Below are 144179 nucleotides of genomic sequence, written 5' to 3'. Positions count from 1 at the left end.
TAGCCAGAAACTGGAAAGAACCCAGATGCCCCTCAACAGAGGAATGGATACAGAAAATGTGGTACATCTACACAATGGAGTACTACTCAGCTATTAAAAAGAATGAATTTATGAAATTCCTAGCCAAATGGATGGACCTGGAGAGCATCATCCTGAGTGAGGTAACACAATCACAAAGGAACTCACACAATATGTACTCACTGATAAGTGGATACTAGCCCAAAACCTAGGATACCCACGATATAAGATACAATTTCCTAAACACATGAAACTCAAGAAAAATGAAGACTGAAGTGTGGACACTATGCCCCTCCTTAGAAGTGGGAACAAAACACCCATGGAAGGAGTTACAGAAACAAAGTATGGAGCTGAGATGAAAGGATGGACCATGTAGAGACTGCCATATCCAGGGATCCACCCCATAATCAGCTTCCAAATGCTGACACCATTGCATACACTAGCAAGATTTTACTGAAAGGACCCAGATGTAGCTGTCTCTTGTGAGACTATGCCGGGGCCTAGCAAACACAGAAGTGGATGCTCACAGTCAGCTAATGGATGGATCACAGGGCTCCCAATGGAGGAGCTAGAGAAAGTACCCAAGGAGCTAAAGGGATCTTCAACCCTATAGGTGGAACAACATTATGAACTAACCAGTACCCCTGAGCTCTTGACTCTAGCTGCATATGTATCAAAAGATGGCCTAGTCGGCCATCACTGGAAAGAGAGGCCCATTGGACACGCAGACTTTGTGTGCCCCGGTACAGGGGAACGCCAGGGCCAAAGGGGGGGAGTGGGTGGGTAGGGGAGTGGGGGTGGGTGGGTAAGGGGGACTTTTGGTATAGCATTGGAAATGTAAATGAGCTAAATACCTAATAAAAAAAAGTATATTACAATATTTGTTCTGTGGCAATGATGTTGGAAGATAAACGTATGTTATGGTTATAGTAAAGAACAAGAAATGGCTAAGCCCTTTACAAGCTTCATTAGTGATTGAGAACGTTTTATTTTTCTGTGTAATACAATTTACTAGAAAGTAATTTATATGCCAAAGTGATGGAGAGACTTTTATTATATATAAATCTGTTCTTTAACTGGTCACAGAGGAATCTTGGAATTTTTGGAAGGGTACAATGCTAGAATCTTATATATCAAGAAATGGTCAGTTCAATGAATGGAATGATCAATTATATTTTTCTCCTTTTTTATCTTTAGACTTGTCACAACAGTGGTCCAAATCAGGTTCAAATTATTGAAATGATTTATTTTGTGGAACATAACAATAAGGAAAGCTATTTTGTTTTTATATCTGAAAATAGCTATAGAAGTTGATTTTAGAAAATCATTAAGAGTGGGGAAAATCAGCTATAACAAGATATTCTGGCAATTAGATTTGTAATAGGGAACTTCTTCTGTTCTTAATAATGCAGTGCATATATTAAATATATATACCTTCATGTGCCAATTGTATCTCAGTATAGCAATTTGGGAGAAGCAAAACCAATGCCTAAGATCAGCTGCAATGTATCCATGGGAAATAATGTCTCCTAGTTATAAGTACTATAATGTGGCCAAACAGCATGGATTCCAGGGTGAGATGCACCCATACAGAACTATCAATCTTCTGTGTTATTTTAACAGTGAATTATGTATTGACCTCAGTAACATGAAGTGAAATGGTGTCCTGATTATTTTTTATAGAGAGAGAGGTAGATACAAAGATAGCCAACTTAAATTCCAGTACATGAAATGAAAATAAAGAAAAAAATACTGTTCAGTATGAATTTAACTATGAAAATGGGTGTCTGCAAAGTATCTCAAATACACAAGGAAAAAAATAATTCTAAAACAAAAATGAATGGATGAGTCCACAAGGCTGTGAACTTTGTTACAAAAGATTTTTAATTGCTGCCTAGTAATGATATTCTAGTTTTCAAAACATTAAGAGTACATAAATGCATGCATTGTTACCATAATCTTGCTAAAATGCATATGTAATACTTCTAACTAATATAAGTAAAAATTCAATATTAAAGAATTTAATATTGAATATATTTAAAGAATTTAAATGATGTTTTGAAATATAGCATCAAATCACATCATAGATATTTGTAATTTAGTGTTTCTCCCTTTTTTCCACTAACATAATTACCTTGAAATTCTTCCAGTAAGCTCAACTATTAATTTCCTAGGGCTATGGTAGAAAGTACCTCTAAATATGTGATTTAGAAGAACAGAAATGTGTTGTATCACAGTGCTGGGTATTGAATTTCTGAAGTCAGTCCTTAGCAGGTCACAAGTATTTGAGATATGTTTGGCTAAAATCATTCACTCACAGTCTTCTATTCCATGGCTATATCCGTTTCTGTATCTAAATCTTTCTCTTCTTTTCTTTTAAAGACACTCAATTCAATTTGTATTCATCTTAACTTGGTTACATTTGTAAAGACCCTATGTTCTTAGTAAGGACATATTCTAGTTCTACAGGTTGTGACTTGGATGAATCTTTTCGCAAGATACAACTCAGCCTACAATAGTCAGACTTCACAAAGGTTTTTCATTTCTTCTTTGAGGAATTGGACTCTAACTGACCTTTCCCCCAAACTCTCAATCCAAGCCAATGAGAGGTGCCTGCTGTCAAACCCTATCCCATTGCCCCACACACAAGCACAGCCTTCTGTAGTTAAACAGGCCATGGACATCCTCATAACCTTCAGAAACAAGCACTTGACATCAACATGGCATCATGAAAAGCCATAGACATCTCTGTGTTTGCTATGGCAACATAGGCCACAGACATCAACACAGACTCCAGCTGTAGCAGGAGCATAGACCCAGACATGGCAATTGGAAGCACCATGGATCTGGACCTCACCATGGTCTTAGGGAGCAGCACAAGCCAGTCACATCAACATGACCTCAGGCAGAAGCACTGCCTACAGACATTGGGATGTCCTCAGGTGGCAGCCCAGGCTACAGGCATTCATATAGCCTTTGGTGGTGGTGGCTTGGGCCAAGGACATCAAAACAACTCCCAGGGTTTTTTTCCAGTTTCTGGTTATTTCGAATAAATCTGCTATAAACAGGGTAAGTAGCTGTCCTTGTGATATGGTAGAACATCTTTTCAGTGTATGCTTAAGTGTAGTATAGCTTGGTCTTGAGGTAGAAGTATTCAAATTTTCTGAGAAACCACCAGATTGATTTCCAAAGTGGTTGTACAAGTTTACACTACCATCATCAATGAAAGAGTATTTCCTTTCTCTACATCCTTGACAGCATATGCTCTCTCTTGAGTTTTTGATCTTAGCCATTCTGGCTGGTGTAAGATGGACTCTCAGAGCCCATTTGATTTGCATTTCCATGATGACTAACAGTATTGAATATCTTTTTAAAAAATTTCAGCCATTCAATTCTCCATTAAGAAGTCTCTGTTTAGCTCTGCACTTCATTTTAAAATTGGTTATTTGGCTTGTTGGTGTTTATTTATTTATTTATTTATTTTTTTAGTTCTCTATACATTTTGGATATTAGACCTCTCTTGAATGTAAGGTTGATGACGATCTGATCTTTTTCCATTCTTTGGGTTGCTATTTTGTTCTATTGGCAGTGTCCTTTGCCTTACAGATACTTTTCAATTTCGTGAGGTCCCAGTTATTAATTGTGGATCTTTGTGCTTGAGTTGTTGCTATTTTGTGCTATTCATGTCTCAGATCAACTGAGGTTCTATATGCTCCAATCCTTTCCTCTCAGTGTGTCCAGATTCTGCTGCACACCAGGCTAGAACACTGAAGTGGCGTCTGGATAAGGTGGGATCTGCAGGAATCCACTTCATTTGTTTTTTAGTGTTTATATGGGTAGGATGGCTTTTCCAATGATTTTTAATGAAACAACTCTTGCTTATGTGCATACCTTTATTCAGGGTAGCTGTGTAGACATACACTTTATTTGGCATGCACAAGTGCTATATGTCAAATATGGAAAGTGGAAAGAGGTTCTTCTTAGAGTAAAGTTTTATTTACTGGAGTTTAAAGTACTGTAAATGCCTCATTTGTCAAGAGAGGCATTGCAGGAATCTCAGGTACTTGCCAGATGGAATTTTATGACGGGGGAGTGTTGAACTTGTGGACTTACTAAGGACTATGTGATATTCATTCAGGCAGAGGATTGGGGGTCAGGCTCCTCAGATTATGAAGAAAAGAGGAAGTTCCACCCCTAAGAAAAGAGAGTCCTCCATTTTGTGCCAAACTCAGAGGAGCTATTCAGACCTGGTAGACTACAACCTTAGTAGCAAGGTGCAACAGTGTTCTGTTCAGGATATTGTCACCTTTATCAATATATTCAAGGCTATTCCCCACTTTTTCTTCAATTATATTTGGGGTACCTGGTTTTCTGTTGAAGTCTTTGATACACTTAGACTTGAGTTTTGTGCAGGCTGAAAATATGTATCTATTTTCATTCTTCTACATGAAGCTCCAGACAATGGAGCTCAAGGCCAGCGGGATGATCACCTCTACTGGCTGTGTCCAGGGGGAAGTGAATGTTCCTGGAGTCCTGTAGATCTCTTCAGGAAGAGAGGAAGAGCCATGGGCATGCAGATGGAGTTTAGGGTATAGAGCACAACTCACCTATGTTGTCTGTGCTTCAGCTTGTCTGGGCAGGTAGAGGGTAGATTAGGTGATGTCTAATCTGGGTGTTTCTGGGGCCAGATAGGCATCCTTGGCAGGAAAGGCAATGGAGGTTGGGAGACAGTGTGCAGCTCACCACTGTTGGCTGTCTCCCTAATGGATCCGAAAGGCATGGAAGAAATTACTAAACACTTTTACAGAAGGAGTTGGGGATGGTATTCTACTGCTTTAATGTAGAATAGCTGTAAATGATTTGTAATCCTTCCATAGTATAAATGTGTTTCAACTCTTCCTACTTATATAGTCCTTTTACTAAGCCAGTATGAACTCACAGATATTTATTTAATATGTTATAATCCAAACTATTTATTTTGGTGGTGGTGGGTATTGAGTTTAAAGTTCTAAACAGGATATTGGGATATATTTTGGGTAACCTCAGTGTGATGGACAATTTGATGGCAACTAAACATAAGCCACAATCATCTGAAACAAAGGAACCTCAGTTAAGAAAATAAATCTACAAGACCAGACTAGAGGCAAGCATGTAGGATATTTTCTTAGTGATTTGTGGGGGAAGGGCCAGACAATTGTGGGTGGCTCAATCCCTAGGCTGATAGTCCAGGGTTTTATAAGAAAGCTGGCTGAGAAAGCCAATAAGCAGCACTTCTCCATGGCTTCTGCATAGGTTCTTGTCTCAAAATTCCTGCCCTGCCATGGTCTAGACTCAGTCGGTCCTTCAACCGATTAGGAATCAGGGTTCTGGTATTCAGGTGAGCAACGAGTCAGCGAAAAGTGACAAAAAGACATTGACACAGAGAGAGTGCTGTATCTGAATGTAATTTCTCAAAGTGAGCATCAGACTTATATTACAGAAGAAGATGAAGAAGTTAGGTGACACACTAACCAAGGTACTTTGAAGTTATCTGACACAAAACAGGGAAATGCATACATAAAGTCTGACAGGAACAAGGCAGTGTTTACAACTGAGATAAGATCAACCCTATTTAAAGTTAGCTATTCACAGGAGCCAGGTGAAAGGGCTAATACACCCAGGTGCAATTCTAGTCCATTGTTTGACACACCACCAGGGTTCCCTTAGTAAATACCTAATTATGCTATTCCTCTGGGCTAGAGAAAAACATGCACCAGAGAAGTTCTGTTCTACTAACACTTACATGAACAATACAATACTTTAGTTCCTCCTTAGACCACAACCTGATCTTCTTCTTAAACCATTGTAAATTCCTGTATATGGGAGTGACTCGGCTGTTATTCTAAATGATTTTGTGGTGGACTTTCTTCTATTAAGTAATGTAGTCTGCCATACATAACTATAATAAGAATTCTAAACTTGCTGTGCTAAGCTTGCCCTGAAATTTCTAACTCTATGTAGTAGATAGTAATGCCTAATTTCTTTTAGTATCTCTCTTTCAATACTGGAGGCAATTTGTCTGAATAGGTAACATTCTTACTGAATTCCAAGCCCAGGGTCTGCTCAAGGACTGTCTAGGACATTGGTGAAGGCTAGGAAACAAAGTTTAACCTAATTTAGGTATTTGACAAATCATTCCTTGGAGGCACCTGTAGTAAAACAATACTGAAAGAAAGCACACAGATCCATTCACCAACTAACTCAAGGACAAGTTTGGAGCATCCATGCTACAGGATGCCAAGGCTCCAGGAGACTAAGTTTCCATGAAACTTTTTGCCTCAGAACTGCATCCAAGTGTTTGATCTTGTTACACAGACTTCACTGGAGTGGGTGCGGCACTGCCCTGTTTGAGCTCTTCTTCTGGTTTCCTTCAATGATGGACTACAATGTGGAAGTATAGGCCAAATAAATATCCCCCCCACTTGCTTTTTAGCCATGATGTTTCATTGCAGTAATAGAAACCATAACAAAGAAACTCAGTATACTTCAACATTATCATAAATACACATAAACACAAACACTGCACACACACACACACACTACACACACACACACACACACACACACACATATGTATAATTTCTTCCTATTTTCTGACATTGCAAGATAATTGAAGTTGATCTTTGACATACTCTATTCATCCCTAAAATCAGTCATTCAAGAAGCAATGGTTGCTTTTTTCACATTTTTTATTAGACATTTTCTTCATTTACATTTCAAATGCTATCCCCAAAGACCCCTATAAACTCCCCCTGCTCTGCTCCCCAACCCACCCACTCCTGCTTCCTGGCCCTGGTAATCCCCTGTACTGGGGCATATGATCTTCACAAGACCAAGGGCCTCTCCTCCCATTGATGGCTGACTAGGTCATCCTCTGCTACATATGCAACTAGATACACAGCTCTGTGGGATACTGGTTAGTTTATTTTGTTGTTCCTCCTATAGGGTTGCAGGCCCCTTTAGCTCCTTGGGTACTTTCTCTAGCTCCTTCATTACGGGCCCTGTGTTCTATCCAATAGATGACTATGAGCAGCCACTTCTGAATTTGCCAGGCACTGGCATAGCCTCACAAGAGAGAGCTATATCAGGGTCCTGTCAGCAAAATCTTTCTGGCATATGCACTAAAAGCTGGAATTTTTCAGAAGAGGATGACTCAATCAGTAAAGCACTTGCCATGTAATCATAAGGACCAGAGTTTAGATTTCCAGCACCCACAGAAAATGTTGAGTGTAATGATGCACCCTTGTTCTATAACTTAAGTTTACAAGGGATCCTACACCCACTTCTGGCTCTCTCAGTCACTGGGAACATGTATAATACACACACACAGGCAAAACATTCATACACAAATGTAAGTAAGTCTATTTTTTAAAATATAAAGAAGTAATATATTTCATTGGTATATTATCATATAAATGAGTCATTGTACTTCGTTCTAATTCATCGTCCCTAGTGCCATCTCTTCTGCCCAAAACACAATCCATGCTTCCCCTCTTCACTCCAATAGTACCCACATCTGTTTCTATAACATTAATATTCTAGTACCTCCACTTTATCCTGTCCCTTAATTTTTCCTAAATATCTTATGATCTCTTTTCTGTAACAGGAAAAATATAATAAAACCAACATGTATGTTTCTTAAAAAAAAAAAAACTCAAAACAGAGCAACACAAGGTTGAGCCATTTGTGAATACTTTTATGAGTGAGTAGAATTAGAAAACATTATCTAGGAGTTGAGTGTACACTAACACTAAAGTGAAGTGTTATAACTTCTGGGAACGCTTAAATGAAACAAGTTAAAAATGCATGTGTGCATTAAACAGTGTGAACATACATCTATAATAATTCCAAGATCTCCTTATCTGTATCTGTGTCAAACTAAACAGAAATTCAAGCAAATGTTCCAATTCTAATTCAATACCACACAGTTTATTCTAGTCTTCCTCTTTGCTATGTGAAATACATTTCCAACAGTTAGAAAGCAAGTCCTTCTATCTAACAAAGTCCTTCTATCTGACATCTTATGTTTAGTCTGCATGGCAGTTTTTGACTACTAGTCTCATACAAGAAATAACTTCAGTAATGAAGGCCCATTTCCTTTTGCCTTTAGTCACATAGATTTCATCGACATTCTGCTCCCTAGGTTATTATCTCTTCCCTTCCACTTTAATCTCCATTACACTATCTGTATTGCAGCTAAATCTCTTATTAAAAATTCAGATTCCATCCTGACATTCCATACCTCCAAGTTGACTTTTAAAGCATGTTGACACAGTAATATTTATAATATATACTATAAAAATTTCTAACATTGTGACAAATACATATTATTCCCTAAGTAACGCTACAGATAATTTCGTAATGCTAGCTTGTAGAGCTTAATTAAAGATAAGGAAAATAGATTTTGTTCTAGTTTGTCTCTTTCTAAGCATCCATTTTTAGATAGATCTAAGTTTTAATATTCATATTATTTTTACTCACAAAATAATTTACATATCTCTCATCTATATTGGTGAGATTCCCTTAGATTTTGTGGAAATATTTATCCTTCTCCTTTTAATAATAATTTTCTTAGCTATTTTTCTCTTGCTGTGCTAAGACATCATGACCAAGAAAACTTATAAAATAAAATAATTAAGGGCTCATGATTCCACAAGGTGAGAGTTTATGAGTATCATGACAGAAAGCTTTGCAGCAGGAAGGCAGACAGCCAGTGTGCTGAGCCAATTGCTGGGAGTTTACATTTGATCCACAGCAGGAAGCAGGAGGGAGAGAGAGAGAGAGAGGGAGGGAGGGAGAGAGAGAGAGAGAGAGAGAGAGAGAGAGAGAGAGAGAGAGAGAGAGAGAGAGAGACAGAGAGAGACAGAGAGAGACAGAGAGACAGAGAGACAGAGAGGCAGAGATAGAAAGACACAGAGACCAAGAGACAGACAGAGACCGAAACAGACAGAGACAGAAACAGACAGAGACAGAGATAGCACAATAACTGGGATTGGCATAGGGTTTTTGAAACCATAAACCCAGTGACACTCTTTTTCTCCAAGAAAGTCTCACCTCTTAATTATTCCTAAACAGATCTACCAACAAGGGACCAAGCATTGAAATATAAGAACCTACAGGGGACTTTCTCATTCAAAATACACAATAAATTTGTTGGCTATAAAATTCTAGACTCTGGAGTATGTTTTCTCTCCCTTGTCTATTCAGATTCTGTTCTGATTATGTTTTTATATATAATGGCATCTATTGAGAAAACTGTGTGTAGCATGTAATAATTTATCTTAAAAAAATTGATGTTGGGTGAAGCTGTATTCAGAATTCTTGCACAGGTTCCCATCTGGGAAGCTATTTGCCATATACCTCAAAAAGTGGTAAGGAGGAACTCTTGGTTCTTCAGCCACCAACTGCAACTAATGCGTTTCTTTAAGCATCACAAACACCACATAGTATGGTGGGATTTTGCTGCATTCTCTACACTAATACAAGAGAAGCAGCAGCATCTCTACAGACAGTAACTTTGAGATTAATCCATATATAAGTAACACAAGTGCCATCCAGACATCCATAGCTCATTCAGACCCCAGGACATCATCACCCTGGGAGCTGATTAAAGCCTTTTGCAAAACACCACAAACACTCTCTTTTCCTCTTGAGCTCAATGTTGAAGTGCTCCTTTCTGCTACAGGGCAGCTAATAAATTGCCCTATTGACTTAGATCATCTCCATAGACATAAAGTTATGAATATCTAATGGAGAGATCAGAACTGAGCTGCCCTGACAAATTTACTCTTGGACACAGGGCATGTTTCACACAAATAGTCTGCTGTAAAAAACAATGCAATGAAGCTGTCTTCCTACATAATAAGTGACTGATATAGGGCCTGATATGAAATGCTCTGTAAAAACATGAAATGGTCTTCCTGGACTTAGAACACATTGTTAGAATATTGACTAAAATTGACATTTACACAGATATGTTTTTGAGCCAAGTTTAATCACAATGATAAGTAAATGACTTATGCTTAGAACAACAATACTAATATTGCACTCCCCGCAAAAAGTAGAACATTGCTCAAAACTCAGTATTTTTGTTACTCATAATCAAGCCAAAATAAATCTACTATAATTAACTTAAAATCTTTGTCCTGACCCAGATATAGTTCTCTCTTGTGAGACTATGCCGGGGCCTAGCAAACACAGAATGGATGATCACAGTCAGCTATTTGATGGGTCACACAGCCCCCAATGGAGGAGCTAGAGAAATTACCCAAGGAGCTAAAGGGAACTGCAACCCTATAGGTAGAACAACAATATGAACTAACCAGTACCCCGGAGCTCTTGTCTCTAGCTGTATATGTATCAAAAGATGGCCTAGTCGGCCATCACTGCAAAGAGAGGCCCATTGGACTTGCAAACTTTATATGCCCCAGTACAGGGGAACGCCAGGGCCAAAAAGGGGGAGTGGGTGGGTAGGGGATTGGGGGGGTGGGTATGGGGGACCTTTGGGATAGCATTGAAAATGTAAACGAGGAAAATACCTAATTAAAAAAAATCTTTGTCCTGTAAGGCAGTGAAGGACACACAGACATTCTGTAACCTACAAGACCTATGATCAAGTTCAAGGAGCCAATGACAAACATCAAAGCTAATGGTGATTTCAAAGCCTTTTACATTTCTGATTGTTTAAGCAAGGTTTTCTATGGAGCCGATTGACCAAATGTCTTCCAATTCTTTTGTTTACTAATGCATGGTTAAGGGTGTGGAAAGTGAGAAGAATTTCCCTTCCTGGTTTCCTAACAGTAGTGGTTAGAAGAAGCACTATCATCTTTCTGTATTTACTATGGCCTTTGAAGATATATGGACTTTCTTTAAGCTCTGATAGTATCAGAAAAGATTATACTGGTTGAGTCAAGAATGCCCTATGGTATCTGTCTTATTTCACAGTGGTTAGAGATGTTCTACTCCACTCTTAGAAAATGTTAATAGTAGGCTGGAGAGATGGCTCAGTGGTTAAGAGCTCTGACTGCTCTTCCAGAAGTCCCGAGTTTAATTCCCAGCAACCACATGGTGGCTCACAACCGATGCCCTCTTCTGGTGTGTTTGAAGACAGTGACAGTGTACTTACATAAAACAAATAAATGAATCTTTAAAGAAAAAAGAAAATATTGATAGCATACAAAATACGTGCAAGTTGAAGATCTTGCAAAGGCATAGGGAGAACCAATGAAGCAGATACAGTAACCTCAGAAAAGACAGTCAAACCTTATTTTGTATTCCAGCAAAATGTAATCATAAAAATTCCATATCTATTGGAGGAAGATAATACTATCCAACCTTCTCTGCTGACATAGCATAAAATGCACTAGAGCCCGCCAATCAAAACCAGTAAAATTATTTACAATTAATGAGTGCCCCGGTAAAAATAGACAAATATGCACAGTGAACACTTACTTCTTCCTTTAAGTGCTGGAAACTCATCTGCCTTGAACCTATGCAAACCCCACGAATGCTGCCACAGCTCTATGAGTCCATCTGTACATCAGTTCTCTGTGTGTTTAAGACATTAGCTTATGTTCTTGTTGCTATTGGTATTTGTTTGTTTTCTTTCTTTTTGTACTTCCACCTTTAAGCAAGAAGATATCTGTAACTGACACATACTTGTTTTCTCTAATAATGTCCCATTGGGTATATTAACTACACATAAGCATAGGCCCATGCCCTGTAGCAGATGGCCAGTACAAAATCAAATCTGTGAATTTATTTATTTATTTTTTTGGTAGCCATTTTGCAGATTTTTGTAAACTTTTTGTCTTATATTGCTTTGTTTGAACATCCGTTGTCTTACTTGTCTTTTACTTTTGCTTATGTGTTATGGTTTCTAATTTTGTGTTTAAATATTTGTGTGTGCATGTGTATATGCTTGTTGGTGTGTGTGTGTGTGTGTGTGTGTGTGTGTGTGTGTGTGTGTATGGGTATACTTCTTTTCTATTTCTTCTTTTTCAATATTCTGGTTTGCTTATTTGCCTGTTTGTTTTCTAAAGTGAAGATGAAAGGGCATATAGTTGGGTGGATGGGAAGGTGGGGAGGATATAGGAAGAGTAAGAGGAACTTGAAAGCACCATCAGAATATATAAAGACATTTTTAAGTAAGTAAAAATAAAGGAAACAAAACAAAACAAAAAAGGTTTATATCCTTCCTCTTTAATAACCATGGCAAAGACTGGGGCAAGCTTGACTGAGCCAGTCCATGGAGAAAGGACTTTTTTGATGTCAACAATCTTGGCAATGAAAATGGCCCCCAGCATTTGGCTTGCAGATCTTGGATCACACTATGCTCATTATCCAGTCTTGTTCTTGAAATGAATGTGTGTCTCTGTGTGGGCACATGTGTGCATACATGTGCAGTGTGTGCATAAATTTGTGTAGTTATGTGTTAAGTTTTTAAGTGTGTAAGGAACTAGAGAACACACTTATTTTTACATTTCAGTTATGATCTCCCCTTCCTGATCACTGGCTTTAGTCCACACAGGCTATCAATATTCATACTAGAACAAGGATAGCTCATAACACTTCTGGTAATCAGTTTGATTTTTAGCTGAAGATAGAATTCATATCATTTGATTTTATGATTTTGAACTTTACATTTTGTTATTTTTAATCAATTTTAATTGCACTGATTTCCATATTTTACTAAGAATTTAATAACTATTGCATACCTTTTCAAATATTTCAGCTTGACTCTGTTTACAACACCTTCCTTATTTAATCTTTATACTGTTTAATGTATAAATTTCTTTTTCTAATTAATCTTATCACAGGCATATCTATTTTTGGTCATTTCAAGTTAATTAATATAATACAAATAATTTCTTGCTCTGCTTATTTTCTGTTATCCTTATTTATCTTGTTTTTAACAACTTTCTTGTTATGTTTTTGACTATATGCTACTTTACTCTTTGTTTTAATATTATTGTTGTCTGGCATTGAGGTATCTTGAGCTTTAATTGGCTCTGCTTATGTTGGAAGCTTCTCTCTGTCTGTTGTGTCCTTCAGTGATACTATTGTGTGGTAGGTATGGATTTGAACTTCTGTCTAAATCCTATTCTACTCTTTGATTCCTGTATTTTTAATGTATTCTGAAAACCACTCAGCTATAATCATTTCAAATGTTTTGCTTCATTATCTCTCTCTCTCTCTCTCTCTCTCTCTCTCTCTCTCTCTGTGTGTGTGTGTGTGTGTGTGTGTGTGTGTGTGTGTGTGTGTGTGCATGTGTATTCCACCCCACCCCACCCCCCAATCCAGGTCCTATGTTACAGGCCTTCTCCTTCTACCTTGTTCTTTTAATCTCTAATTTCTTTTTACGTGATCTTGTTCGTGTTGCATTCTGGGTAATCTATAAACACAGTTTATTTTCTTAATTCTGTGTCTAATAATTTCAAAATCTATGTCTGTGTGATTTATAAATGTAGATTTTTTGAACTCTCAGTGATTTTTGTCACAATCCAGGTTTTAATTCTGAGAGTGAAGACGATAGTGACCATATACAATGTAAAACTTCTTAATTGTGATAAATAAAACCAATGTGGAAGTCACTTGATTTGCCAGTCTTTTATTTTCATTCTTGGCCAGTTATCAGAACAAAACTCCAAACACACAGTCAGAAAGAAAGCAGGAGCCCTGTGTTCCATCAAATAGATGACTGTGAGCATCCACTTCTGTATTTGCCAGGCACTGGCATAGCCTCACAAGAGACAGCTATATCAGGGTCCTTTCAACACAGTGCTCCCAATGGAGGAGCTAGAGAAAGTAGCCAAGGAGCTGAGGGGTTCTGCAACCCTATAGGTGGAACAACAATATGAACTAATCAGTTCCCCCAGAGCTTGTGTCTCTAGCTGCATATGTAGCAGAAGATGGCCTAGTCGGCCATCATTGGGAAGAGAGGCCCCTTGGTCTTGCAATCTTTATATGCCCCAGTACAGGGGAATGCTAGGGTCAAGAAATGGGAGTGGGTGGGTAAGAGAGCAGGGCGGGGGGAGAGTATAGGGGACTTTCAGGATAGCATTTGAAATGTAAATGAAGAAAATATCTAATAAAAAATTGAAAAAAAAAGAAAGAAAGAAAGGAAGGAAGGAAGGAAGGAAGGAAGGAAGGAAGGAAGGAAGGAAGGAAGCAGGACATACCATTCCCAAGATGAACCATGAAGCAGGGCACTGAAATTGCTGCTCGTCCAACTCTGTTTTTGTGTCAATACTGCTTATGTGTTTGACGATCAATGTCAAATCATAGATTCACATTGTGTAGGCATAAAGGCGGGTAATCTATGGGTTTTTTTTCATTTTTATTTAATTATTTGAGAATTTTATGCAATATGTTTTGATCACATCCACCTCCTCATACAACTACTCCCAGGTCCATCTCCTTTTATATAAGAGGTTTTAATTTAACCTGGGTTTATCAGCTTCACGACGTCAACAATGACACATGGGACATTTTAGAATGAGCCCATGCAAGAGGAAGTAGTAGTAGATACATTGATAAATTGAGCAACCAGGCTTTGTTACCTACTTTTTTGCATGTATAAAAAGTCCAGATAAAAAGTCATGTTTACATTATACAATACAAATAACTTAAGCATTACAGAATGTATTTCTATAGCAACACTTTGTGTTTGTTTATGCTGTATTTCAGTCATTGTACCTCTTTTTTAATAGGCTACTTTGGGAATGAGAATGCATTTTGTCCTTGACCAGAGACCTGTGCCATCTGGAATGTGCCAGTAAACAAGGCAGGAGGGATGGAGTCTGTCAGATTATACAATAAATTAAAATTTGTGCTTAACAATAACACAAACCCCTATAACTTTCACTTTACTGCCCAACACAGGTTTCCTGGATATATTCAGTATCCTCGCTATAAAGCATAGTTCTTCATTCTTTAGAATATTTTTCTAATTTTACTATGTTTAACATTGTTCTATGATTCCAAAACTATTTAAATCTAACACCAATATTTTTTTTCTAATATTAGTTTTACATTTAAATGTTATTACTTTTTTTTCTACTAGTTCCTTCTAAACATCATTCACCAGTTATAAGAGTTTTAATTTTATCTTTTTTTACAAGCTCTTTTTTTCCCCATTTTTATTAGGTATTTAGCTCATTTACATTTCCAATGCTATACCAAAAGACCCCCATACCCACCCCCACCCACACCCCTACCCACCCACTCCCCCTTTTTGTCCCTGGCGTTCCCCTGTACTGGGGCACATAAAGTTTGCAAGTCCAATGGGCCTCTCTTTGCAGTGATGGCCGACTAGGCCATCTTTTGATACATATGCAGCTAGAGACAGGAGCTTTGGGGTACTGCTTAGTTCATATTGTTGTTCTACCTATAGGGTTGGAGATCCCTTTAGTTCCTTGGGTGCTTTCTCTAGTTCCTCCACTGGGGGTCCTGTGGTCCATTCAATAGCTGACTGAGCATCCACTTCTGTGTTTGCTAGGCCCTGGCATAGTCTCACAAGAGAAAGCTATATCTGGGTCCTTTCAGCAAATTCTTGCTAGTGTATGCAATGGTGTCAGCGTTTGGAAGCTGATCATGGGATGGATCTCTGGATATGGCAATCGCTAGATGGTCCATCCTTTCGTCACACTTCCAAATATTGTCTCTGTAACTCCTTCCATGGGTGTTTTGTTTCCTATTCTAAGAAGGGGCAAAGTGTCCACACTTTGCTCTTCGTTCTCTTGAGTTTAATGTTTTTAGCAAATTATATCTTATATCCTGGGTATCCTAAGTTTCTGGGCTAATATCCACTTATCAGTGAGTACATATTGTGAGAGTTCCTTTGTGATGGGGTTACCTCATTCAGGATGATGCCCTCCAGGTCCATCCATTTGGCTAGGAATTTCATAAATTCATTCTTTTTAATAGCTGAGTAGTACTCCATTGTGTAGATATACCACATTTTCTGTATCCATTCCTCTGTTGAGGGGCATCTGGGTTCTTTCCAGCTTCTGGCTATTATAAATAAGGCTGCTATGAACATAGTGGAGCATGTGTCCTTCTTACCGGTTGGGGCTTCATCTGGGTATATGCCCAGGAGAGGTATTGCTGGATCTTCCGGTAGTACTATGTCCAATTTTCTGAGGAACCACCAGACTGATTTCCAGAGTGGTTGTACAAGCTTGCAATCCCACCAACAATGGAGGAGTGTTCCTCTTTCTCCACATCCTCGCCAGCATCTGCTGTCACCTGAATTTTTGATCTTAGCCATTCTGACTGGTGTGAGGTGGAATCTCAGGGTTGTTTTGATTTGCATTTCCCTGATGATTAAGGATGTTGAACATTTTTTCAGGTGCTTCTCTGCCATTCGGTATTCCTCAGGTGATAATTCTTTGTTCAGTTCTGAGCCCCATTTTTTAATGGGGTTATTTGATTTTCTGGAGTCCACCTTCTTGAGTTCTTTATATATATTGAATATTAGTCCCCTATCCGATTTGGGATAGGTAAAGATCCTTTCCCAATCTGTTGGTGGCCTTTTTGTCTTATTGACGGTGTCTTTTGCTTGCAGAAGCTTTGCAATTTTATGAGGTCCCATTTATTGATTCTCGATCTTACAGCACAAGCCATTCAGGAATTTTTCCCATGTACCCATATATTCGAGGCTTTTCCCTACTTTCTCCCCTATAAGTTTCACTTTCTCTGGTTTTATGTGGAGAACCTTAATCCACTTAGATTTGACCTTAGTAAAAGGAGATAGTAATGGATCAATTCGCAAACTTCTACATAATAACAGCCAGTTGTGCCAGCACTATTTGTTGAAAATGCTGTCTTTTTTCCACTGGATGGTTTTTAGCTCCCTTGTCAAAGATCAAGTGACCATAGGTGTGTGGGTTCATCTCTGGGTCTTCAATTCTGTTCCATTGGTCTACTTGTCTGCCACTATACCAGCACCATGCAGATTTTATCACAATTGCTCTGTAGTACAGCTTTAGGTTGGGCATGGTGATTCCACCAGAGGTTCTTTTATTCTTGAGAAGAGTTTTTGCTATCCTAGGTTTTTTTGTTATTCCAGATGAATCTGCTGATTGCCCTTTCCAATTCATTGAAGAATTGAGTTGGAATTTTGATGGGGATTGCATTAAATCTGTAGATTGCTTTTGGCAAGATAGCCATTTTTACTATATTGATCCTGCCAATCCATGAGCATGGGAGATCTTTCCATCTTCTGAGATCTTCTTTAATTTCTTTCTTCAGAGACTTGAAGTTCTTATCATACAGATCTTTCACTTCCTTAGTTAGAGTCATGCCTAGGTATTTTATATTATTTGTGGCTATTGTGAAGGGTGTTGTTTCCCTAATTTCTTTCTCAGCCTGTTTGTCCTTTGTGTAGAAAAAGGCCATTGACTTGTTTGAGTTAATTTTATATCCAGCTACTTCACTGAAGTTGTTTATCAGGCTTAGGAGTTCTCTGGTGGAATTTTTAGGGTCACTTATATATAATATCATCTGCAAAAAGTGATATTTTGACTTCTTCCTTTCCAATTTGTATCCCCTTGATCTCCTTTTGTTGGCTAATTGCTCTGGCTAGGACTTCAAGTACAATGTTGAATAGGTAGGGAGAGAGTGGACAGCCTTGTCTAGTCCCTGATTTTAGTGGGATTGCTTCAAGCTTCTCTCCATTTACTTTGATGCTGGCTACTGATTTGCTGTAGATTGCTTTTATCATGTTTAGGTATGGGCCTTGAATTCCTGATCTTTCCAAGACTTTTATCATGAATGGGTGTTGGATTTTGTCAAATGCTTTCTCAGCATCTAACGAGATGATCATGTGGTTTTTGTCTTTGAGTTTGTTTATATACTTGATTACGTTGATGAATTTCCATATATTGAACCATCCCTGCATCCCTGGGATGAAACCTACTTGGTCAAGATGGATGATTGTTTTGATGTGTTCTTGGATTCGGTTAGCAAGAACTTTATTGAGGGTTTTTGCATCAATATTCATAAGGGATATTGGTCTGAAGTTCTCTATCTTTGTGGGGTCTTTTTGTGGTTTAGGTATCAGAGTAATTGTGGATTCATAGAATGAGTTGGGTAGAGTACCGTCTGTTTCTATTTTGCGGAATAGTTTGTGAAGAACTGGGATTAGATCTTCTTTGAATGTCTGATAGAACTCTGCACTAAACCCATCTGGTCCTGGGCTTTTTTTGGTTGGGAGACTATTAATGAATGCTTCTATTTTTCGGGGGGATATAAGGCTGTTTAGATTATTAACCTGATCTTGATTCAACTTTGGTACCTGGTATCTGTCTAGAAACTTGTCCATTTCATCCAGGTTCTCCAGTTTTGTTGAGTATAGCCTTTTGTAGAAGGATCTGATGGTATTTTGGATTTCTTCAGGATCTGTTGTTATGTTTCCCTTTTCATTTCTGATTTTGTTTATTAGAATGCTTTCCTTGTGCCCTCTAGTGAGTCTGGCTAAGGGTTTGTCTATCTTGTTGATTTTCTCAAAGAACCAGCTCCTTGATTGGTTGATTCTCTGAATAGTCCTTCTTGTTTCCACTTGGTTGATTTCACCCCTGAGTTTGATTATTTCCTGCCGTCTACTCCTCTTAGGTGAATTTGCTTCCTTTTATTCTGGAGCTTTTAGGTGTGTTGTCAAGCTGCTAATGTGTGCTCTCTCTAGTTTCTTTTTGGAGGCACTCAGAGCTATGAGTTTTCCTCTTAGAAATGCTTTCATTGTGTCCCATAAGTTTGGGTATATTGTGGCTTCATTTTCATTGAACTTTAAGAAGTCCTTAATTTCTTTCTTTATTCCTTCCTTGACCAAGGTATCATTGAGAAGAGTGTTGTTTAGTTTCCACATGAATGTTGGCTTTCTATTATTTATTTTGTTATTGAAGATCAGCCTTAGTCCATGGTGATCTGATAGGATGCATGAGACAATTTCAATATTTTTGTATCTGTTGAGGCCTGTTTTGTGACCTATTATGTGGTCAATTTTGGAGAAGGTACCATGAGGTGCTGAGAAGAAGGTATATCCTTTTGTTTTAGGATAAAATGTTCTGTAGATATCTGTCAGATCCATTTGTTTCATAACTTCTGTTAGTTTCTCTGTGTCCCTGTTTAGTTTCTGTTTCCATGATCTGTCCATTAGTGGAAGTGATGTGTTGAAGTCTCCCACTATTATTGTGTGAGGTACAATGTGTGCTTTGGGATTTACTAAAGTTTCTTTAATGAATGTGGCTGCCCTTGTATTTGGAGCATAGATATTCAGAATTGATAGTTCCTCTTGGAGGATTTTACCTTTGATGAAAATGAAGTGCCCCTCCTTGTCTTTTTGGATGACTTTGGGTTGGAAGTCAATCTTATCAGATATTAGGATGTCTACTCCGGCTTGTTACTTCATACCATTTGCTTGGAAAATTGTTTTCCAGCCTTTCACTCTGAGGTAGTGTCTATCTTTTTCTCTGAGATGAGTTTCCTGTAAGCAGCAAAATGTTGGGTCTTGTTTGTGTAGCCAGTTTGTTAGTCTATGTCTTTTTATTGGGGAGTTTAGACCATTGATATTAAGAGATATGAAGGAAAAGTAATTGTTGGTTCCTGTTATTTTTGTTGTTAAAGTTGGCATTCTGTTCTTGTGGCTGTCTTCTTTTAGGTTTGTTGAAGGATTACCTTCTTGTTTTTTCTAGGGCAAGGTTCCTGTCCTTGTATTGTTTTTTTTTTTCTGTTATTATCCTTTGAAGGGCTGGATTCGTGGAGAGATAATGTGTGAATTTGGTTTTGTCGTGGAATACTTTGGTTCCTCCATCTATGGTAATTGAGAGTTTGGCTGGGTATAGTATCCTTGGCTGGCATTTGTGTACTCTTAGTGTCTGTATAACATCTGTCCAGGCTCTTCTGGCTTTCATAGTCTCTGGTGAAAAATCTGGTGTAATTCTGATAGGCTTGCCTTTATAAGTTACTTGACCTTTTTTCCTTACTGCTTTTAGTATTCTATCTTTATTTACTGCATTTGTTGTTCTGATTATTATGTGTCGGGAGGAATTTCTTTTCTGGTCCAGTCTATTTGGAGTTCTGTAGGCTTCTTGTATGTTCATGGGCATCTCTTTCTTTAGATTTGGGAAGTTTACTTCTATAATTTTGTTGAAGATATTTGCTGGTCCTTTGATTTCAAAATCTTCATTCTCATCCACTCTTATTATCTGTAGGTTTGGTCTTCTCATTGTGTCCTGGATTTCCTGGATGTTTTGAGTTAGGATGTTTTTGCATTTTCCATTTTCTTTGATTGTTGTGCTGACGTTCTCTATGGAATCTTCTGCACCTGAGATTCTCTCTTCTATTTCTTGTATTCTGTTGCTGATGCTGGGATCTATGGTTCCAGATTTCTTTTCTAGGGTTTCTATCTCCAGCGTTGCCTCACTTTGAGTTTTCTTTATTGTGTCTACTTTCCTTTTCATGTCTAGTAATGTTTTGTTCATTTCCATCACCTATTTGGTTGTGTTTTCCTGTCTTTCTTTAAGGACTTGTAACTCTTTAGCAGTGTTCTCCTGTATTTCTTTAAGTGAGTTATTAAAGTCCTTCTTGATGTCCTCTACCATCATCATGAGATATGCTTTTAAATCTGGGTCTAGCTTTTAGGGTTTGTTGGGGTGCCCTGGACTGGGCGAAGTGGGAGTGCTGGGTTCTGATGATGGTGAGTGGTCTTGGTTCCTGTTAGTAAGATTCCTACGTTTACCTTTCGCCATCTGGTAATCTCTGGAGTTAGTTGTTATAGTTGACTCTGTTTAGAGATTGTTCTTCTGGTGATTCTGTTACCGTCTATCAGCAGACCTAGGAGACAGACTCTCTCCTCTGATTTTCAGTGCTCAGAGCACTCTCGGCTGGCAAGCTCTCCTCTTACAGGGAAGGTATCTTGTGTTTGGACCTCCTCCTGGCCGAAGAAGAAGGCCCAAAACAGGACCTTTCCCAGAAGCTGTGTTGCTTTGGCAGGTCCCAGAAGCTGTCAGCTTTTGTGGTGCACACTCTCACCTTTGCAGAGTAAGTTCCTAAGTTCGGAGGAGTCCCAGATCCAAAATGGCGTCTTCTGCTCCTGAGGCAGAGGGCTTCTGAGCCAGGCGGACACCTGTCCTCTGGCCGGGAGGGTGGCCGGCCGTCTGCGGCCCGAAAAGGGTGCTGCCTCAGTGGCTCTGTGGCTACCGCCTGTTCCAAAAGCTGTCCACTTCTGTAGTACACCCTCTCACCTGTGCAGACTAAGTTTCTAAGTTTGGCAGAGTCCCGGAACCAAGATCTATAAATACATTTTTAAAAATTGTTGACATTACAAGGTGGATCAATATTCACAAAGTTTACTTCTTATGTGTACACATAGGAAATGGAACAAATTATATTCATATTATAATGTATGCACGTCTGGGCAGGAAAATTGACTTACCAGTCTTTCTTTGTTTTTTGTGTTTGTGAGACCCACCAAGTTTAATTAGGGTGTCTTTCATGACCATGGATGGAGAGTTATTTAGTGCAATTTGCTTAACAATTCTGGGTTATTTTTTTTTTATCTTATAAATGTTTAATAAATGAAAGTATTCTATTTGACTTTATTGACAAGATATCAGGGGAAATTATCATGATATAAAATGATAATACTACACTATCCTTGTGCTAGAGAAGAAAAGAAAGGGAAAGCAGAGCTCCCTTTGGCTTTTTTGGGCTTCCATCAGAAAAGAAACAAGGACATTTCAACATTTCCAGCTTCCAGTTAAAGATAAGAATTACAACTATTCCCTTTGAGGGTCCCTGCTGCTCCTAAACTGCATGACCAGTTTCTTCTGCTGAGTTAATGCGGATGCTTTTTTGAGATGGGTGAGTGCTCCTTTCCCTCCATTGCATGCCATGCCTAACTACCAGGGATGGTCTCTTCAGATTCTATCTCCCTTCTGTGGGGTATTTCAGCTAATGTCATTCCTATTTAGGTGTGGGAGCCTCTTGCATCCCTGACAATCTGGGACTTTCTAGTGATCCCCTGCCCCTCACCCCACTCTCCACTGCTACATATTTCTATCCATTATCCTGACCCTCTGGATTTCTGTCTCTTCCTATACCTTAACCTGCCCCCCTTTTTTCCTCTCATCCCCTCTCTCACCCAGGACCCTCCTTCCTTCTGCCTCCAGTGATTATTCTGTTCCCCCTTCTAAGTGGAAATGAAGCATCCTCACTTTGGCCTTCCTTCTTGTTATGCTTCATGTGGACTTTTTGAATACAATTTTATTCCTTTATGCTAATAAATCATCTCTTCCTTACCCTACAAGTACATAAAGTGGGAATGGTAATATTAGTATTAGGTTTAATTATAAATAACTAGAATGTTAGTATGACTCGAGTTTGAAAAATGAAACTAGCAGTAATCAAATTACTTTTTATACATTAATATAATCTTATATCAGATATACTAAAGTCTGATCATGTACACAGTAAAACTTATAGGTAGGTATTATTTCATTTGTTTATTAGTGTAAAAATTTTCATAGGGTAAGGTAATAGGCTTTTATTATTCTGAGGAGAAACTAAAAATATTTTTTATAAAATCAAAATCTTAATAGGAGATGAGTACAAGAAGACAATGTTATGAAGAAAATACATTTACTGCAAGATTATGGATGACAGGAATAATAAAAGTCAATAGTGTAGATTATAGGGAGTTTTGAGATTAAAATATAAACAGTGTCAAGTCATCAGAGATTATCGAGAATTTTTATGAAGATTAAGTTTTCTAGAGCTGAGCAGTGGTGGCACATGCCTTTTTGTTTGTTTGTTTTTTTTGTTGTTGTTGTTTTGTTTTTGTTTTTGTTTTTCAAGACAGTTTCTCTGTATAGCCCTGGCTGTCCTGGAACTCACTTTGTAGACCAGGCTGGCCACGAACTCAGAAATCCACCTGCCTTTGCCTCCCAAGTGCTGGGATTAAAGGTGTGCATTACCACCACCCGGCTAGCCAGAGTTTAAGGCCAGACTGGTCTACAGAGTGAGTTCTAGGACAGCCAGGGCTACACAGAGAAACCCTGTCCCGAAAAAAATTTTTTTTTCTAGAATGATTTTGAATCTCAATTGCATCAGAATAATTATATATATATATATATATATATATATATATATATATATATATATATATATCAATGTAATTGGCTCTATCAGTTGGGTAATGAACCATTTACTTTGAACTCATAAATGACCATTAACAATTTATGTCCAGTCATTCACTAGATTTTCATCATAGAAAAGACATTTTATTTTTCCCAAGAAATGTTTACTTCTATGATATATTACCATATGTAATTTATTAGATATTATCTGAAAATTAACTTACAAAATATAATTCTGTTTTGCTAAAATAGAATCAGTATGAAAACTTTTACATTGTTTACTCATAATTCTTTGTAAAAGACTACTTTAAATGGGCTTTAAGATTTTTCCTTTGCCTAGAGACACAGTTGGAATACTTTTGGGATAGTATGCACATAAAGTTGAAAGAAAGTATAGTAATTACTTTTCTTAATGTGGGGTAAAATACTCTACAAGAAGTAGTTTAAGGAAGGAAAAGTTTATTTTTACATTTGTGTCTTGGTTGAGGACTTTAGGGGACTTTTCTCATGTTATCTGCAATCAAGAAATAGATAGCAGGCATAGAGTGTGTGTGTGTGTGTGTGTGTGTGTGTGTGTGTGTGTGTGTGCGTGCGTGTGTGTGCCTGTGTCTGTGTGTGTTTTCTGTAAAACTTTAAAATACCCAGAGACTTATTTTCTCTAGCAATGCTCCAATGTATAAAGGTTATTCAAAGTCTTCAAAGAGTAATACCAACTAGAGACAAAGTGGTAAAGCACATAATGCTATTAGGCACATTTTAATTCAAACCACAGAATGTGGTGAGTATAATATGTAAATGTTAAATTGTGGTAATAGACAATGGGGTTTGGATCTCACCAGTAACTTCAGCTTCTATTTAAGTTTCTCTAAAATTCAATGTCCCTATTTGGGTGGAGGATATGGGAGTAATAAACCTATCTGCAAAGGTGATAAAGATTCAGAACTTTATTATTGAGGACAGTGTATATCATAATACACTGCTATACTGCTGTACACTGGTGAATATGACTAGCAACCTAGGGGGAAAGCATAAGAAGCAGCAGATAGGATAGAGAAAGGAGAAAAGAAAAATTTTTTTAATTTATTCTTTTAGTTATTCACTTTACATTCTGCTCATTGTCCCCCTCCTGGTCACTCCCTCCCACAATCCCTCTTCCATGCCTTTTCCCCTTCCCCTCTGGGCAGGAGGGGTGCCTCTAGGTATCCCTTTAGGCACTTCAAGTCTCTGAGAGGGTAGGTAATTCCTCTCCCACTGAAGGCAGATAAGGCAGCCTAGCTAGAAGAATATATACCAATGACATGCAAGAGCTTTTGAGATAGATATTTGGGACCCACCTGAAGCCCAAGCTGAACATCTGCTACATATGCATGGGGAGGCCTAGGTCCACTCCCTATATGTTCTTTGTTTGTGGTTCAGGGCCTGAGAGCCCCAAGGTTTCAAGTTATATGACTGTGTTAGTCTTCCTGTGGAGTTCTTTCCCCTTCAGGGCCTTCAATTCTTCATCCTATTCTTCTATAAGAGCCCCAAGCTCCATTCATGGCTCAGCTGTGGATGTCTGAGTCAGCTGCTGGGTGAACCTCTCAGAGGACAACATGCTCTTGCCTACATTATAACAAAATATCATTAATGGCATTAGGGATTGTCTTTGCCCATGGAATGTCTCTCAAGTTGGGTCTATTATTGGCTGCCCATTTGCTGAATCTCTGCTCCACTGCCACTACTGATCCATGTGAAATGAATTGCTGATACTCTGACATACAATGCAGATTGGATTTGCTCCAAAGAACTACTTCTAAACAGGTCCACATCTTCTTTGCCTTATCAACCTTTTGTTCCACTTCCTCTGGCGGGTGGGTGCCTAGAAGGGAGGTTAAAGCATTTACAAATCCTTATTAAAAGAAAAATTTCAAAAATATAAACCTATAGGACTCTGGAGATGGATCTGAATGCATTTTGTATTAAGAGATGTTCATGAGTCTATGTCAGCCAGAGGTAAATTATGAAGGTGCTTCCACTCTCATGCCTTCCTCGATGTCTTAATCATTGCTCTATTGCTGTGAAGACGGTTCTTTCTGAAACTCATGGCACTTTCTTAGCTGAAAACCACTAAAAGGTAAGGCAACAACCAACAGCTTACAATCTTTGGATTTTTATTGCATAGAAAAGAAAACAACTTTATTTTACAGTTTAAGGTTATTTAAAAGTTAGAGTAAGGTTACTGGACTACTGAGAGTATCAGAACTCATCTAGAGCTTTTAGAGGTCAGAGTTGCCTGTGAACATACTCTCACAAGGCAAAACTGAAGGCCTTCTGTATAAAAACATCAGGGCTCTCTTCAACCCATGTACTTGAGGGCCAGAACCAGAACCACATTCAGAGAAAAACTGACTTTAGATTGTTAGAAATTAGATCTTCTAAGTCCAAGTGCACAGACTTTTTCCATGTAGTAGCATATCTACAGTCAGATATGACACTTTCTCAATGTAGTTTTTATATAAACTGACAACATGATCACTCCAAACTATGGTTAAGTAGAGAGTTTTTATGTAAGATATAAGGAAGAGAGCATCCAGAGGCAGCTAGAAGAGTCTAGAGGAAGCAAAGAAAGTAGTAGATTGAAATGGATATGACTAGCAAATTTGACTTGGCTATGAGAGGAAAGATGGAGCAAATGAAAGAAGAAGAGGAAGAGAGAAAGGGCCTAAAGAGAGGAACAAAAACAGAGGCCTAAGAGAGGAAGATGGAAGAGGACACATAGTCAAAAATAGCAGGGTTATAAGGAGAAATGAGAAGTTGGAGGAAGAAAAGCCATGAACTGAAGAATTTCAGACTAAGAAATAGGGAGAGAAGGTCCAGGATGCTAGCATGGATTCTGAAATATGTACCAGGTACTTGTTATACTGAGGTAACCTGAAGGCCAGAATGTGCTTTTGTATGCTAATGGGCACCGTAGTAGCCATTTGTCCATTCTGTGAGTGATAGGGGAATCTGGCATTGTTATAGAAGAAAGACTTCACAAGTTCCTTTGGAATGATGTCAGTTGTCTAACCACCAGAATTTGGATCTGACATTTCTTGTCTGGATGCTTGTGCAGGTCTTTCACATAGACACAAGTATATGGGTTTCTTTTCTCTTACCCCTTGTGTGTACTTAGGTCAGGAATTAGCAGCTATCTGTGTGTTCTGCTGCAGTTGAGTGTTCAGATCATCCATATTATGTAACACTGTGGGAATCTAACTAACACATTTTCTTCTTTTTGCCTAGAGGTATTATGAAGACCAGGTTTCAGAAGTCAGTCCAATGAGACTTGTGCTAGGTTGCAGGAATGAGCCATTCAGGAACCATTGTCTCTAAAGATGCCTAGCTACTGACTTAGTGTATATATATATATATATATATATATATATATATATATGTCTTCTTGATACAGATGCAGTTAATTGTTGACAATTGAAGGATTTACTCTTGACAAGGAAGAATTTCCTACATGCTATATATGATATGTATGATGTATATGATATATGAACTCTAGGATTCTTGTCTAGTTGAACTATCAATTGCTTGAGAATATATCTCCTGTTGATTGTGGTTTTGAGTTTCTGCCCCATTCCTGACTCCTTTGGTTACCATACTTTCCTCTTCATGTAGAGGAACAGTACGTGTCAGCCAGATTTTATATCTTGTTTACTCCCTTTCTCCCTCTCTTCCTCACTTCACCCCCCTCCCTCTCTTCTATTACTACAAACACATACTAGACACTTTTTGTTTTAAGCGTTGGTTCCCACTCTTTGCAGTTTTCTTCATTCTGCACTGGGAGCAGAACACTTGGCCTTGAGAATGGATTTTAGACTGTTTCATTTTTCCTATGATTTCTGCCTTGGACCGGGCCCAGTAGGCTCCTCTCAATCCATGGGAATCAGGGGTTTCCCTGATTTCAGCAGGTGTGCATGGAGTCAGCGAGAATTGACAGACAGAGGTGGAATCAAGGGAGAGTGTGCTGGATCTGACTGTATTTTGTCCAAATGAACACCAGACTTTTAATACAGAAGAAAAACAAGAAAAGCCAGGCAAACACATCTGCCAAGTTACAGTGACACAAAACAAAAAGAATGCATACATAAAACGATGGCGGGAGCCAGGCCGAGTTTACCACTTAATTAAAAAGGTCAGCTAAACACTGGAGCCAGGTGAATGCTCTGATGCAATGCTGGTCTATTGTTTAACTCACTACCAGGGGTTCTTTAGTAAATACCTGATTTTGCTATTCCTCTGGGTCTAGTGAAGAAACCTGTACCAGGGGAACTTCCTTCCATGAACGCTTTCATGCGACAACCCAACAGTTTGCTAGGCCATTGTTTATTCCTGTGTTTGGGTGTGACTTGGCTTGACCTAAGTAATTACTATGGAGACTAGCCATGAGCTTTTCTAGCTCTGTTCTTTGTAATGCCTAATTAGTTTCACTGTCTCTACTAGAAGAAGTGAATTTGAATGTTACTGAATAGGTAACATTCTTCCTGAATTCCAAGCTCAGGGTCAGCTTCAAGGATTTTCTAGGAACCATTGGAACACTGGTGGAGGCTTAGCTATGTCAAAATCAATCCTTAAAGGCACTTATAAGAAAACAATACTGAAAGAGAGCACAGGAATCTATACACCAGACTAAAGCGGGGACAGGGTGTGAGTGGGAATGCCAAGGTTCCAGGTGGCAAAGTTTTCTTGAAACTCCCTGCCTAGTGACTGCATCCAGGTTTTCAGGCCTGTAATGCCTGTCACTACTGGAGTGGATGTAGCAGATTTCTAAATTTTTCTTTCTTAATTTGCTACTTAATTTCAATGTCATGACCAAAACAACTGAAGACAAATGGATAACTGTGGTGCCTTTTAGCATACCAAAGCACATGCTGGCCTCTAGGCTAACTCAATATTTGTGGCTCCCCTCAGCTCTTCTCACTTTGCCTCCTACCCTAAACTCCAGCTTATTGGCTTCTATTCCTTCTGCTTCACATTCATGTATAACCCAATCATTTCAGTCATGCATGCTTTTAGCCATCTCTTGGCTCTTGGCTCTCTCTTAATGCTCTTGGTCCTCCTCTCTTGCTCTCTTCCTATCTCTCCTCTCATGGTTCAGTCTCCTGGTCATGTCTACTCTACTATTTTCTTTCCTTGCTCTGGATTATCATTCATGAGGTATTTATTCTCTTGGATGCATGAGTGTTAGCTACCATCTACTCTCTCCCTAATTAACTTAAAATTAAATTTAGTTACAAATAAGTACTTGTAGCTGCTGTTAGTTCAAAAATCAGAGCTAAGACAGTTCTCTCCAAAACATTGGTTCTACGTAACACTTTTCCCTTCAACATGTCTTTAGGTACTGTTGTACTTTTTATAATGTTTAATTAATTGTTACTCAGAACAACTAGCTCAATAAAGATATCATCACTAAATGCTACAATAGTGCCACTAACATCACAAGAGTAATCAATACCTAACTGGTATTAAGGCAGACTCAATAGGAGGGGATTTCTGCCTGTTATTGAAAACCTAGCCAGGAATGATGGCTGGAAATGTCTTAGGAGAAAACTTATTACCCCTATTTTGCTAAATTAATACAGCTTCCAACTATATTCTAAATATTTGTCCTTAAATACCCAGAGACAAGTTCAGTTCTCATCCTTCATCAAAAAAGCTTTCTCTTTTTACAGCAGATAGAGGCTATCATAGAGATACATAACTGGTAAATATGCAAAGAAAAGTGATTGTGGAATTCTCAGTGTGATTAATACATATACAATACAACTTCTGTGCCCAAGACTTTCAGGACTCAAAGGGAGGAAACTTAGATGAAATGCCCCAACAGTAGGGAGAGGGAACTTATAGAGCCTACCTCCAGCAGGAAAGCAGGACATCAAGTGAGGGATGGGGTTGACATCACACAGTCACAAATTTGACCCGTAATTGTTCCTGTCTCAAAGAATTACAGGTATGGAAATGGAGAGGAGCCTGAGGAAAAGAAGGTCCAGCGACAGGCCTAAAGTGGTAACCAGCTCAAGGGGAAGTCCCAAGACCTGACACTATTACTGAGGCTAAGGAGCACTCACAAAAAGGGATCTATCATGACTACCCTCCAGAAGACCCAACAAGCAGCTGAAAGAGTCAGATGCAGATATTTATACCCAACCAATGGACAGAAGCAGCTGATCCCTGTTGTTGAATTGGGGAAAGCTGAAAGAAGCTGTGGAGAATGGTGACCAGGTAGAAGGACCAGCATTCTCAATTAATCTGGACCCCTGAGATCTCTCAAAGACTGGACCACCAAACAGGCAGCATACACCAGCTGATATGAGGCCCCCGACACACATACAGTAGAGGACTTCCTGGTCTGTGTTCATTCAGAGATGATGCACCTAACCTAAGAGACTGGAGGCTTCAGTGAGTTTAAAGGTCAGGGGTTGGGGAGTTGGGATATCTATGTGAAGACAGAGATGTGGGAAGGAGGAATGCAGTGTGGAACAGTCTGAGGGTGGACGGGAGGGGGAGTAAAATATAGAGTGTAAAAAATTAATTAATTAATTAATTAATAAAAAAGAGAAAAGAAATATTTTTAAAAGCCAGAGGATCAGAATCACTATTTTGAGATGGTATCTTTTAGACAACATTGAGTTGGTGTTCCTATACATTTAACAATATGGTTGCCTGCACAAGAACTTCCCAAGTTGACACGAGATCATGAAAAGGAAAACTTAAAAAAAATTCACAAGGCCCTATGCCTAGATGAAGTGTTAAGGCACTTGATGGCTCGGATAATCAGTTGTCTTCAGGCACCAACCTTCTTATAGCTTTTCTAATCCAGAGTGGTCACACATATATGTGTAGCAACATTAATTAGACTCAGGAGATTGTGGGTGTGCACATATATACACATATGTGTATGTATAGGACAGTAATTATAGAGAAAGAAGACAAGAATTAGAGAGGGCATGAAGAACATGGAAGGAGTTGATGGTGGGAAAGAGAGGTGTAGATATTATTTGAATGTAGCATATTCATGTGTGAAATTAATTATTTAATTAATTAAATTTAAAAATTAAGATAACATGTTGTTTTTGTTGTTGTTATTGTTTTAGTTTTCTTTTGTTTTTCGAGACAAAAATTCTCTGTATAGCCCTGGCTGTCCTGGGACTCACATTTTGCCTAAATCCACCTGCCTCTGCCTCCTGAGTGCTGGGATCAAAGGCATGCCACCTTTGCCGTGCTAAGATAAAATGTTTTAAGTAGGTAAAATTAAAGATGAATTATCTTGCTGGGCATGGTGGCACACGCCTTTAATCCCAGCACTCAGGAGGCAGAGGCAGGTGGATTTCTGAGTTCGAGGCCAGCCTGGTCTACAAAGTGAGTTCCAGGACAGCCAGGGCTATACAGAGAAACCCTGTCTCGAAACCACGCCCCCCCAAAATAAAAATAAAATAAAATAAAATAAAGATGAATTACCTTAAAGTATAAGTTTAAAATTGGTAAGTAAAAATAAAAAAGAGCAATTGTGCATACAAACAGTCATGTTACTAAGTGCCGTCAGCATTGCAGTCTCTTGCCTACCACTGTGTGAATTTCAGAGCTGAGTGCCTCTGGACTTTTCATCTGTCTCTAGACACCAGTTTGGCCCAATAAAGGGTATGTAGTCCCTTTTTAAGTGTCTAAGTAAATATGTAATTTCTCAGGCCACAGCCAACAGGGATTACCCTCAGCATATTTTTCATGAGATAAGTTGTATAATTATCTTTTCAAAGGAACTTGGATAATAATAAAATAGATTTTGAACCACAAACAATGATGAATAAGAAAGAGTTAAAAAGTAACACAATATGCATATTAATTATATAATAAGACATGTGCTACTTTTAACTTTCACATTCTTGGCTATCTACATTTTTGATTATTTTATTATAAGCCTCTATTTTATAATGGCTTCACTGAAGATAAAAAAGGAAAAAAATTCTATCAGAGTGGCTTAGAATTTGTGTATTGTTAGCAAAATAACAAAAATGTCATCACAAGTTCACCATGATTTATAATGTCTGTAAGTTTTTATTATTGGCAAACTTTTGAAAACTTCTGTCAAATTTCTTTGACAAAATGAACAGCATGTCAGGACACTAAGCTCTTGTGACATGATTAATATTAAACACTCTGAATTTGAGGGTTTGTAAATTGTTCTGATATCAGTGTCTTTCATGGGGAGGGGTCCATGACTGAAGAAAACCAAAATGAGCTCAGCAACATTCATCACTGCTCTCTGTAACAGGACTGCTGTCACCACGTGACCGGATGCTCCTAGGCTGTTCTTCCCTGATTGGCAGGCTCTCTGTTTGGGAACTGTGAGCAGAAATACACCTTTCCAAAAAAAAAAAAAAAAGAAAGAAATACACCTATCCTTCCCTTAGCAGCTTTCTCTGGCATCTTGTCACATCCACAAGACACGCAACTACTACAATGAGTTACTGGCAGTTGAATTCCTACACATTTAATGAAATAGAAAACAAGCCATCCGAAAACGCCGTTCTGTATAGACTTTGGATATTAGACCATCAGCTTGAGTATCGCACTCCTGACAGTTTATGGCTTTAAGAAAGTGTTTAAGTGCTCTATGCTCAGTTAACTCATCTATATGCTTGAGCTACAACAGCTTACCAAACCCCACACTATCTAACATTCGTAGCCCAATTTGTACTATTTTCAAGCTGAAATCTGTCCTTACCATGTACAGGAACAACTAAAAATTGTGCTATATTCAAATAATTGAATATTACATAGAATGACAAATGAACAGTTAGGAGCCATGTCCAACAAACACAGTTCTACGTAAATACAGGAGTAAATTACATAAAGTACAGGTAAATACAGTCCATGTTCTTAGAAACACTGACAGTGGGTGGAAGGAAACCTGGAGGGCACAGAGGGTACCAAGGTTATTAGGTTGGGAGTTGAATATCTGCCTCAGTTCTGCATCAATTCAGCATGCTGCTGACACTTTTTTTCCACCTCTATATTTCTTACTATAAAATACCTCAATGACAAGTTAGAAAATTAGCATTTCAAGTTGATGGGTTTTTTTTACTTATTTTTTTCCTTTTTCTATTGGATATTTTCTTTATTTACATTTCAAATGCTATCCCAAAAGTCCCCTATACCCTCCCTCCCCACCCCAGCCCTGCTTCCCTACCCACTCACTCCCACTTCTTGGCCCTGGCTTTCCCCTGTACTGGGGCATATAAAGTTTGCTAGACCAAGGTCCTCACAGACCAGTTGCTTCACACATATAAAAAGAATTTCTTGGGAGATTCAATTCATTAATTTTAGAAAACCAATCCCATAATCAACATCCATTAGCATGACAATCTTTTCAACATTTCTGTATTATGTATGCATGGGTGTTGGTCCTGAAAACACTGCCTAACTGAAGTTCTCTCAATGATTTTTAAATGTGCCTTCATGCTTTCTGTTCTGTGGTTTGTCCACAGTAGAACACAATTTAAAGGATTATGAAATCCAGCCCTTGCTCACATTTCCAGAAATGTGAACTTGTTTCCAAGCAAAACAAGCTGTGATTTACAAGAACAATCCAGCAGGTCACTGACAGGGCATAGTAACAACAAGAGATAAAACGCCCATGCTGCTGGACTTGTGGTCTACTATTTTAGTTTACTTTGCAGAAGTTGCTCATGGGCGGAGCAATCCTGATTTCCTAAACTGACTTTCAACTTCCCTTTGAAGCAAGTCTTTCCCTGCTGTGACCACAGTTCATAGCAGAGAGGAACTGGATGGTACAGCACAGATTTCTCTTGGAGTCAGTTGGTCCCAGAAAGATCCAAATTATGAGACTGTCAGCAAGAATTATTTGGCTTATATTATGGACTGTTTGTGCAGCAGAAGGTAAGCTGGAAACATTCTTTTCTCCTTCTTGCTGAGCCAAATTATAAAACATTTGCAGAAAATGTTTCTCACAGCAATCATTCAAATTATGTCTGGAAAATATATGTAATTACTAGTCTGTTACTTAGTGGATTTGGGTGGTAAGTTTAAAAACTGTAAACTGTTCATTTGACTATTGTAGTTGATAATTTGGCGAAATGTAAAACTCGAGACAGTGCTTTAAACAACCATTTGCAATCTATAATTGGGCATAGTCATTCAACTTTTAGTTATCATGATACAGGCTCCTGTTTTGTTCATGAGTGTCCCTGAAATATTTTATGTAAAACTAGTAAGAAATATGTAAACATCCAAACTTAATGAAAGCATTCACTTTTATTTTAATGAGTGGATTTATTTCAGGCATATTTCTAACCCTTCATAAATACATCATTTTACTGATACTGCCATGGCTTTAAAAGTTTTGTTCATAAGAACTGCAAGCATGAGATAAAATGATTATAAAATTTGACAGATAATCTGTACACAGTATTGGAAGGATCTGATTTGTTCCTGGTTTTGTTTTCTGAGAGTACATGTGAGGCATATTTGCTTCTGAAAGCCATTTTGAGGTAGGTAATATGAGTGTTGGAGTTCTTCTTTCATGGCAGTAACAGAAATTCCGACTTTATTATTCACTTAAATTCTACCAAAAATTGCTTAGTTTATCCATCGAAAGAGTTTACTCTGCTAATTTATGATAGGCAACTAGTTATGTGAAAAAACAATTAATTAACTCTTCTTTGTGTTTTGATTGTTTAAGATAGGGTGTCACTACACCCTTGGACTCACTGTAGTCCTCCTGACAGCCTCCCATGGGCTGAGGTTACAGGTGGGAGTGACTGCCATCCCTGACTTTTTATTTCAAGTGAATGACATAACTTTAATAATTTCCTTAAATGTTTCTCTTAGCTAATGCTTTGTAACTTGAGGCTTTGCTGTAGCCTCTTCACTAAAGAATTCTAACAACCTCTGACTGAATATTTACCAAATCTGGGAAGAAGAATAGATACAGATTCTTAGTTATATCTTTTTGTAAAATTCTAAAAAAATATTTAAGGGTATTTAATACTTTTTGAAAGAGTAAACTTTTTAAATCATATTTTCTAATATTATTCCTTATATTTTAGCTTTTGAATCTTATATTTAAGATTAAGGCAGTCATTTCCTTGTGTATGAAAATATAAGTATTGCTAAAATGAAATATTGACCAGTAATTCTAAATCAATGGTGATATTACCAAACATAACTCAACTTTTTATTTTGTCAAAGTCAATGTTTCATCTTTTATTTTGATGCTCTACTTGAATAATAATGCTTACTAAGAGATTTCTTTAGATACATATGATTAAAGAAAGAAGTATTTTATTTTTATCTAATTTTTAAATCTTAATTGATGCAAATTGAATTAATATGCTTACATAATTACAAAGCAGAATTTCAATATCAAAAGGGAAGTGTCATGATGTTTACATGATACTTTAATGTTAATGATTTAAAAACCCTCATTTATGCCATGGATATAAGATAATTTTTTTGTTTATTACTGGATCTGAATTTTTGTATGTAGTCACATGTGGTGCCAGTTCCCGCTGATGAGTTGGGCAGTTACAAGGTATACATTACTGCTTCTCCAGCTGTCCAGTTAGAGATGAATTGGGAGTTTAGTGTTTAAAACAGTATGTAGGGTAACCTCACGATATGGATAAAGTACACATAATACAGAGGCAGGGGTATGAAGTTTCATGGATTCTCTGTGGGCACAGTAGTCTCACTTTAGTCTTTGCTTGGCTTGTAGCCTGTGTCTATCTCAAGTGTAAATAATTTAATCAGTCTATCAACTTAACAGAAATTTCACCAGACAGAAGAGCTTGGATCAATTAAAACAGTTATGTTTAATTATGTATGTGTGTATACACTTCAATATTTGCTTTGTTTCCCACAATGCTATTAAGCTGATTTAAAAAAAAAAAGTTTGTGAAATGCTATTAGGCTTTCCTAAACAGGGAAGAAAAGATTCCAGGAGTCTTTTCGCTCTGATAAAGATCACCATTCTTTTAAAACCAATGTTAATTGGGCGTAGCGTAAACACAGTAATGATCTTGCTCAATCCATGGGCCCCACCTGGCCAAAGGAGGAATAAAGCCTCCTGCAGACGGAGCTCCAGTTTCCTCATGCAGGCTGGCCAACTGTGTGTTCCACCCACGCAAATAACAAATAGTAATAACCTTAACAAAAAATGTAAAAAGCAGAATTCATAATTAAAAAATAGTAACCAAAGGAAGAACGGTGAATCCAGTTTCCTTTCTTCCTTCCTTACTTCCTTCCTTCCTGCCTGCCTGCCTGCCTGCCTGCCTGCCTTCCTGCCTGCCTGCCTGCCTGCCTGCCTGCCTGCCTGCCTGCCTGCCTGCCTGCCTGCCTGCCTGCCTGCCTGCCTGCCTGCCTGCCTGCCTGCCTGCCTGCCTGCCTGCCTGCCTGCCTTCCTTCCTTCCTTCCTTCCTTCCTCCCCCTCTTTCTTCTTTCTTCCTTCCTTCCTTCCTTTCTTCCTTCCTTCCTTCCTTCCTTCCTTCCTTCCTTCCTTCCTCCCCCTCTTTCTTCTTTCTTTATTTCTTCCTTCCTTTCTTCCTTTCTTCCTTCCTTCCTTCCTTCCTTTCTTCCTTTCTTTCTCTGTCTCTTTTTTCCTTTCTTTCCTTTCTCCCCCCACCCCCCTCTCTCTCCCCTCCTTCCCCTTTCCACATGCCAAGGGCTTCCTTTAGTGCAGTGCTTGCCTGCATTCCCACTCCCAGTTGCCAAGAACAGTAAATGCTGCTTCTTGCAAAACCACAGGCTGCTTAGAATTGGGTCAGATTTACAGGACAACCTGTAATGTAAAAGTTCCTCGGCTGAGCTGTGTAATTTCAGTTCTGGGGAATGGATTATACCCAAGCTTTCCAAGCATGCATTTTACTCTCACAATTGGATATTGTATGAAATTAGGCCACAGCCTAGAATTGCTAAAATGAACCAATTAAACCTGTGCTGAAACAAAACCAAATAACTGCTGTGTGCTTTCTGGAGAGATAAGTGTTTTCTAATTCTGCAGGTTTAAAGTACAAAAATGTCCTTTCAGGCTTAGAGACTTTAATCATAGAATGGAGAATCGGTTTAATTCTACAATGTTTTGTTTTAAGTATATGATGTTTTCAAACTTAGTCTAACATTGATGTGGAAAAAATGATGTTATACATATTAATTATGAGTTAATAATAGTTGCTTTTTGGGAAGTTTAGAGAAAAGTTAATTTTGCACTTTTTTCTTTGTCAAAAAGTCAAATGATTTGACTTAAGATATTTCTGCTTTTTCTTAAGAAAAAGAATTAATATGCTTTTACTTTTTCTTTCTCTCTGTGTCCAAAATGGAAATCAACTGATACTGTAGGGTTTGCCACATCTTAACTGAAAACCAGGTCTGCAGCTTTTCTTCCAGTCTTAGCCATATTGGATGTCAAGCTTTCACGTGGTCCAAGTGACTGAATAAAGAAGGATGAAACAAATTTGAATATAGACGTGTTATCTGTATCACCATGAATGTATTGTCATATACAGTGTTGCATGGACAGACTTCTGCCAGTAGTATCACAGCTTTGCTTTGTCTTCATCTTACTTTAATTTTTTGAGGTAGAGTCTCACCATGTGGCAAAAACTGGCCCTAAACTACTGGTCTTCTAGCCTTATCCTCCCAAGAACTGAAATTCAATATCAAGAACATATTATGCAGATTTTCTGTTACCTTCATTCAACTAAATTGACAGAGAGAGCTGGTCCTTCCTTAGGAAAAAAAAAGAAAAAAAAATTAAATTTCAGATTGTCAAAACCCTTTTAAATAAGCTGGAGTGGTGGTGCAGGAGAGGGGGCATGGGTGAGGGAGCACCCTCATAGAGGCAAAGAGGACAGGGGAGAGGGTGGATATGGGATGGGGAGTTTGTGGAATGGTAACTGGGAAGTGGTACATCATTTGAGATGTAAATGAATGGAATGATTAATAAACAATAAAAACATAGCAAACTATAGCTTTCTTTTCAAAGAGAGAAAATAAAAAATATGTAAAAAAGAAAAATCAACTTTTAAAACATATATATATATATATGTTATATGATATATACTGAACACATTATATTTAGAAATATATGTACATGCACATATGCATATAATAACAATCATGAAAAAAATAAGTGGCTATAAATTGAAAATAGGAAGAGAGATATGTGGGAAGTTTTGGAGAGACAAAAAGAAAAGGGGAAATGATATAATTATATTACAATCTAAAAAAATATAAAAGAAATAAGGATAAAGAATAAATAGAAATTTCTATGGTAAGCCAAAAAATAAAGTGTGAATTTGCAAAGGGAAAATACATGTCTGCACACCTTTAATGCATTCGTTGACATAGAAAACCAATTTTGGGGACCTTGTGCTCCATCCAATGGATGACTGTGAGCATCCACTTCTGTATTTGCCAGGCACTGGTAGAGCCTCACAGGAGACAGCTATATCAGGATCCTGTCATCAGGCTTATGTTGGCATCTGCCTAGTATCTGGGTTTGGTGGTTGTTTATGGGATAGATCCCCAAGTGGGACAGTCTCTGAATGGTTGTTCCTTCAGGCTCTGCTCTGAACTTTGTCTCTGTAACTCCTTCCATGGGTATTTTGTTCCCCATTCTAAGAAGGAACAAAGTAATGGAAGACCCAGAGAGGGTACCCAGTGAAATGAAGAGGTCTGAAGCCCCATAGGAGGAACATCAATATGAACTAACCAGTACCTTCAAAGCTCCTTGGAACTATACCACCAATCAAAGAAAACACATGGTGGAACTTGTGGCTCTAGCTATATATGTAGCAGAGGATGGCCTAGTTGGTCATCAATGGGAGGACAGGCCCTTGGTCCTGTGAAAGCTCTATGCTCTAATATAGGGGAATGCCAGTACCAGGAATGGGAGTGGGTGGGTTGGGAAGCAGGGGAAGTAGGGAGGGAATAGGGGATTTTCGGAGCGGGGATAACATTTGAAATGTAAATAAAAGTAGAAACAAAAAGAACTAACTAATAAAGAATCAACCAAATCAGGACCTGGTTTTTTTTGAGAAAACCAACCAGATAGATAAACCCTTAATCAGGCTAGCCAGAGGGCACAGGGACAGTATCCTAATTAACAAAATCAGAAATTAAAAGGGAGACATAACAACAGAACCTGAGGAAATCCAAAGCATCATCAGATCCTACTATAAAAAGCTATACTCAACAAAACTGGGAAACCTGGATGAAATGGTCAATTTTCTAGACAGATACCAGGTACCAAAGTTAAATCAGGATCAGATTAAGGATCTAAAGAGCCCCATACCCATTAAAGAAAGAGTAGTCAGTAGTCTCCCAACCAAAAAAAGCTCAGGATCAGATGGGTTTAGTGCAGAGTTCTATCAGACCTTCAAAGAAGACCTAACTCCAACTCTCCTCAAACTAGTTCACAAAGTAGAAACAGAAGTTACTCTACCCAATTCATTCTATGAAGCCAAAATTACTCTGATACCTAAACCACAGAAAGTCCCAACAAAGATAGAGAACTTCAGACCAATTTCCCTTATGAATATGGATGCAAAAATACTCAATAAAATCCTCGAAAACCGAATCCAAGAACACATCAAAACGATCATCCATCATGGCCAAGTAGGCTTCATCCCAGGGATGCAGGGATGGTTTAATATACGGAAATCCATCAACGTAATCCACTATATAAACAAACTCAAAGACAAAAATCACATAATCATCTCCTTAGATGCGGAGAAAGCATTTGACAAAATCCAACACCCATTCATGATAAAAGTCTTGGAAAGATCAGGAATTTAAGGCCCATACCTGAACATAATAAAACCAGTATACAGCAAACCAGTAGCCAAAATCAAACTAAATGGAGAGAAACTTGAAGCAATCCCACTAAAATCAGGGACTAGACAAGGCTGCCCACTTTCTCCCTACCTATTCAATATAGATAGTACTTGAAGTCCTAGCCAGAGCAATTAGCCAACAAAAGGAGATCAAGGGGATACAAATTGGAAAGAAAGAAATCAAAATATCACTATTTGCAGATAATATGATAGTATATCTAAGTGACCCTAAACTTAATATCTAAAAAAGAAAAAAAAAGAATATATTTTGCTTAGCAGAGTTAGTTAACTTTGTGCATTGTACAAAGCCATAGTTAGCACAACTTTTTTTCTGTACAACTTTGAAGTATAAATCCATACAGTTAAAGTATTAAAAAAAAGAAAGAAAAAGAAAAAGAAAGAAAACCAATTTTGGCATCTTGCCTTTCTGTTCCTTTATTACATCAACGATTTATAAACCTGTCACAGCATAAGCCAGGACTTAGATGTATGCACATTTTAAACCTTTACTGTATTTCAAATTATAATAAATTTGGATTTACTGCTCCAATCTCAACTTTGAGTATCATAATCTTTTCACAGCCAGAACACATCTAAAAACTCTGAAGTCAACTATCCTTGGTATTTGCTTGGTCTTCTTGTTTGATGCAAAACTGGAGGAATTCATACTTACAACCAAACCATCTAGTGCAATTAATAGCACCTACTTGCAATGTCTTAAGTTCACATTTAAGCAAACAGCACTAACCCATCGCAGTTATTTTGTTTCTGCCTTGAGAAGAAACAACATCCTCAGAGCCTCCTTTGTTGAGTCTTTGAATTGGAACAGTAATCCTTTTCATCACAAGCCATGGAGGCAGTGAATAGACAGACCCCCATATTTCTCTAAGGAAAGTGGCTAGATTGAGTAATCAGGTATGTGATAGAGACAACAACAAGGAAATTCTTCCTTGAGGCTTGAGTTAAGAATTTTGAGGACAGTCTAAAGAGATAAGATCAGAAAATCATGCACCCTGTTTGATAAGGTTCTTCATACAGTCTAGCATATTTATTAAGCTTCTCAGTAGTAGTCTCCCAGACCCCAGAGGTCAGAGGTCCAGTTATGCCACCTTTTGTCACATTTGCTTAAGTTCACCCTAGTACATACACATGAGTGTTATAGATCATTATGTAAACTAGATAATTAGGTAATACTAGTTTCTTATGCAAATTAGATTTTAATTTTAGCAGAACAATTAACTTCTATCTTTATAACACATGTTTTCAGGATAGAATTAATTTCCCTAAATCATGTTACTTGGCGTTGTACTGATTGTCTTCAGTATCTTCTTTCATGCAACTCTTAAAATATTTAACATTTTTATAGTACCACAAATTCAACCAATCTGTAATATATGTAGAAGGAACAATATAGTTAAATTTCGTGCTATTATGTGTAATTTACTGTGAAATTTCATTGATAGAGGATAGAACTGGACAATGGTAAGGGACAAAATAGAGCAAAGTCATTCTGAAACAGGAAGCATTCTGGGATGGAATACTATAGTTGGTGACAAAGGGTGGAGAAGTTGCTCACAGGCGGGGTAGAAGGTGGACTGTGAAAGCAAGCCTTGCTTATCTTCAGCACAGTTCTATTCTAGGAATGTGCATGCCCTTTACCAGGATGGAGTTTAAAACTACAACATTTAAATAGTACAAACCAGAATTATGCTAAAGTAGAAACTGCCACAGAGTAAATAGTCTTCATCTTTGTCCTTAGATTGATCAATTTTGAACCCTTGCTCCCCTTCCAAATTAATCCCTTTTTTATTTGCTGAATCTGATTGTTACTCTTCTCTCTCTCTCTCTCTCTCTCTCTCTCTCTCTCTCTCTCTCTCTCTCTCTCTCACGCACACACACACACACACACACACACACACACACACACACGCACACACACCCTCTACTTCTCACCATTTAAGGAGATGCTGTCCAGTAAGTTCTCAGGTGCTGAGTTGATGTTAACTTTATTGGGAAAAAAATTGCTACATTTTGGTTTAAAATTAGAATAAAAAAAATCTGGTTCAGATAAAGTCAAGTAACTAAACAGAAAAAAAAATTCCTACCATGAAATAATAAAAAGAACACATGGATTTGACAGAACATTTTTGTTTTGACATTTTAACTTAGAAAGCCTAGTTTCTCACAAAGGGTGTAAACTGGAAATGCAATAGATAGAAGATGATTATAGAAACACCGCTTCAAAGTTTCCGAGGGATTTTTTGTACTTTGAGGTAAATTCAAGTGATTCCTGACTTCAAAAATCACAACATAGACCGATCTGCAAACTCTATAATTTTTAGTGCATGCAACAGGCACACAAGTTCACCAGACAATGAATAGTTCTCTTGTGACTCCCTCCTCCTCCTCTTCTTCCTCTTCTTTCTCCTCCTCTTTGTTACTTTTTCCAAGTCTTGTCTTTTAAGTTTCATATTTGCCACTGTCAGCTGCATCTGGCCTTATTGGCTACATGGATGTCTATTGTGGAAATATCTCTGCAGTTCTCTTTGCATTTGCTTTTATTCATGATCACTTTGGAATAACTTCTAAGTACTAGGCAGCATAATAATACTTTCCAAAAGTTGTCATTTAGTGGAGAGGAAAATAATGAACACTGTATTTAAATAGTTACATACTGTAGCTCATCTCATAAACTATTGTGATTGAGATTTTAAAAAGTTCCTAAAGCAGGACACTGAAGTTGGAAAGATGTCCTGAATACACAAAATGGAATTTTGTTCAGCTACAAAAAAACAAAAAAAAAAAAAAGGAATTATGAAACCAATAGGAAAAATGGATGACTCCAGACTCAGAGAGACAAACACTTTATGTTCTCATTCATATTAAATTCTAGCTTTTAATGCATATACTTTATATTTCTCTGTTTAATATGATATATATGTATATCTATGTGTGACTTGTGGATAGAAGACATGGAAATAGAACTGGAAAAAGAACTGTGGAGGAAGGAGGCCATGGAAAGCACATGTGGATGGCACAAGGCAGGGAGGGAGATAGGAAAAAAGAAGGGTGAAGAGAATCAAACAAAACTGTTTTTAAAAGTCATTAAAAAAAAAAAACGGGAGAGCTGGGTGTGTTGGACACACCTTTAATCCCCGTGTGAAGGAAGCAAAGACAGACAGTTCTCTAAGTTCAAGGCCAGCCTGATGTACAAAGTGAATTCGAGGATAGTCATGTCTACAAAGAAAAACAGTTTTGGAAGAAAAAAATCCATAGTATAATATAATGTGATGTAATACTTCATATATTAATTTAAAAATAACATGAAATAAATAATTGGGATGGGAGAATGGGTCAGGAGTGGGAGGGGTGAGGGTAACTGAATAGAGATATTTTGCTGATTTAGTTCTATGTTGCTTCTCTGAGACAAGTCAGAGATAAGCTCTCAGTTTACAATCTTCCCTCTCCAGCATGCTGAGAAGACAAGCATGGAGCCTCAAGTAGGTAGGCTTTGAATGCTGCAGAGAAGTTAGTCAGATGAAGCCAAAGAGGATGTTCATGGTAAAACTTCAGATCTACACAAAGAACTAGAGCTTCTATAAAGCTGTGGGGCTCAGCTCCACACCTACAACTTACCTTGGCTTAACTTTCACAAGAATTAGAGGGAAGGTTAGGAAAGAGACATTTTTCCCTTGTTTTAGTCCTTATCCTCAGGATCCTACTGATACCTCTCATACACTCCAGTACTGGAGATGCTGAACCTTCAGCCTTCACTCCATCTTGTGGCTAAACTGCTATCTGAAGCAGCGGTTCAAGTCTAATGAAAACATTCAATATATACTAAGAGTTTATTTTTAACAAGACAACAGTGTGATTGGAACCTCCTTGGTGTTAGGAGACTGTTGTTTAAAGTGCTGCCCCTTTCAGAAATGGATTTCAAGCTGACTCCTCACAAAACACAGATGCCAGCTGCTCAGGCCGATTTCATCAAGGTTTCACCATGTACCTGCCCATTATGATCTAGGCTTTTCTTGAGGTTACCATGTTTACAAAGAAAATTCATAATCCTTCCAGTATATTTTAGAAGCAGAAATTTGTTTATTCAATGTTCATTAAATATAATCAAAACTTAAATTTTTGAAGTTTGTTTTTTTAAAGTATTTTATTGCAACTGATATTTTCCTTGTTCAAAAATTTCAATTTAAGTATTGTATTTATAAATTAATCTAAATATTTTAATTAACAAAATACTATTTGGATCATATGTATATGCATAAACTTAATACTCACTTTTATCAATAAGAAGGCAGAAGAGAAATTTAATGAAACAATCATTAATGCTACTCCCACTTTATTCATTTACTTTATTTTTCTGGGCAATTTGTAGTTTTCATTTTCTACTAAGAAATACAGTACTAATTTAAAACAATACTTCTTATTCTTTTCTCGAAATCCTTTTAAAAGATATTGCAAGTGAAAAAAAATGACATCTCCATCTTTAATCTATCGAATGTAGTAACAACTGATGTTTTGAAAAATATTTGAAAATTCATCAAGGCTGATTTAATTGCAGCAAGAACATTTCAAAAGACAATTTTGAGACATATTGGCATTGGGAAAAAGAATTGCATTTGGTTTGTGTGTCTGTACTAACTCTTTAAAATCTGTATAGAAAAAAAAACCCTCGTAATCATGATTATTAAAATAGCAGATGTTTGCTTGAAAGTTCAATCAAAATTATAGTTATCTCCCTTGAGTTTAAGTAAAACTCTTGTTTTTAGATAATCAAACCTACACAGTCATTCTGTTTCTGAAAAACATTTGAAATTGGCATTTATATCCAAGAAAGTAGAATATTAACAAAGTAGGGTTTTTATAAAGCAAAAACTAACTGTTAATTACGTTATTGCAAACACATAGGATCAGGTTTTATTTGTGGAAATCTGAGTAAATATTTAAGTACCAGAAGAAAATTGAGTTTACTCATTCACCTGGACGTAGAAGCAGTCAGCTTCCCCCGTTTTAAAAGTTTTAAGCTGAATCATCTGTCTGAAAATGTAGTTATCCTTTTGAAAGCACTTCTCTGCTCCCTATATAAGAAGCACCTGCTCTGCTTTCATTAACAACTTCCTATTTATTTCAAGCAAATGTGTTTGGTGTACGTTTATGTTGACTGATGGACTACAGGAATGAACAGAACTTGTTCCTGTCTAGTTAGAACACCTCAAGAATTCATTTTCAATGGAACGTGAAAAATTTTTTCACCATCTCAAGACACACTGAACTATTATTGCAGAAACACAGTGCACAGTTACTTTTAACTATTTAAGCTAGAACATAAGTTACTGACACACATTATGGTGAGATTCTAAACAAAGACAAACAGCAAGTGAAAACAGAGGGACTGTTTATTTTCAGAGAGCAACCTTTTCGGAAGAATCAGGTTTTGGCTGTGGCAGTTGTGGGGTATTAGCACCATCTAGTGTGTGAAACTTTAATTACTGAAATGATGAAGACCAAACTAATTTCAAAAACTTAGTTCAAAATAATGTTCAAAAGACTCAAAGGAAACTCAACCTAAACAGTTGCTCTATTCTTCGATAAGATGTAGTGATCCTTTTATTTCATATGCTGTATAGCATCTTATAGATGAAAATTCCAGGTGAGCTATATTCAGTAATGTGTCCTTTTGCTTTTAAAAGATAAAGCTTAGAACAGAATAGCAAATTGTCATAAAATCAAGTAGTAAAAAAAAAATTGGCAATTAGAACAATATTTTTATAAATATAATAAGCTTTAGAAGCTACCATTTATGTAAAAGCATGTTGGGTGTTACTAATACAATCATTTAAGTATCAGGGTAATTATTGCAAAATTAAGCAGCACAAAATATTTAAAATCTTTAATATTTAAAGTGATTCTATTCCATAACACTAACATTCCATGGTCACAATTCCTGCACCTGGAAGTTTAAGGCAAGAGGATTATGAGAAGGAGGCCAGCCTGGTTGACAAAGATTTTGTCTCAAAAATAAGTAAACAGGCAAAGGGATGGATCCATGGAAGGCTATGTGCATAGCTAAGTGTAGGAAAAAATGTAAATTGTTGGACCAGAATATTAGCTTTATTGGCTTTTACTGTAAAATCAAACTTCCCAATATATTTGGAATTTTCTGTAAAGAAATGTAAGCAAAAGCTTTCTCCAGTAAAAGTTAAGAACACAGCACAGGACCCCCAATTTATTTCCTGTGCCCAAACCATAGGCACTAGTTCAAAACCACTAGCCCCGATGTATGCACACTTATCTTCTGCTTCTGGCTCTCGCACTTCCAGAAATCTTGGAAAAGTTAGTAGATATTTGAATTTCCATGTCCTCAAATAACAAAAATATGACAATGAAAAATAAATAAATACAACCAAGAAACACAAACTCCCCCAAAACATTTTCTTTTGCTTAATTATTTGGGAATCTCACATCATAGCCTCCCGTTGTGCTCATCTCCCGGTCTTCCCACATTCTCCCCCTTACCTGTGAGGTTCCTCAACAACCCATGCCCCCCACCCCTCCACACACACAGAAGAAAGAAAGTAAGAAAGAAAGAAAGAAAGAAAGAAAGAAAGAAAGAAAGAAAGAAAGAAAGAAAAAGGGAGGGAGGGAGGGAGGGAGGGAGGGAGGGAGGGAGGGAGGGAGGGAGGAAGGGAAGACAAGTCTATTTTGTCTGTGTATTCACTGAATTATGGTCAAATTCCTAGTGGCCAACCCCACAAGAGAGGTTGTTTTGTCTTTTTGTTTTTGTTTATGTTTTCTCTGCCTGCATCGGTGTCAGAAGCCATCAGCTGAAGCAAGCCATGCTGTAGAGTAAGGAAAAATTCCAATCCAGTGATAATTATTATTTTACTTACAGTTTGTTTTTACTATAGGAACTGATTTTGTTTTGTTTTCTTGTTTCCTTGAGACAGGGTTCTTTGTATAGCCTTGGCTTTCCCGGAACTCACTCTATAGTCCAGGCTGGCCTTGAACTCAGAGATCTGCCTGCCTCTGCCTCCCAAGTGCTGAGGTGTGCTACCACTGCCCAGCTAGACTGATTTTTAAAAAGGGGATATTACAAAGATTCATTACCAAGGAGAAAAGAATGATTATCTCAGAGAGTATAATTACAAGTACTTTTGAGGTTCTATTTGTCTGTTTCATTTTTGTAATTCCCACATCTTCCAAATAGTGTGAAGCTAGCTCTCCCGAGCATGTGCTCCATGCCTGTACTGCTGTGCTGTAGGCCAGTGAGGGACAGGGCCAGCTCTCCCAACCCACAGACATTAACATGGCTTCAGGCAACAGCAGACATCTACAAGGCCCATAGCTATATCATTACCACTGACCAACTAATGGCCCTCAGGGGATGGATGCATGGACCACAAGCCTCAACAGGGTCTCAGGTGGTTGGTTACACATGACACTCACATCAGCATGCCCCCACTTCTGAGGCAGCAAAGCCAGAGGCCAACACCAAGTTATCATACCGCAGCATAGACCTCATATGTCCTCGTGAATCTCAGGTTTCTTCCAGGCCTGGGGCAACAGTATGGCCTGTGGTGGTATTGTGGAGCATGGTGGTCCTTCAAGGAGGTTCAATCCAGAAAATGAACCTTTCCTCATCATGTACCTCTGCCATTGCCCAGAGCTAGGGGGATCTGGAAACTGGGAGGCATGTTGAGGGACAAGGGGTGGGGAGTCTGAGGCTACATAGGACGTAGGCTGTTGTATACCACCCTGCCAACTGTACTGGACAATGGCAGCATGTTGAGCTCAGCCCTCTCTCTCACCTGTCACCCTGGTCACATCTCCAGTTCTGCTTTTCTCCTTAGGCACACACCTCTCCATTACATATGTGTTCCTTTTAGTAGTTCTGGGTGGCTTCAGGCTGATGCACAACTACAATGTCTGACCGGTACTTGCTTCCCATTATATACAAAATATATTAATAGAATTGGAAATGTAAATGAGCTAAATACCTAATAAAAAATGGAAAAGAAAAAATATATTTTACACATATACATATATATATGTATGTATATATTATATACTATCCTTAATATATTGAAAAATAAGCATACAAATCTGAAGGTTCTTATCTAAATATCTACAATGAAAGAAAACATGCAAAGCATCTTTTTTAGGTCTTGAGTACCTCGTTCTACATGATTTGTTTCCAACTCCATCTGCAAACTTCCTAACTTACCCCATTGTGTAAACAGACCATATTTTTGTTATCCATTCTTCAGTCGATAGACATCCAAGTTTTTTCTATTTCCTGTATGTTGTGAATAGAGCAACAATGAGCACGGATGAACAAATATCTCAGTAGCAAGATACGGAGTTCTTTGGGAGTATGCTTAAAAGAGTAGTATAGCTATGTTTTACGGTAGACTGGTTGCTGGCTTTTGGGAGAATCTTTACTCTAATTTCCATAATGGCTGTAGCAGTATGCACTCCCACCAACTGTAAAAAAACATTCCTCTTTCTTCACTTTCCACACGAGGCTGATGCCATTTGCTTATTTGATCTTCTTCAGTCTGGGAAAAGATGAGTAGTTTTAATTTTCATTTCCCAGATGGCTAATGATATTAGCCATTTAAAAAATTCTCAGTTATTTTTATCTCATTTACTTCATTGAAAATAAATTTTGTTAAAATATATTTTGATTATGGTTTCCCCTTCTCTAACTCCTCTCAGATCTCCTTCCCAAGCCACTCAAATATACACCATTTTTCTCTCTCATTTGTATACAAACAAGCATATAAAAACAAATAATAATAAAATTAAAGTAAAATAAAAACCAAACAAACTTTATAAGAACTGTCTTGTTTTAAAAATGGATTTTTCACATTCTTGAGGTTAAGGATAGCTTTCAGCACAGCCTGAGAACGTAATCCAGTATATAAATAAACTCAAAGACAAAAACCACATGATCATCTCCTTAGATGCTGAGAAAGCATTTGACAAAATCCAACACCCACTCATGATAAAAGTCTTGGAAAGATCAAGAATTCAAGTCCCATACCTAACCATGATAAAAACAATCTACAGCAAACCAGTAGCCAACATCAAAGTAAATGGTGAGAAGCTGGAAGCAATCCCACTAAAATCAGGGACTAGACAAGGCTGCTCACTTTCTCCCTACCTATTCAACATAGTGCTCGAAGTCCTAGCCAGAGCAATTAGACAACAAAAAAAGATCAAGGGGATACAAATTGGAAAGGAAGAAGTCAAAATATCACTATTTGCAGATGATGTGATAGTATATATAAGTGACCCTAAAAATTCCACCAGAGAACTCCTAAGCCTGATAAATAGCTTCAGTGAAATAGCTGGATATAAAATTAATTCAAACAAGTCAATGGCCTTTCTGTACACAAAAGATAAACAGGCTGAGAAAGAAATTAGGGAAACAACACTCTTCTCAATAGTCACAAATAATATAAAACACCTTGGCGTGACTCTAACTAAGGAAGTGAAAGATCTGTATGATAAGAACTTCAAGTCTCTGAAATGAAATTAAAGATCTCAGAACATGGAAAGATCTCCCATGCTCATGGATTGGCAGGATCAATATAGCAAAAATGTCTATCTTTCCAAAAGCAATCTACAGATTCAATGCAATTCCCATCAAAATTCCAACTCAATTCTTCAACAAATTAGAAAGGGCAATCTGCAAATTCATCTGGAATAACAAAACCTAGGATAGCAAAAACTCTTCTCAAGGATAAAAGAACCTCTGGTGGAATCACCATGCCCGACCTAAAGCTGTACTACAGAGCAATTATGATAAAAACTGCATGGTACTGGCATAGCGACAGACAAGTAGACCAATGGAATAGAATTGAAGACCCAGAGAAGAACCCACACAACTATGTTCACTTGATCTTTGACAAGGGAGCAAAAACCATCCAGTGGAAAAAAGACAGCATTTTCAACAAATGGTGCTGGCACAACTGGCAGTTATCATGTAGAAGAATGCCAATTGATCCATTCCTATCTCCTTGTACTAAGGTCAAATCTAAGTGCATTAAGGAACTCCACATAAAACCAGAGAAAGTGAAACTTATAGGGGAGAAAGTAGGGAAAAGCCTCGAAGATATGGGTACAGGGGAAAAATTCCTGAATAGAACAGCAATGGCTTGTTCTGTAAGATCGAAAATTGACAAATGGGACCTCATAAAATTGCAAAGCTTCTGCAAGGCAAAAGACACCGTCAATAAGACAAAAAGGCCACCAACAGATTGGGAAAGGATCTTTACCTATCCTAAATCAGATAGGGGACTGATATCCGGTATATATATAAAAAACTCAAGAAGGTGGACTCCAGAAAATCAAATAACCCCATTAAAAATGGGGCTCAGAGCTAAACAAAGAATTCTCACCTGAGGAATACTGAATGGCTGAGAAGCACCTGAAAAAATGTTCAACATCCTTAATCATCAGGGAAATGCAAATCAAAACAACCCTGAGATTCCACCACACACCAGTCAGAATGGCTAAGATAAAAAATTCAGGTGACAGCAGATGCTGGCGAGGATGTGGAGAAAGAGGAACACTCCTCCATTGTTGGTGGGATTGCAAGCTTGTATAACCACTCTGGAAATCAGTCTGGCTGTTACTCAGAAAACTGGACATAGTACTACTGGAGGATCCTGCAGTACCTCTCCTGGGCATATATCCAGAAGATGTTCCTAACCAGTAAGAAGGACACATGCTCCACTGTGGGGAGCCACCCTCACATTTGCCATTATAAGATGGCGCTGACAGCTGTGTTCTAAGTAGTAAATAATCTGCACATGTGCAGGGGCAGTTTTCCCGCAACGTGTTCTGCCTTTCTCGTGATGACAACTGGGCCGATGGGCTGCAGCTAATCAGGGAGTGACACGTCCTAGGCGGAAGATAATTCTCCTTAAAAGGGACGGGGTTTTTCCATTCTTCCCCTTGCTCTCTTGCTCTTGCTCCTGAAGATGTAAGCAATAAAGCTTTTGCCGCAGAAGATTCCGGTTTGTTGCGTGTTTCCTGGCCGGTTGCTAACGCGCGCGTAAGACTCCACTATGTTCATAGCAGCCTTATTTATAATAGCCAGAAGCTGGAAAGAACCCAGATGCCCCTCAATAGAGGAATGGATACAGAAAATGTGGTACATTTGCACAATGTAGTACTACTCAGCTATTAAAAAGAATGAATTTATGAAATTCCTAGGCAAATGGATGGGCCTGGAGGAGCTGAGACGAAAGAATGGACCATCTAGAGACTGCCATATTCAGGGATCCATCCCATAATCAGCTTCCAAACGCTAACACCCACTAGCAAGATTTTGCTGATAGGACCCAGATATAGCTGTCTCTTGTGAGACTATGCGGGGCCGTAGCAAACACAGAAGTGGATGCTCACAGTCAGCTATTGGATGGATCTCAGGGCCTCCAATGGAGGAGCTAGAGAAAGCAACCAAGGAGCTAAAGGGATCTGCAACCCTATAGGTGGAACAACAATATGAACTACCCAGTACTCCCCAGAGCTCGTGTCTCTAGCTGCATATGTATCAGAAGATGGCCTAGTCGGCCATCAGTGGAAAGAGAGGTCCATTGGTCATGCAAACTTTATCTGTCTCAGTACAGGGGAACGCCAGGGCCAAGAAGTGGGAGTGGGTGGGTGGGTGGGGGAAGTTGGTGGGGGAGTATGTGTGGGACTTTTTGGGTAGCATTGGAAATGTAAATGAAATAAATACCTAATAAAAATAAAATAAAAAAATTGAATCATTGTTTTTATAAACAAATATTAGAAATTTTATGTAGTCGTTCTGAATTTGAGTTGATAACTTTAATCACATTCAGAAAACTTTGAGGTTTTAGCTGTGAATTCTCTCTGTTCTCTCATCTACTTTCGACATCCAGGTATATATAGCCTGTATTTTTGCTTCTGCACACTCAAAAACTTAATTTGTTCTGTTATTGTTTATATACTGTTCTCTTTCGACCCTATTTGATCATTTCTATCTCAATTCTCCCCAAATGGAATACATTTCTTTCGAATTTCAGATGACTTCAGATCATACTATGGGTTATTATTTCTGATATTAATTAATAACATTAAGGTAACATATTTTAGAGCCCTTTATTTTGAACTTCTTTAATTCTTTTTGTCTTTTTCTCAGAATTCGTTAAAGATGCTTAAACTATCTATTTAAAAGATTTTTTTCTCACTCTGATATGTAGGTCAGTGTCGATCCTACTATTCATTTTCTTTTCGTGTCTATTTTTCATCTTTGTATTTTAATTTTCATAGTTCATATATTTAATAGAAAATGAACACAGTGACTAAAGTTTGTTATTCATTCACACCAAGAAGAACATTTTTCTTTCTTATCTCAATCCTGAATTTAATTGAATTGTATCTGGGTTGCAACTTTGCTTAAGTTAGCTCACTGCTGATCTCAAATACTTCAAAGCAAAGATATTCTTGTGTATGAGCTTGTGTATATGTGTTTAAGCCCAAATCTGCTCCTTTCTCTACTCCAGTAGACCACAATGTCTTCTCTCTCCTGCTATTTTGAGACACACTTTAAATTAAACACTCAAAGACTTTCAAATATTCTAATGTGTTAATGAAGTCACCAGTTCTATATTTCAAGAAAGGCTGTTTTTTCTTGTGATATCTGTGAGATTATAGGAAAATCTAGGCTTCACTTAGGAATCAGGAATTCCAACTAAGATTCAGATTCTGCACATGATTCAGAATGTTTCAAGTTAGACACACCTCCAACAGACATGTCTTATTTTTTCTGCCTTCACTGCCATTCTTGAATTCACATAACCCCTGATCATCCGTTCATATACGGAACTAACACATATAACCAGATAAGCAATACCATAAACCTCAGTCATGAAAGGAACAGGCCCTTCTCACCTAGGTTTGTTCATAAATGTTCATTGTTCCTACAATTTGTGCTTAGGCACTCCTATAAATACCTCCACACAAACATTTTTCCACTCCATAATATAGTACTAACATAATTCTGTCCTGCCTTTTTATACTATTTGAATGTTGAATGTCTCCATACAATTCATGTTACCTTATGTAGAGGAATTTTAATTCAGCAATATGGCTGCTCTGACAGGGGATCACATCCAAGATCTGATCCATCTGGAGTGTCATACCTTTAATACTTCTAGCTGGAAATACAGATATGCCCTTAGCACACACCTTTAATCCCCCAAAATGAAGGCAAAGTTAGTTTGTAAAAAGAAGCAACCATGTGTAAATGTGGTGTCTAATCCAGGGGCAAAATGATTAACCAGAGAAAAATTAGACAGAATGAGTCAGAGATAGGATATGTCCAACTCTCATGAAAACAGGAAAGAGAGGCAACATAACTATGAAGTAGGGGTGGAAGAGAGAGGGGGAAAGAGAGAGATGGGCGAGGGAGAAGAAGAAGTTTTACTGGAACTGTTTTATAGAGACAGTTTACAGGTAAGTACCGAATGAGCCAGTGAATGAGAATGAGTCAGAAGGTTAGAACAAATTGCCAGAATTTGTTTGAGATCAAGCAGAGTAACTCAGGGTTGACCCAAGAGAAGCCTGTTTGAATAAATTATGTTGGAAAAGAGTTTGGACCAGAAGAGCTGAGTTGAACCAGCCAGCCAGAATTCCAAAAGAACTGGACAGGGTGAATTCATTCAACAGAAAGCCTGCAAGATGACAATTATATCTTCTGAATGAAAGTTATCTTTATAATCTTACTATGCTTTATTTTTTATAGTAGAATTTACTGTATATAATACATATTATGAGTTTAGAAATACTGTTTAGCTTTGCTACTAGGAAATATTTTATAGACAGATAGTTTTATTTAGTCATAATTTTGTTTGTTTGTATGTTTGTTTTTTACAACTTAGAAGATTGCCTAGTAAATTTTCATATGGTTGTGCACATAAATAGCTGGATGGACCTGTAATTGGTATGATTAAAAGAAAAATAGCATATGCATACTTTTAAAAATAGGTATTTTAAATATTGGTGTGTTTTTAATTACTTGTAGATTGTAAAGGTCCTCCTCCAAGAGAAAATTCAGAAATTCTCTCAGGCTCGTGGTCAGAACAACTATATCCAGAAGGCACCCAGGCTACCTACAAATGCCGCCCTGGATACCGAACACTTGGCACTATTGTAAAAGTATGCAAGAATGGAAAATGGGTGGCGTCTAACCCATCCAGGATATGTCGGAGTAAGTACTTCAAGTTTGTAAAACTTAAGAAAATTTTTAGTTTTGAATGTGTAAAATTATTACAGTATATTTACAAACTGTATTACTGCTATAGCTAAAATATAAAGAAAGCATTTTAAAATGTAGTTATCCTACAAAACTAAAAAATGGAAGCATGCAGTTATCTTAAATTATAAAATATTCTTTGTTATTTTCAGTTTTTCTTCTACTCAATGACATCAAAAATGTGCTTTCGTGACTCCTACATAAGGTGTATTTCATGGACCATACACTAATATTGCATCTTCTTTTCATTTTAGAAAAGCCTTGTGGGCATCCCGGAGACACACCCTTTGGGTCCTTTAGGCTGGCAGTTGGATCTCAATTTGAGTTTGGTGCAAAGGTTGTTTATACCTGTGATGATGGGTATGTTGTTAACATTATAAGGCTTATTCTCGAAACTGCATAGGAACTCTACAAATTTGTACTTTACGAAGACTAAGTTTTCTATTAACATCTTAAATATAACACATAAATAAAACTATGCAGTTAATGTTTTTATTTGGATATCATGTGATCTCCATAACATTAGAAAGTAAGCAATTTATAGTTGTTCTGACACAGTGTTGAAATAAGAGAGTATTAAGTTGCTATACACAAAAATTAAGCATTCAACTCACAAGTCCTTACTACATTCCACTATTGAACAATATCATATGAGCCTGAATACTTTTGTATATTAGGGAAAAGAATTGTGAAAACAACTACATTGTACAGTAACCCTCTTAAAAAAGATTTTATAGTATTTAAAGAAAGCAAGACTTTTACATATGAAAAGTCTCTCTCCTTAATGCTATTGTTAATGTTTAGTAGGTGCCAAAGGCTAATTTCCCATAATCATTGACTCCTCTCTCTGAACAGCCCCTGGATGGGATAGACTTACTGACATCATCACTCAGGTCTTCATTTCCTATCATACAGGAAAGTTATTGTTATAGTTGTAATAGTATCCCAAATAAGTATAAAGGAAATTAAACACTTTGAATTTATTTACTAATTTGAGGCAATAAACTATAACAGTTTAAACTTTTCAGACTTTAGAATTAGCTCCAAAAAATCCCTAAACTCAAATACTCAATGTTTATAACATCTTACTCTGATTCCCTCTCTTACACAAGCAGAGAAGGCTTATGATCATCCTACGTAGGATTAGCAGGAGAAATAAATATGACCTTTACTTAAAACCCTTCAAAATGATCCTAGAGTACCACAAATATGCACTAGATACTCAGTTTTATTTAACTTTTCTGTAACATAATGAAGAATAGTTTAGGCAGAGTAAACCAAATTAATGATCAGTACTTTTCTCCCACTGTAAGAATCATAATTATACTCCTTCATTAAGTGTTCTTTTACTTCTGTGCCCCAGCAAACAGCATTTGACATAACTAACTTTCCAAAGAAAACTACAAGTTTCCACTTCCTTATTTTCCTCTAATTCTTGGTTTCTTGAACTCATTGTTGCCTCTTTCATCTTGTATATACCAAGAGTAAACACTGATACAACCCAATTAGGCCAGTAACTTTGTATATTGAATCTGAACCACCAACATTATAATCTGTTGATCCAATTACTGACAATTATCAGTTAAAGTCCTCACACCATGTAGGATAAAAATAAGTAAAAGTAGTTCATATTATTTTAAATTTCTATTGATGAATGTTAAGTCTATCTTGAGGAATAATTTTTTTTTTAATGCAGAAGCGAAAGGTAAGGATGGGAGAGACCTTACTGCATTCTTATATTTTTGCTCATGCTTTGTCATTGCCCTATGCCTATGCTCAGTTCTATGCCTTTGTCTAAATTTTCTCTGCTGAGTATAGGTTTAATTACATGCTATGTAGCAGAATGATTCCTTATGAGCAATAATTTTATTTTCCGAAATCATTGTGAATGATTTTGAGATGACATTGCAAACAGTTTTTTCCCCCTTTCTATGAACAACCATTTTTTTCTCTTTTCTGCTCCCTTCAAGAAATAAGTCCAGTAAATTTTTGTGTAGAATTTTGTAGACTGTCTGAAGGAACTTAGCATAATGGATGGGTATCTGCAGTGGATAGAAAGTCTCACAAATAATATAAAATATCTTGGTGTGACTCTAAGGAAGTGAAAAACCTGTATGATAAGAGCTTCAAGTCTTTGAAGAAAGAAATTGAAGAAGATCTCAGAAGATGGAAAGATCTCCCATGCTCATGGATTGGCAGGATTAATATAGTGAAAATGGCTATCTTGCTGAAAGCAATCTACAGATTCAATGCAATCCCCATCAAAATTCCAACTCAATTCTTCTCAGAGTTAGAAAGAGCAATTTGCAAGTTAGAGTAACAAAAAGCCTAGAACAGTGAAAACTATTTTCCAAAATAAAAGAATTTCTGGGGGAATTCACCATCCCTGAGCTCAAGATGAACTACAGAGTGGTTGTGATAAAAAATGCATGGTATTGGTACAGTGACAAGCAGGTAGCTCAATGGAATAGAATTGAAGAACAAGAAATGAACCCACCTATCTATGGTCACTTGATTTTTGACAAGGGAGCTAAATTTATCCAGTGGAAAAAAGACAGCATTTTCAACAAATGATGCTGGCTCCACTGGAGGTTATAATGTAGAAGAATGTAAATTGATCCATTCTTCTTATCTCCTTGTACAAAGCTCAAGTCCAAGTGGATCAAGGTGCTCCACATAACACCAGATACACTAAAACTAATAGAAGAGAAAGCAGGGAAGAACCTTGAGCACATGGGTCCTGGGGAAAATTTCCTGAGGAGAACACGAGTCGCTTATGCTCTAAGATCAAGAATTGACAAAAGGGAATTCATAAAATTGCAAAGCTTTTTTTTTTTTTAAAGCAAAGGACACTGTAAATAGGACAAAATAGCAACCAACAGATTGCAAAAAGATCTTTAGCAATCCTACATCTGATAGAGGGCTAATATCCAATATATACAAAGAACTCAAGAAGTTAGACTCTGTGGGGCAGTGGGCTGTGCACAGATAGCCTGGTCTCCAGTCGAGTATAGGTCTTGAACTCCGGGGAACCCAATAGGTGGTGATTTCCACCTACATGGGAAGGAAGGTGTTAGATCATGTCTCCTGGACCCCCTGGCTCCTGTAAATGTTACTGCCCCCACAGCCCCCGCAGGAGAGATGTGTAACTATCAGTCATGCAGACAATGTCCCAATCCTGGCCTTCTGGCTAGACTCCACCCCCACAGTTACCTGACTACAGCCAGGTATGCTCCTCCCCACAGTTTCCTGATAGTACAGCCCACTATATAAGGGGCTGCTTGACCCCTCCTCACTCTCTTTAAGCTCTCACCTTTCTTACTCTTCTTTCTAGCCCCCCCTCTCTCTCTCCCCCTTTCCCCCTCTCTCCATGCGGTCATGGTCAGCCTCTCTCTTTCCACCTTCTCTCCTTCTCTTTCTACAATAAAGCTCAAAAACCATAGACTGTCTCTGCTCATCAAGTCCTGCAGTGCTTGAAGGATGGGATAGACTTTCCCCTAATGAGCCACATCTAACCTCCTGCTGAAAGATCCTCCTGTGCTCCAGCCACAGACTAAGGACTCTTGCCCAATGAGAACCACTCAGCACCCCCCTCTTCCCCTGCCCTCTCCTCCCTTCAACCCAGGGGCTAACCAAGTCACCCCCTTCCCCGCCCCCCCCCCCACTCTGTTCTCAGCTCTTGAGCAGTGTCAAGCTGTGTCTGGGATGCCAGAGGCTGAGAACCTGGTACCTAGGACTGCCCTTTTTCTACCACCCACTGATCTGGAGTTTAGTGGCTTCACACAGCCAGACACTCACCCAGTCCTTCCTAGTCTTCCTGCCCAGAGCACTGCAACTCTGGTGGGACAGGGGTTTTCTCCCACTCCCTTTATCTGCCATCCCTCTCCCCCACCCCCCCACCCCCACCCCGACACACACCACCTGCCCGGCAAGACTCCAGAGAAACAAATAACCCTATTACAAAATGGGTTACAAAGCTAAAGAAAGAATGCTCAACTGAAAAATACCGAATGGCTGAGAAGCAATTAAGGAAGTGATCAACATCCTTAGTCATCAGAGAAATGGAAATCAAAACAACCCTGAGATTCTACCTCACATAAGTCAGAGTGGCTAAGACAAAAATCTCAGTTAACAGCAGATGCTGGTGAAGTTGTGTAGAAAGAGGAACACTCCTCCATTGCTGGTGGATTTGCAAGCTAGTACAACTACTCTGGAAATCAGTTTGGTGGTTCCTCAGAAAATTGGACATAGTACTACCTGACGACCCATCAATACCACTCCTGGGCACATACCCAGAAGATGCTCCAACATGTAATAAGGACTCATGCTCCACTGTGTTCATTATAGCCTCATTTATAATAGCCAGAAGCTGGAAAGAACCCAGATGTCCCTCATGGATACAGAAAATGTGGTACATTTACACAGTGGAGTACTATTCAGCTATTAAAAACAAAGAATTTATGAAATTATTAGGCAAATGGATGTAATTAGAAAATATCATCTGAGTGAGGTAACGCAATCACAAATGAAAACACATGGTATGCACTCACTGAGAAGTGCACATTAGCCCAGAAATTTGGAATACCCAGGATACTATTCACAAACCACATGAAACTCAAGAAGGAAGACCAAAAATGTGGATACTTTGATTCTTCTTAGAATGGGAAACAAAATACCCATAGAAGGAGTTACAGAGACAAAGTATGGAACAGAGACTGAAGGAATGATCATCCAGAGACTACCCTACTTGGAGATCCATCCCATATACAATCACCAAACCCAGACACTTTTGTCGATGCCAATAAGTGTTTGCTGATAGAAGCTTGTTATAGCTGTCTCCTGAGAGGTTCCACCAGTGCCTGACAAATACAGAGGTGGATGCTGGTAGCCTACCATTGGACTTAGCACAGGGTCCCCAATGAAGGAACTAGAGAAAGGAACCAAGGAGTTGAAGGGATTTGCAACCCCATAGGAGGAACAACAATATCAACTAACCAGTAGCCTCAGAGCTCCCTGGGCCTAAACCACCAACCAAAGATTATACATGGTGGGACTCGTGGCTCTAGCTGCACATGTAGCAGAGGATAGCCTAGTAGGTCATCAGTAGAAGGAGAGGTCCTTGGTCTTGTAAAGGCTCTATGCCCCAGTATAGGGGAATTCCAGGGCCAGGAAGTGGGAGTGGGTACATTGGTGAGCAAGGGGAGGTGGAAGGGAATAGGGCATTATCAGAGGAGAAACCAGGAAAGGGGGATAACATTTGAAATATGTAATAAAAAAAAAAGAAGAAAGAATGTTTTTACCAGGAATTTCATTTCCTTTCTGTTGGAAATGAAATTTATTCTGTCTCCTCTACAGCAAGTATCAAGTAAATCCTTAACTCCAAGATCCAAGACTAACATATTCTATTGAAGTATTTTCTTTCTTTTTAAGAGCAAGATAAAAATAATAAAAGAATGAGAAATATTTTTTCCCTTGGAAATCTCTTACTGGAGTATATCCAAGACTGTAAAGAGCATTAAACTACATAAAACACATGATGTCTTAACCCAAATTATGCTTGTGTTTTTAGGTATCAACTATTAGGTGAAATTGATTACCGTGAATGTGGTGCAGATGGGTGGATCAATGATATTCCACTATGTGAAGGTAAATGAAAAACAGATTTTAATGTATGTCTAAATATCTGAAATAGATAAGATTTTCCAAACTGTGTAGAAAAATAGTTTTTTCTTTTTTTTACTTTTTACACTCCATATTTTATTCCCCCCATTCACCCTCTGACTGTTCCACATCCCATACCTCCTCCCCACTCCACTGTCCTCATGTGGATGTCCCCAACCCTCACTCCACCTGACCTCTAAACTCCCTGGGGCCTCCAGTCTCTTTAGGGTTAGATGCTTCATTTCTGAATAAACACAGACCCGGAAGTCCTCTACTGTATGTTTGTTGGGGGCCTCATATCTGCTGGTGTATGCTGTCTGCTTGATGGTCCAGTGTTTGAGAGATCTTGGGGGTCCAGATTAATTGAGACTTCTGATCCTCCTACCTGGTCACCCTCCTCCTCAGCTTCTTCCAGTCTTCCCTAATTCAGCAACAGGGGTTAGCTGCTTCTGTTCATTGGGTGGGTGCAAACATCTACATCTGACTCTTTCAGCCACTTGTTGATATCTCTCTCTCTCTCTCTCTCTCTCTCTCTCTCTCTCTCTCTCTCCATATAGATATATGTGTGTATGTATATGTGTGTGTGTGTGTGTGTGTGTGTCTGTTTCTTCGATTTTTTTTTTACAGTCCAGACGTTATCTCCCTCTTGGTCTGCACTCTGACTGTTCCTCATCAATTCATCCTCCCCAGTCTCCAAGAGGATGTCACCACCCCCATCACCCCTGCCCTATCAGACCTTCCCACTCCAATGGGGTCTCTCAATGGTTAGGGGCTTCTTTTCTCACTGAAGCCAGATCATACAGTCCTCTGCTGTATATGTGTCAGGGGCCTCATATCAGCTGGTGCATGCTGCCTGATTGGTGGCTTCTTGTCTGAGAGATCTTGGGGGGGTTCAGATTAATTGAGACTGCTGGTCTTACTAAGGGGTTGCCTCCTCTCAGCTTCTTTTAGTTTTCCCCTTAATTCCACCACAGGGGTCAGCAGCTTCTGTTCATTAGGTGCGTGTAAGTATCTGCATCTGACTCCTCCAGCTGTTTGTTTGGTCTCTCAGAAGGCAGCCATGCTAGGCTCCTCTCTATAAGCACACTGAAGGAAGCATCAGTAATTGTGTCACGCCTTGGAGCCTCCCCTTGAGATGGATACCAATTTGGGCCAGTCACTGAAACTCCTTTCCCTCAGTCTCTTCTCCATTTTTGTCCCTATAGTTCTTATTTATAATATCTTATATTTTCTAGTATAAAAGATATCATAAGTATTTTGTCATAGTACTAATTTGTATTTGTATTAATATTCTGAGAACACTAAGTCTAGAGGATGGTGAATTTCTTGGGACTAGTGTAGATTCCTTGAGGTCTTAGGTTTGACACACATCCTTATCAGTGAAACTCAAAACTTTCAAAAACATAATAACTATGAACAGAGATTGATATGGTCAATGTTCTGAATATGAGTAATACCAAAGCCAATTTTTCAAATACTTTACACTTCAAACACTAATAATACACATGGCTATCACCAGCTTGTATAAACGATCAGAATTTGAGGTATGTGTATGAAGAATGACATCCCTAATAGCCCTCTAGTTACAGGATGTAGGCTATCACTGTGGTAGAGAAAGTTATTGAAATATCTTTCAACAATATGATGCTGTGAAGGTTTTCCTATAGCCTTAAATTTAGAAAAAAGAAAAAAAAGGAGGGGCAAGAATTAAAACAGATCTCTTGCTTTTCACTTCTTGCTCATATGTAGAACAAAGAGTAAGAATGAAAAGTACAGCTCTTGTTTGTGATTTTGGGGAAAAATGTAAACAACAAAGGTCCATCCAAATGCTGTGTCCTACTTCCATTGGAAATAACAAACGAGAGAAAGAAGAGGTAGGGTGAAAGGAGAGAGAGAAGGAGAATGTCATGACCATGGATATTCTCCTGTAGAGACGTTCAAAGAAGGAAATGAGAAATTGTTCCAGGGAATATCTGCATCAGAATTTACATGATCCTTGTTTAAAACTGAGTTTTGAGACCTCCAAATTGCCTATTGAGTCAGCATGTTTGGGTGATAAGACAAGAAAACCTCTCTAGGATACCTATTACATCCAAAGTTTCCTTCAGGAAAGTAACTCTGAATTCCTTTATGACAGAGAAATTAAGTTCAAAAAAAATGTTTAAATATTTTGAGCACTGAAGTGAAAAGGAAAGAAACATTCCAAAGCATTTTTTATCAGAAGAAATATCTTAAAATTCACTGATTTTACATATTAGAATGCAATATCATATTGCTTTGAATCATCAAAAAAACCTTTTATATTAGACAAAAACTCATATTTGTTCAGAATTTAGGAGACACTTGCTATCATGAAGGTATAAACTATCACTGTAAGAAATAGTTTTCTTTTCCCCTTCCCAGAGAAGCTGATAAGCGAACTACTTGTATTAGTTAACTTTTATGTATTGCAAACAGTGATACTGAATATGTCTCCAACATTGAAGTCATTTCCTGCAGAGTGCTGGGGTTTTAATTCACCTACAATGTGTTTTATGTTGAAGCTTTCAAGTTCTGTTAGTAAAAGCAATGCCTGTATTTTCAGTTGTGAAGTGTCTACCTGTGACAGAACTCGAGAATGGAAGAATTGTGAGTGGTGCAGCAGAAACAGACCAGGAATACTATTTTGGACAGGTGGTGCGGTTTGAATGCAATTCAGGCTTCAAGATTGAAGGACATAAGGAAATTCATTGCTCAGAAAATGGCCTTTGGAGCAATGAAAAGCCACGATGTGTGGGTAAGACACACACATATGTCTGCTTCATATTTGAATGGTTTTAGTTATTCTAGTGAAAATATACATTTCTTTCTTTTTTTATTGTATTTTTTCTTTATTTACATTTCAAATGTTATTCCCTCTGAAAACCCACTCACCCTATCTCCTCCCCTCTCCCCTTACTCCCCAACCCACCCACTCATGCATCCTGGCCCTGACATTCCCCTACACTGGGGCATAAAGCCTTCACAGGACCAAGGGTCTTCCTCCCGTTTATGTCCAACTAGCCCATCCTCTGCTACATATGCAGCTGGAGCCATGAGTCCCACCATGTTTACTCTTTAGTTGGTGATTTAGTCCCTGGGAGCTCTGGGGGTACTGGTTATTTCATATTGTTTTTCTTCCTATGGGACTGTAAATCCCTTCAACCCCCTGGGTCCTTTCTCTAGGTCTAACCCTGGGAACACTGTGCTCTGTCCAATGGATGGCTTGAGCATCCACTTCTGTATTTGTCAGGCACTGGCAAAGCCTCTCAGGAGACAGCTATATCAGGTTCCTGTCATTAAGCACTTGTTGCCATCCACAATAACATATGGGTTTGGTGATTGTATGTGGGATGGATCCACTGGCGGGACAGTCTCTGGTCATTCCTTTAGTCCCTGCTCCACACTTTGTCTCTGTAACTCCTTCCATGTGTATTTTGTTCCCCTTCTAAGAAGGATCAAAGTATCCACACTTTGGTCTCCCTTCTTGAGATTCATGTAGTTTGTGAATATTATTTGGGTATTCCAAACTTCTGGGCTAATATTCACTTATCACTGAGTGCATATCATGTGTGTTCTTTTGTGATTGGGTTATCTCACTCAGGATGATATTTTCTGGTTACATTCATTTGCCTAAGAATTTCATAAGTTCTTTGATTTTAATAGCTGAGTGGTACTCCATTGTGTAAATATACAATATTTTCTGAATCTACTCCTCTGTTGAGAGACATCTGCATTCTTTCCAGCTTCTGGCTATTATAAATAAGGCTGTAATGAACATAGTGGAGCATGTGTCCTTATTATATGTTGGAGCATCTTCTGGGTATGTGCCCAGGAGTGGTATTGATGGGTCCTCAGGTAGTACTATGTCCAATTTTCTGAGGAACTGCCAAACTGATTTCCAGAGTGGTTGTACCAGCTTGCAATTCCACCAGCAATGGAGGAGTGTTCCTCTTTCTCCGCATCCTTGCCAGCACTTGCTGTCACCTGAGTATTTGATCTTAGCCATTCTGACTTTTTGTGAGGAGGAATCTCAATGTTGTTTTGATTTCCATTTCCCTGATGACTAAGGATGTTGAACATTTCTGTAATTGTTTCTCAGTCATTCAGCATTCCTCAGTTGAGAATTCTTTGTTGGGCGCTGTACTCCATTTGTTGTTTTGTTTTGTTTTGTTTTGTTTTGTTTTGTTTTGTTTTGTTTTGTTTTGATAGGGTTAATTGTTTCCCTGGAGTCTTACTTCTTGAGTTCTTTGTATATATTGGATATTAGCCTTCTATCAGACTTAGGATTGGTAAAGATTTTTGTCCTATTGACAGTGTTGTTTCCCTTACAGAAGCTTTGCAAATTTATAAGGTCTCATTTGTTGATTCTTGATCTTATACCATAAGCCATTGGTATTCTTTTCAAGAATGTGTGTTTCCTCTGTGCTTATATGTTTGAAGCTATTCCCCACTTTCTCCTCTATGAGTTTCAGTGTATCTGGCTTATGTGGAGGTCCTTGATCCACTTGGACTTAAGCTTTATACAGGAGATAAGAAAGGATCAATTTACATTCTTCTACATGATAACTTCCAGTTGATCCAGCATCATTTGTTGAAAATGCTGTCTTTTTTCCACTGGATGGTTTTAACTCCTTTGTCAAAGATCAAGTGACCATTGATATGTGGGTTAATTTCTGGTTCTTCAATTCTTCTCCAGTGATCTACCTCCTTGTCACTGTACCAATACCATGCAGTTTTTATCACAATTGCTTTGTAGTTCATCTTGAGCTCAGGAATGGTGATTCCACCAGAGGTTCTTTTATTCTTAAGAATAGATTTTGCTATTCTTTGTTTTTCGTTATTCAAGATGAATTTCAAAATTTCTCTTTCTTAATCTATGAAGAATCTAATTGGGGTTTTGTTTGGCATTGCATTGAATCTGTAGATTGCTTTCAGCAAGATGGCCATTTTTACTATATTAATCCTGCCAATCCATGAGCATGGGATATCTTTCCAATTTCTGAGATCTCTTTGTATTTCTTTCTTCAAAGACTTGAAGTTCTCACCATACAAATGTTTTACTTGCTTAGTTAGAGTCACACCAAGGTATTTTATATTATTTGTGCTTATTGTGAAGGGTGTTGTCTCCCTATTTTTTTTTCTCAGCCTGTTTATCCTTTGTGTAGAGAAAGGCCATTGATTTGTTTGAGTTAATTTTATAGCCAGATACTTTGCTGAAGTTGTTTATCAGGTTTAGGAGTTCGCTGGTAAAATTTTTGGAGTCAGATAAGTATACTGTCATATCATCTTCGAACAGTGATATTTTGACTTCTTCCTTTCCAATTTGTATCACTTTGATCTGCTTTTGTTTTCTAGGACTTCAAGTACTATATTGAATAGGTAGGGAGATAGTAGACAGCCTTGTCTAGTTGTGGATTTCAGTGGGATTGCTTCAAGTTTCTCTCCATTTAGTTTGATGTTGGCTACTGATTTGCTGTATATTGCTTTTACTTTGTTTAAATATGGGCCTTGAATTCCTGATCTCTCCAAGACTTTTATCATGAATGGGTATTGGATTTTGTCAAATACCTTCTCGGCATCTAATGAGATGATCATACGTTCTTTTTTCTTTGAGTTTGCTTATATAGTGGGTTACATTGATTAATTTCCATATAGTGAACCATCCTGGCATACCCAGGATGAAGCCTACTTGATCGTGATGGATGATCATTTTAATGTGTTCTTGGATGCAGTTGGCATGAATTTTATTGAGTATTTTTGCATTGATATTCATAAGGTTAGTTAGTCTGAAGTTCTCTTTCTTTGTTGGGACATTGTGTGGTTTAGGTATCAGAGTAATTGTGGTTTCATAGAATGAATGGAGTAGAGTACCCTCTGTTTTTATTTTGTGGAATAGTTTGAGGAGTGTTAGAAGTCTGCACTTAACCCATTTGGTCCTGGGCATTTTTTTTTTTTTGGTTGGGAGACTATTAATGACTGTTTCTATTTCTTTAGGGGCTATGGGATTGTTTAGATCATTAATCTGATCCTGATTTAACTTTGGTGCCTGGTATCTGTCTTGTAAATTGTTTATTTCATCCAGGATTTTCAGTTTTGTTGAGTATAGGCTTTTGTAGTAGGATCTGATTTTTTTTGGATTTCCTCAGATTCTGTTATGTCTCCCTTTTCATTTGTGATTTTTTAATCACAAATGCCCTTTAGTTAGTCTGGCTAAGCATTTATCTATTTTGTTGATTTTCTCAAAGAATAAGATCCTTGTGTTGTTGATTCTTTGTATAGTTCTTTTTATGTCCACTTGGTTGATTTCAGCCCCGAGTATGAATATTTCCTGATGTCTACTCCTCGTGGATGAATTTGCTTCTTTTTATTCTAGAGTTTTCAGGTATATTGTCAAGATGCTGGTGTATGCTCTCTAGTTTCTTTTTGGAGGCTCTCAGAGGTATGAGTTTTCCTCTTAGGACTGCTTTTATTGTGCATCATAAGTTTGGGTATGTTGTGGCTTTATTTTCATTAAACTCTAAAAAGACTTTAATTTATTTATTTAATTATTCCTTGACCAAGTTATTATCGAGTAGAGTGTTGTTCAGCTTCCACATGTATATGGGCTTTCTATTATTTAGGTTTTTACAGAAGATCAGCCTTAGTTTGTGGTAGTCTGATAGGATTCATGGACGATTTCAATCTTCATCTATACCTTGAGGCCTAATTTGTGACTGATTATATGGTCAATATTGGAGAAGGTATCATGAGGTGGTAAGAAGAAGGTATATCCTTTTGTTTTAGGATAAAATGTTCTATAGATATCTGTTAAAGCCATTTTTTTAAATAACTTCGGTTATTTTCACTGTATCTTTGTTTAGTTTCTGTTTCCAGGATCTGTCCATTGATGAGAGTGGGGTGTTGAGGTCTCCCACTATTATTGTGTGAGGTACAATGTGTGCTTTGAGCTTTACTAAAGTTTCTTTAATGAATGTGGCTGCCCTTGCATTTGAAGCATAGATGTTCAGAATTGAGAGTTCATTTGGTATATTTTACCTTTGATGAGTATGAAGTATACCTCCTTATTTTTTTTTTTGACAACTTTATGTTGAAAGTAGATTTTTTTCGATATTAGAATGGCTACTCCAACTTATTTCTTGGGACCATTTGCTTGGAAAATTCTTTTTCAGCCTTTTACTCTGAGGTAATGTCTATCCTTGTCCCTGAGGTGGGTTTCCTGTAAGCAGCACAATGCTGGGTCCTGTTCATGAAATCATTCTGTTAGTCTATGCCTTTTTATTGGGGTTTTGAGTCCATTGATATTAAGAGATATTAAGGAAAATAATTGTTGCTTCCTGTTATTTTGTTGTTAGAGTTGGAATTCTGTTCATGTGGCTATCTTTTATTTATTTATTTACTTATTTATTTATTTATTTATCTATTTATTTATTTATTTGGTTTTTTGGAATATTAATTTCTTGCTTTTCCTAGGCATAGTTTCCTTCCTTGTATTAGAGTTTTCCCCTTATTATACTTTGAACGGCTGGATTTGTGGACAGATGTTGTATACATTTGGTTTTGTCATGGAATACCTTGGTTTCTCCATCTATGATAATTGAGAGTTTTGATGGGTATAGTAGCCTGGGCTGGCCTTTTTTTTCTCTTAGGGTCTGTATGATGTCTTCACATGATCTCCTGGCTTTCATAGTCTCTGACGAGAAGTTTGGTGTAATTTTGATAGTTCTGCCTTCATATGTTACTTGACCTTTTTCCCTTACTGCTTTTAATATTCTTTCTCTGTTTTTTGCATGTGGTGTTTTGATTATTATGTGTTGGGGGGACTTTCTTTTCTGGTTCAGTCTATTTGGAGTCCTGTAGGCTTCTTGTATGTTCATGGGCATCTCTTTCTTTAGGTTCGGGAAGTTTTCTTCTATTGTTTTGTTAAAGATATTTACTGGCCCTTTAAGTTGGAAATCTTACTTCTTGCCTATACTTATTATCCTTAGGTTTGGTCTTCTCATTGTGTCCTGGATTTCCTGGATGTTTTCAATTAGGATCTTTTTGCATTTTGAATTTTTTTGATTGTTGTGTCAATGTTTTCTATGGAATCTTCTGCACCTGAGATTGTCTCTTCTATCTCTTGTATTTTGTTGGTGACGCTTGCATCTATGGCTTTTGACTTGTTTCCTAGGTTTTCTACCTACAGAGTTGTCTCCTTTTGTGATTTCTTTTTTCTTTTTTTCTTCCATTTTTAGATCCTGGATGGTTTTGTTCAATTCCTCACCTGATTGGTTGTGTTTTCCTGTAATTCTTTAAGGGATTTTTGTCTTTCCGCTTTAACAGTTTCTACCTGTTTACTTTTGTTCTCCTGTGTTTGTTTAAGGGAGTTATTTATGTCCGTCTTAAAGTCCTCCATAATTTTCATTAGGAGTGACTTTAGATTCATATCTTGCTTTTCTTGTGTGATGGTGTATCTAGGACTTGCTATGGTGTCAAAGTTGGGTTCTGATGATGCCAAGTAACCTTGGTTTCTGTTGCCTCTGTTCTTATGCTTGCCTCCTGCCATCCAATTATCTGAAGCATCTGAAGTGCTCCCTGCTCTTGCTACATCTTTTTGGAACCTGTCCTTCCATTAATCCTAGTTGAGTCAGAACTCCTCAGAGTCCAGCTTTCTCTGTGATCCTGTGATTCTGGGATCCTTTGATGCTGAGACTCTGGGTGTGTCAGAGTTTCTGGGGGTCAAGCTGCCTCTAAGACCCTGAGATTCTGGTGTGACCAAGCTCCTGGGATCCTTGGATCCTGGGATTCTAAGATCCTGGGCATATTAGAACACCTGGGAGTGGTACCTTCTCTGGGGTGCTATGAGACTGTCCACTGAGTTTGTGACCATGGTAGACAGTCACTGACCGGAAGGAACCTGAGCAACTGGTCAGTCGGTTTCCTGTTTTCCTGGATTCTGCTGGTCCTAGTCACTCCTGGTCATGTTGGAACAGATGTGTTCTACTCACTGGTGATTCTAAGATCCTGGGCATGCTAGAGTGCCTGGGAGTGGAGAGTCCTCTGGGGACCATGGGACTGTCCACCAAGTTTGTGCCCAAGGTAGACCGTTGCTGCCCAGAAAGCTACATTTCTTTCTTAAAGTACATTTTTAAATAAAATAGGATCTACAACTATAATGCATATTAAGCATAACTGTTTCACTGTAATCGAAGAACATTTTGCTTGAACCCTTTTAGTTTGTCTTCAGAAGTATATATTTCATGTCTTTGCATAGTCTTTTTAATTGAAATAGTCAGGGTACCCATACCTACTGTGGCTTAAGGACTAATGGGAACAAAACTCTGAAATTGTAGAAATATGACCTGCTCAGTAGATTTCCTTTCATAGTAAACACTATACAATTACTCTTTTGCATTTAGAAATTCTCTGCACACCACCGCGAGTGGAAAATGGAGATGGTATAAATGTGAAACCAGTTTACAAGGAGAATGAAAGATACCACTATAAGTGTAAGCATGGTTATGTGCCCAAAGAAAGAGGGGATGCCGTCTGCACAGGCTCTGGATGGAGTTCTCAGCCTTTCTGTGAAGGTGACATTACTCTTATTTTCTATGAATTTTAGTATTTAAGAAGTAGAACAGTGAATGGAAAAGAAAGATGGCATCACAAGTCCATGTTTAGCTGATTGCATTGAGTCCAACAATCTGTTTTCATGGTGTTTATGACTCTTAATCAGAGAAGCAGTATCTCACTAGTCCTCAGGCATTAAACCTCTGCATAAGACTAACTCCAGGGGGCCTCAAAAGAGATCATTTATCCACTAAAAGATCAAACTATAAACCATAATGTAGTTATATTGTATCAAGCCTGGTGCTTAAGAGGAACTTTTCAAACAATCATTCCAGTTTTAGGAGAACCCAATTTTCCATGGAAGCATTAGGATTCAATAGATCAGTCATGCCAAACCAAATATCATATAGCAGAGAAGAATCTCTGTCTTGGACTGAATTCACCTGAAGCTGGAATTACTGTCAACTATTTAAAAACTCTTCCTTAGCATATATTTGCTTTCAAACTGAGAAATATGTTTGCTTTTCCAACTGTCTGTCTTTCTGTACATGCTACCTAGGCTTGCTTATTTTGAACACTAGGAAAGAGGGGAGGAGTGTCAGGGGAGGGAGAGAATAGAGGCAGTGAAGAAAAGAGGCAGGAGGAGAAAAAGACTCTCCATAAAAATTTCCTTTTGAGTATTTCTCAAACACAAATATAAGTCAAATAGTAAAAGTTTAGTACTATGTTCTTGGGGGTCTTTTACCTTTGGAAGAGAGGTATCAGAGGTCACTGTCACAAGATAGTAAATAAGAGTTTGATAATAAAAATAAGGAGATCTGCATCCTAATTCATATAGGCATACAAATCTCTGACAATGGACTTCATTTTACTGAAGAAAGATTTGTAATTCTGGATGAAAAGTAGTTTCTTATTAATAAACGTACTGCATCACTTTGTACCTCAGCTATGTGTAATAAGCATTGCCTTTGTTTTCCTGGAGCAGAAAAAATGATTATCTGAGTTGATGTACAATTATCTCAAACCAAGGCACTTTAATCTCTTTGACAGTATATAGCCGAATACACAATTTGTTGCAGCTGACTTTAAAAGAATCTTGGACTCCATAAGACACCAAAATTAAAATAAGATAATATGAAAATAAGTAAACTTTCTTCCAGCTGATCATAGCCAGACCAGGGGGTTACAACAACTTCTCAGATCATTTGGATCTCTAACATATAGTAGAAACTTTCTAATGACAAGCAGGAATAATGAAAAATACCACAATCTCCTGAATAATTTATTTTAATGCATCTGTTTTCTTTACAGAATACATTTTGCAAAATTGACTTTACAATATAAGAGAACTAAGCTTGAAGTATTGCATTCTAAATGTTTCTACTAAACATTTGAAATAAGAAAACTATACAGGGGAAATATACAAGGGATAAAAGGCACCATACATTTGAAAAATTAACTACAGATAGTTAATCAGACATCATCAGGGATTTATGTTGGCAGCTTAGGGTAATCCCCAAAAGTATTTTTGTTCTTAATCAGTTTTACGAAGTTCTTCCTATATTGTCCTCTCAAATATTTGGCCATATCGTTGTTGTTTGGTATCTTAGCGCTTTTGTTTAAAAAGATACTGAGTTAAGCTATATTATTAAGAAAACCTAAATAGAAAAACATAAACTATAATGGTCATATGAAAATATGACAGTCAGAGTATGATGAAGAGAAAAAAAAGTGAGGAACACACTTTTTGTTCCTGATTCAAAATTAATGTTAAATGGCAAAAAAATTAGGAGACACACTAGATTTAAGTAGTTACCTTAGGGTGTTTTGCTGTGAAGAGACACCATGACCAAAGAAACTCTTATAAGGGACAACATTCCATTGGGGGCTGGCTTATGAGTTCAGAGGTTCAGTCTATTATCATCAAGGGGATACAGCAGGCAAGCACAGCATTGAAGGCACAGAGAGGTCTACATCTTGTTACAAAGGCAGTCAGGAGAAGATGGGCAAAGCCCATCCAAACAGTGACACATTTCCTCCAATTCACCCACACCTATTCCAACAAGGAAATACCTCCCAATAGTCCCACTCCCTGGGCCAAGCATATTCAAACCATGACAGTAAGCATATTATTATTATTATTTTAGATCAGGTTTTTACTACTATGCATGTATATTATCTGTCTTCATGAGGAACCCCAAAAACTTAAATAGGGGCTATCCTTGACTTTGTTGCCTGCTTGTGGATCCTGATCCACTTAACTGGGCTGCCTTGTCTGGCCTCGGTGAGAGAGGATGTGCCTAGTCCTGAAGTAACTTTATGTGCTCAAGTAGGCTGGCATCCAGGAGGCTTTCACCCTTTTCAGAGGAGAAGGGATAGAGGGGACATGGCAAGGGATGGTATGTGGAGAGACTAGGAGGAGAGGATAGGGCTTCAATCAGGATATAAATTGAATTACAAAAAAATACAGGTACACTGTGACACAAATTTAAGACCAATAGAAATATTGCTGCCACCCCTTCAGGGGCTAGGTTTACCCATTAGAGGTATATATGGAAAGGAAAAAAAAAACTATTCAAATAATACTTAAAACCAAAGAATTCTGTACCAGACTGTGTCAAAGAATGAATTGTGAAGAAAATGTCGAGATTGCTATCTTAATACCTTTCTTTTATAAATTAAAATATTAGATTTATATGGAAAAACATGGACAGAAGAAAGGGTAATGATAGAGACTGTCAATTTATAAACTGAACATCCCTTTGAATTCTGCATATAGGCCTGAGCCATTCACTTCTATGATTTTTTTTATTTAAACTACAGAATTATTACCATAAGGGGCAGCTTTTAATTACAGAGGTTTGCTTGAATGCCACAAAGTCCAGAAGTAAAAAGAGTAATGAAAAGTACATGCTCATATAAACCAACTATAAGGCAAATACATTTATTTATGCAGAAACTGTAGTCAATTAAAATAATTTTCTAATGTAGCAATGGTATAAGTTAGCAGATCTAGGCAAAGATGATTTAAGACACACAAAACACAAAACATAAAATGCACATTTGAGGAATGGCTTGGTGTATCAGGAGTTTAGATTCATGATTTAGTCAAAAATTATATTGTTTCTTCCTTATTCAATATGTTTTCCCAAATAAGTCAAAGAACATGTTTAATTCAAAGAGAAAGAGGTATAAAATTGAACCTGTGACTATTAATAAATAGCCCAAATGAGAATCAAGGCCAGCAATTTCGATCATAGAATTAGAAAGTAGAAGGAATAATGTTTCTTGCTCTGAATATCTTTCTGATGAAGTTATTGTCAACTTTAGAATCATGAAGTACTATATATGATGGCATCAATAGAGAAGAATTCATACCAGAGAGGAACACATACAACAGGAGGAGAGAGAGGAAACCTGACTGATTCGTTAAATATGTGAAGATGCATTCATTTCAATGCCAATTTTACATTTATCAATAGAAATAAATGGTATCTGCTGTTTAGTTTTTATATTCTTAATGTTAGTGACATTGAATATTTCTCATTATTTATATCTGCTTCTTTTCAGAAAAGAGATGCTCACCTCCTTATATTCTAAATGGTATCTACACACCTCACAGGATTATACACAGAAGTGATGATGAAATCAGATATGAATGTAATTATGGCTTCTATCCTGTAACTGGATCAACTGTTTCAAAGTGTACACCCACTGGCTGGATCCCTGTTCCAAGATGTACCTGTAAGCTTCACTTACGTCTTTAATCTCCATGATCCTGAAATTAGCCTATTCACTATGCACAGATGAAAATACACTAACAGCAAATATTTAATTTTTATTTATGCACAATCCTTAGAAATATTTTAGTTTTAAAAGTAAATATTTAATGTAATAGTATAAGTAATATTAGAATTTAAGATTCCAAGTAATATTTAAAATACATTATAGAAAACTAAAATTTTTAATTTACTACACCTTACATAAATATATGTGAATAAATACATTTTTCTTTTTTCTAATTAATAATTTTCTAAGATTTGTAATAAATTACTGGGTAAGAATATTGTCATATAAAAATCTATTTTACTTATTTATTTGCATCATAGTAAATCTCAGTAATATTTGCCCCATAACAAACCTTTGTTGTCCCTTTGTTTCTGTCAGCTAGCTTTGAATATGACTCAGCTACTGGCTCTGCATCAGTGTTTTGCTGTCAGATATTCTTGATTGTCAGTCATCAGGCGACTTTGCTAGGCACTATGTCCAACATGCCACACACACTAGGATTGGGCAAGTGAGCTCAGTTCCTTATCAGATAAGCCTCTGCATAGGTTGTTTCACAAAAGCTAACTTGCCTTGGAGTTACTGATCATAGATACAGTAGGAGTCTAGAATCCATCCATGAGCTACATGGAGCATACCATGTTTTGGACATGGCTGTTTCTTATATACTGAGTTCAACATGCACATGAAGAAGGGAATTATGTTTCTCTATCTGGAGAGCATTGTTTTGAACAATGTCAGTGGCTTCTCAGCACATGTATACCACTGTGTTATATTGAATCCAGAGTATTTAATTTCTGGCTACTCTATTCTTTTCAATTTTTTTGCCTATCTGCATCAGGAACATCTTTATGTCAGAAAGTAAGTGGTAAGTCAAAGCTGCTTGCCTGATGACCATCAGCAAAGAGATATAAGGGAATGGCCAAGATCTCAATATCCCCATCAAAGGCTGAGACCCAATGACTTAAAAGTAGGGAAAAGAAAACAAAAACAAAAAAAAAAAAAAACAACTGACACTCCCTCTGTTAGGAATCCCACAAAAACACTGAGCTATACAACTATAACATATATACAGAGTACATAGGTTAGATTCAGGCTCCCTGATTGTCAGTTGAATCTCTGTGAAATCCCAAGAGTCCAGTTTACTTGACTCTGTGAGTTTTCTTGTGGTATCCTTGATACTTCCAGCTCCTATAATCTTTCTTCCCCATCTTCTGCAGGATTCTCCAAACTCTGTCTAATAGTCAGTAAAAAGTAACTTTTATTCTCCTGAGTAATTTTCTCATAGACTTAATGTTTCTCTCTGCTAACCTAGGTCTAGTCCTGTACACTTTCATTTAGCCTCTGTTCTATCTTATCTAGGCCAAGAATGATTGCAGCCTTTGAGACTTACTGGTGTGTAAGACCACACCTTCCTAGTACTTGTTGAGCTCGGCCTGGCTTATTCAACTCAACTGTTCTGGCTTAAACTCCTCTGCAAACTGACTGAATCAATCTGGTTCCTCTCTGAGCCTTTGACTTTGTGCTCTTTTTGGCATCAAATTGACTCTGGCAATCTGTTCTAATTCTCTGGCTCCTTCTCATTTTCTGGCTCCTCCCAACTTCAGTTGTGACTAGCTTGTTCTGTCTCTGCAACCTGTCCCAGTTAAAGTCTACAAGCCTCTTCTGTGCTGCTTTCTCTTAAGTAGCCTCTCTTTCTCTCTGTTCTCATGAGAGTTGAACATACCCTATTCTGTCAAATCTTTCTTTGATTTATCACGTTGTCTGAGAATCAATTTGACATTTCTTTCAAACATTACTGCTTCCTTCTACAAACTAATATTATCTTCATTGTTTTGGATTAAAGGTGTGTAGTAAGGGCTTGTCTGTATTACAGCCAGAGTGATTAAAGGTGTGTACTAAGGCTGAGCTACACCACACTAGAGAACAGATTTTTCCTGTAAACAACACAATCTTGGGGTTCACAATGTTGTCAAAAATCCTATAATTGTTTGGCTGTGGGTCTTTGCATCTGTTTCCATTAGTTGCTGGGTGAAACCTCTCTGATGATGACTGGGCTAGGTACCAGTCTATGAGTATAGCAGAATATCATTAGGCATTATTGTATTGACTTTTTTTTTCATTGCCAGTCATGCTTGGATCTATTCTAGGTCTCTGGGACATATAGCCTCTGGTTTCTGGTCCTCAAGTCAGTGACAGGGGTGAGTTGCCATGCAACTCTCATGGCATGGGTATCAAACTGTGTCTGTCATTGGTTATCCACTCCCTGAATTCCTGTGCCACCTTTACCCCAGCACATCATTCTGGCAAGACACATTGTAGGTTGAAGGTTTTATGTCTGGTTTGGTGTCCTAAACTCTTTATGGGGTTTTGTCCCTGTTTTCATTACTGACCTTGTTAGTTTCTATATTCTCTGTGCCTTTTACTAGGTTTGGCTAAGGGTTTGTCTGTCTTGTTGATTTTCTCAAAGAAGCATCTCTTTTTTTCTTTGATTCTATTTTATTGATTTCAGCCCTATAATGTTTCTTAGATCCAAGATGGTTTACTCTCTGCTGTTAACTCCTCTTCCAGAGCTTTAAGGTGTGCCGTTATGTCACTAGTATGAGATCTTTCTACTGTCTTTATGAAGGCTTTAGTACTATGAACATTCCCCTTGACACCACTTTCATTGTTGCTCATAAGTTTGGTATTCTGTGCCTTCATTTTCATTGAATACTAGACATCTTAAATTATTTATTTCTTCCTTTACCCTGTAGTCATTTAGAAGAACATTGTTCAGTTTCTATGAGTTTATGGACTTTCTTTTGTTGTTGAAGTTCAGTTTTAATCCCTGTAGTCTGAGAAGATATAAGGGATTATTTCAATTTTCTTGTATCTGTTGAGACTAGCTTTGTGACAGAGTTTATGGTCTGTTTTAGAGAAAGTTCTGTGAGGTGTTGAGACAAAGGTATATACTTTTGAGTTTGGGTGAAATGTTCAATAGATTTCTGTTAAGTCCATTTGATTCATCACATCTCTCAGTTCCATTTTTTTCTGTTAATTTCTGTCTGGATGACCTGTCCATTGCTAGGAGTGGGGTATTATAGTCTTTGACTGATAAAGTGTTTGAGAGGAGTTATGTAAATTTTTTGTTAGTTCATTTCTTTTATATTTTTTTATGAATGTGGGTTTCCTTGCGTTTGGGGAAGATGTTCAAAATTGAGATGTGCAAAATTACTAAATTTTTTGTTAGTTCGTTTCTTTTATATATATTTTTATGAATGTGGGTTTCCTTGCATTTGGAGCAGATGTTCAAAATTGAGATGTGCAAAATTACTAAATTTTTTGTTAGTTCGTTACTTTTATATATATTTTTATGAATGTGGGTTTCCTTGCATTTGGGGCAGATGTTCAAAATTGAGATGTCATACTCATGAAATACTCTTTTTGATTAGTATGAATTTTCTTTCTGCACCACTAATGATTAATTTGTCTTGAATTCTATTTTGTTAGAATTTAGAAGTGCAAAATGATTTTGTTTCTTCGGTATATTTTCCAGGAAAATCTTTTCTAGCCTTTTACTATGGCATAATATCCATTTCTGATGTTGAGGTATATTTCTTGTATGCAGGAAAAGGATGGATAATGTTTTCTCATCTATTCTGTCAGCCTGTGCCATTTTTTATGGAGAATTGAATCCATTGACTTTGAGAGCTTTCAGTGACCATGACTGTTAATTACTGTTATTTTGATGGTGGTGGTGGCTATGTGTATGTGTGTATGTGTTTTTGTGTGTATGGTTGTATTGTGTGTGTGTCTTCTTTTACTCATGTGAGGTTATTTATTGCCTCCGATGTAGATGATATGCTTGTATTAGAGCAGAGCTTATTTATTTATTGGTTTTAGTTGATCTCTTTGATTGGAATTTTTCTTTCAAGTAATTATTGTAGGGCTCAGTTCTGGATAGTTATTGTTTAAATTTGTCATTCTCATGTTATATCTAGTTTTCTCCTTCTATGTTTATTGAGTATTTTTTCTGACCACTGTAGTCTAGGATACAATTGTGGTCTTTTAAAAGTATGTCCAGACCCTTCTTCCTTTCAGAGTTTCCATTAAGAAGTCAGCTATATTCCCAATTCTAAGAAGGGAAAAAGTGTCCACACTTTGGTCTTCGTTCTTCTAGAGTTTCTTGTGTTTAGCAAATTGTATCTTATATCTTGGGTATCCTAAGTTTCTGGGCTAATAACCACTTATCAGTGAGTACATATTGTGTGAATTCCTTTGTGATTGGGTTACCTCACTCAGCATGATGCCCTCCAGGTCCATCCATTTGCCTAGGAATTTCATAAATTCATTCTTTTTAATAGTTGAGTAGTACTCCATTGTGTAAATGTACCACATTTTATGTATCCATTCCTCTGTTGAAGGGCATCTGGGTTCTTTCCAGCTTCTGGCTATTATAAATAAGGCTGCTATGAACATAGTGGAGCATGTGTCCTTCTTAGAATTGGGAACAAAACACCCATGGAAGGAGTTACAGAGACAAAGTTTGGAGCTGTGACGAAAGGATGGACCATCTAGAGACTGCCATATCCAGGGATCCATACCATAATCAGCTTCCAAATGCTGACACCATTGCATACACTAGCAAGATTTTGCTGAAAGGACCCAGATAGAGCTGTCTCTTGTGAGACTATGCTGGGGCCTAGCAAACACAGAAGTGGATTCTCACAGTCAGCTATTGGATGGATCACGGGGCCCCCAATGGAGGAGCTATAGAAAGTACCCAAGGAGCTAAAGGCATCTGCAATCCTATAGGTGGAGCAACAATATGAACTAACCAGTATCCCCTTGTAGCTTGTGTCTCTAGCTGCATATGAATCAGAAAGTAGCCTAGTCAGCCATCAGTGGAAAGAGAGGCCCATTAGTCATACAAACTTTATATGCCTCAGTACAGGGGAAAGACAGGGCCAAGAAGTGAGAGTGGGTGGATGGGGGAGTGGGTAGGGGAGCGTGTGGGGGACTTTTGGGATAGCACTGGAATTGTAAATGAAATTAATACCCAATTTAAAAAAAGAAGATTTTTGATGAATTGAATCATATTAATAGGCATATGACATTCTTTTTTTTTTCAACTTTTTTTTTCCATTTTTTTATTAGGTATTTAGCTCATTTACATTTACAATAAATACATATACAAAGAAATTCTGTGTAGTATAAATTATTTTTATTAGTAAAATAAAATTCTTTCTAAAAATGGAAAAAAAAAGAAGTCACCTATATTCTGATAGGTTTGCCTCTATATTTTACTTGCTCTTTTGCTCTCACAGCTTTCAGTATTCAATTTTTTGAATATTTATTATTTTAATTACTATTTTGACAGGACTTCATTTTCTTTTCCCATCTATTTGTTCATTGTTGAGTGAACTTATTTTAATAGCAGAATTAGTGTGTGTCTCTGAACTCAGATCTTATGACATCCTTGCCCTGGGCTTTTGAGTAGGTTTACAATTACAAGTGAAGAATCTGTGTAGCACAGTGAGCCAGAACCCAACTAAGTTTAAGTTTCCACAATGTAGACCTGCCCAAATATATTTGCACTCTCTGTGGCTTGAATATATCTGAATTTTATTTATTTTACAGTGAACTTTCTGATATTTTCTGGATATGATAAAGATGATTAATCTCTGTAATTTCGTTGCATAACATTTTGTACTTTAAATGTTTAGTTCTTGCTCCTCTGGGATGTTTAATTACTCATCATTTTCATCAAATCTTTTAGTATTTTGGGGAAAATACATTATAAAAGGACAAGTGGAACAATACAGAAGATAATGACAATGAATCTGTGTTACACGTGATTGCAGAAATTAATCTTTTATGTCATGTTGAATATGTATTAGAATGAGACTTATCAATAAAAATTAGAAGATCTTGGGGCTGAAGACAGTAAAAACTAGATGATCTTGCGATGCGCTCATAATATTTAGAACAGTTGAAAAGCTGGTAAATGTATTGATCAGCAGGCTGAGAAGAGTACATCAACACTATGTATGATCCATGGTCCAATAGTCACTAATGATGCAGCCACAACCTGCATTTTGAAAGTGTAATCTGTCAAACAAGGCTCAGTTAGGTACTGACCACCTCAGGTGATCATGTACTTTAAGGAATGTTATGTTTCTTTCAAGAATTAATGTATAAAGAGGGTAAACATGTTCTCCTGTGCCCACTGGAGAATGAAGAGTGGGTAAAACTTTGAGGACTGTGGAAGTAATGATATTCCTACCCTGAACCATGCCTCCTTTTGTTGCTTTTTAAAACAAAATCTCAGTAAGTTTATTTAACTTATTGATATACTATGAAAAGGATGATTCTCAAAATTGTTAAAGAAGAACATTTACTATAAAAGGAATTGCACTTTTAAAACCATGTGATAAATGTATGGAGAATTTTTCTCATAAATCAAAAACTAAAATGAATGAGTTAGCCTAATGAAATTAGTTTGTCTATATACATATCTGTTGAAATAACTTATAATATATTGCACGAGGTTTCCTAAAGCAGAAACATACTTCATGAAACAGTGATATTGTTCTCATTCAATATTACAAATTATAAATAATAATCACAAATTATTACATATATAAAAGAAGTAATCATATGTTACATATAAACAATATAGGGAACAATACAGAATTTAAATTAATGGTATGGGACTAGCTCCATACGATTCCATATTCATACTATATTTGGGTTTCAGTAAAAATTATAAATAAGCAGTTATTATATTTGATATTAAAAATGTCTCTAATCCTCTTCTCTGTAGGAGTATCAGCCCTAACTTGATTTCATACAAAATGACATCCTCACAAACCAATGTTTTCTATTGTCTTATTTCCTTGTCCCAAACCCCCACTGTTCTTTCAATTCATTAAATGTAGTTTACTAATCAAGAATTTTATATGGGATTTGAGTGTTTTTCTGGTTGTTTTATTTAATTTTTTTTTAATTTCAAGTGAAACCATGTGAATTTCCACAATTCAAATATGGACGTCTGTATTATGAAGAGAGCCTGAGACCCAACTTCCCAGTATCTATAGGAAATAAGTACAGCTATAAGTGTGACAACGGGTTTTCACCACCTTCTGGGTATTCCTGGGACTACCTTCGTTGCACAGCACAAGGGTGGGAGCCTGAAGTCCCATGCGTCAGTAAGCCAATGTCTTTGTATTTAAATATGTTTTACTCTTTTAAAGAGAAAGCACATACATAATTACAGTTATGTTTCTCATGACAAACATAAGACCAAGGGAAAAACGTGTGAGCAAAAAGGCTAGTTTCTGTCCTTTGGGAGCAGCTCTTCATGAAATGTACACACACACAATAGGGACTATGGAAATGCCTTTATCTCTTGCATATTTTATTTATACAAACTAAAGATACATGCTAATCATTTAAACATTTTTTATTAATTTTATTTCTGAATGCAATGCATGCTCATTAAACAGCTGGAAAGATAACATTTAACTTAAGCAAATGAAAGCTTTTACTTTTTTTTCATTTTTATTTTTTATGTTTCTTAGGGAAATGTGTTTTCCATTATGTGGAGAATGGAGACTCTGCATACTGGGAAAAAGTATATGTGCAGGGTCAGTCTTTAAAAGTCCAGTGTTACAATGGCTATAGTCTTCAAAATGGTCAAGACACAATGACATGTACAGAGAATGGCTGGTCCCCTCCTCCCAAATGCATCCGTATCAGTAAGTAACCAGCCCTTAATTCACAAGATTCTCATGACTCTCTGTCCCTTCTGTATTAACTGTGGCAAAATGCTTCATTGTTTCCAGTGTGGATAAGTGAATATTGAAGATTCCTGATAAGTATAATCAACCTAAACACTCCTAGTTGATCTTATGCCATAATACAACAAAACATTTAGAAAACTTAATTTTATAGTACTATGTGCTTTTAGCTTACTGTGCATTTGACTCAAGATGATTATAAAATTATAATTTACCATGAAACAAAATAGCTAAACACATCATTGATATAATAACATTTTAACTGCTAATTAACTCTGATTTCTCTATGATGTGTTATGGGGAAGAGAATTCTTGAGTAGTGTGCATGACACAGTTTTGATGTTTTTTCTCCAATCTTTGTACCGATATGTTTATGTCATGTCATTTTTTTCTTGTTGTGTATCCTTATAAATGTGTGAGTTTTATCTCAATTTATTTTTTTAAAAATAAATACCTTTAAAATGTTACAACATCATAGTGTTGATATGCATTCCTTTTAATGTCACTTGGGATTTTAAAATGTGCTCCTAAGTTAATTTATACTTAACCATTTTTCAAATTTAGTTTTCTTCTAATTTATACTTTAGTAATTGTTTTTCTGAAAGGTGATGAATTCTAAAAAATAATCCTTTACTTATACATGTCACGGAAGTGGGGTTTTTTTTAGACTTAATAGTGCCAACTTTTTTTAATATAGACTTGATTGCAATTATCTTGCATTTTCAGAACAATTTTGAAATTATCATATACTATTGTCTTATTTTATGAATATGATATATATTTAAAAGTATAGACTGATTTTGAATGCTTGTCAATTGCCTTTTATTATACCACTTGGCTGATGAGAAACTTTTCTTAGCCTCATTCTTTTTTAGACACTTGTCTTTTATTTAATTTCCAAGAATTTTTATCTTTATTTATTTAAAATTTTAAAAGATTAACATTATTGATCCATTTAAAACCTTTACTGTGTTTTTATTTGGTAGCTTTTCTTTTATACTAGTTTGGCTTATAACCTTAATTTTACATATTCTTTCTAGAGTTTTTGTGAATTGGTCTGAACTATGTGAATATACAATATTTTAAAAATATTTCAGGTCTTTTTACATTTTAAAGTCCTATTAAGGCTGATTGATTTAGTTTGCTTTCTTCAAGTAACTCAAAATATCTTAAAGGAACTGAAAGCTTTATGCTCATATTCCAAGGACTTACCTATGAAAAAAATCATTTTTCTTCAGGAAACAGTTGATAAATAGATAGTGCTCAGGTCAGTGGCATTGAAAGATGAGCCTGATTCTATGACTACAACACCATCTAGAACCAGTCTTCTGAGGAATTTTTCTTTTTCCCTCCTTCTTCAGCCTGAGTTTAATTCTAATATTCTAGGTATTAAAATTTCCTTTCCTTACTGTTGTGTTTTGTTTCTACTACATTATATCAATAGAATAATGCATTGTAGGCTTTTGTTTGTTTGCTTGATTGCTTATTTTCATTCTAGAATTTTCTTTTTTTCTTTTTTTCTGTTTTCATTGTTCTTTTCTCATGCAATACATCCTGATCTCAGTCACACTTCTCTCCATTCCTCCCAGTCCCCTCCACTCCAATCTCCTCCATATAAGCTGTTCTCCATTTCCCTTCAGAAAAGAGCAGGCATTTTAGGGACAGCAACTGAATACACCATAGCAGAATGCAATAACACTTGGTTGAAATTGCCATATCAAAGCTGGAGAAGGCAACCCAGTAGGCAGAAAATGGTCCCAAGAACAGGCAAAGCAGTGAGACACTTCCTCTGCCACTGTTAGGAGTCCCACAAAATGCCCAAAATAAGAAAACAAGTGTTTATACAGACCCACTCAGTGTCTAGGATTACAGCTTCCATCTCTGTATCCTCTATGAGCCCTGCTTACTTGATTCTGTTTACCATATACTCCTATTGTCCTTCAACCTTCTGTCTCCTAAAATCCTTTCTTCTCTTTTTCTAGGTTGTCCTATCTTTGCCTATTGTTTGTCTGTGTGTCTCTGCATCTGTTTCCATTCAGGTGCTCAACAAAGTCTTTCTGAAGATGAGTAGTCTAGTCACTAATCTATGAGTATAGCAGAATAATATTAGCAATCATTGACATTTTTTTTTTTGTCAGTAATGTTTGATACCACTACATTTCTCTGAGCCATACAGCTTCCCATTCCTGGCCATCCTCCCATTGTGGAGTATGGACTCCCTTCATTGTTTGGGCCTCAATTTAGACCAGTCATTGATTGGTCACTCCCATAAACACTGAGATTCCTTCACCTTAGCACATTTTGCAGACAGGACAGTTAGTGGGTAAAAAGATTTAGGCCTTTGTTTCCCAGTCCCACCAGTGCAAGTCCCACTATGGCTCCTGACTTCTTTCCTAGGTTTTCAATTTACAGAGTTGTCTCCTTTTGTGATTACGTTATTGTTTCTACTTCCATTTTTAGATCCTGGGTGGGTTTCTTCAATTCTTTCACCTGTTTGGATGTGTTTTCCTATAATTCATTAGGGGATTTTTGTGTTTCCTCTTTAAGGGCTTCTACCTGTTTACCTATGTTCTCTTGAATTTCTTTAAGGTAGTTATTTATGTCCTTTTTATAGGCCTCCATCATTATCATGAGAAGTGACCTTATATACATACCTTGCTATTCTGGTGTGATGGTGTATCCAGGACTTGCTACAGTGTCAAAGTTGGGGTCTGATGATGCCAAGTAACCTTGGTTGCTGTTGCTTCTGTTCTTATGCTCGTCTCCCACCATCTGATTATCTCAAGTGTTCCCTGCCCTCAATATATCTTATTGAAGCCTGTCCTATCTGTAATCCCAGTTGAGTCAGAACTCCTTAGAGTTCATCTTTTCTCTGTGATACTGTGATTCTGGGATCTTGTGATCCTGAGATTCTGGGTGAGCCAGAGTTCTTAGCAGTCAAGCTTCCCCTGATATGCTGAGATCCTGGTGTGACCAAGCTCCTGGGATTCTGGGATCCTACAGTCCTAAGATCCTGGGTGTGCTATGGCACCTGGAAATCATACTTCCTCTGGGGAACCTGGGTGGGGCTTTCCACTGAGTTCAAAACCATGGTAGACCAGCGCCGCCTGAAGGAACCCAAGCCAATGTTTGAGCAGGGTTCCTGTTTCCCTATTCCTGGTGGCCTCAGGCACTCATGGTTCTGTTGGAACAGATGCTGTATTCCACTCACCAGAGATACTAATACCCTGGGCATGCTATGGCAACTGGTGTGTAGAGAGTACCCTGGGAACCATGGGAATGTCAGTTTGTTTTCTAATTAATTATTTTATTTATTTTCATTTCAAATGTTGTCTCACTTCCTCATCTCCCCTCCAATTACCCATTCCCCATCCCCAACCATTTTGCCCCTAAGAAGCTGCTCACTCACCTACCCATCTACCCATTCCTGCCTCATCCTTTAGCATCAACCTTATCTGGGGCATCAAGTTTCCACTGGACTAAGTGCCTCCCTTCCCATTGATGTCAGATAAGGCAGTCCTCTGCTACATATGTAGCACTAGAATGAAGGAGCCTATGTATAACTTCTTTATTTATAGTTTAGTTCCTGGGAGTTCTGAGGGGCCCATTTAGTTGATACTGCAGTTCTTCCTCTGAAGTTGCAATCCCATTCATTTCCTTCAGTCTTACCCCTAACTCTTCTGTTGGGGTCCACAGTCTCTGTCTAATGGATGACTGAAACTATTTGCATCTGTCTTAGTCAGGTGCTGGCAGTACATCTCAGAGGACACCCAATCAGGCTGTAATCTGCAAGCACATCATGGTATCAGCCATAATGTAGGGATTTGGTGACTGTAGATGGCATGGATCACAACATGGGACAGTCTCTGGGTGGCCTTTCCTTCAGTCTCTGCTCCTTTTTCCCCCCTTCAATTCCTTTAGAAAGGAACAATTCTAGGTTAAATTTTTTGAGATGGGTGGGTGGCTCTATCACTCAACTGGGGCCATGTCTATCTATTGGAGGTTGTTCTCTCTCCACTTTGTTGGGTATCTTGGGTAATGTCTTCCCCATAGGATCTTCAGAACCTCTCCCTTTCCTGGCATCTGGGACTTTCTAGTTCCTCTACCCGCCACACTGCTGCATATTTCTATTCATTCTTCTGACCCTCTTGACTTCTCTTCTGGCTCTTCCCCTTACTAGCCACCACCACACATACACTCACACATTTTTACCTAATTTATCTTCCAGGTTCCTCCATCCCTCTACCTTCTGTGATTATTTTGTTGCCCCTTCTAAGTGGGATTGAAGCATACATACTTTGACACTTTGGTCTTACTTCTTTTTAAGCATCATATGGTCTATGAATTGTATTGTGGGTATTCTGAGCTTTTGGGATATCTACATATCAGTGAGTATAAAACACATATGTCCGTTCATGTATGGGTTACCTCACTCAGGATATATTCTTTATTTTCTTCTTTTGTCTGTCATGATAGTTCTCTTTTTGTGAGTGCTCCATAGCTTCAGTAATAGTGTCAGGCCTTGGGGCCTCCCCTTGAGCTGGATCCCACTGTGGGCCTGTCACTGGACCTTGTTTTCCTTAGGCTCTTCTCCATTTCCAACCTTGAAATTCTTTCATATTTTTCTAGCTATCACTTTGTGTGCTATATTGAATAGATATGGGGAGAATGGGTATCCTTGTCTTGCCCCGAATTTTAGTGAGATTGCTTCAAGTATGTGTCCATTTAACTTGATATTGTCTGTTAATTTGCAGTAAATTGCTTTTAGTATGGTTAGGTATGGGCCTTGAATTTCTGATCTCTCCAATACTTTTAACTTGAAAGGGTGTAGTATTTTGTCAAATAATTTTTTCTGCATCTAAGATGTGAATTTTTTCTTTGAGTTTGTTTATATAGTAGATTATGTTCATGTATTTTCATATATTGAAACAACCTTTTGTTTCTGGGATGAAGGCTTCTTGATCATGGTGAATGAAGGTATTGATGTGTTCGTAGATTCAATCTGCAAGAATTTTATTGAGTATTTTTGCATCTATATTCATAATGGAGATTGGTCTGAAGTTTTTTTTTTTTTTTTTTTTTTTGGGTTGGGTCCTTGTGTGGTTTAGGTATCAGAGTAATTATGGCTTCCTAGAATGAATTAGGTAGTTTCTATTTTATGAAATATTTCGAGAAATATTGGTATCATGTCGTCTTTGAAGTTCTGGTAGAATTCTGCAGTAAATCCATCTGACTCTGGCCTTTTTTGTGGTGGGAAGTTTTTAATGGCTTCCCTTTCCTTATGGCATATGGGCCTGTTTAGATAGTTTACCTACTCTTGATTTCACTTTGGTATGTGATAACTGTCTAGAAAACCATCCATTTCATCTAGATTTTCCAGTTTTGTTGAATATAGGATTTTGTAGTAAGATCTGATGATTTTAAAAATTTCTTCAGTTTCTGTTGTTATGTCTTCCTTTTCATTTCTCATTTTGATAATTTGGTTACTGCTGCAAGAACCTTTAATTAGTTTGGCTAAGGGTTTATCTATCGTGTTGATTCTCTCAAAGAACCATCTTTTCATTTTTGTGATTCTTTGTATTGTTCTCTTTGTTTCTATTTGTTTGAATTCAGCCCTGAATCTGGCCTTTTCCTTCTGTCTACTCCTCTTGGGTGAGTTTGCTTCTTTTTGTTCTAGAGCTCTCAGGTGTGCTATAAATTTGCTAATGTAATATCTCTCCAGTTTCTTTACCAGGGCACTTAATGGTATCAATTTTCCTCTTAGCACCACCCTCATTGTGTCCCATAAGTTTGGATTTGATTTGTCAAGATTTTCATTAAATTCCAGGAAGTCTTTAGTTTCTTTATTTCTTGCCTGACCGAGCTATTGAGTAGAGAGTTTTTCAGTTTAAAAGTATACGTATGCTTTCTGCCTTTTTCACTTTTATTGAAGACCAGCCTTAGGCAATGGTGATCTAATGGGATGTATGAAATTATTTCAATATTCTGGTATTGGTTTAGGGTTGTTTTGTGACCCATTATATGTTTGACTTTGGAGTAGGACCCATGAGGTGCTGAGAAGAAGGTGCATTCTTTTGTTTTAGGGTGAAATGTTCTGTAGATATCTGTTAAACCCATTTGGTTAATAACCTCTACTAGTTTCACTATGTCTCTGTTTACTTTCTGTTTCAATGACCTGTCCATTGGTAAGAGCCAAGTGTTGAAATCTCCCACGATTATTATGTGGGTTTCAATATGTGTTTTGAGCTTTAGTAAAGTTTCCTTTTTTATTAGATATTTTTTTTCTTTACATTTCAAATGTTGTCCCCTTTCCCAGTTTTCCCTCTGAAAACCCACTTTCCCATCCCCCTGTCCCTGCTCACAACCCACCCAACCCCTCTTCCCTGTCCTGCCACTCCCCTATACTGGGACATCAGGCATTCTCAGGCTTAAGGGCCTCTTCTTGCATTGATGTCCAACAAGACTATCCTCTGCTACATATGCCACTGGAGCCATGGGTCCCTCCATGTTTATTCTTTTGTTGGTGGTTTAGTCCCTGGGAGCTCTGGGGTTACTGGTTAGTTCATATTGTTATTTCTCTTGTGGGGCTGCAAGCTCCTTTAGGTCCATCAGTTGTTTCTCTAGCTCCTCCATTGGGGACTTTTTGCTCAGTCCAATTGTTGGCTAAGAGCATCCACCTCTGTATTTGTCAGGCACTGGCAGAGCTCTCAAGAGACAGCTATATCAGGCTCCTTTCAGCAAGCACTTGTTGGCACCTACAATAGTGTCTGGGTTTGGTGACTGTGTATGGGATTGATATGCAGGTGGGAGGGGCTCTGTATGATCTTTCCTTCAGTAAAGCTTCTTTTAAGGATGTTTGTGCCATTGCATTTGGTGAATAGATGTTTAGAAGTGAGACTTTGTCCTTGTGGATTTTCCCTTTGATGTGTATCAACTGTCCTTCATCATGTTTGATATCATTTGCTTAAAAGTCTATTTTATTGGCTATTATGATGTCAACTCCAGCTTGTTTCTTGGGACCATTTGCTTGGAAGACCTTTTACCATCCTTTTACTCTGAGATAGTGTCTTTCTTTGTTATTGAGGTATGTTTTTTGTATGCAGCAAAATACTAGATCTTGTTTTCATATCCAGTCTATTAACGTATGTCCCTTTATAGGTGAGTAAAGCCCATTAATATTGAAAGATATTTAAGATGACTGTTGGTTCCTGTTATATTTGGTTTTGTAGGTAGCTTTATGTGCTTTGGTTCTCTCCTTTTGCCTTATTGTGAGATGCTTAATATCTTATATTTTCTTTGGTGTAGGTACCTTCCTTTTATTGGAGTTTTCCTCTAGGATCTGCTGTAGGGCTAGAATGATAGATAGATACCATTAGATTTTGGTTTTGTCTTGGAATATTTTGTTTAGCATGATATTTTCTTGTTCAATCAATTTGCCAGCAAAATTCATGGAGTTCTGGTTTTTAAAGGCTAAGTATTTTTCCTATTGTATAAATGGAACACATAAAAATAGCACATTTTCTGTATCCTTTCTTCCAGTGGTTGTTTCCAGTGGTTGTTTTCAGCATGCTGGTTGTTTTCAGATTCTGGTTATTAGAAAAAGGTCTGTTATGAACATAGTGGAGCACTTGTCCTTGTGATATGGTAGAACATCTTTTAGGTATATTCCCAGAAGGGGTATGGCTGGGTTTTGGTGTAGATCTGTGAGCTGAATTAGAACAGGTATTCTGGGAGGCAAAGAGTGCTTTCATTGGTTGGGGGGGGGGTCTGCTGTGTCACTAGTTATGGAAGGCTTCCTGTCATCCAGGCTATGGCAGATGTCCTGTGACCCTGGTTATGGCAGACCTCCTGAGAGTCAGACTGTTTCTGAAGGGTGCAGGTTAAGGGGGCTGGAATCCCAAGTCTGCTCTGGGCAGGGTTGTGGACTGGAATGAAGATGTGTCTCTGGCAGGGTGAATAGGTCCAATACAGGGCTCTGTAGGGGTCCCAGTTAGGCCAGGTGTTTGGGCTGGTGGGACTCACTGTGAGCCTGGTTATGATGGAACTCATGGGAGTTATGCAGTCTGTGGGTGTGGGAAGTGATTTTGGAGCACTTGATCTTATAAGCAGCATTCTTGAAGATGTGTTCCTTTTCCCACTATTTAGTTTTAGATTGCTTATAAAAACCAGGTGTTCATAATTATATGAATTTACATCTGGATCTTCAATTGGATCCCATTGGCAATCCTGTCTGGTTTTGGTATTTATGCCAATACTATGCACTTTTATTACTATATATCTGTAATGGAGCTTAAATCATGACTGATGATGACTCTGAAACAGAGTGTGTTTTTTTTTAGTTAGTTAATTAATTAATTAACTTAAATCTTGATCAAGACCCTCCTCCCTCATCTCTTTCCAGTCCCAGAACTATAAACCCCGCAAATGACCCTCTCCCCTACTCTAAGGAAAAGAGGAACCCCTCCTTGGGACATCCAGTTGCAGAAGGCCCAAGTACATTCAGTGGCATTGAGACCAGACCAGACAGTCAAGTTAGGGAAGGGGATACAATGGCAGACAACCAAAACAACCTCCTCTACAATTAGACAGAAGTCATGAAAACTAAGCTGGACATCTGCTACAAATGCAGAGATTGACTGGATCCAGTGCTGACAGGCTCTTTAGTTTTTAGTTCAGTATCTGGGTCTCGATGGGCCTAGGTTAGTAGATGCTGTAGGACTTCATGTGGTGTTCTTGACTTCTCCAATTCATTCAATTCTATGCCTTACACTTCCACAGAGCACCCCAAGCACTGCCTCTAAGGAGGAATTTCTGCTAGCCTTCTGTTTGTAAGCATGGTGGAGTATCATTGAAAATGTCAGGTGTTGTCTCTCTCGTATGGCATGGGTCTCCAGTTGGGCAGTCATTGGTTGGACATTCCCTCAGTCCCTGCTCCATCTTTATACCTGCATATCTAGAAGGCAGAGCAAATTTTGAGTTGATAAAGATCTTTTCCCAATCTGTTGGTTGCCTTTTGGTCTTATTGACAGTGTTCTTTGCCTTACAGAAGCTTTATAATTTTATTAGGTCCCATTCGTCAATTCTTGATCTTACAGCACAAGCCATTGGTGTTCTGTTCAGATTTTTTTCCTCTGTGCACACAAGTTTGAGGCTCTTCCCCACTTTCCCCTGTATAAGATTCAATGTCTCCGGTTTTATCTGGAGGTCTTTGATCCACTTAAACTTGAGTTTTGTATAATGAGATAAGAATGGACCAGTTTGCATTCTTCTACATGCTAACTTCCAGTTGAGCCAGCACTATTTGTTTAAAATGCTGTCTTTTCCCCACTGGATGATTTTACCTCCTTTGTCAAAGACCAGGTGACCATAGGTGAATGGGTTCATTTCTGGGTCTTCAATTCTATTCCAATGATCTACCTGTCTTTCATTGCACCAGGACCATGCAGTTTTTATCACAATTGTTCTGTAGTACAGCTTGAGGTCAGGGATAGTGATTCAACCAGAAATTCTTTTATTGTTGAGAATAGTTTTTGCTATCCTAGCTGACAGGAGCTGGATATAGCTGTCTCCTGAGAGGCTCTACCAGTGCCTGACAAATAAAAAAGTGGATGCTCACAACCATCCATTGGTTGGAACACAGGGTCCCCAATGAAGGAGCTAGAGAAAGTACCCAAGGAGTAGAATGGGTTTGTAGCCGTATAGGAGAAACAACAATATGGACTAACCAATACCCCCAGAACTCCCTGGGTCAAAACCACCAACCAAAGAAAACACATGGTGGGACTCATGGCTCTCGCTGCATATGTAGCAGATGATGGCCTAGTTGGTTGTCAATCATAGGAGAGGCCCTTGGTTTTGGGAAGGTGTTATGTCCCAGAATAGTGGAATCCCAGTGCTAGGGAGTGGGAGTGGGTGAGCAGGAGGAGCGGGGAGAGGGCAGGTGGGGTTTGAGGCAGAAACCAGGAAAGAGGACAACATTTGAAATGTAAATAAAGAAAATATCTATTAAAAAATTCGAGCTGAAGGTTTTGTGGGTGAATTGGTGTTCCCCTCCCTCCCTTTAAGTTTCACTTGTTTACAGAAGTTGAGCACTTTAGTCTCCATATCCCCTACTGAAAGGAATCTCAACTAGTATTATCTCAGTAGACTTCTCAGAACCTCCTTCATCCCAAGTCTCCATCTACTCCCAGAGATGGGTTACCACACTCAAGATGATATTTTCTAGTTCCATTGTATTGTCTGAAAATTTCATACCTTTTTAAAAAATAGCTGAGTAGTATTTCTATTGTGTAGCTATACCACATTTTCTTTATTCTTCAGTTGCGGGGCATCTAGATTGTTTTCAGTTTCTAGCTATTGTTAATAAACTTGCTATGAACATATTTGAGCAAGTGTCCTTTTACTGTAATAGGGCATCTCTTGGTATATGCTCTGGAGTGGTATAGCTGAGTCTTGGAATAGTTCTATTCACAATTTTCCGAGAAATTGAGAAATTGATTTCCAAGTGATTGCACAAGTTTGGACTCCCACTAGCAATGCTGGAGTGTTCCCTTCACTGCACATCCTCAACAAGATGTCATGTCACATGTGTCTTTGATCTTATCCATTGTGACAGGTATAAGATGGTGTCTCAGAGTCTATTTTATTTGCATTTCCCTGATGGCTATGGGTATTGATTATTTCTTTAAGCATTTCTGAACAGTTCAAGATTCATCAGCTCAGAATTCTCTGTTTGGCTTTGTACTCCATTTTTCATTTGGCATATTTGGTTTGCTGCCTTGAGCTCTTTATGTATTTAAGAGATATTATTTCTCTACCATATGTAAGATTGGTAAATATCTTTTCCTATTCTCTATGCTGATACTTTGTCCTGTTGATGATGCCCTTATCTTTGCAAAAGCATTTCAGTTTCATGAGGTCCAATTTATTAATTGTTGATCTTAGTATCAGAACTATTAGTGTCCTGTGGAGGAAATTGTTTTCTGTGCCAATGAGTTCAAGGAATTTCCACTTTTTCTCTTTTATTAGATTCAGTATATGTTTTTATGTTGATGTCTTCAGTCCACTTGGACTTCAATTTTGTGTAGGGTGATATATATGTGTATATTTGCATTCTCTTTAGTACTGCTTTCATTGTGTCCAATGAATTTTTATGTTTTATGCATTCATTTTCACTGAATTTTTTGGAAGTATTTAATTTCTTTCTTTATTACTGTCATGATATTATAGTCCTCAGGAGAAAGTTGCTCAAATTCATGAATTTGGAGGTCTTTTGTTATTCTCATTGTTATTGAAATCCAGTGTTAATCTCTTGTGGTCTGATAGGAGGGATGCAGTGGGTCATTTCAATTTTCTTATATCTGTTGAAATTTGTTTTGTGACTAAGTAAGTGGTCAGTTTTAGAGAAAGTGTTGTGAAATGCTGAGAAGAAATTGTGTGTGTGTGTGTGTGTGTGTGTGTGTGTGTGTGTGTATGTATATATATATACATACATACATGGGATTGTTGAAATGTTTGTAGATACCTGTTAGTTCCATTTTCTTTATAGCATTTATTTGCTCTAGTATTCCCCTGGATGTCCAGTCACCTGGAGAGAGTGGGATATTGAAGTCTTTTACTATCAGTGTCTGATTGTTGATGTGTTTTAACCTTTGCTGACTGTCTTTTACAAATGTGGGTCATTTCTATAGTTCATTTTCTCAACATTCTGTTAGCCTTTTTTTTTTTTTACTGGAGAAATGAGCTCATTGATATTTAGAGATATCCATGACCAGTTCATTCATTTATGTAATTTATTATTTTGTTGTTGGTGGTAGTATTGTGTATGTGTGTTTTTTCTGTCATTCGGTTTTGCTAGCGGAAGTGTATTTATTACCTGTGTTTTTGTGAGTAAAGTTAAACTCATTGGGATAGATTTTTCTTTCTGGTAGCTGCTGGAGGGTGGTGTTTGTAATTAGATATGGTTTAAATTTGGCTTTGTCATTGAAACATTTGCCTTTTCCATCTACAGTGTTCAAAAGCTTTGCTGTATATAGTATTCTGGACTGGCATCTGTGATATTTTAGAGTCTGAAGGATACCTGCTTGTCTTACTTTAGATATTTTCTTTTAGAAGTCAGATGTAATTCTAATATGTCTACCTTAATTGCTCTTTTTTCCTTGTAGCTTTCAATATTCTCTCTCTGTTCTATATGCTTAGTAATTTGAATATTATGTCTTGAGTGATCTTTCTCTTTTGTTCCCATTAATTTGGTGTTCTTTGTGCGTCATGTATCCTTGAAAGCAATTGTTAATTTAGGGTAAGAAAACTTTTCTTTTATGATTTTGTTGAAATTATTTTCTGGGTCATTGTCTTAGTTAGGGTTGTACCGCTGAGAAAAGACACCAAGACCAAGGCAACTCTTATAAATACAATATAAAATTGGGGCTGGATTACAGGTTCAAAGGTTTAGTCCATTATCAACAAGACAGGAACATGGCAGCATTCAGGCAGGCATAGTGCAGGAAGAGCTCATAATTCTACAGCTTCATTTGATGGCCACTAGGAAGAGTGGCCTCTGAGCAGCTAGCATGAAGGTCTTAAAGCCCATGCCTACAGCAACATATTTTTCCAAGAGGACCACAATCATTGGGCTAAGCATATTCAAATCACTAATGACTTTGAGCTGGATTCTCTTCCTTCTATTCCTATCTTTCTTAGGTTCAATGTTTTCATAGTAGCCACAATTTCCTGGACTATTTTCGGTTAGGAAATTTTCAGATTTAGCATTTTGTTTGGATCAATGTATGTATTTCTTCTACTGTGTCTACAACAGCTCTTTCATCTATAGTATTCTATTGGTGGTTCTTGCATCTGATGTTTTCTTTATTTATCTAGATTTTTATACCCCCAGAATTCCCTGACTTTTTGCTTTCTTTATTGCTTCTATTTCCAGTTTTAGATCTTCTTGAGTTATATTTTTCCTTCAACTTTTTTTTTTTTTTGATTCCTTGATGTTCCTTAAGGTATTCATTCAACAATTCAACTGGAAGCCTTGCCCACTGCTGTCATGGATGCAAAATATCCCAACCATACTTATAAACCATAGGCTAGATTATTAGACTGAATCATGCACAATGTCATAGTACTTATTTATTTTAGTTGTAGAAAATTTTCTAATAAATTCTTTATAAAATTTAATAACTTATATTCAAATTTTCATAAATAGATCACTATTTAACACATTTTAAAATAGCCAAAATAGTCCTCTAATTGTATAAATAGCTTGTTATAGATCTATATAAATCCATCTTTCAAATAAAATTCAGTTACTATACAAGCTATAACATAGAAGAACAATGCATACATGCTACTGAAAGAAAGGAAATTAAGTTAGAAACATGATGCACAGGCAATGATGACCAGTAGACCAGTAGGCCAGCCACCCACAAACCTTCCCTGCTCTCTTGCTTCCCTCAGCCAGATACCCATTCACCCACTATAGGACATTCCTATCAGAAGACCAACCTCCAACTCAGAAAATGAATATGTACCAGATCAGAGTCCACACAGGCCAACAGAAGTCTATCTTCCATCTCTGGTGGAGGCCCTAAGCTCAATCTTCCACAGAGATCCAAAGACCACTGAAGAAATAGAAACTGGGTGGAGGGGGGGGGGGTGGCGGCGAACAACCATAAACCTAGAAACCAACATCTAGAGATAAAATTCATTTTAAACACAGATGTTTATAAACCAGTATAAGAACACAACAATAACACATAGGGCAACATGTTTTGACTAGAGCCCATGTATCCTAATCCATCAAGCCCTCAATACTCCAAAACAACTGAAGCACAAGAAAATGACAATAAATCCTACTCTATGAACACAATCATGGTCCAAAAAGAAGAGGTGAATAAGTCTCTTAAAGAAATTGAGGGAAGGACAAAACCTTTCTCTAACTCTTCCTTTGGGGACCCTGTGTTCAGTCTCAAGTTTGGCTCTGAGCATCCACATCTTTATTCATCAGGTTCTGGCAGAGCCTCTACGGAGACAGCTGTATCAGGCTCCTGTTAGCAAGCAATTCTTGGTATCCACTATAGTGTCTGGGTTTGGTGTCTGCATGTTGGATGGATCCCCAGGTGGGGCAGTCTCTGGATGACCTTTTCCTTCATTCTCTGCTCTATTCTTTGTCCCTGTATTTCCTTTAGATAGGAGAAATTTTGGATTAAAATTTTAGATATGGATAGATGGCCCCATCCTTCAACCAGGGGGTCATGCCTAACCTCTGAAGTGTGTCAGGTTGCTGACATAGGTCTGTGCTCCTTATCTATGTGAATATTGAGTGCACCCAGATTTTTGTTTTCATTCTACAGATTTTTGTATGTAGCTATCTTATCGATATGTGCATATAATGGGTAAACATTAACAAATGAGTGTGTGCTTTTTTTTGTTGTTGGGGGAATAAATTGCTGCCGCAAATTTATGTATTTTCATTCACCTCCCCCACAATTCCTTGAATAAAATAGCAGTGCTCTGTGAAAACTTACTGCTAGTGCTTGGGATTGGAAAACTGCAGAAGAGGAATACTGAGTTTGATTGATTTCTATTTGAAATTATTTAGATTGGTTTGGCGACCTTGTTTGGTACAACTTGGGTGTTCAGAATACCAGTAAAACACTTCAGGGGGATGTCTTTCTCGAGGATTGTAGGGATTAAAGGAATCTTTACTGTCTTCCATTTTGACTATCTTGAATAGTTGGTGTTCTGGGAACTTTTGACCTTAATTTTTGGGGTAGTTTTTCTTCTCATGTTCTCTATCAGAGTGTCTTGTTAAGTACTAGTGTGCTGACATTTGACCAGATGAGCTAGAGGACGACCACTGAGAAATGGAGAGTTCTGCTCCATATTTTCCCTCTTCTTGCTTTTCTATGCCACAAGTCCAGTGACTCCAATCTTTTTGAGCAAAGTAATATTTGTTTCTTAAATTCAGTAAAATACCCATTTTTTCTTCTTTAGTTCCTACTTTGCTATTTTCTGAAAAATTCTCTTTTACACAAATCCACCTCTATAATGAACATCATTAATCTCTTCCTACTCTGGAATTTTAGTTCAGTGTTCCTTGTTTTGTAAAATGTGACGTTGCTAATATTTACTGAAATATGTTGCCTTATTGTTTGAGTCTACTACTCTATTTTTGTTTTCTTTACACTTTTATTATATTGTTTTACAACAATAAAATCACATTATTTTTTCTAACCTTTGAACAACCATTCTACTTTAGGCATGCAGCTACAATGACTCTTGAAATTATTGGTTCTGGAGTCTGTAGTAACTTTGGATATGTTTTCTAAGATCATTGCTCAACTCCAGGAACCCTAATGGGATAAATGAGTTCTAGGTTCCTAACTGATTCAATTTTTCTTAAGCTGAAAGAAGGAATAAAAGAATGAATGAGGGCTGGAGAGACAGCTCAGTAGTTAAGAGCACTGACTGCTCTTCTGGAGGTCATGAGTTCAAATTCCAGCAAACACACTATGGCTCACAACCATCCATAATGAGATCTGATGTCCTCTTCTGGTGCATCTGAAGTCAGCTACAGTGTAATTAGATATTATGATAATAATAAAAGAAAGAAAGACGGAAAGAAAGAAAGAAAGAAAGAAAGAAAGAAAGAAAGAAAGAAAGAAAGAAAGAAAGGAAGGAAGGAAGGAAGGAAGGAAGGAAGGAAGAAAGAGAGAGAGAAAGACAACATTGTCTTCTTTGAGTTCTGACAATCTGTAAGATTATGGATTCATTTGGACAAAAACATTAAGCATATTTTAGGATATACTATAAGTCCTTTAAATTTGACTTTGTTAGAAAAAAAAAACATTCTCTGATGACTATGATGATGTATCTTAAGTTTTGTTATTGTTCGTTTTTATTTTTGTGGCCTAGTAATGTGAATGATTTTGATTATTTCAGGTTTTTACATACAAATGACTAATGGCTACTTTTGTATTTTTTAATATTGTAAATCCTTAAGCAGCTGTGCATACCCTCATTCTTTTCTTACTTTTTACCCTTTAAGAGACATGTTCAGCATCAGATATACACATTGACAATGGATTTCTTTCTGAATCTTCTTCTATATATGCTCTAAATAGAGAAACATCCTATAGATGTAAGCAGGGATATGTGACAAATACTGGAGAAATATCAGGATCAATAACTTGCCTTCAAAATGGATGGTCACCTCAACCCTCATGCATTAGTGAGTATTTTATTATATTGTTACAGTTATACTGATGATGCATAGCAGTTTAATTTTATTCTCCTTTTATATGGCTCTTATTTTTAATTTGTAAACTTCAAGAAAAAATACACACCATTTTTTTCTATTTTGACTTATTCCTTCATTTTAGAGTACCCGTTCATTTGCCTTTTGAATACTTTAAAATATCCTGTACTTTTAAATCTAGTGAAGAAGTCTTTGAAGAGCTGCAACTCCCTGAAAGTGTGATGACCTTATAATATGTATTTGACACTGTGAGTTAAGGTCCATGTCAGAACATCTCCCTCTTAGAAGATCTTTTTAAATATTTTGATATTGGAAAGAAAGAAATGCTTCCAGGTACCAGCAAATTTTGGTGTTTGGAAACATTCCCTTGTTTTAGGACTTCGAGTTAATGAATATTTTCTAGGATCAATAATTAGTTCAACTAATCTTATTTATTCGAAAAATACCCAGTGCTATTTTTCAAGAAGTATTCAACATATCTCAAATGATAAGTTGATTTAAGATATTCACTAATTTTATAATATCTAATACTTTTCAACCACTGTAATTTTACAAGATCTTATTAAAGAAAAGGCAATTAAAATTATACCCATGTAATATTCATTTATATTAAGTTGTAATTGACATGGATTTATTGGATTTTTTACTGCTAAAAATTAAACCCTTGATATACTACCTGTTTTAAGCTCAGCTAATCTATTTCTCTATTTTATGAGTCATTTTAATTACTAAATATAGGATGTTAATTCACAAAAGACTATCATATTCCCCTAAAAATGTACATTTTCACTTGTCTTTTCTTTTGGAGTGTAGAATAAGTATATGAAAAATTAGCTATGAAACTATTTCTAAAATAATATTTTATAAATGTTTAAGAAAGGATATCAATGCTATATAAAATTGTATCTTTCATTTTAATAACTTTCACAAAAATAAATTATTGTTGGTCTCCTTAGGCTCCTTCTATACTGTATTTAATTTATCATATATTAATCTATAAAGACTTTTGTTCTTATGCTAATTACTTATATTGACTATTGACATATTTGAAATTAAATTATCTCTTTTATTTTACATCAGAGTCTTGTGATATGCCTGTATTTGAGAATTCTATAACTAAGAATACTAGGACATGGTTTAAGCTCAATGACAAATTAGACTATGAATGTCTCGTTGGATTTGAAAATGAATATAAACATACCAAAGGCTCTATAACATGTACTTATTATGGATGGTCTGATACACCCTCATGTTATGGTGAGTGCTATTTTCTCTGGAATATTTTTTAAGAAAAAAAAAGAATTTATATGCTAAAATTAGAAATTCCTAGAATCTTCCTTATGATTTAATATAACCTATGAAAAATGACTGTTTTGAAAGCCATTGAAGTTTATATTTACATTTATTATTTCATTACATTCATTTATTTATCCTGTGTGTATACATGCATATATGTGTATGTTTATGTAGGTGTGTATACTGCATTATACATGAAGGTGTCGGAGAACCTGTGGGAGTCAGCTCTTTCTTTTTATCATATGTATCTGAGGGTTTGAACTCAGGACTCTGGTTTAGAGGCAAGGACTCTCACTAACAGCCATCATTCTGACCTGATAATCTGTTTTTAAATAATATATTTATCAGGTGTATATGCCACCAGGTTATTATTCTAACAATTAGGACCCTGGATCAAGAAATTTTAAGTTTGAGAGTATATTGGACTACATACTGAGTTCTGTTTCCAAAAGCAAACAAACCCAAAATTTCATTAAATTAACGATTCCTTTGTGTGGCCTGGGTATATCATGTATCTTTTATTAGAGGACAATTCTTTTACTATTCAAGTTCTTAATTATGTAGACTAGGTCTCCCTATGAAAATTATGAACTGAAATATGAAGCTAGGCCATGAAAACTTGAGGGCTAGGAAGATGGCTCAGTGGTTAAGATCATGGGCTGTTCTTCTAGAGTTTATGAGTTCAATTCCCAGCAACCACATGATGGATCACAATGACCTATAATGAGTTCTGATGCCCTCTTCAAGTATGCAGGTATCTATACAGATAAAGCAATCATACATTAAGTAAATAAATCTTTAAAAAGAAAAGAAAAAATTAATAAAAAAGAAAACTTGAACAGTGTGAGGGTAGAAGATAAATGACAATAAAGTTGAAAAACATTTTTTTAAAAAAACTAGTAGAAGATACTGAGAAATTTGATTTGCAGATTCAAGGATCCACTCAAATGTGGATTTCTTCCCCTGTCAAGATGACTTGGTAGGTAGAAATAGGACATTCTTGAAATCCAGGACAGTCTGGGTTATATAGGAATTGTGTTACAGCTCTGAAAGGAAATACTTCCCCAATGGAGGTGCTGCAGCTCTGAGTTTCCCAGTGCAGGTGTGATAGCACTGAAGGGAAAGGTACACTGGCAGCAAGGAGCCAAGAAAAAGCACAAAGTCACAGCAGAAATAACAAACCTCACACAAGAACTTTATTAGAAAAGACATGAGAACGCTTGTCTGCTCCAGAGTGAAGCAGCAAAGACAGCAGGAGTTTGATTTGTATTGGATATTTTGGGGGCCTGAGGGGTGCATATGCTTTCAAGAGCAACTTAGATTGGTGGGTTTTGTTTTTGTTTTTGTTTTTGTTTTTGTTTTTGTGTTTGTGTTTGTGTTTGTGTTTGTGTTTGTTTTTTGTTTTGTTTTTGTTTTTTAACCAGGTCTCAGAACAAGCTCATTGATTGGTGAGATTTTAAGCTCATCTTGGATCATTTTGCCCCCTGTAGGAAGGAACTTGGCCATTAGCATCTCAAGGGACATAGCCATTATAGTAGTCTCTTGAGGTGGGGCTTGGTCACTTGTCTGACCTCAAGGGGCTTACAGTAAGGGAGTGGCTGCCTCTGCTTGGCCAAAGTGCCACAGGAAACTGAGCAGGAGGCAGGTAAATATAAGATTTGTGTGTGGGTGGGGGGTATTGAAGGGGTTGATAGAGTGAGTTTAAGAGGATGAACTTTTCCAGGGTGGGGGATGGTGAGATTTCAAGATGAACCCAGGGATTGGCGGGTATTCATGCTCAGTGATTTGTGGGGTTTCCAATTTAAGGATTGGCAGGTTTAGGTAGATTTTAAACCTGGAAATGAGGTCAGATCTTTTACTCTAAATGAAGATATCTCATAAGCAAACAAACAGCAACAAGTGACTTACATATTTAAAAAAATCAAACTAAGCAATTGATGATGATTAGTTTCTCTCTGATTATAAGCAGTTCAAGATTATGAAATCGGGACGTTCTATAATACAATACTAATATAGAATGTAAGGAAAGGGATATTAGTTCCATGACACAGTACTTTACCTGAGGGTCAATACTAACATGTCAATATAAAATAAAATATAATATGAAATTATTTATTTACCATTCTCATGTGTGAGAATTTTTTCCCATGGAGGCAATATACAAACATCTACCTACCCAAGATAAGGAGCCCATGACACACCAATGTACAGATACCACCAAATTCCAACTTGATGAACCTTTAGTTGTGCCCAGACTGGAAAAAAAAAACCAACAAAAATCGAAGAGACCACCAGGAACCACAACTCCAATGCAAGCCCGTGAAAGTCTTTATTCAAGCTCCAGATTGGGCCACAAATTTTTCTGATGGAATAGGAAGGAGAGTGACACTCAGATCTAGGGGCTTAGGGTTTATATAGGGAAAAAATTGCAAGCTGTGGCATTCAAGCCTTGGCATGACATGATTGGGTAAATGAGTAAAGGAATGTTAACATTCAAATTGATATCATCAGAGAAATAACACACATCCAAAATGGGGCAGTGTATCTTGGGAATGATTCATGTTTTTTTTAACTTATGTTGCTATGGTGACCATCTTTTCCTGTTGCTACAAGCTGGCCATAGATGTTATGTCTATTTAAGTCTGCTTGGAATGCTTTGTGGTTTCTTTCCCAGAGCCCAAGAATTACTCCAAGCACAGCAGCTTTCTCCAAGGACAGCAGTTTTCTCCATGGACAAGAGCTTAAAGTAGAGTGTAGAGTACAAGATGGAATAGGTCTTCCTGCCTTTTGTCTCTTCAGAATTTTATTAATCTTATTAATTTTATTAATTTCAGAAACATGAAGGAATGATTTCTTATAGGAGAAGAAATGACTCATAGACAGCTACATCCCCAAAGCCTACCCATTATGGCTGACAGCTCACAAAACACAGATGAGCATATTACATAACTGGTAGGCAGAACAATAGGTTGAAGAATGTCTTTATTTTTTCCCCAAGTGACTCAGCTGTCTTAAGTACCTTCCAGGTGCTGGGTAGGATCCTGCTTCGTCTGGGAAGTTGGTATGATGTCATTTTTCTTTTTTGCATCTAGGGTGGTCTGAGCTCCTTCCTTTCAACTTTGCTTGTCTGAGTGATTCTCAGCAATCCAACTATCTTGGTTACTCTGGTAGGGAGGAGCCTGCTGAATCTGCTCAGTTTCAGGGACTCCCTGAAGCTATTTTGAGTTGTTTACCTCCCTGCTTAAGGGGCTTCCCAGAAGGATGGAGTATTTTAATCTCAAAGAGACTGTTACCCAAAAAATTCCCATGGACCTTCAATGTCTCCAGGCCAGACAGGAAATGTGAATCAGAGGAGAGGAAATGGAGTGACTGAGATGGCAATGTGAACTGATATGATCATATAGTGTTATATTACACACACAGACACACACACACACACACACACACACACACACACGGGTATAACAGACATAATTTAGGGGCTGACACACTCTGTATAAATACACTCAGGAATGATTTTTTTTTTCACTTTAAGACAGTATTATGGTATACTTATTAAATAATTTGAATAAAAGAAGCAAATATACATAACCAAGATAGAACAAATCAAACAATAATTATAGCTGGTTGTATTATGGCATTCATTATTTCCACTGGGAAAGAGCACACACTTAGACTCAATTCAAGTTTAGATTAAATTAATTTATTCTTACTGATAGCAGCACAGAAAGGGGTTAAGGGGAGCGTTTATAGAATTGGATACCAAAAGGTGTGCATTACAATTATCTATGGAATCTACAGCTGAACAAAAGAAAGCATTTTAGTCTCCTCAATTGTTCATCTTTACCATTGTACACTAGTAAAACGACCACTTCATTCCTGTCTAACAAAAGCAAAAAACAAACTGTTAAATATCTTACAACAGGAATTCCAGCATCCCAAACTTGTTTTCTTTAGTTTTGTTTATTTTTCTTTTTACTTATTCTTCTCTCTTACAATATAACCCAACTGCAGCCTCTCTTCCCTCAACTCCTCCAATTTCCCACCATCCCTTCTCCACCAGACTCACTTCTCCTCCCTTCCCCTTCAGAAAAGTGTATGCTTTTCATTGATATCCACCAAACATGGCATAACATGATGCAATAAAACTAGACACAAATACTTATTTCAAGGCTGGATGAAGTAGGATAATGTTCTCAAGAGCAGGCAAAAGAATTAGAGACATTTCCCATTCCCCCTATTAGGAGTCCCACAAAATGCCCAAGCTAAGCAACAGTATGTATGCAGAGAACTGAGCACAGACACATGCAGGCTCTTTGATTGCAGCTCCAGTCTCTGTAGCCTCTATGATTTCTCCTTAGTTGATTCTGTGGACCATATTTCCCTGCTGTCCCCAGTTCACCCACAAAATTCATTCTATTGCCACTTCCCAGGGTGATCTCCTTCTTACTTAACCCACCTTCTTACTTAGCCTCACTTGGTCTGTGGACTGTAGCATGATTATCCTTTACTTAATCTTTAATAACTACTTAAGCATTCATATCATTTTTGTCTTTCCAGGTCTGATTGCATCACTCAGGATAGTTTCTTTTTTTCTAGTTCCATCATTTGCCTGCAAATTTCATGATCACCTTTTTTTTTAACAACTTGTGTCATATATCATTTTATAAATATACTACATTTTTATGCATTCCTCAGTTGTGGGGCATCTAGGTTTTTAAGGTATTCAGCCTCTGGTTGCTGGCCTTCAAGGTAGTGTCAGACATGGCTCTCTCTCACTGCATGGCTCTTAAACTGAACCAATGGGGGGGGGGATATAAGGGACTTTTGGGATAGCATTTGAAATGTATATGAAGTAAATACATAATAGAACATTGGAGAAAAAAAAAAAAAACGGAACCAATCTTTGGTTGGTCATTCCCACAAATTCTGCAGCCACATCTTGGCGACAGAACAAATAGTAGGTTGAATATGTTATGACTAGGTTGCTGTCCCAATTCCTCTACTGGAAGTCTTGCCTGGTTACATAAGATGGCTGGTTCAGGTTCTTTAAAACTCACTATTCAGACTCTTTACTAGGAACATCCTTAAAGATTCCTTGGAGTTTCCATTGAACTAAGGTGCCATCTTGCCCCTGAAATGCCGCAAATTCTAGTCATCTTTTCCAAACTTTCTCACTCCACTCCATTTGATTCCTCCTGTTACCATCCCTTCAGTTTTGATAATTCAGAAATTATCTTTTATGTATGACCCTAGTTCAAAATTGTGACTTTTAATTTATACACTAGAAGAAGGGGGATTTTTAAGGCAGAAAAGTATTATTTACTTACTTACTTACTTTTGGTAAAACTCAAAAAATTTTAAAACTTGAAGAAAAATTTTATCATATTGGGGAATGTTTTATATTCTTAATCTGAATAATTGACAATTAACTATCAATTAGAAATACAAGTATAGCAAATGGTTTAAAGTAAGGATGTGCACACGTTTCTTCTGTTTTTTTAATTGCAAAATATACTAACTATATTTTCCTAACTTCAGATACATTAGAAATTATTTTACACATTTTACTTTCCTATTATATTAAACTGAATTATTTTAATACATCTTAGAAATTGTATGACATTAATTTCAAATCTGAGGGAAACAACTTTATGTTGTAAGAATAGGAAAGTTATTACTTTCATATTAATATTTATCTGAAGCAAATCAGATCCAGTGAAAATAAGTTGATTTTTTAAAATCAGTTTTGACATTAATATATTACACTTTCTTATAATTCTCAGAGAATACCATATTGATTTTGAGGCTATATTAGTGCTAGTATGCAACTTTTTTTTTATAAGAAAAAGGGTTACTGAAGCTTCCCTGTGAATGTCCATGAGATAGATAAACCTATCACAATGATTAATTGTATATTCCAATTATCTTACTTTTCAAGAAAGAGAATGCAGTGTTCCCACTCTAGACCGAAAACTAGTCGTTTCCCCCAGAAAAGAAAAATACAGAGTTGGAGATTTGTTGGAATTCTCCTGCCATTCAGGACACAGAGTTGGGCCAGATTCAGTGCAATGCTACCACTTTGGATGGTCTCCTGGTTTCCCTACATGTAAAGGTCAGTATGTGTTTTATATTTGATCAATTAGGATCAGAAGTTTCTTCTTCTTCTTTTAATGTTCCCCATTTATCCAGTATGTCTATAATACTAAAAGTTTCAGGGAAATTGACATCCAAGAAAGACATGTTTTATGTGACTGATAAACAGCCACATATTTATGAGCTTAAAACCAAGCTAACTTGCTCTTTTAAATGTGTTAACAATGTGTTTACACATGTAGACATGATGGCTGAGACTGAAGAGATTTCTTTCATTTTGTCTGCATTATCATTAGAGCTGGTGCTTTTATAGCATATTCCTTCCCTCATATTGCATAGAGTATGTCCAAACATGTAAAAGCAGATTTTAATTAATTCAACACCAGGTATTAAACAAATTAAAATAGATAATAGGTACACTGCTGATGTTTTCTACAATGTAATAACTGTATGATAAAATAGTACCAGTCAATGTGAAAATCATTATAATCAACGCAACAATTACTGAGTGATTTGCATGTATCTTCAAGCTGTCAGGTTTACCAAAAATTCTTCCACCTTCAATACATTTGCAATGCTATTTCAACAAAAGTATTATAGCTGTGAAATGTAAATCTAGTGTAAATACCATTTACTTAGAAAAGTTTTATAAAAAGTGATATGGTGAGTAAACTTTAAATTTCTCCATTTACTAAAATTTTAGACTATAAGATGGACATTTTCATTTATATTTTTTTTTTCCATTTTTTATTAGGTATTTAGCTCATTTACATTTCCAATGCTATACCAAAAGTCCCCCTTACCCACCCACCCCCACTCCCCTACCCACCCACTCCCCCCCTTTGGCCCTGGCGTTCCCCTGTACCGGGGCACACAAAGTCTGCGTGTCCAATGGGCCTCTCTTTCCAGTGATGGCCGACTAGGCCATCTTTTGATACATATGCAGCTAGAGTCAAGAGCTCAGGGGTACTGGTTAGTTCATAATGTTGTTCCACCTATAGGGTTGAAGATCCCTTTAGCTCCTTGGATACTTTCTCTAGCTCCTCCATTGGGAGCCCTGTGATCCATCCATTAGCTGACTGTGAGCATCCACTTCTGTGTTTGCTAGGCCCCGGCATAGTCTCACAAGAGACAGCTACATCTGGGTCCTTTCGATAAAATCTTGCTAGTATATGCAATGGTGTCAGCGTTTGGATGCTGATTATGGGGTGGATCCCTGGATATGGCAGTCTCTACATGGTCCATCCTTTCATCTCAGCTCCAAACTTTGTTTCTGTAACTCCTTCCATGGGTGTTTTGTTCCCACTTCTAAGGAGGGGCATAGTGTCCACACTTCAGTCTTCATTTTTCTTGAGTTTCATGTGTTTAGGAAATTGTATCTTATATCGTGGGTATCCTAGGTTTTGGGCTAGTATCCACTTATCAGTGAGTACATATTGTGTGAGTTCCTTTGTGATTGTGTTACCTCACTCAGGATGATGCCCTCCAGGTCCATCCATTTGGCTAGGAATTTCATAAATTCATTCTTTTTAATAGCTGAGTAGTACTCCATTGTGTAGATGTACCACATTTTCTGTATCCATTCCTCTGTTGAGGGGCATCTGGGTTCTTTCCAGTTTCTGGCTATTATAAATAAGGCTGCTATGAACATAGTGGAGCATGTGTCCTTCTTACCAGTTGGGGCTTCTTCTGGATATATGCCCAGGAGAGGTATTGCTGGATCCTCCGGTAGTACTATGTCCAATTTTCTGAGGAACCGCCAGACTGATTTCCAGAGTGGTTGTACAAGCCTGCAATCCCACCAACAATGGAGGAGTGTTCCTCTTTCTCCACATCCTCGCCAGCATCTGCTGTCACCTGAATTTTTGATCTTAGCCATTCTCACTGGTGTGAGGTGGAATCTCAGGGTTGTTTTGATTTGCATTTCCCTGATGATTAAGGATGTTGAACATTTTTTCAGGTGCTTCTCTGCCATTCGGTATTCCTCAGGTGAGAATTCTTTGTTCAGTTCTGAGCCCCATTTTTTAAGGGGGTTATTTGATTTTCTGAGGTCCACCTTCTTGAGTTCTTTATATATGTTGGATATTAGTCCCCTATCTGATTTAGGATAGGTAAAGATCCTTTCCCAGTCTGTTGGTGGTCTTTTTGTCTTATAGACAGTGTCTTTTGCCTTGCAGAAACTTTGGAGTTTCATTAGGTCCCATTTGTCAATTCTCGATCTTACAGCACAAGCCATTGCTGTTCTGTTCAGGAATTTTTCCCCTGTGCCCAAATCTTCAAGGCTTTTCCCCACTTTCTCCTCTATAAGTTTCAGTGTCTCTGGTTTTATGTGAAGTTCCTTGATCCACTTAGATTTGACCTTAGTACAAGGAGATAAGTATGGATCGATTCGCATTCTTCTACATGATAACAACCAGTTGTGCCAGCACCATTTGTTGAAAATGCTGTCTTTCTTCCACTGGATGGTTTTACCTCCCTTGTCGAAGATCAAGTGACCATAGGTGTGTGGGTTCATTTCTGGGTCTTCAATTCTATTCCATTGGTCCACTTGTCTGTCTCTATACCAGTACCATGCAGTTTTTATCACAATTGCTCTGTAGTAAAGCTTTAGGTCAGGCATGGTGATTCCACCAGAGGTTCTTTTATCCTTGAGAAGAGTTTTTGCTATCCTCGGTTTTTTGTTATTCCAGATGAATTTGCAAATTGCTCCTTCTAATTCGTTGAAGAATTGAGTTGGAATTTTAATGGGGATTGCATTGAATCTGTAGATTGCTTTTGGCAAGATAGCCATTTTTACAATGTTGGTCCTGCCAATCCATGAGCATGGGAGATCTTTCCATCTTCTGAGATCTTCTTTAATTTCTTTCTTCAGGGACTTGAAGTTTTTATCATACAGATCTTTCACTTCCTTCGTTAGAGTCACGCCGAGATATTTTATATTATTTGTGGCTATTGAGAAGGGTGTTGTTTCCCTAATTTCTTTCTCAGCCTGTTTATTCTTTGTGTAGAGAAAGGCCATTGACTTGTTTGAGTTAATTTTATATCCAGCTACTTCACCGAAGCTGTTTATCAGGTTTAGGAGTTCTCTGTTGGAATTTTTAGGGTCACTTATATATACTATCATATCATCTGCAAAAAGTGATATTTTGACTTCCTCTTTTCCAATTTGTATCCCCACATGATCATCTCGTTAGATGCAGAAAAAGCATTTGACAAGATCCAACACCCATTCATGATAAAAGTTCTGGAAAGATCAGGAATTCAAGGCCAATACCTAAACATGATAAAAGCAATCTACAGCAAACCAGTAGCCAACATCAAAGTAAATGGAGAGAAGCTGGAAGCAATCCCACTAAAATCAGCGACTAGACAAGGCTGCCCACTTTCTCCCTACCTTTTCAACATAGTACTTGAAGTATTAGCCAGAGCAATTCGACAACAAAAGGAGATCAAGGGGATACAAATTGGAAAAGAGGAAGTCATTTATATTTATACAGTATTTCTGCAGCAGGTCAAGTAGCATCATGTGCACCACCTCTTGAAATTCTTAATGGGGAAATTAATGGAGCAAAAAAAGTTGAATACAGCCATGGTGAAGTGGTGAAATATGATTGCAAACCTAGATTCCTACTGAAGGGACCCAATAAAATCCAGTGTGTTGATGGGAATTGGACAACCTTGCCTGTATGTATTGGTAAGTAAAAACATTAATACTTCAAGGATATTTTGTATTTGAAGTGATGCATTTATCATAAATACATTTTTGTGAAACATCTACAGAGGAGGAGAGAACATGTGGAGACATTCCTGAACTTGAACATGGCTCTGCCAAGTGTTCTGTTCCTCCCTACCACCATGGAGATTCAGTGGAGTTCATTTGTGAAGAAAACTTCACAATGATTGGACATGGGTCAGTTTCTTGCATTAGTGGAAAATGGACCCAGCTTCCTAAATGTGTTGGTAAGTATGTGTGCATAAAATGATACTTTATAAAGTTTAATATTTGTATTATAGAAATATTTACTACTGTATACTTTTGAGGTTAGTAGTCTTTTTGGAAATATCTAGTCTTAAATAATATGAATCCAAACTTTCGTTGTTTATAATTTGATATGTTTTTACAGAAGAACAGAAATAATTAATATAACCTATAAAATTTTGTTCACTACCTTAACGTAAATCTAGTTTTTAATTATGAATTTTCATGGGACTGAAATGTGAATATTAACACCCAAGTAGATAAGACTATGGCACAAAAATATCATTGCCTTTATTGTATGAGACTATCCTTTCAAGTCTTGGAAAGCTAAGAAATAAAGTTAGCTAATCACCCGTTTTCTACTCCCATTTCCTCCCTAAGCACAGCTACAATGCATGTTTTTATTCTACAGGCTGCATTCTAAAGTCCATGTGCTGGAGCTGGGACCATCCTCCCTGCTATCAGATGTAGAACTCAGGGACTGGATGGGAAACATTGTCCCATATATCACTTCTACACTGATTCCCCATGTTCTTTTGGTGATTCAATCTTTATATATATATATTTTTAATTAGGTATTTTCCTCATTTACATTTCTAATGCTATCGAAAAGTCCCCCACATGCTCCCCACCCAACTCCCCTACCCACCCACTCCCACTTTTTGGCCCTGGCGTTTCCCTGTACTTGGGCATATAAAGTTTGCATGTCCAATGGGCCTCTCTTTCCAGTGATGGCCGACTAGGCCATCTTTTGATACATATGCAGCTAGAGTCAAGAGCTCCGGGGTACTGGTTAGTTCATAATGTTGTTCCACCTATAGGGTTGCAGATCCCTTTAGCTCCTTGGGTACTTTCTCTAGCTCCTCCATTGGGGGCCCTGTGATCCATCCAACAGCTGACTGTGAGCATCCACTTCTGTGTTTGCTAGGCCCCGGCATAAACTCACAAGAGATAGCTATATCAGGGTCCTTTCAGCAAAATCTTGCTAGTGTATGCAATGGTGTCAGCGTTTGGAGGCTGATTATGGGATGGATCCCTGTATATGGCAGTCTCTAGATGGTCCATCCTTTTGTCTCTGCTCCAAACTGTGTCTCTGTAACTCCTTCCATGGGTGTTTTTTTTCCCAATTCTAAGAAGGGGCAAAGTGTCCACACTTTGGTCTTCGTTCTTCTTGAGATTCATGTGTTTTGCAAATTGTAATTATATCTTGGGTATTCTAAGTTTCTGGGCTAATATCCACCTATCAGTGAATACATATCATTTGGTGATTCAATCTTAATGACTAACTGAAAGCATCTTGGAGTCTACATTCTCTTTCCTCTGAAATGGAAGGTTTTCTTAGCATGATCTTGGTCATTTTTGAAGCATGGTCCCTGGTGTCCAGTCTTACGATTGATTGGAGTTTTGGGTATTTGTAAATGCCAGGGGAACATAGAGCTCCTTTGGATATAGCACCTATTTTGTTCTCCATGCCCAGACACCCAAACTTCATACTAATTTGTCATGTAAACAAATACCACTACTGCATATTAATCCTAATAAATTTTTGCTCAACAAACACATTTTGTCAAAGTCATCTTCATCATTGCTTTAAAACTGTTTAGCAGCTTGTTTCATATGGAGAAAGATCAGACATAATATCGTATAAAATTTTAATTCTTTTTTATATTATTCTATATTTATTTTTCTATATTCTACTTTATTATTCGTTCAAATGTCAGAGGTTTCATTTTCTTAATCTGCCTATAGCTACCTTAATATGACTCTCTCCAGTTATGTCTTGCTGGGCTACAAACTTAATGTTATGATTCAAGTATATTTACCTTGACAGTATACATTACCTTTTTGCATATCCTTTGTTTTCTCTTGATGACTAATAGACTGAGAAGCAAATCAACCACATAGTCACCATGCCCCTTCGACCTTCATTTTCCTTCACAGAACATCAGTATCTCTCTTTGGTGGACCAATTTTTAGGAAGGGGCTGATTCTCAGGGATGTTTAGCTCTCGCAGCACTCTCATCAACATTTTAAATGTTATATAATTTGTTCGAATTATTTACTTTTATTTGCACTATGTTTATTTCACTCTAGATTTCAAATTATTAACGAATGTTATCCAGGGCCTGTACTGAAATATCAAATTCAGAGCAGTCTCTCATTTTCAACAAATAATTAAAATACAAACATATGAAAAAGCCCAAATATATTGTACTTACTTAACACATAACATGACTAGCACAATTTATTATTATAACTTTATATTTCTATTTTATAGAATAATCTAGAATATGTAACTATTTATTGTAGACTCATATGAGGGAAATATAAAGGAGACAGATGGTGACTAAAAGCATCTAATTTCTTATACCAATTCTGTCATAAAATTTTTTGAATTATTTTTATACTATATAGTATAATTTAGATGTTCTTTTCTTGTGTCACATCAATCAAAAAAGGAAATGTGAAGTAGAAAATTTCTATTTCCTAGCCCCACATTTTTTTTAATTTTGAAAATTTTAACATTTTACCATTGTGAAAAAATGGGAGAGTAATGAATTTGAACATTTTCAGCTTTTAAGGCTATGACCTAAGCTGATCATGTCATAATCATATCTTATATACAGCATCTGAGACAGTGATTTCTTTTATGCTTTTGTAGTTGCCTAGTACCCAAGTCCCTTCATGACACAAATTTTCGCTGAGACATAAAAGAGTGGACATGATATCCCATTCCCACACATAGGCCACTTCTGCACAGTGAATCTCAGCATTTTGGTTGGCAGAATTTAGTGTACTAAGACATAGTTTCATAATACATTTACTGTATATATATTTTAATGTAGTAGCTCACTCACTCATTACATGTTCTTATTTTCATGGAAATATATTTTCATATAGCAACAGACCAACTGGAGAAGTGTAGAGTGCTGAAGTCAACTGGCATAGAAGCAATAAAACCAAAATTGACTGAATTTACGCATAACTCCACCATGGATTACAAATGTAGAGACAAGCAGGAGTACGAACGCTCAATCTGTATCAATGGAAAATGGGATCCTGAACCAAACTGTACAAGTAAGTGCTTATTGGCACTGTCTTCTCATGAGTGTCCTAGCATTTTCAACTATAGTAGTAGTGTCTTTATTTCCTTAATAAAATTTTCCTAGAATTTTATGTGTGAAATCTTATTCATATTATTTCTACCTCTCCCTTTTCCCTCTCCAACTCAACTCCTCTTGTGTCCCTCCAATTTCATATCCATTTTATGAACTCTTCTTGATTATATATACATACATATATATACACACACATATATATATGTATGTATGTATGTATACACACACACACACACACACACACATATATACACACAAATAAAACTTGTATATATAAATTCAACCTTATAAGTCCATTTAGTGTTTTTTCTATGGGTATGAGCTCAGGACTAAGTTCATGGGATTGGATAACTTATTAGTTGGCTCTCTCATCCAGAGAGAAGACTGATTATTCCAGTGTAGAGCTCCATTAATTTCCTGTAACTCTTCATTTAGGAGAATGGTCAGATAGCATTTTCCCTATCCATACTAATATTTCAGTTGGTATTGTTAATATGCATATCTTGTTAGGTGACCACCCATTTGAGATCTCATTAATTCAGATATCCTGCCCTATATGAAGATATTATCTTCTCACACATTTTTTGGAAAAATAGTTTTTAATTTATGAGTTGATTTAGAAATTACAGTCTCATGTTTGTTAGTGAATTGAATTGTAAAACACACAAACTTAATCAACATGGCTTTACCTATGTGTCATATGGTCCCTTATTCTTAGAGCTCCACTACATATGATAATTTTATCACAACAAATAGGCTATGTCATTCCTATGCCTATGCTAAACCATCATGTCATTCAGTATGATTGTGTGCTCTGTCAACCTAACAATTTATTTAACTCTTCTAACAATCAGCTTACATGGAAAATTCCGGTTTATTTGACACCTTCCAGTCCATGTCAGTAGACAACAGAGGCATTCTACTACTATTTCTGCTTCCCTATTTGTATTATCACTGTTGTTATGGAGGCCCTGCTTCATTTGATATTTTAAATGTTTCTTAAAAACTAAAGTTCACAGAAAGTATTTCCATGCCATTCCAAAATTAAACCTACTACAGGCGTGTTAATGGAGTACATATGTTGTCTCTGTTATTTTATCTTTCTTTTATTATTTTCATTGTACTATTAAGATATTGTTTTTCTTTCCTGCATGGCTAGCTAGTTGTTCAAAGAAGGTGGAGAAAGGTATTCACTACACAGTGTTGATTTATTTCTAATAATTCCACTCTACTTAAGCAGAAATATAATAAAAGAATGAAATTATTAGTAACCATTAGAAAGTACCCTTTCATGTTTTGAATCTGAGAGATGAATCTGAGGTGTCTTGATTTTTAGTGATTTAGTGAAAATTTGTCAGAAGGGTGTTAATACCAGCACTAAATTATCCTGGTTGTGAACCATCGGTTTTCACATCTCTAGCTACTTTAGGTTAAATGGAATGTCCAGGGTAGTTGAAACTTTGAACAACATAATATAAACTACTTTTGATCATACTCCATATTCTTATTGACCAAGAGTCAATGTTAAATTGATTATCAATTGTGATGCCTAATATTTATTTTCTACCTGACTGAGACCACAACTTCCTAGGAAAACCACTTCTGAGCATGTCTGTAAAGATGATTCTAGTTTAGGTTAACTGAGGGGGAACGATCCACTATATGTATAGGTGGCACCATTTTGTGAGCAGAATTCCTGACATAACACAAAGGGATAGATGACTGTGTATTCTGACTATAGATACAATATGAGCAGCAGCTTCACAGTTCTGCTGCCATTGTTTCCCTACACGATGAGCTAACTTAAATTCTTCCTTCTTCCTTCATTCCATCTTCCCTTCTTTCCTTACTTCCTTTGTTTCTTCTTTCCATCATTTTCTTCCTTCTTTCTATATCTCTCTCCGTCTTTCCTTTTATTTCTCCTTCCTTCCTCCTCCTTCCTTGCTAAGCTTCTTTTGTCAGGTATTTTATCACAGCAATGAGAAAAGTCATCAGTATAATTATACTTACAGTATAATTAGTATAATATAATTATATATTAGTATAAGTAAATGCAAGTACAACTTTCACTAATCAACTTTTACTTGTAAAGCATTTCATAAAGATTTTTAACGTAATCTAACATATTAGATCACAAATATTAATAGAGAGCTCTGGAGAAATATTCATGTTATCTTACACTTAATAAAATATATTTAAGTGTATAATTCAGTTAAGATATTTTAAAGGCTAGAAATAATTGGAGCAAGTTTTATAAAAATAATATAAAACTGTATTCAAAATGAATGAGAAAAATTTCAAAGGAGATGAAGAATTGCTATATTTAATTGCTATACAAATGAGATATATAAAATATAGACAAAATTACATGGTCATAACTAAATTACTATGTAATAAAAATTATTACCTCATAATGTAAGATACTGTCTTTAGTAAAGAACTATGATTTTTGATGTTTTCTATGAAAAGGCAAAACATCCTGCCCTCCTCCACCGCAGATTCCAAATACCCAAGTGATTGAAACCACCGTGAAATACTTGGATGGAGAAAAATTATCTGTTCTTTGCCAAGACAATTACCTAACTCAGGACTCAGAAGAAATGGTGTGCAAAGATGGAAGGTGGCAGTCATTACCTCGCTGCATTGGTCAGTAGTTATGACTTACTGTATACCATTAGAACTCAGGTGACGGGATAGGTACTGAAAAACAAGGCCATACTATAAATATTCTGGACACATAATTCAAACAGTGTGTTTTAATTTTCTAATGTAAGTTTTTATTTTTGCTTGGCTATTTCTTCATGTAGAAAAAATTCCATGTTCCCAGCCCCCTACAATAGAACATGGATCTATTAATTTACCCAGATCTTCAGAAGAAAGGAGAGATTCCATTGAGTCCAGCAGTCATGAACATGGAACTACATTCAGCTATGTCTGTGATGATGGTTTCAGGATACCTGAAGAAAATAGGATAACCTGCTACATGGGAAAATGGAGCACTCCACCTCGCTGTGTTGGTGAGAGTGACATGAAAACACAATAGTAGTTTTAAACAAGTCATTACCAATATTCTACTCTCATCCAAAGCAGGAGACAGAATTATTTAGATCAGAACATATACACATTTATATATTTTAACCATATATTTGTACTTGCATAATTCAATTTATGCTGCTGTAATTGATTGTACTCTTTCTATTGAAATCTAATTTTACTTTCACATTTCTGTTTTTAGAAATAATGTAAAGTATATAGACTTCATTAGCTCTTGTGAATTGTATTTTTTGATTTGCCACCAAGTGTTAAAGTCCAAAATGTTTTTTCTCAGAATATGATCCTCCCACCCATTCCACAATATATGGTATTTTCTGAGAGTATTAATTCTTTGTAATTATTAATTAATTGTTTAACAGATGCAAGACAACAGAATGTGGTATTAGGAAGCATTTCCCACCTTTTTTATGATGGCATATCTTGCTTGTTAACATTTCATTTTAGTACAGTTATGTACAGAACAAATACAAACAAGTGAATTTCTGTATTAGTGCAATGAGGAATGCTTTAACTATGTTACTCTCATTTGTGTCTTTTTCAGGACTTCCTTGTGGACCTCCACCTTCAATTCCTCTTGGTACTGTTTCTCTTGAGCTAGAGAGTTACCAACATGGGGAAGAGGTTACATACCATTGTTCTACAGGCTTTGGAATTGATGGACCAGCATTTATTATATGCGAAGGAGGAAAGTGGTCTGACCCACCAAAATGCATAAGTATAGTTTTATTATCATTCTTTGTGTAGTGTATAATTTAATTCAATCTCTATGTGGCACATTTAAGAAATGAAGCCTTAATTCTAGCATATAAGAAGGTTCTACTGCATAGTTCTGGATGCTGGAAGTCAAATACAGTACTGGTAAAAACATAGTTTTATCTTTCAGCCTAACTAAATTGTTTTGTTCCATGTAGTCTGAGATATCAGAATCCTCAGATTTCCATAACACACAAGCTCCTCTAAACAGGGTCATCACTGCAATGACAGTTTTAGCAACAATGCTACTGCAATTACATATGCTCTAAATTTTGAAATAATAATCATGAGTAATTTACATTTGATAAAACAAAAGTAGAAATACTCTATAAGCATGAAAAATGTGAGATAAAATTGAATGTAAAATCTCAGGAATTCTGATCATCAGCGTTCTATATCTACCTTATTCATTTTCATAAGTATGGAAGAATTCAATATAACTAAGTCAAAATAGGAAAACTACTACTATATTTATTTTTCTCTATGAAGCTACCTATTGTTCCATATATTTTATATTCTGCAACTTTCTGAAAACATATATGTTCAAACTTTTTTTTTTCAGAAACGGATTGTGACGTTTTACCCACAGTTAAAAATGCCATAATAAGAGGAAAGAGCAAAAAATCATATAGGACAGGAGAACAAGTGACATTCAGATGTCAATCTCCTTATCAAATGAATGGCTCAGACACTGTGACATGTGTTAATAGTCGGTGGATTGGACAGCCAGTATGCAAAGGTATTTGGATGGGCTTTTAACATGTATTTATTTTAGTGTCTGAGGATGACATAATTGAAAAGGGTACAGGTATTAGTTTTAAAGGGTGACCAAGTTGGTTTATATTAAAAATAATAAAAGCACTGAATTGAAAACCCAATGGTTAAGTTGATAGCATGATGGTGTTCAGAGTTTAATTTCAAAATCATCAGCATCACTATCTTCGGATCATGTTTTGAAACTGTAAATTAACACTGAGGAGTACATGGTAGACATCCTCAATAGAAAACATCTAGAGATGAGACCTTCAGCCTCCCATAATGTTTTTTTTTTTTTTTCAGGGATCTGTGTATGACTCAGTTTGGAAGGTGCTGTAGTCTCTAAATATTTTTGATACATTTTTCTATAATTATCTTTCAATTGATCTTGCTTACATCTCATTTTATCAAGTTTGTTATGATATTAGGATATTTTTATGTGATCATCATTTTCTTATGACTATGGTATTCTTAAAACAATGTTCTTTTTTTCTCTAACATTGCAAATAGATTTTTTTCTCATACAATGATTCCTGATTATCTTTTCTCTTCCCTCCACTTGTTCCAGTTTCTTTCCACCTCCTGCCTCATCTAATCTATACACTTTCAGTATTTCAGGAGGAAGGAAATAGTTTTCTAAGGAGTAATAATAATTAAATGAAAACAAACACACTGGGAGGTGACAAAACAAGTCATTTTAGAGAAAACAGCAGAAGAAAAGGCATAAGAAACTAAATAGACACAAAGCCCCACTTTATACACTCAGGAATTCTATAAAAATACTAACTTGAAAGCCATAATATATATGACAGCATGCAAAGTACCTTCCTATACCAAAGATAGTTGCCTTCAGGCGTGAAGGTCCTATGTAGGCACCAGTGTAAATTTGCTATGTTCAGTGAAATGCATAGGTGTTGTCTTTCAGGATGTAGCCTTGCCTTCAGGTTGTAGGGTACAACAGCCTATGTCAACAGCCTATGTTCTTTTGGAGTTCCATGTGACCCCTCTGGCACTCATTTAATTAGATGTAACCTAATCCCAACATTAAAAGCTTCATTGGTGACATGAAATGTCCATTGGAGCCCTGTCTCCTCACATTTTTGTTGATTGCATTTAGATTCCATATATATACATACACACACATGGACACATATAAATATACATATATTCATATATATGTACACACATATATAGATATATACATATAAATACACATATACATATATAGAGTATATATATGTATGTATATAAATATATATGTATATATATGTATGTATGTATTTTAGGAAGCTTGCATTATATTAATTTTTATAATATCCCTCAAATGACACTTTTGTTGTTCCTCTATTCTGTCTTTTCTCTCCCCTTCCTTCCATCCATAACTATCTACTCTATTTTACTGTCCTAAGAAGACAATACCTTAGCCCCAGTTCATCATGCTATACCTAACCTCTGTTTTTCTATGGATTGTAACTTGGCTTTCCTGACTTTACAGCTAATATCTTCGTATAAGCAAATACATACATGTATGTCTTCCTTGTTTTGAGTTACCTCACTCAGGATGAATTTTTGTGTATTTCCCACCATTTACCTGTGACATTCATGATTTCATTTTTTGTGTGCAAATAAATGTAGCAAATTTTCTTTATCCACTCACCAAGTCATACATATATTTGGAATCTTATGCAATAATTGAATACTCAAGACGAGCAAATAGGTAGTGGTACTTTATTTTGTTCTTTAGATAATTCCTGTGTGGATCCACCACATGTGCCAAATGCTACTATAGTAACAAGGACCAAGAATAAATATCTACATGGTGACAGAGTACGTTATGAATGTAATAAACCTTTGGAACTATTTGGGCAAGTGGAAGTGATGTGTGAAAATGGGATATGGACAGAAAAACCAAAGTGCCGAGGTAGGGCATCATTTTTCCTATTGTTTCTTTGACAATGTAATTCAGTTATTGTACATTAGTGAAAATAAACTGAAGTAATTTAAAAATCTTTAAAATATATTTTATTTAAATCCCAAATGTTATCCCTTCCCAGTGCTCCCCTCCCAGAGCACTTTTGCTTAAGGTCACCAACATCGAGACCTGGGAGTCTCCCCCATCCTGGGCTTCTGGGACTTTAAGGAGGCTGCCCTGATCCCCTGTCCCTTCGCGGCTTCAGGGTTCCATTTATTTTCCTGGCCCTATGTGTTCCACCCCATACCTGATCCTGCCCCCACCCCTATTTCCCTTCCTTTCCCCTCTCCCACACAGGTAATACCCGTCCTCTATGTCCCATGATTATGTTCTTTTACATTCTAAGTAGGATTGATGCATCCTCATTTGGACCTTCCTTCTTGTTTAACTTCTTAGGATCTGTGGGGTGTATCTTGGGTACTCTGTACATTGGGCTAATAGCCACTTATCAGTGAGTATACACCATTAATGTCCTTTTGCGTCTAGGTTACCTTAGTCAAGATGATTTTTTCTAGTTTCACCAATTTGCCTGAAAATTCATGATATCCTAGTTATGAATAGCTGAATATCATTCTATTGTGTAAATGAACCACATTTTCTGTATCTATTTTTCTGTTGTGGGACATCTGGGTTGTTTACAGCTTTTGGCTATTAGGAACATAGTGGAGCATGTGTCCTTATGGTATGGTAAAGCATCTTTTGGTTATATGCACATGAGTGGTATAACTGGGTCTTCGGATAAAGTGATTTCCAATTTTCTAAGGAACCACAAGATTAATTTGCAGAGTGGTTGTGTAAATTTAAAATCCCACCAACAATCTAGAAGTGTTCCCCTTTCTCCACATCCTGAACAGCATGTGCTGTCATTTAAATGATTGAGAAGTCATTATGGTTGGTGCAAGGTGGAATCTTAGGGTTGTTTTGATTTGCATTTCTTTGATGACAAACGATGTTGATTTTTTAACTACCTTTTTTTTTTTAACTGACAACAGTTTCTTCCCTCTCCAATCCTCTCAACTTCCTCAAAGTTCACCTCTCCCCAGGATCGCCTGCCCTCTGCTTCCCTTTAGAAAATAATATTCCTCCAAGAGACAATAGCCAAGCATGACAACACAAGATACAATAAGACAAGTTAAAAATTCTCTCATATTGAGGCTGGACAAGGCAACCTAACAGGAGTAAAAGGGTCCCAAGAGCAGGCAAAATAGTCAGATGTACAACCATTCCCACTGTTAGGAATATCACAAAAACACCATGCTAACACCATAACGTATACACAGAAGACCTTGTGCAGATCCAAGCCTTCCTCTTCTTTGCTGCTTCAGTATATGTGAGCCCATGTGAGCCCTGCTTAGTTAATTCAGTGGGCTAGGTTCTTCTGGTGTCCTCCATGCCCTCTGACTCCCACAATTCGGCTCACCTGCCATCTTCTGTCGAATACCCTGATCTCCGAGGGAAGGTACCCAATGAAAACCTCTAATTTAGACTCTCTCTTCTGCTCCCATTGGCTGCCAGAGAACGCCTATTTAATGACAACTTGGCAAAACACCCATTCTAGGTGTCTGAGTTGTCCAGTTTTTGGTTCCTGGCCATACAGTCAATGGAGAGCATGGTCATTCAAGAGATGATACAGTTGTTAAAGACTAGGCTCACTACCAAAGTGATAAGAGAAGCATTTTCTTAAAAAAAAAAAAAAGAAAAGAAATTGATACAGTTTTGAGGAATATAATAAAGAAATATGGTGGAAATTTTTTTAAAAATTGAATCAGATTAGAGGAACAATTGCTACTAAGGAAAAATGAACCACTTTACAACAAAAGATATTCATTTATTCATTCAATATTAAATGTATAAAACAATATTTATGTAAGGCTTGAGAAAAAATTTACCAAATAATTATTTTCAAATGTAAATATATAATGTAATAGAATATCTCTATAAGAGAAAATATATTTTATTTGTTATCTTTTCTTATTTCTTACATTTTGAATTCAACACGTGTGAATTGTCAATGACTACATGCTAAAAATTAGATTTATAAACACAGGATTTTTCTGTTTCCTCAATTATTTATTATTGAATATGAAGTATATATTTATGATGGATGTATTTAACTCACACCTATAAAGAAACATTAACTGCCTAATCCAACAATCAAACCTCAATATTCGGATCATTTGCATGTGAAACAATTTTTAGTATGTTTTGTATATCAGTTCATTTGTTACTTTTGTGTTTGGGTTCTCTGTTTATAGTTTTTTTGTTTTTGTTTTTGTTTTGTTTTTACTTTTTTAATCTTTTTTTTTTTTTTCAGTACAGTCCTTATCTCCCTACCGGGCTGCCCTCTGACTGTTCTTCATACCTGATTATATTCCCCACTTCTCTCCCACTCATGGCCCCTCCCTCCCCCTTCTACCCATGATTGCTTTCCTCTCCCTACCTGGTGGTACTGAGGCATCCTCAATTGGGCCCTTTGGCTTGTTAAACTTCTTGAGTTATGAGGACTGTAACCATACTTTTTTTGGCTAATATCCACTTAGTGAGTACATACCATGAATGTACTTTGGATCTGAGTTACTTCATTCAGGATATTTTCGAGTTCCATCCATTAGCCTGCAAAACTCAGCATGTCCTAATTCTTTATAGCTGAGTAATATTCCATTGTGTAAATGAACTACATTTTCTGTAGCCATTCTTCTGTTGTGGGACATTTCTGTTGTTTCCAACTTCTGGCTATCACAAATGATAGTCACTATGAACACAGTGAAACATGCTCCTCTGTGGCATGCCCTGGGACATCGTTTGGATATATATGTCCAAGAGTGGCATTACTGGTTCTTCAGGTATATCTATTTCCAAATTTCTGAGGAAACTCTAGATTTATTTCCAGAGTGGTTCTACCAGTTTGTAATCTCACAAGCAATGGAAGAGTGTTCCTCTTTCCCTACATTCATGTCAAAATGTGCTGTCACTTGAGTTTTTGACCTTAGCCATTCTGATTGCTGTAAGGGAGAATCTCAGGGTCACTTTGATTTCAATTTCCCTGATGACTAAGGAATTTGAACATTTCTTTAAGTGCTTTTCAGTGCATCAAGATTCCTCCCATGATTTTTGTTGTTGTTGTTGTTGAGTTCTATAGCCCATTTGATTGGGTTGTTTGGTTTCTTTGTGGTCAGCTTCTTGAGTTCTTTATAAATTTTGGATATTAGTCCTCTACCGAATGTACGGTTAATAAAGGTTTTTTTGTCCCCAATCTGTATGTTGCCAATTTTTCCTACTGTTTATATCCTTTGCCATATAGAAGCTTTTCAGTTTCATGAGGTCCCATTTATCAATTCTTGATCTTAGAACCTGAGTCAATAGAGTTCTATTTAGGAAATTTCCCCCTGTCCCAATAAGTACAGGCTCATTTCAAATTTCTTTTCTATTTGGTTTAGTATATCTATTTTATGTTTAGGTCCTTCATCCACTTGGACATCCATTTGTCATCTGTGCAAGATGACAAATGTGGATCTATTTTCATTTTTCTAAATACTGACTGTCAGAACAGAACCATTTACTGAAGATACTTTCTTTTTTCCAATGTATATTTTTTTCATCTTTGTCAAATAAATGAGTGGTTTTATTTCTGGGTCTTCAATTCTATTCCATTGATCAGTGTGTCAGTCTCTGTACCATGCAGTTTTTATCACTATTGACGGGTAGCACAGCTGGAGGTCAGAGAAGGTGATTCTCCCAGAAGTTCTTTTATTGTTAAGAATTGTTTTCACTATTCTGTTTTTTGATTGTTTGTTTTTCCAGATGAATTTGAGAATTGCTCTTTCCATGTCTTTGAAGATATGTGTTGGACCTTTGATAGGGATTGCATTGTATGTGTAGATTGCTTTTGGTAGGATGGCCGTTTCTACTATGTCAATCCTGATGATCCATGAACTTGGGAGATCTCTCCATTTTCTGAGATCTTCTTCAATTTCTTTCTTCAGAGACTTGAAGTTCTTATCATACAATTATTTCACTTGTTTGCTTAGAGTGAATTTACATTATCTGTGACTCTTGTGTAGGGTGTTGTTTTCTTAATTTCTTTTATTTTTTTTTTTTCCTGAGACAGGCTTTCTCTGTATAGCCTTGGCTGCCCTGGAACTCACTTTGTAGACCAGTCTAGCCTCCAACTCAGAAATCTACCTGCCTCTGCCTTCTAAGTGCTGGGAATAATGGCATGTACTACCACTGCCCAATGTTTCCATAATTTCTCCCTCAGTCCGTTTATCATTTGTATAAAGGACAGCTACTGATTTATTTGAGTTAATTTTATACCCAGCCATTTTGCTGAAGTGCTTTATCTCCTGTAGATGTTCTCTGGTAAATTTTTTTGGGTTGCTTATGTTTACTATCATATCATCTGTAAATAGTGATATCCTGAATTCTTCCTGGCCAATTTGTTTCCCCTTGATCTCCTTTTGTTGTGTTATTACTCTAGCTAGAACTTCGAGTACAATATTGAAGAGATATAGGAAGAGTTGGCATCCTTATCTTGTTCCTTATTTTATTGGAATTGCTTCAAGTATCTCACCATTTAATTTAATTTTGTCTGTGTTTTTGCTGTATATTGCTTTTGTTATGTTTAGGTATGAGCCTTGAATTCCTGATTTCTCCAATACTTTTAACATGAATGTGTGTTGTATTTAATCAAATGCTTTTTCCTCATCTAATGAGATAACTGTGATTTTTTTTCATTGAGTTTGTTTATATAGTGGATAACGAAATGGATTTTTGTATATTGAACCAGCCTTTGATCCCTGAGATGATGTCTACTTGATCACGGTGAATGATGGCTTTGATGTATTCTTGAATTCGGATTGCTAGAATTTTATTGAATATCTTTGCATTGATATTTATTTGTGAAATTGGTCTGATTTTTCTCTTTTTTTTTTTTCTTGGATCCTCATGTAGTTTAGGTATCAGAGTACTTGTAGCTTCATAGAATGAATTAGGTAGTGTTCTTCTCATTTCTATTTTATGGAATAATTTTAAGAGTGCTAGTATTAGCTCTTCTTTGAAGGTCTGGTATAATTCTGCACTAAAGCCATTTGGCCCTGGGCTCTTTCTGGTTGGGAGGTTTTTAATGAGATTTTTTTTTTCTATTTCTTTATGGGGTATGTGCCTGTTTAGATAGTTTAACAGCTCTTAATTTAACTTTGGTACAGAGTATCTGTCTAGAAAAATCCTCCATTTCATCTTGATTTTCCAGTTTTGCTGAGAATAGGCTTTTGTAGTAGGATCTGATGACCTTTTGTATTTCCTAAATTTCTCTTGTTCTGTCTCCCTTTTCCTGTCCGATTTTGCTGATTTAGACACTGCCTCTGGGCACTTTTGTTAGTTTGGCTAGGTGTTTATCTAACTTGTTGATACTCTCAAAGAACTAGCTTTTGGTTTTGCTGATTCTTTATATAGTTCCCTTTGTTTTTATTTGGTTGATTTCTGCCCAGTTTGACTATTTCCTGTCCTTTACTCATCTTGGATGTGTTAGCTTCTTTTTGTTCTGGAGTGCTCAGGTGTAAGTTGCTAGTGTAGAATGTCTAGAATTTTTTACCAGGACTCTTAGTTTTATGAATTTTCCTCTTAACACTGCTTTCATTATTTCCCATAAGTTTTGGTATGCTGTATCATTCTTTTCATTGCATTCTAGGAAGCTTTTTTTTTTTTTTAATTTCTTTACTTCTTCTCTGACCAAGTTATCACTGAATAGAGTGTTGTTCAGTTTTCACATGTATGTAGGTTTTCTGTTGTTTTTGATGTTATTGGAGGCTAGCCTTAGGCCACAGTGATTTGATAGAATGCAAGGGGTTATTTTAATCTTCTGCTATTGGTTGAGGCCTATTTTGAGAACCATTATATGATCAATTTTGGAGAAGGTACCATGAGGTGCTGAGAAGAGGGTATATTCTTTGGTTTTAGGGTGAAGTGTTCTGTAGATACCTGTTAAATCCATTTGATTTATATCCTCTATTAGTTTCACCATGCCTCTGTTTAGTTTCTGTTTCAAAGACCTATCCATTAGTGAGTGTGGAGTTTTGAAGTTTTCCACTATTATTGTGTGGGGTTCAATGTGTATGGTTGTTTTTTCTTGGGGGGTGGGCTTTAGTAAAGTTTCCTTTATGAATGTTGGTGGCCTTGTATTTGGGGCATAGATGTTCAGAATTGACACTTTCTCCTGGTGGATTTTTCCTTTCATGAGTAGAAACTATATTCCCTCAACTCACTTGATAACTTTTGGACTGAAAGTCTATTTTATTGGATATTATGATGACAAGTCCTTCTTGTGTCTTGGGACCATTTGTTTAGAAGACTTTTTTCATGCCTTTTACTCATGGTAGTGTCTGCCTTTGTTATTGAAGTGTGCTTCTTGTATGCAGCAAAATGTTGGATCCTGTTTACATATCCAGTCTGTTAGCTTATGTGTATTTATTGGAGAATTGAGAACATTGATATTGAGAGATATTAAATCAGATGATTGTTAGTTCCTGTTATGTTTGTTGTTGTAGGAGGCATTATGTGGATATGATTCTCTTTTTGTTTTTGGTTTTGTGTGTGTGTGTGTGTGTGTGTGTGTGTGTGTGAGATTGTTAATGTCTTGCTTTTTTGGTGAGGGTACTCTCTGTGAGTTGGAGTTTTCCTTTTAGAATTCTTCATAGGGCTGGATTTATAGATAGATATTGTTTGAATTTATTTTTGTCTTGGAATATTTTGATGTCTTCTTCTATGTTGATTAGGAGTTTTGCGGGGTATAGTAGCCTGTGCTGGTGTTTGTTTTGTCTTAGTGTCTGCCTGACCTCTGTCCAGGCTCTTCTGGCTTTTGGTGTCTCTGTTGAGAAGTCTGGTGTAATTCTGATCTGTCTGCCTTTGCATGTTACTTGACATTTTTCCCTCACAGCATTTAATATTTTCTTTGTTCTTTGCTTTTAATGTTTTGAATATTATGTTATGAGAGGATTTTCTTTTCTGGTCCAATCTATTTGGTGTTATATATGCTTCTTGTACATTTAAGGCCATCTCTTTCTTAGAACTCATGGGAGGCCTTCATGCTGTGATGTCTTCAGAAGAGCAGCAAAGCTGATTATGTCTTTTTTCTCCTTTTTCACCTTGATTTGGAGGAGTGGTTCTCAAGAACTTAATGGAAGCATGAATTTTTAAGTGCTTTTGAATATACAATGCAAGAATGCTATCTCTAATAGTTTACTTTTTTAAAATGGAATTTTTATTAAGTAAAAGTTTAAATGAAAAGTTTCCATCTGTGTTGATAGTGCTCTATCCTAAGAACCATAAACCATGTAACAATAAAGCCAACATTAAGCATGAGAAACCACTTTCAAAATAATAGTCATAGTTGTCCAAGATTTTCTTGGCAGTATGTATAAGGACAATTACTCAGACTAGAATCTGAGAAATTTCTATAGCTGAATATACCACACACATTACATACAGGGCCTAGAGAATCTTGAGCTCATATTGTCTTGAATGCTTCCTCATTAAAAATTGGCTATCATACCAGAATGCACCATGAAAACTTCCAAAAGAAGGGAGGAACCAACAGCGATATTCAATGATGACGTCTATGAACAACAGAAATGATGGCTGGATAACTCCTATTTTTTGTTTTTTTTTTATTAGATATTTTCTGTAACTACATTTCAAATGTTACCCCCTGTCCTCAAGTCCCCACTGAAAAACCCCCACTGCAACCACCTGCCCTTGCTCATTAATCCAAATGATCTAAGCAGTCCCATAACACCTAAAGAAGTAGAAGCAGTCATTAATAGTCTCCCAAAAAGAAAAACCCAAAAACCAAAAAACCCAGGACCAGATGGACTAAGTACAGAGTTCTATCAGAACTTCAAAGAAGACCTAATACCAAAACTCTTCAAATTATTCCACAAAATGGAAACAGAACGAACACTACCCAATTCATTCTATGAATTACTCTGATACCTAAACCACACAAAGACCTAACAAAGAAAGAGAACTTCAGACGAATTTCCATTATGAATATTGATGCAAAAATACTCAATAAAATTCTTGCAAACCAAATCCAAGAACACATCAAAATGATGATCCATCATGATCAAGTAGGCTTCATTCCAAGGGATGCAGGGATAGTTCAATATATGGAAATTCATAAGTGTAATCCACTATGCAAACAATATTGAAGAAACCACATTATCATCTCATTAGATGCTGAGAAATATTTGACAAAATCCAATATCCCTTCATGATAAAAGTCTAGGAAATATCAGGAATTCAAGGCACATACGTAAACATAGTAAAAGCAATATACAGCAAACCAGTAGCCCACATCAAGCCCAAGTTGGGATCTGCTCCACTTTTATCTCTGCATTTCCTTTAGACAGGAACAATTCTTGCTCAAACATTTTTAAGATAAGTGGGTGATCCCATTCCTCAACTGGAGTCCATGCCTACCTATTGGTGGTCTATTTAGTTTCAATATCCTCACTGTTGGATATTTTTGGCTAAGCTTATACCCATTGGATCTCCAGAGCCTCTCATATCCTTGCTGTCTTGCACTTTCTTGAGATTCCTCAGTCCCCCAAACAACAGTGGCACATATTTCTATTCATTCCCTGGCCCTCTAGGATTCTGTCCTGTATCCTCCATATCTGATGCTTCCCTTCTTCTTTTCCCTTTTCCTCCCTTCTCCCATTCATGTCCCTCCCTTCCTCTTCCTCCTATGATTATGTTTTTTACCACTATCCTTAAATGCTATGTTTCACTTGAAACACAAACAATATTATGAGTAGAAAGATCATCTATTATATATCCCTAATTTTACAGTTAAATTTCGCCTATTGTTAATTTTTATTTACTTATTTAAAGAATTCTGGTAGTTATTCTCTAGGAAGAACTCTGGTGGAGATAAATCCCCTTTATCTTATTTTATTAGACAATGTCTTCATTAATGTCTTTCTTCAAAAGGCTAGCACCACAGGATATGGAACTTAAGGCTGACACTCACTTTTTTTTTTAAACTTCCTATGGTCTGTGTGACACTAAATAGGTGTACCTTTTTTTGGAATCTTGGTACAGTGTGGTTGACGATGACTTTCTACTGATTTTTTTCCAAGATGTTTTCTTTAAGCATTTCCAGTAGATGGATTTCCAGGAGCTTCATGGGACTTGTCCTATTTGAGTTTACTCAGTTCTTGAATATGACCATTCATGCCTTATGACCAGTTGTTTTCATTTTCCTTTACACTAAAACATTAATTTTGTTTGAATCTTGATTGTTTTGTTTTTATCTTAAAAATGTTGGCATTTATTTCAGATTCATGATCCTCCTCTTAAGATCTTACTGAACGGAATTAGTAGTTTTGATTTTAGACTTTTCCTATGTCCTCACAAGGGCACTCAGTAGTCAAAAAAAAAAACATATAGCACAGTATTATGCAGTTAAATGCGTTCTGGATTTCTTTGCTAGAAGTTTCAATGTCTCATCTCTTCATGGAATGTTTAATAAGATTACTATGTCCAAGCATTTCAGATATACTTAGCAAATGTATAGCATAAACCCTCTTTAGCCTTCTGTAGCATTATAAACTTTAAAATCTTATTTAAAATGTCTTTCTACAAAAAATGATAAAGAGTGGGAATATATAGAGTCATAAACTATCAAGCTTCTTTTAAAAATTGCCTATCTACGTTGGCATCTGTGTGTTCAGAAGCTGTTAAGATATTTACTAGTACTTGAAGGCTTCAGAACAGACACGTTTGCTTTAGTTAAGCTAGGACTTTAGGCAAAAGGAAAGAAGAACTTGCAACTCTCAGTTTATATGATTAATCTTTCTTCAAGAAATCATTTATTTAGCTAGAAAACACTAAAGTCTTATATAATATTGTATTATTTTTGGTTCTGCTTAGGTCTGTAATTCGACTTGAGTCTCAAACCTTCAAATGTTTTCTCCTTAGACTCAACAGGGAAATGTGGGCCTCCTCCACCTATTGACAATGGAGACATCACCTCCTTGTCATTACCAGTATATGAACCATTATCATCAGTTGAATATCAATGCCAGAAGTATTATCTCCTTAAGGGAAAGAAGACAATAACATGTAGAAATGGAAAGTGGTCTGAGCCACCAACATGCTTACGTAAGTACCTTATTCTCATAGATTATAGGAGAATTTGTTTTATATTATGGATATTTTTGTGTTTATAATAGAACATTCACAAAATACATGTACTATTTTGTTTTATCTCCAGTGCCAAACATTAGCATGTGATAAAAACAAGATTATTAGATACCACCTGTCAACTAAAATTGTGCATGTTATTCTTTACAATTAAGTTTTTACTAACATGTATTAATGTCCACAAAACTGGGCACCAGCATGATATTCTATACCTATTGTCTCAGTCAGTGTTCTATTGCTGTGAAGAGACAATATGATCATGACAACTCTTAGAAAGGAAAGCATTTGTTGGGAATAGCTTATAATTTCAGATATTTATTGTATTATCATCATGTTTGGAAGCATGGTGGCACAAAGGGGGCACAAAGGTGGCACATGATGGAGGAGAAGTAGCTGAGCATTATACAGCTGAATCTGCAGACAGCAGTAAGATATATATATTTCTTCTAACAAGGCTATACCAACTCCAACAAGACTCCTAATCCTTTTTTAGTGTTACCAATCCCCAATGAATGAGCAATATGTGAGCCTATGGAAGCCACTCTTTTTTCAAATCACACCTATATACGTCCTTCATTTATTAAATCCATACCACATACCCTGCTCTTCAATAAGACAACTAACTTCTATTAATCACTGTCATGCATTCTAGAGATAGTTTCGTCTATCTTTTCATTCTGTATGAAAGAACACAAAGTAGTTGTTTTCCTGTGTTTGGTTTATTTCACATAATGTCCTCCAATGCCTTTTAGTAACTAAAATAATAAAATGCATCTTAACTGTCTGAACAAAATTTCACATTTAAGTATTCCATGTGGTCTTTATAAATTCATCAATTGGTATTAGTTCAGAAAGTTTTTTGTCTTATCTACAGTCAATTAGCAGTTTGCAATAATCATATACATGCAGTTTTAGGAGGTTCATTTTATTTCTTTGAGTGCATAGCAAAAGAAGCATATAACAATATATGTAAAATCTATTTTAAAATTTTTAAGAAATCTCAGTTGTCATCTATAGTAACTTCTCTTAGTTACATTCCCATCAACAGCTTATAAATTTTTCACCACACATTCATTAGCATTTATAATTTTAAGGGCTCCTTTCTCTAATGCTATTCTAACTAAGTGGCAAGGTAACTTATCATGGCTTTGGTAAAAAAAAATGACAGCAAATTATATTAAGGTTTTTTTTTCCTACTCAGGTTTTTATGGATATTTTTTGAGAAGTGTCTACTTATTTATATAATTTTGGTTGGCTTATTTTTCTTTTAAAATGCATTTTACCACAGACTAATGACAGTTCATTTAAAAGTTATCAAGAAACTAAAATCATGATCAATTATTTAAGTATAATATAAGACAAATATAGTGCAAAGCCTTTTCAAAAAAAGATATGGTCAATTTAGGGAAAGTGGTGTTATAACTTCCAACCAGGACCAAATCAATCAAATCAAATCAAACCAAACCCAAACCAAACCAAAACAATTAATTTTCACTTTTTTGTGTTTTCTTGACATAAGACACCCCTAAAAAAGATATGCAAATACTTAATAACAAATACTAGTCAACCATTTACTCTGATTCAACTGGCTGCATATTTCTTAGTTGTACTGATTATGCTCTGTGCTATGCACAAGTACCTCATTTTGATGAATTCCAGGGGTCAAGGTTTGCTGTTTGCCTTACAATCTGGAGACATTCCAAACATTCAGTGTCCAAAACCAATGAACTGTTTCCCTGTTGTGTTTCCTTGTACTTTCTTAAATGTATGTTTCATGTTTGATGATTGTTCTTACATCGCTGTCATTGACCAGCTACAGACAGTATCAAATTTTAATCATCTCCCAATTATCCTTATGTCATTTACTGAATATTATATCAGTTCTAAACAATTTTTTTGGAAAGTCTATCAAGATGAGTTAACTGCAGATACATACAGTAGTTATCAAAGCAAAAATTAAATTTTGAAGTTACTGATAATGGAATTACATTTATAGATAATTTTCAGAAAAATAAATGGGATTCGTCTATAGATAGGGGTAATTTTTGTTGGTTTATGTATTACTTAAAGAAATTTGGTAATTTCTTCTTCAGATGCATGTGTAATACCAGAAAACATTATGGAATCACACAATATAATTCTCAAATGGAGACACACTGAAAAGATTTATTCCCATTCAGGGGAGGATATTGAATTTGGATGTAAATATGGATATTATAAAGCAAGAGATTCACCGCCATTTCGTACAAAGTGCATTAATGGCACCATCAATTATCCCACTTGTGTATAAAATCATAATACATTTATTAGTTGATTTTATTGTTTAGAAAGGCACATGCATGTGACTAATATACTTTCAATTTGCATTGAAGTATTGTTTAACTCATGTCTTCTCATAAATATAAACATTTTTGTTATATGGTGATTAATTTGTAACTTTAAAAACTATTGCCAAAATGCAAAAGCAGTAATTCAAAACTCCTAATCTAAAATATGATATGTCCAAGGACAAACTATTTCAATCAAGAAAGTAGATGTAAGTTCTTCAACATCTGTTTCTATTCAGAACTTTCTCAGATTTTCCTGGATACCTTTTGATGTAAGGTCCTGATTTACAGTGGATAAAGGATATATTGACTGATTCTTCAAATTAATATGATTTCCCAAAGCATGTAACAACCAAACTATCATATATTATATGACTAATGCATACAATTAATTACTATATAATACTTTCAAATAAAAGAATCTAAGAAACTTCTTGCCTATGTACGTCTAATATTTGGTACATTGAAATAAGAAAAGATTCAAACAATTTTACAAAGGGATTAAGATTTTCACAAGGTGTATGATCCTATCACTGTAATAATATTGACATTAAAAACTATAAATATATGGTATCACTTATAAACAGGCAATGATCATTGTTTTAAGCAGGACTTTATTGCTGTAAAAAGAGACATATTAGGTAAGGCAACTCTTAAGAGGAGTAACATTTAATTGGGTTTGGCTTACAAGTTAATATATTTAGCCCATTATCATCATGGTGGAAAGTATGACAGTGTCCAGGCAGACATGATGCTGACAAAAAGGCTGACATCTCTACATATTAATTCACAAGCAGCAGAAGAAAATGTGTCGCACTGAGCATAGTGTCAGCATAGAAAATTTCAAAACTTGTCTCCACAGTGACACACTTCATCCAACAAGTCCATACCTACTTTAACAAAGCAAAATCTCCTAATAGTGTCATGTCCTATGGACAATCATTCAAGCACATGAGTCTTTGAGTATAATAGATATTGAGACTACCACATACACAAACATACCCTGTAACCAAATTAATAAAGTAAAATAAAAATAAAAATAATTTAATTCATAAAAACTATAGTTGCCTTTAGAATTAGTATTGTAAAGTGTTTCTAGTCATTATCTTTAAAGAGATTGTTGTTTACAGAGAATCAACTTATACATCTTTTAATATTGAAAATGTGACATTTATTCAGCAAATGAGTCTTTAATTTTTTGATGATATATATGTATATGAGTATATATAGATATATATAAACATTTGTTCATATACATAACATATACACATATATTATATAAACAATATATATACACATATCTATTATATACACATATATTATATATAATATATTATATACATATATACACTGTATAAGTATTCTCTGCATGCCAGACATAATCTTTTTTGCATCCATTGTACAGTTGCAATCCAATTTTTCCATGTGATGTTGGGTCTATCACCTCTCTTAAAACCATTATTTCTTTCTTAGCCTGTTTGTTAAAGAACATTTGATGCCCAAAGTCACCAGATGAAAGTCTTACCTTTTATGTCAATAGAATATTTGTTGTGGCTCCTTGCAGGAACATTCTCTATTCCGAAAAAAAAAAAAAAAAAACAAAAAAACAAAAAACAAAAAACAAAAAATCTTCTGGTGTAGCCGAGCTTTAGGTCTCAGGAAAAGGAAACAATTCTTTTTCTAGTGTATCACTAGGGGTGATAGTGGTTTCTATTTCCTACCCTTTGATCCTTGACCCAGGGATCCTGGCTACAGGAGAGACCATACTGTATGTGTGTGCGAATATTCAAAACATACTCTGCTCTCTCGAGAACAGTGCAACAGCTCTTCCAGCTGCTGCCATGTAATTTCACACTATAGCTGTGTCTGCAAAGGCCTTTTGATCTCTCCGTCAGACTAGTTGCTGCAGAATAATGGGCAACATTATAAGATCAGTGGATTCTATGATCATGAGTCTTGGTTAGATGCAAAATAGTGTGTAATGCCACAGTGGTGAATGAGGCATTATTTTAAGTCCATAGATAATCATTTTGCCAGAAGCATTGTTTGCAGGAGAGGCAAATCTATAATTAGAACATGTATCCATTCCAGAAAAACAAAAAGGTATACTTTTCACAGAAGGAGTGGTCCAATATCAGGCAATTGTCACCAGTTTGCTGGCTTGTCTCTAAGAGAATGGTGCCACATCGGGAGATAAGTATTGTTCTATGCTGTAGGCAGATTTGACACTAAGAATAAGGCTATAGCGAAGGATGCCTTGGTGAAGAGAAGTCCATGTTGTCAAGTCCAGGTATATACCTCATCACTTCACCATCTTCACTTTGTTCACAGGCATATTGGACACTTATAGGGATGTCTGTGAAAAGAAGTTGACTATTCATGGAATGAGGCATTTAGGCTACTTGCTTATTGAAATCCTCCTCAGCAAAAGTCACTTATTGATGAACATTTCCATGGTAATCAAGTTTCAATCAAGTTCTACACCTTCTGCCAATTTGGAAAGATCTATCCACATAGATCTTTTTACCCAAAGGTCCTTATCATCAATTTTCCAGTCATGATGTTCCTCAAGCCCCATCCAACCAACAAATTAGCTATCACCCATAAATCAGTGAACACATCTGACCATTTCTCATTTCAAATAAAATATATGACCACGTATACTGTCTGAACTTCTGCCCATGGTGAAGGTTTCTCTTAACCCATGACTTTTAGCTTTACCAAAAGGGTTTGTAATAGTGCACTTGTACATTTCTGTTTGGTGCCTGTATAACATGCAGAACCACTAGGCCCCAGTCTTCTTATCAGTCAATAAATCATAAAGAACAGACCATGAGGCTCTAGGTACACCATTTTCAGCAGAGAGAATTTTAACAGGAGTAAAAATCATGTGGTAGACTTCATGTAATTGACTTGTTCCAGCCTTGAGGAACTTCTCAGACCCAATCGTTTATACAGAACCTTCATTTGAGAATAAACTGCAGTTATATATACTTCCTGCTTTATTATGGTGGGTCAGGTAACCCTTACCTCATCTGTGCTTCCCAGATGTCAAATTATAACTAGGGCCCAATAGCAAACTACGAGCTGTTTTTCAAATGGAGAATGTCTTGTTTGCAGGTGACGGTAGAGCTTTTCTACAAAATCCCAAATGTCTATTCTGTAATTCACTCAAGGGGGCCTGTGACAGGTTCCAAAAAGCATTCCTGTCTGCCATTCATACCTCAAGTACCATCGAGTCTTCTGGATCATACTGTCCAAGTATTAGATCAGCCTGCACATCAGCCTAGACCTTTGAAAGAGATTTCTCCTGTTTAGGCCTGACCCAAAGCTAGCAGTCGCTTAGTATATGCACCAGAGTAATACACCTGAGTGAGGAGTGTGATCTCTCCAGAGTCTAAATAGGCCCCCTAGAAGTTTTACTTCCTTTTTGTTGGTGAGAGAGACCAGATACAATTTTTAGAAATCCATCTTCTGCTACCCATATGATGTTACCAGTGAGTTCAAAATGGTTGCTACCTATTGCTTACCTGGTCCAATCAGTATGCCATCATTATACTTCATCAACATGATACTTTGAAGAATTTATAGATAATCAAGATTCTGTCTTTCTGAGAAAGTGTTCTGTTTATGTGAAAAAAAACACCAGACCATTATTTTTTTAAGATTATAATTGAGGCTTGCTTATATTGAGAGGTTTAGTCCATTATTGTCATGATAGAAAGAATGGTAGCATGCAGGCATTCATGCTGCTGGAGAGGTCACTGAGAGTCCTTCATGCATATCAGCAGACAACAGAAAATAATGACATCGGGACTGGCATGAGTGCTTGAAGTCCCAAAACCCACCTCCAGTGACACACTTCCTCCAACAAACACATGCTTGTTCCAATAAGGCTATACTTCCTGGTGATCAAGCACTCAAATCTCTGAGCCTATGGGGGGCATTCACATTTAAAACATTGCACCTTATAAGTCAGTTATGACACTGATCTAGAGCATTAATATATTCTTGAGGTGAAACTGAGGAAGTCTACTTCTGCTCTTGAAAACTGAAAGAAAATTGATTCTGGTGGTCCTTACAGAGAAGTAGCAGTAAACAATAATTATTTCCCAGAGCAATAGCTGTATAGCATGTGCCAGGAGACACATTAATTTTGCTCAAGAATGAACAATTTATCTAATTTAACAGCCATATTTGCAGTTGCTACATGATGGATTTGTCGATGATCAACTGTTATACTTATCTGTCTTCTGCACTGGCCAGATAGGAGATTTAAAGGAGATATGATAGGAACCATTACCCACACATCTTTTACGTCATTATTGTTGGCACTAATTTCCCTAGGGATATTATACAGTTATTTATTCACTAGTTTCTTTGGCAGAAACAACCCTAAAGGTCATTTAGGTTTCCCAACCACAGGGGCCTTCACTCTTTATGTCAGGGAACCAATGTAAAAATCTGTGAACATTTAATTATAACAACCTAACTAACACATTCTTGTATGGAGGAGATAATCTCAGAATGAGTTCACAGGCCCACTGGACATACTGAAAGTCAGGGTTAAGCCAAGTTAATTAATCTGATTAATCTGGTCTCCACGAGTCAACACTTTAACTGAAAGGTCACAATATTTCTTAGAATCTTCCCTAAGTAGCATCAATTCAGAACTAGCATCAAATAAACTCTGGAAAGTATGACTGTTTCCTTTCTCCCACAATAAAATTTCTTAGGGGTATCTGGCTGTCTCTTCATTCAAGGCGTTTTGGGTTTACAAACTGGCTCAAGTCTGGAAATTGATTAACTGGCTGAGATTAGCTTTTGCCAGGATTCAATGAAATCTTTTTTTATTTGCTTGACAATTTTTTTCTGCTTATACCAATTAAACAAATACTCATTGCTATCTTATCTATATCATGCCTGAAAATACTATGATTGATAAGCTAGTATCACAGGTCCACCAAACAATTTGTTTTGCCTATGCTCGTCACTATGATTAGGCCATTATGCACATTGATTTGTGTATGCTGCCCATTGAGTAACTGCAATCGACTTGCCTTTGTGGATTCAGTGCTTTACCTAGCCTCTAGTACTTCTGAACACAACTAAACCCATTGTCTTTAATTCACACAACTGACCAGCAATGTCTCCAACCCTAAGTTCTGCCACAAGGAAAACATTCCCAACAAAACTCTTTAAATGTGTTTGTGTCCCTCTCATCATTTTGTATGTCATAAGATTCATAAAGGGAATGTCTTCTGGGCATCCTAATTATGGAGATTACTTTTTACTTAGAATACCAACTCTAGTTTTACAAATTTCATGACCCTTGAACTTTCTTCATCAACACTAAGTCAGGGAACATCAGGCACCCTCTAACTCCTTTTTTGTGGGTAATCTTTTGATAAAACATTCATCCAATCATTAAAACAAACTTATGACATTTTTTAAACTGTGCAGGCTTCCATATTAAACTTGAAGTCTCCACTCAATGGGTCTATATCAATAATCTCATCATAATTCAGTTTCATGTTCCTTCCACCATTATGCCACAACATTATAGTTTGTTCCCTAGGTTTCTATTTTATTATGATTGAATAAACTAGCAATCTGAGTAAGATCCTTAGTAACATGTTGCATCTCCTCTTAGACTACATTTTCTACCTCCCCTCTAGGAGTCTACTGTGCTTTAAGTCTGGTTGTAAATCTTGGGGAAACTATTGGTTATCCCTGAGGGATATTGTGGATATTACCTCTCATTTCCTTCAGAGACAGTCATGACTTGATTAGTGGATAATGAAAGATTAATTTCTTCAGTCAAAGGAGAAAAAGGAAATATGTAAGGGTTTGGTGATGAAGGTACTGCTTCCTTAGTAGAAAAAAGTACACCTTGATTATATAAGGTTCCAAGTTCTCCATTTCAACGTGGTTTTTGTACATATACTTACATTATATCCATTCTTTACAAATGCCCTCAGTTTAGCTAGCCACACTTTCTGAGACCGACACTGTAATTCAGCTAAACTTATAAGGAGGACTTGAGTTTGACTTACCACAATGTGAGCTGTGTGGCTGGAAAACTGATTTTCTTTTCAAGCATGTGCAGAAAACTTTAGGCTATTTATGTGCACCTGGGGCCAGTTGGTTTTATTACCGAGTTCTTTGTTGCTCTTCACTATATCCTGAGATGTTAGTTATATTACCATGAAACTAATTCCTATCTTTTGCCAACTGATCACGAATTGTTAAAATCATTTTTCTCATCTTCCCCGCAACTGTCAAAATTTTCATATACAAGGTTAACAATTGCCAATCACAACTGGTGAATCAAATACACATTTCTCTTCAATTTTGTAATATACATTAAATCATGGACTTTCAGGACTCTCTGAGATCCCAGGAAAGGGGATATTTGGATAGGCTTCGGTTCTTTTAAGTTTTAAAATATGGAAAACCTTATTCCAGGTATTTAAAAGATTCCTCCTTACATTTCTATTGTTTTCTATTCACTTCTTATATCAAAATCTTTATTAGCCAAGGATCTCTACAGTAACAGAACTAGGATGAGTCTCTCTCTCTCTCTCCCTCTCTCGGTCTCTCTCTCTCTCTCTCTCTCTCTCTATATATATATATATATATATATATATATATCCCTAAGGTATAACATAAGAAAATTGAAATGGAAACCAAGCCTAGAGTGTGTGAGTGAGTGTGATAAAGTTGAAGCCTGATGAATTAATGTGTGAATGCCTTAATTATGATTGGCTAAAAATAGTTTAAAAACCCCAGGTGTGGCACTGCAACTCATGTTCTCTCAAAACCCTAAAGAGAGGCTGTCATGCTGAGAGATGACCTGGACAAAAGAGACAAGCTCACACCATGGACTGTGCCCCAGTGAGACCCAAAAGCAATGTGTGTGTATTCGTGTGTGTGTGTGTCTGTGTGTGAATGAATGCAATCCCATTTTGCCTTTTACTTGTTTATTGCTGTTTATGAATAAATTAGTTGTTGTAACCTAACCTCCTAGTCTGAGGCTCCCTTCTTGTCTCTGTCTTCAATCCCTATTCATGACAGTTTCACGACATTTTTTGTGCTGTCTCTGTCTCTCTGTCTCTCTGTCTCTCTGTCTCTGTCTCTGTCTGTCTGTCTGTCTGTCTGTCTGTTTATATCTGTGTGAGAAAAGTAGATTTTATAGAATGTTTTACAGTCCAGCTAATCCAACAAAGGCTGTCTATAAATGGAAAGTCATAGTAGTTACTTAGTCCACAAGATTGTATGTCTCTGTATTTAATATACTCTGCAATCTAAAAGAATTATGTTCTAATATCTCTGAAGAAATAGATGTTTTAGCTAGGTAAAGAGCAATAGTTTCCTTCCACTATGTCCTTACACAGGCTTCCAGCAGAACTGTGGTCCAGATTAAAGGTGTGCCTTCCGTCCTCAAGATATTAAAGACATATGTCTTTCTGCCTCAAACTCCAGATCAAAGGTGTTTATTTTCCTACCTCAATGGTCCTAACTAGAAGACAATTCACCCACTTAAAATCAAGCTAAAAATTTCACACAGTTAAGTCCTCTATCTCTGGATTTTACTTTCTTACAGAGGCAGTCAAGTGTACAATGATGAATAGTCATCATACTTGACAAGTAGGAAGTAACACCAGTGTAGAACATGAAAATTAAAATTTATTTTTAATATATCACTATTTCTACCATTAATGTCAGCATTAAATGATAAAAGTAAATTATTTTTCTAATTTAATTTTTTAACATCCAGAAAAAATAAAGAACTCAAAATATAAGAAGTCAACAAAACAAAAATAAATGTTCCATTCAAAACACAGGCCTAGGATCGGCACAGAGATTTTACAGAAGAAAAATGGGAGGATTTATTTTAAGTCTTATAGCATCATGTGATGGAATGTTTGGTTGATATTTCTGTGAGGAGCAGGTGTGGCGGCAGTCCCAAAGGCGCCAGGGACTGCAGCTAAGTTGCATGACTTGCACCTGACTTCCTCATATAAGCCACAAACATCTTGAGAGCTGCGCAGGTGTACCAGGATACTGGTGAATCCATTTTGATGGAGATATGCCCCTGCTGCCCTGATTAGCTGAAGCTGCGTACCTGGTGAGGTGGTGTGGCCTGCTGTGTGTGGATGGGAACTGAGAGTATAAAAGAGTGAGAGGCCCAGGATTCGGGGGAGATATAAACAAGAGAGATATAAACAAGGGAGATATAAACAAGAAGAAACAGGACTGAATAAACGTGTGCAGAAGGATCCTGTAGCAGCGTCTTTCTTCCTGGCCAGTTGGGCGCGCGCAAGATATTTCTGGGATACTTGTTCTTTTTTCAAGGGAAATGGAGGAGGAGTGGATCTGGGGAAAGGGTAGTTAGAGGGTGAACAGAGCAGACTTGAGGGAGAGGAGGCTGTTGTTGGAATGAATTAAATGAAAGAAGAGTAATAAAAAGAATAGAGATAAAAGAAGAGGGAAAATAATAAATTCCTCAAAAAAGGAACTTGAACCCTAGTAGTTAAGAAAATGTAAATCAAAACAACTTAGAGATTTCATCTGACTCTGTCAGCATAGTAAAGTTTAACAACCACCGCCATTACCAAAACTGCACCAAAATCCTGACAATAAATGCTGGAGAGGGGGGGTGTGAGAAAAGGGAAAACTCATGAGACATTTATCAATATTGCAAACTGGTGAATCGTCAATGGAAATCAGTGAGGATAATACAAATATGTCTAAATTAAATGTACCTCATGATAAAGCAACATCATACCTTGACATATGCCAAATCTGTTGACATCTTAACCTACATATACTTGCTCATCTATGTTCATTGCTGCTCTTTCCACAATAGATAACAAATGTAAACAAGCTAAATGTCTTTCAAATAAGTTGAACAATATTTCTTCTGTTTTTGTTTTCTGGATTAGTATGAGAAGTATTGGCATTAATTCTTGTTGAAAGAATGGCAGAAATCTGCTCTAAAACCACCTAGCTCTGGAATTATTTGATTAGGATATTTTTAATGATTGCTTCCATTTCCTTATGGGCTATAGGTCTACTTACACAGTTCATCTGATCTAGATTTAACATGTAGAAGTGATACCAATCTAAAAAAAAGTACCATTTCTACAAGTTCTATCTCCCCAATGTAGGGCATTTCATCTAAGGTCCATTCTTTGAGTCCTGAGAGACTCTTACCTCCCAGGTCTCTGGTACATTCTGGAGGTTCCTCCTGCCCCTAAACATACCTACCTCCTAAGGTTGAATGTTTCCATTCTTTCTGCTGGCCCTCAGGGATTTCAGTGTTTTTCCCCTGCCCAACACCTGATCATGTTCCTCTCTCTGCCTCTCCACACCCCTTTTCCTCACAGGTCCCTCCTTCCCACATTGTGGTTGCTTTCTACTCCCTTAAAATTGGGGCTGAGACATCCTCACTTGAGCCTTTCAGCTTGTTAACCTTTTTAACTTCTGTGGGGTATATCTTGGGTATTTAGCACTTTCTTGTTTTTGTTTTTGTTTTGCTAAAATACATTTCTTAGTGAGTACATACCATGCATAAAACTCAGGATGTCCTCATTCTTAATACCTGAGTAGTATTCTGTTGTGTAAATGAACCACATTTTCGGTATCCATGGGGCGTCTAGGTTGTTTCAAGCTTCTGGCTATCACAAACAAGGTTGCTATGAACATAGTGGAATGCGTGCCCCGTGGCATTGTTGGGCATCTTTTGGGCATATTCCCAAGAGTGGTATTGCTGGGTCTTCAAGTAGATCTAGTTCCAATTTTCCGAAAAGAAACTCTAGATTGATTTCCAAAGTGATTGTACTAGTTCACAATCCCAACAGCAATGGAGAAGTGTTCCTATTTCTCCTCCTCCTTGCCAACATGCACTGTCACCTGAGATTTTAATCATTGCCATCCTGATTGCTGAAAGGTGGAATATCAGTGAGCGATGGGGATGCCACTCAACCCGTAATTGTTCCTGTCTGAAAGAATTACGGGGATGGAATTGGAGAGGAGCTTGAGGAAAAGAAGATCTAGGGACAGGCACAAAGTGGGATCCAGCTGAGAGCAGTTTCCAAAGCCTGAAACCTTATTAAGGCTATGGATTGCTTACAAAATGGGGTCTATCATGACTGCCCTCCAGAAGATCCAGCAAGCAGCTGAAAGATTCAGATGCAGATATTTGCCCCCAATCAATGGACAGAAACTGCTGATCCCCTTGGTTGAATCGGGGAAAGGTGGAGAGAAGCTGAGGAGGAGGGTGAATCTGTAGGAGGACCAGCAGTCTCAATTAATCTGGATCTCTGAGATCTATCAAAAATCACTGGACCACCAAACAGGCTGCATACATCAGCTGATATGAGGCACCCAACACATATACAGCAGAGGACTGCATGGTCTCTGTTCAATCAGAGATGATGCACCTAACCCTCAAGAGAATGGAGGTTCCAGGGAGTTTAAAGGTCAGGAGTGTGTGTGGGGGGTGTAGTGGGGGCAACATCTTTGTGGAGACATGTGGATTACAATGGAGTCTCACATTTGGCCTGCCACAAGGCTATGTCTGACCATGGAGCCAGGGTGCATGAATTTAACTGCATGCACCACTTGCTGCCATAGGGAGAGCTTTATTCTCTAAGAAGCTGCAGGATCTCATTCCAGGGGTGGGGGCCATACTCTGGGGTCCCCACGAAACTGACAGAATTCGGTTTGGATTCTCAGGCACCACAGACACCACTGCATGCCCCAGGATTACTGAGAAAGGCTTGGGGAGACTGTGGGTTGGCTCTAGCCTTGGGCTAAAGAAAAAGGGCAGGAGAGCTCTACAGCTGGGTATCATGGGTTGGAGAGTCTTTGGCTTCCTGGGAAGGTGTGGCTGACTGCTTAGCTTGGTGTTCATGCCTGAGAACACAGAAAGGATTGCTGCAGGAGATTAGGCACATGTACCTTTAGAGGAAGACCTGCCCCATTGCTCCAGCACCACGGATCCAGATGAGAAGAGGCAGTCCATGGTTTTAAGGTGTTTATTGTTGCAGACAGGAGTGTATGGGAAGGGGAGACATGAGGGTAGTAGAGGTAGAGAAAGGTAGAGAGAGGGAGAGAGTAGAGAAATAGAGGCCAGCCATGGCCGCATGGAATGTTTGGGGAAGGGAATGAGGAAAGAGGAGGTGCAAGAGGACAAGAGAGAGAGAGAGAGGCAAGAGTAAGAGCGTAAGAGAGGAAAGAGGGGGCAAGCAACCCCTTTGATGGTGGGCCAGGCCTACCTGGTTGTTGCCAGTTGACTGTGGGGAGGCAATACCTGGCTGTTGCCAGGTAGCTGTGGGAGTAGAGTCCAGACAGAATACCAGTGGCTTGGGGTAATGCTCTATGTGACTGGTGGCCACAGAATTATGGGAGCTGAGGCCTCATGTTAGGAGCTTGATGTCTGGGTTCATGGCAAATGACCTTCCATTCCTTGCAGGAATACCTGCTAGGTCTCCAGGGTTTAAACATAGCTCAAGTAGAAAATAGGCCATCTTTCATGGTCCCACTGAAACAAAGGGTGGTGTCTTAGTCAGGGTTTCTATTCCAACACAAACATCATGACCAAGAAGCAAGTAGGGGAGGAAAGTCTTTTTTCAGCTTACACTTCCATATTGCTGTTCATCACCAAGAAGTCAGGACTGGAACTCAAGCAGGTCAGGAAGCAGGAGGTGATGCAGAGGCCATGGAGGGATGTTCTTTACTGGCTTACTCCCCTGGCTTGCTCAGTCTGCTCTCTGATAGAACCAAGACTACCAGCCCAGAGATGGTCTCACCCACAAGGGGCCTTTCCCCCTTGATCACTAATTGAGAAAATGCCTTACAGTTGGATCTCATGGAGGCATTTCCTCAACTGAAGCTCCTTTCTCTGTGATAATTCCAGCTGTGTCAAGTTGACACAAAACTAGCCAGTACAGGTTGGGAGGGGATATGGAATGTGGAACAGTCAGAGGGTAGACCAGGAGGGGAATAAAATCTGGAGTATAAAAGATAGAATGAACGAAAGAACGAAAGAATGAAAAAACAAAAGAACGAAAGAAAGAAAGAGAGAAAGAAAGAAAGAAATAAAGAAAGAAAGAAAGAAAGAAAGAAAATTACCATTTCCCAACTTGAGATATATCCCATGCACAGACACTTATACCTTACACTATTGCTGATACTAAGATGTGGTTGCACAGAGAAACCTAGTGTGACTGCCTTCTGAGAGACTCTACTAGCACCTGACTGAGGAAACATGCAGATGCTTACAACGAACCATTGGGCTGTGCCTGGGGAACCCTATGGAAGAGTTAGGAGAAGGACTGATGAAGCTAAAGGGGCTTGCAACCCCATAGGAAGAACAACAGTATCAACTAACTGGATTTCTCAGAGCTTCCAGGGAATAGGTCACCAACCAAAGGGCATATGTGGGCTGGAAAGATTCTGTAAGGCAAAGGACATAAATTGGCAAACTACAAATTGGGAAAAAATCTTCACTAACCCCACTTCTGGTAGAGGGCTAATATCCAAAATATATAAAGAACTCACCAAAGTTAATTACTAAAAAACCAAACAACCCAATCAAAAAATGGGGTATAGTACTAAACTAAGAATTCACTACTGAAGAATCTAGAATGGCTGAGAAGCACCTAAAGAATTGTTCAAAGTCCTTAGTGATAGGAAAAATAAAAATCAAAATGATCCTGAGATTCCACCTTATCAAAAATCAGAATGGTTAAGATCAAAACCTTAGGTGCCAACACATGTTGGAGAGGATGTGGAAAAGAAGAATATTCCTACATTGCTGGTGGGATTGCAAACTGGTACTACCACACTGGAAATCAATGTGAAGGTACCTCAGAAAATGAAAAAAGTCAACCTCAAGACCCAGCTTTACCACACTTGGGAATATGCCCCACCATGCCACAGGGGCAAATGTTCCACTATGTTCATAGCAGCCTTATTTGTGATAGCTAGAAGCTAGAAACAACCTAGATGTCCCATGACAAATGAATAGATACAGAAAATAAGGTTCATTTATGCAATGGAATACTACTCAGTTATTAAGAATGAAGACATCCTCAGTTTTGCAGGCAAATGGATGGAACTAGAAAATATCATCCTGAGTGAGGTAACTCAGACCCAAAATGACATGCATGGTATGTACTCATTAATAAGTGAATATTAACTTATTTTTTAATAATATTTTTGAGTCCACAGAACTCAAAAAGGTCTCTAAGCTGAAGTGCCCAAGTGAGGACACCTTAGTCCCACTTGGGAGAGAGAAGAAAGCAATTACAAGTGGAGAGAAAGGAAGGGACTTGGGAGGAAAGTGGCTGCAAGTGGGGGAGTGGGCAGGGAGAGCAGAACCTGCTTTGGTATTGGGCGAGGGAAAAGGACTGATGCCCTGAGGACCAGCAGAAAGAATGGAAACAGTCAACCTCAGGAAATAGGAGGGTGGGGGACTCTTCAGAATGCACCAGAGACCTGGAAGGTAAGAGTCCCTCAGGAGTCAAAGGGAGGGACCTTAAATGAAATGCCCAACAGTAGGGAGAGGGAACTTACGAACCATCTCCAGCATGAAGACAGAGCATCAAGTGAATGATAGGGTTGCCAGGACACAGTAACATCTCTGACCCATAATTGTTCCTGTCTGAAAGAATTATAGAGATGAAAATGGAGAGGAGCCTGAGTAAAAGAAGGTCTAGAGTCAGGACCAAAGTGGGATCCAGCTCAAGGGGAGGTCCCAAGGCCTGAAAGTATCATTAAGGCTATAGAGTGTTCACAAAAAGAGATCTAGCATTGACTGCTCTCCAAAATACCCAAAAAGCAGCTGAAATAGTTAGTTGCAGATATTTGTACTCAACAAATGGACAGAAGAAGCTCACCACTGTTATTGAATTACAGAAGGCAGTAAGAAGCTGAGGAGAAGGGGGATCCTGTAGGAGGACCAGCAGTCTCAATTAATCTGGAACCCCTAGATCTCTCAAACACTGGACAACCAAACAAAAAGCATACACCAGCTGATTTGAGGTCCCCAACACACATACAGTAGATGATTTCCAGGCTGTGTTCATTCCAAGAGGAATAAACCTCAAGAAACTGGAGGCCCCAGGGAGTTTAGAGATCAGGTGAGGTGGGGTGTGGGGACTTCCACATGAA

At 37.1% G+C, this 144179-nt stretch overlaps 1 protein-coding gene across 1 annotated transcript; it reads left to right on the top strand.

Moving 5' to 3' along the window:
• Positions 1-32872: 32872 nt before the first annotated feature.
• Positions 32873-130429, top strand: Cfh (complement component factor h). Its single transcript, NM_009888.3, has 22 exons — positions 32873-33119; positions 53148-53333; positions 53633-53738; positions 58948-59024; positions 61624-61815; positions 68459-68629; positions 72180-72353; positions 79394-79588; positions 79961-80137; positions 96231-96413; positions 97521-97697; positions 103678-103851; positions 107344-107526; positions 107613-107792; positions 110713-110889; positions 113400-113576; positions 113738-113947; positions 114526-114699; positions 115300-115476; positions 117238-117414; positions 127444-127626; positions 129762-130429. The coding sequence occupies exons 1-22, from the start codon at positions 33008-33010 to the stop codon at positions 129956-129958; spliced, it is 3759 nt and encodes a 1252-aa protein (NP_034018.2). The 5' UTR covers positions 32873-33007; the 3' UTR covers positions 129959-130429.
• Positions 130430-144179: the final 13750 nt, after the last annotated feature.

This window comes from Mus musculus, chromosome 1 (genome assembly GCF_000001635.26).
Source record: "Mus musculus strain C57BL/6J chromosome 1, GRCm38.p6 C57BL/6J".
Classification (NCBI taxonomy): Eukaryota; Metazoa; Chordata; class Mammalia; order Rodentia; family Muridae; genus Mus; species Mus musculus.
The sequence above is the reverse complement of the archived record's forward strand: the minus strand, read 5'-3'. Positions and strand labels throughout refer to the sequence as shown.

What these genes read in the sequence shown, in the direction of transcription:
- Cfh (NM_009888.3), top strand. Translation starts at nt 33,008, where the DNA reads ATGGTACAGCACAGATTTCTCTTGGAGTCAGTTGGTCCCAGAAAGATC. An exon ending in TGACCCACCAAAATGCATAA is followed by an intron (nt 114,700 to 115,299) that starts GTATAGTTTTAT and finishes TTTTTTTTTCAG; the next exon opens with AAACGGATTGTGACGTTTTA. An exon ending in TGGACAGCCAGTATGCAAAG is followed by an intron (nt 115,477 to 117,237) that starts GTATTTGGATGG and finishes TTTGTTCTTTAG; the next exon opens with ATAATTCCTGTGTGGATCCA.